At 36.2% G+C, this 131,011-nt stretch overlaps 12 protein-coding genes and 1 pseudogene across 18 annotated transcripts; 2 read left to right on the top strand and 11 right to left on the bottom strand.

Moving 5' to 3' along the window:
• Nucleotides 1–21,336: 21,336 nt before the first annotated feature.
• Nucleotides 21,337–25,107, bottom strand: LOC128015205 (ubiquitin-like modifier-activating enzyme 1; annotated as a pseudogene).
• A 1,237-nt stretch (nt 25,108–26,344) lies between these two features.
• Nucleotides 26,345–27,262, bottom strand: LOC128015174 (odorant receptor 131-2-like). Its single transcript, XM_052598850.1, has one exon. The coding sequence runs from the start codon at nt 27,260–27,262 to the stop codon at nt 26,345–26,347; it is 918 nt and encodes a 305-aa protein (XP_052454810.1).
• Nucleotides 27,263–32,063: 4,801 nt separating this feature from the next.
• On the bottom strand, nt 32,064–32,981 carry LOC128015175 (odorant receptor 131-2-like). The gene has a single exon (XM_052598851.1). It carries the CDS (start codon nt 32,979–32,981, stop codon nt 32,064–32,066), a length of 918 nt encoding a protein of 305 aa, XP_052454811.1.
• Nucleotides 32,982–36,088: 3,107 nt separating this feature from the next.
• Nucleotides 36,089–37,030, bottom strand: LOC128015173 (odorant receptor 131-2-like). The gene has a single exon (XM_052598849.1). It carries the CDS (start codon nt 37,022–37,024, stop codon nt 36,089–36,091), a length of 936 nt encoding a protein of 311 aa, XP_052454809.1. The 5' UTR covers nt 37,025–37,030.
• A 6,707-nt stretch (nt 37,031–43,737) lies between these two features.
• LOC128015172 (odorant receptor 131-2-like) lies at nt 43,738–44,769 on the bottom strand. Its single transcript, XM_052598847.1, has one exon. The coding sequence runs from the start codon at nt 44,767–44,769 to the stop codon at nt 43,738–43,740; it is 1,032 nt and encodes a 343-aa protein (XP_052454807.1).
• Nucleotides 44,770–46,857: 2,088 nt separating this feature from the next.
• LOC128015204 (odorant receptor 131-2-like) lies at nt 46,858–47,772 on the bottom strand. Its single transcript, XM_052598869.1, has one exon. The coding sequence runs from the start codon at nt 47,770–47,772 to the stop codon at nt 46,858–46,860; it is 915 nt and encodes a 304-aa protein (XP_052454829.1).
• Nucleotides 47,773–56,205: 8,433 nt separating this feature from the next.
• On the bottom strand, nt 56,206–57,120 carry LOC128015203 (odorant receptor 131-2-like). Its single transcript, XM_052598868.1, has one exon. The coding sequence runs from the start codon at nt 57,118–57,120 to the stop codon at nt 56,206–56,208; it is 915 nt and encodes a 304-aa protein (XP_052454828.1).
• Nucleotides 57,121–58,128: 1,008 nt separating this feature from the next.
• Nucleotides 58,129–59,906, bottom strand: LOC128015202 (odorant receptor 131-2-like). Its single transcript, XM_052598867.1, has 2 exons — nt 59,643–59,906; nt 58,129–58,848 (listed from the first exon to the last, which is right to left on the bottom strand). The coding sequence occupies exons 1-2, from the start codon at nt 59,877–59,879 to the stop codon at nt 58,129–58,131; spliced, it is 957 nt and encodes a 318-aa protein (XP_052454827.1). The 5' UTR covers nt 59,880–59,906.
• A 3,462-nt stretch (nt 59,907–63,368) lies between these two features.
• LOC128015201 (odorant receptor 131-2-like) lies at nt 63,369–76,781 on the bottom strand. Its single transcript, XM_052598866.1, has 2 exons — nt 76,482–76,781; nt 63,369–64,052 (listed from the first exon to the last, which is right to left on the bottom strand). The coding sequence occupies exons 1-2, from the start codon at nt 76,779–76,781 to the stop codon at nt 63,369–63,371; spliced, it is 984 nt and encodes a 327-aa protein (XP_052454826.1).
• On the bottom strand, nt 64,404–75,980 carry LOC128015984 (uncharacterized). 2 transcript variants are annotated; one of them, XM_052600265.1, is made up of 6 exons: nt 75,284–75,980; nt 69,955–74,912; nt 68,771–69,843; nt 68,510–68,665; nt 67,170–67,262; nt 64,404–65,219 (listed from the first exon to the last, which is right to left on the bottom strand). In XM_052600265.1, exons 3-6 carry the CDS (start codon nt 69,827–69,829, stop codon nt 64,902–64,904), a joined length of 1,626 nt encoding a protein of 541 aa, XP_052456225.1. In that variant the 5' UTR covers nt 69,830–69,843; nt 69,955–74,912; nt 75,284–75,980; the 3' UTR covers nt 64,404–64,901. The 2 variants fall into 2 exon arrangements, with proteins under 2 accessions (XP_052456225.1, XP_052456224.1); XM_052600264.1 differs by lacking the exons at nt 64,404–65,219; nt 67,170–67,262; nt 68,510–68,665; nt 68,771–69,843 and having other exon boundaries at nt 69,963–74,912.
• A 4,433-nt stretch (nt 76,782–81,214) lies between the features above and the next one.
• Nucleotides 81,215–100,210, bottom strand: LOC128015982 (matrilin-4). 5 transcript variants are annotated; one of them, XM_052600256.1, is made up of 19 exons: nt 99,773–100,207; nt 95,861–95,977; nt 93,844–94,407; nt 92,761–92,883; nt 92,551–92,673; nt 91,403–91,525; nt 91,034–91,156; nt 90,273–90,395; nt 89,674–89,796; nt 88,753–88,875; nt 88,472–88,594; nt 88,078–88,200; nt 87,672–87,794; nt 87,236–87,358; nt 86,019–86,141; nt 85,420–85,833; nt 84,373–84,525; nt 83,986–84,088; nt 81,215–82,068 (listed from the first exon to the last, which is right to left on the bottom strand). In XM_052600256.1, the coding sequence occupies exons 2-19, from the start codon at nt 95,931–95,933 to the stop codon at nt 82,008–82,010; spliced, it is 2,844 nt and encodes a 947-aa protein (XP_052456216.1). In that variant the 5' UTR covers nt 95,934–95,977; nt 99,773–100,207; the 3' UTR covers nt 81,215–82,007. The 5 variants fall into 5 exon arrangements, with proteins under 5 accessions (XP_052456216.1, XP_052456217.1, XP_052456219.1 ...); XM_052600257.1 differs by lacking the exon at nt 88,753–88,875 and having other exon boundaries at nt 99,773–100,209; XM_052600259.1 differs by lacking the exons at nt 87,672–87,794; nt 88,078–88,200; nt 88,472–88,594 and having other exon boundaries at nt 99,773–100,210.
• Nucleotides 96,782–111,362, top strand: rbpjl (recombination signal binding protein for immunoglobulin kappa J region-like). 2 transcript variants are annotated; one of them, XM_052600263.1, is made up of 13 exons: nt 96,782–97,000; nt 99,708–99,777; nt 101,566–101,700; nt 102,404–102,474; nt 102,551–102,666; nt 103,315–103,489; nt 104,134–104,271; nt 105,351–105,463; nt 106,599–106,739; nt 106,824–106,979; nt 107,118–107,221; nt 108,316–108,494; nt 111,217–111,362. In XM_052600263.1, the coding sequence occupies exons 1-13, from the start codon at nt 96,967–96,969 to the stop codon at nt 111,225–111,227; spliced, it is 1,443 nt and encodes a 480-aa protein (XP_052456223.1). In that variant the 5' UTR covers nt 96,782–96,966; the 3' UTR covers nt 111,228–111,362. The 2 variants fall into 2 exon arrangements, with proteins under 2 accessions (XP_052456223.1, XP_052456222.1); XM_052600262.1 differs by lacking the exon at nt 111,217–111,362 and having other exon boundaries at nt 96,784–97,000; nt 108,316–109,344.
• Nucleotides 111,363–119,985: 8,623 nt separating this feature from the next.
• Nucleotides 119,986–122,554, top strand: LOC128015981 (oxidative stress-responsive serine-rich protein 1). Its single transcript, XM_052600255.1, has 4 exons — nt 119,986–120,322; nt 120,777–120,882; nt 121,019–121,129; nt 121,435–122,554. The coding sequence occupies exons 2-4, from the start codon at nt 120,797–120,799 to the stop codon at nt 122,135–122,137; spliced, it is 900 nt and encodes a 299-aa protein (XP_052456215.1). The 5' UTR covers nt 119,986–120,322; nt 120,777–120,796; the 3' UTR covers nt 122,138–122,554.
• Nucleotides 122,555–131,011: the final 8,457 nt, after the last annotated feature.

The following is a 131,011-nucleotide window of genomic DNA, read 5'->3' as shown; positions in this document are numbered from 1 at the left end:
CTGCTTATAGAGACATCAGCCTTAAACTTTGTTTTTGTCCTTTACATCAGTTATATTTGTATGAAATACACTGTATATGATGTCAGTACATTAATAGCACATTTGAGCAGCATTGGTAAACTAGGTAAATATAAAAAAAATGCCAAGTCTCATGCAGGTTTTTTTCAGACCGCAGACCATAATCATGTAAAAATGTATTTTATTGTGATATATGAAATTTCCAAGTTTTGCAAGAATTTCGTGATACTAAACTTTAAGATGACTGAAAATTTTACTTGAATTCATAGTTTATTCTTACTTTTGGAAACGTAATTTTTTTATCAATTAATTATTATCAATTATATTATTATTATTATTATTATTTCAGTTGTTTCTAGTAATTTTAAGCCCGTGTTTTTGTGCTCACGTGCGTTTTCTCTGAATCACACTTTTGAGAAAAGATCTTAGAACAAATTTGGGATGGTTTACACATAACATTTTCTAAATGAGGCCCCTGGTTTCCAGCATCACCTGAGCAGGTCTCTGATGGCCGGGACATCATCCTCTTCAAATGAGGGAATGATCTCCAACATCTGCGGCTGATCTGGAATCTCCAAATCAGTTATGCTGCACAAACAATAATTTTAGCAATGAATAAAAATACCTCTTCTCTTTTTAGACTAAATCATAACCAGCATTATCTTTAGTTTGCACATCTTTATATAAGATACGATAAGAAGACTTGCTGTGAACTAATGAAGAGAGAGTTTATTTATGTAAGGGTGTGGTATGGACTCGCTCATAATTATAGAGGGACAGGAGGGTAACTGTTATGCCCAAGTAACATCAGCTATGTTGAGAATGAAGTGCTAGTTTACTGTACAGTAACTATAGTTGAAGAACAATGTAGAATACAAAAAAACTATATAAAACGTAAAAAAAAAAATGCGTTTGAAATACAAATGCACCTTTACCTAAAATGTTTAATTTAGACAGTTATGTGCAATTTTTGAGGGAATAAGTTAGTTATTCTGCATTTTATTTCATTTTGTGTGTGAAAATGTCTTTCTGCAGTCTATTCAAATAATGAGATAAAAAAGGAGGTGTTAAATATTAGATTATATTCTGCTCCATTCGCAGAGCTGGGTAGTAACTGATTACATGTAATCTGGATTATGTAATCATCAGATTAAAAAAAATTGGTTACACTTTATTTTAAGGTGTCCTTGTTACAGTGTAATTATACATTTAAGTACGGAGTAATATTAATTGACTACATGTACTTACTATATGATTAGGGTTTGGTTTAGGGTTACTTGCATGTAATAATGCATGATTAATTGTTATTATAATATTAAGTACATGTAACGTGCAACAAGGACACCTTAAAATAAAGTGTTACCAAAAATTAAGTTCTTGTAATTAGATTAAATTACATTTTCAAATATTCTGACTACGGTTACATGTTTATTTGTTACATTTTATTCACATATTAATTCATATTATATTACAGAATATTATCAGTTCCCTAATTATCCAATTTTTAAATATTTAACATTTTCCTTTCTAAAAAAGCCTTATTTATACATTCAGAGAGTCTTCCAGTTTTGTCTGGTCAGGTGGTGATTACACAGTAAATTCAGAGACTACACAGAATTTGACCACTGGATTTACAAAAATCGATTCAGTTTTAAGAAGTGTTTTCTCAGCAGTTCAACATTGCCTGAACTGATGAACAAACTCATTTTTATTTGAATTATCGCTCAGTGGGTTATTTTTGTCTTTTATAAGGCTTTTGTCTTTCAAACACATTAAAATGCACACAAAAAAACACATTAAAAACTCATATGTATAAGTATGAATTTGATTAATTAATTCAACATATGTTGTGCCCGCAAACATCAGTGTGTGTTTTCATCTAGAGTGCATGAATAGTTACTAGTTACATGCACTACTGTTCGTTATCAGCGATTTTTTTTTTTCTAAGAACTTAATACTTTTATTCAGCAAGGATGCATTAAAATTATCAAGAAAATAATCTTAAAAAGAATGTATCATTGTTTCCACAAAAGTACTACAAATGTTAAATGAATAAATGTTTCACAGCATATTAGGCTGATTTCTGAAGGAGCATGTGACACTAAAGACCGGAGAAATGATGCAGAAATTTCAGCTTTGCATCACATGAATAAATTACATTTTAATATATATTGGAATAGAAAAAAAGCAATTTTAAACTGTAATAATGTTTCACAATATTACTGCATTTTTAATCAAATTAATGCAGCCTTATTGAGCACGCTTCTTTCAGCAACTTTTTAAAATCTTATTGACCCCAAACTTTTGATTTATATGGCACAGTAAAATCAAAAATCAGTTTTGGTTCCAAAGTCAGGACAGAGAGATGTAGAAAAAACTGGCGTGTGACTGAGTGTGAATGCTATCTGATGACTTTTAAGTGTATGATGTTGACAGCGTGTGTGCTTAACCTGTTTCGGCAGTTCCTCCAAGGTCATTTCCTTTCGATCCTCACGCCGGCCCTGCTCCAGGAAGTCGTCCCAGAGAGAGTACACCACCAGACACGACACACTGGATCTAAAACACATGCTTAACACACATTAACACTTTCAGTTGAGGGTATACTAGTTATCCTGTGCATGAACCTCCAGTTCACTAATTTTAAGTCTGCATGAATTACATGGATGTGGCATTAACAGCTGACACAGATCTTGTCTTAGACCTCAAACACAGTCCATGTCACACGTTTTGTAGGACATGCGCCGAGACAAGATAAACAGAGAACAACAAATGGGAAAGAAACACATTTATTATAATATTTTTTTCTGATTTCCTTGTAAATGTGACATTAAAATGTAAGGTTTGCAAGCAGTTTTGTTCTTTCCTCACTGAAGCTTGATAAAAAAATTGCTGCATCTCACATGAACAGACTTGCTTAAAAATACTAAATACTAAATCCTGAGGCAGAGTTCATACATTACAGTACATTTTATGTCCATTTGCACAAGTTTGAATTATTCTGAGTACCACAAAACTGGTGTAGAAAAATTTAATTTCAAAATTGGTAATATATATATATATATATATATATATATATATATATATATATATATATATATATATATATATATATATATATATATATATATATTCAGTTCAGTCTTGCTGAATAAAACCGATCCATGTCTTGACTTGATCTTGCTGACAAAATTTCAAACATACTGCATGTCAACCTTCACCTAAAAACACACTGCTTTCATGTAATCAAGCATGGCACTAAATACTGATCTCAAAACCAGGCCTCAAATTCCTCCAGGAGCAAATGTTTTTTTATAACTTTATAGCTCTGCATGAAGCTATATGAAAAACTACCCCATAATTGAGAACTGATAAAATCTCAAGAGATATGAAAGAGCTACCAATAAGCAATACGATTGTCCTCTGGGTTTGTTCATTTTAATATAGACCTGAGACACATGACCTCACGTCTGCTGTAGACATACTTCACCTCTGCTGGACTTTGTACCTGTGTAGAATTACTTGGACTTCATTTGTTTAGGGAAGCTGTTCTTCCTTGGTTCATAACGGAATGCATATGATAAACTAAAAGAAGTATTTTAAACTCACCAAGGCTGGATTTCTTTGATCAAAAATACAGTAATATTGTAAAATATGTTTACTATCTAAAATAACCACTTTCTATTTGAATATATTTTAAAATGTAATTTATTCCTGTGATCAAAGTTGAATTTTCAGCATCATTTCTCCAGTCTTCAATGTCACATGATCCTTCAGAAATCATTCTAATATACTGATTTGCTGCTCAATAAACATTTCTGATTAATATCAATGTTGAAAACAGTTGTGTTACTTCATATCTTTGTATCAGGAGTCTTTTAAAGTTATAGAAATAGTAAGTAGAAGAACAACATTTATTTCATTTAAGTCTTTCTATTAATGGTTTATCTTTAAGGTTATGTTTTATTAATTTAATAAGTCCTTGAAGAATAAAAGTTTTTTTAATTTCATTATATATATTCACACACATACAGTAACCTCAAAGTTTTGTAGGTAGTCCAGATCAAAGTCATCTAACCCAGTATTAGCATAAATGTTGGTAGCAGTGGATATAATGGAAAAATTTAAGTCTTCAGACATGTTGCCAGGAAGGATATCACTGTCCAAAAGTGATAGGGGTCGAGTTCTCTACTCAGTCCTGTAAATAGCAAGACTAGCAAATGTTTTCAACCACAGTCATTTGAAAAGCAATCAATTTGTCATGCTGTGCCGCCACCAACCACATTGCAGTGCATACACTGGATATATCTACTCCACCCAATCTGTGACCAGATCTTCACTTTTAGAAGTTAGACTTTCCCTTATGCTGTATGTGTGCCAATTTTGCAGGGTAACTATCATTTTTGACTGGGCTAATATCAAGGTCGAAACAAATAAAGACACCATAATCAAAACATAATATAAAAGTTAAGCAGCCATTTCAGGAACGGATGAAACCTCATTCCATGCTAGAAAGTAGGGGTCAATCTAACCACGAATGAAAGGGTATAATGACAGTGTTAACCTCTCCATGGGAGGGCTACAAATTAGCTTAGTAATGTGGAGACCCGTTAGTCTTCGGAAAAGATACAAATCCTATCTGAAAACGTCTTAAGCCTGTAGAAAGCATCCTCAGATCCAGGTGTTGTCCTGCCATAAACCTTCATAATCCCATCACTTGATTGTGTCTGTGTTGTGGTGCCACACGTCTTAATGCTTTGACTTATCTACACTCCCATTCCAAAACACCACTGATAAACACATTATGGGCACCAGAGATTGGGACTTGGCTGAGATCTTTTCATTGTTTTGTTTTTTTATGTTAAATAGTTAATGTTGAATTTTTTTATTTTGCATGTTCATGTGTGCACAATGCTCTATCGATTGGCATTAACAATCAGAGAAAAAAAATGTGTTTGGGGTCACTAAGATTTAAAAAAAAAAAAAAAATTATTACTTTTATTCAACGGATGTAATAAATTGATAAAAAGTGACAGTAAAGACATTAATAAAGTTAAAAAAGACTTCAATAAATGCTGGGTTTTTTTTTTTTTAGCTTTCTGTTTGTCAGAGTATCCTGAACAAATGTCATGGTTTATGATGGTCTCCACAAAAATATGAAGCAGTACAACTATTTTCAATATTGATAATGTGAAATGTTTTTTGAGCATCAAATCAACATATTAGAAAGATTTCTGAAGGATCATGTGACACTGAATACTGGAGTAATGATGCTTTGCATCACAAAAATAAATCAAATTTTAACATTCATATAAGAAACAGATACATTAAACTGTAAAAATATTTCACAATATTACTGTTTGTACCGTGTTTTTTGTTCAAATAAATGCAGCCTTGGTGAGCAGAAGAGACTTATTTCAAAAATATAATATTTTTTACTGACTTCAAACTATTGATCAGTATGTGATCTTAATAGATGTAAATTTTTACACTATTAGTCAAACAAACTCCAAATCTTCACAAATTAGTCATTCAGCACATGCTTTTAACATACACAAAAGTTTCTTTCTCTGCAACTCGTTTTAAATACAACAATGAAAAAGAATGAAGTCTCCAAAATATCAAGTTCTAAAATCACAGTTTTAAATGAAGAGACAAACAAAATATAAATCCAGAAGAGAATGGACCATGATTTTTCATACCATCACCATGCTTGCTCACTGGGGGTTTTAAGGCATTGCTCTATGTACAATGGTTTAAAACAATATGATTTATAAATTCCAATGGTTCTTATGAGTTTTTATTGTTGAAATGCAGTATATATTTCTCAGAGCACTGTTCTGTTGCTATAGTCCATGGAGGATGAATCTATAAAATTCTGAGCCAAACATGTGAGGTAATCACTTTCAGAATAAAGCTCTGCCAACATTCTCATCTGTTCTTCATAAACTCTATCACAGGCTGCATTGTAAACCAGGCTTTTTTTAACATCTCAGCATGTGTCTCTGCAGTGCCCATGCTAGAGAGAAGAATTTGAGGGAGCACACAACTGTTCAACAACATGTCTTGACGATTGCATTATGAATGCATTTACCAACTAGAAAATATGAGTGACTCCTGCACATGTGAAATGTTAAAGGGAGTACATACAAAAGATCTTGTATGGTGGACAAATGACCAATGAGTCAAGTCTTTACACAGCAAATGAGTTGAGTAGAGGCTTGAAAGCACTTGTTGAGTGACTGCTTGGTGTGGCCTGCAACACAATGGTTGATTCTCAGAGACAGGAAACCTGACGCAAAGGGTGCAGCATCATAAGTCACCCCTTCCTGTGGAATAAAAATTGAATGGTTCACGAACTCTAAGGTTCGGGGTAGAAAGAATCATCGCCAAAACTATAACAATCAACTCATTTTCATAACCTATAAAGCTGAAACTGTTTCTAGAGTTTGTTTTAATCCCTAGACACTCGTGAGGTTTTCATTTCCATAAATGTATAGAATAGGGTCTTGTTGTTAGAGGACCTACTTAATCGCAGTTATTATTGTGGTATCAAATACTTTAGATAATACTTCAGCTGTAAAAATGAACTGACTGGCCAGATTTCAAGTCAATCAGACAGGGCCTTACTTAAGTGAACTGTTCTTGGCCAGAATAATAAATATAACTTAATCATGATGGTCTTGCTGTCCAAGTAGATAAGCATGCAATCATCTTTCCAAGTGTGCTAATGGCAATCTGTAAGATGTTTGGAAAAAATAATGTCATATAACAGACTTTGAAAGTCCCAACTTCAGCGTGTTGAATCACATGCAAAAGTCCAGTATGTATAAGCTGAAAGGCATAACTGAGGAAACACATGGCCTCGAACAAACAGATGAACATGAAAAATCCATTTCCCCTGGTGCTGTTTTACTCTGTTGCTACAAAAAACCATCAGCTGATTTGTCCATGCCACTTTTTTAACGTCATGCAAAGGTGATTCTAGCAATGAAATGAGACCTCTGACGCAACTGGGACCTCCAAAAGTCAATATGTGGCCTAAGGGGTAAAATATGGCAGCCATCTGATTCACAATGTTCAGCCAAAACACAGCTGATAAACACATTATGGGCACTAGAGACTGGAACCTGGCTGGGACCTTTTCTATTGTTGAATCTGAAAAATGTTATGCATGGTGGTGAGTGCTTTTGTCTGCAAAATACTATTGATTTGCCTTAACATGAAGTGGAAAAAATTACTGCATGCAAAATTGCAGGATCATCATAAACAAATACAGAATAATAAGATTGAAAATGGTTAGAAAGACTTTGGTCTATGAAAGAAATGACTTATTAAGCATGGATGCATGAAACTGATAGTTAAATAAACAGAAGCAACAGTAAAGACATACAAAAAGTTTCAAAAGATGTCTATTTCCTTTCTATTCTTTAAAGAATCCTGAAAATTGTATCACTGTTTCCTCAGAAATATTAAGCAGCACTATTTTCAAAATTGATAATAATAAATGTTTTAATGAATCAGCATATAACAAAGATTTCTGGAGGATCATGTGACACTGAAGGCTGGAGTAATGACGCTGAAAATTAAGCTGTACCATAAAATATATATATATATATATATATATATATATATATATATATATATATATATATATATATATATATATATATATATATATATATATATATATATATATATATTGTAAAAAATTCAGAAACTTTTATTTTAAATTGTATTATTTCACAATATAATGGTTTTAGTTCATTTTTAATCAAATAAATGAAGCCTTGATAAACATAAGAGGCCTCTTTCCGAAACAAAACTGTTGCTGCTGATGTTTTGTTTATGAAGAGACTCTGTTTAAAAGCATACACAGACAGTAAATAACACTTCCCATATTCTGAAATTAAAATGATGTAATCTTTCCAGCTGTATTCACGGGTAGAGAACTAGGACTAGGGCCATTAAAACACATGCTGCTCTCAACAACATGAAATATACTTTCTGGAAAGATGGTTTTCATAGGAAAAAGACTGATCAATTCAGTCAATCAATCAATCTGTAAATACATATAGCTAATATTCAGAGCATTTCAAAGAATTCCAATCTACTTTCCCCTAATAAGATACTACAACCACATTATACTAAAAACATCATTACTCTCAGCTCATGTAACACAAAAAGTATCTGTCTTTAAGTCAATAAAGTGTACCATATATTTCTTGGAATATAAGGCTCTGATGAGGTCAGATTTATCCTCTTTGTTTAGTTGTCTTTTTGCATGCTGTATGGCCTTGCTAACAGAGCACTCAGTAGCGTGAGATATTTGTCTTGTGGGAATGAAAGTAAAATACTAAATATTACAGAATCTGTCACTATGAATTATGCCAAGCCAATCAAACATGGTTTGTAATTTGCACAAAGTTTTCAAAGAAACGAAAAAAACCCAACAGCTTACATTATTCTTTTAAACATTACACAAGTTTTGCAGATTCACATTTCATGTAGCGAGCAGCACTTCTGAAATGCTATATATTTCATTGCAGTTGGAGCACATCACATCTCAAAGAGAGTTTTTTCTTGTGAAAAGTGTGATATTGACCTCATTTCTGGTGTTTTCACAGACCAGCCCTGCCAATTAAGCATGCTGTGGCTTTTACGCTCTATAGCTTGGGGGACATGTTTGCATGGAAACAAACTTAATTGAATAAGTGTTTTCATGTGTCTGTTTGTTTTATGGACAAATTCCTCTTTGTTCAGCAACGGCATTGCATTGCTGCATTGATGCATCATAATAGACACAAATGCCAGCAGACTAAATAGCTTGTTTATTTTCTTCTCATAAGGCATTATCACCAAATTCTTCTGATAACACTACAACCAATCCGTCCTGCAACAAAACAGTCTGGATTTTGAAACTCTAATTAAATCTGTTGATTTAACAGAAAAATAAACTTTAATTGAGAATGTTGTGTACACATCCCATATACATTTTCTTTATTACATATCCCTGGTCTTATTGTGCATATAGTCAATAAAGTATTTCATTTATTCCTTGGAATCTGTAAAACATGCAACTGGACAAGGATTATGCATCAATTTCATGATTAATTTATTGCTCTAGTATTCTCTCAGCATTTTCCATCAGGTACACACATGGTTTCTTAGTCTAAGACTAGCTAATCCAAACCAGAACTTTCCCATCGAATTTAAAGACTGATTCCAGAGCCACCGCTGCACATGGAGGGAAAATTATGGGAAAGCTCGTCTTTCCTGCACTCAACACTCTGGGTAAAGAAAATAACGAGGCCTGTGGTCTGATTGATCCCAACTACAAACTAAAAACTCACATTTCACTGCTGGTTATATATGCTCTATATAATTGTGTATGTGACAAATAAAAATCTTGAAATCTTGAAAATCACTACTGGGAGAAAAAGTTCAGAGTCAAGACTGGTATCACTATTGATGGGTGTACTTCGTTAAAGTCTTGTCCACTTTGCAGCTTATTCTGGTCAAGAACTTTTCACTTAAAGGAAAACGCCGCCACTATGTTCTTCCGTCAACTTAGACGAGTTGATACGTACCTCTCCGTCTCAGTGCATGCACTCAGTCGCTGTAGCACGTGGTGCCACTATGCTAGTGTTTAGCTTAGCACCATTCATTCCCAAGGATCCAAACAGGGATGAATTTAGAAGCTACCAAACACTTCCATGTTTTCCCTATTTAAAGATGGTTACATGAGTAGTTACACGAGTAAGTATGGTGACACAAAATAAACAGTGGCGATTTCCTATGCCTCATGGTGTGGTCTTGTGATGGCAAGCCAGGACACAATGCATGACTCTACTATATATGTGCTGTATGAAGTACGGCTCAATGATTTCACCATGCAGACTTATGGAAAGCATGCAGTATGTAGTTACCTCCAAAGCAATAACTTTAGACGGCCACACAAAACTTTTGGCAATCATTCTAGTGCACATCTATGAAAAATTACCATTTTATTTGAATGAAAACCAGAGGGATTTCTGTACTCACTCAGCTATACTAACGTAATGAAAAGAAAAGTTTTGAAGACCAGAGAAGTAGAAAGACTAAATGGATTAAAGCTCAAAAACTGATGCAGATACTCTTAACAACTTTAATTAAAAAGTTGGCAACAGATGAACAGTTGAACAACAATTTAATGTGTTTTCAGGCCTGATTAATCATTGTGCACAGAGTTACACTTCCAAAACGCAGATTTTCATAGTGTTACTGTAATCAGACAAAAAAAATGTCACTCATAACACAGTTACACACAATATAAAGTAAATATAGCTTCTGATATAAAATGTTCATAGAAATAGGCCTATCATTTAAGTTTATGTGTGTGTTTCTGGTTGCAGAATGTTTTTTTATATATACATATATACTGTATATTTTATAAATAATAATTTTGCTCACCAATGCTGCTTTGATTTGATCAAAAATACAATAAAAACTGTAAAAAATTTGAAATATTATTAAACGTTAAAATAACTGTTTTCGATTAGATTTTTTAAAAGTAATTTATTCCTGTGATGCAAGTTGAATTTTTAGCATCATTACTCCAGTCTGCAAGAAACATTTCCTATGCTTAAATATTATTTAATGCTAAAAACTGTTGTGCTGCTTTATATTTTTGTGGAAAATACTTTTTAAAGATTTTTTAATGAATAGAGAGAAGCATTTATTTAAAACAAACTAATAAAAAGTCTCAATTTTATTCAATATCACTCCAAAAGAACTGCAACACACTTTATGAAAAGCATTAATAAGTCTATATTTCATGCTCAGTTCCTATCTTTAAATTCTGCATGTCCTAAAATCTTGCACTACATTAAACATATGCATCATCCTCCTTAACACTTCATCAAGATGTCATCATGTAAAGTGTTTGTGCATCGTTAATAAAGCATGCAGTTTTAACTGAGACCAAATGCTCACTGATGAATGTACACATTGCTCAGCTCAATTATCAAGTGCTGATTATGCAAGTGAGTGCACTCTACAGTAAACACAAAAAAAGAGTGAAGGAATGAACAAGTAAAGATGTAATGTTTTGAAACTCATCATCATAAAAGGGAACGCTTGAGAACAAAGAAGTGAGAAGAAGCTTTGGGATTGAGCAGATGGGCTTTGAAACCTCCATTTCTCCCCCACAGCCTCCTTCTTTCTTACTTGGTCTCTCTAAAAAGCTGTGTGTGATTAAAGGAATAAAAAGGCAGCCACAATGGGGCTCAAGAAAATCTGGTTCTAATAGAGGAGTTTCCTGCGATGGCAGGAAATAGCTGTCATTTCTGCAGGGTTCACTTTCTTCCTACTCACTCTTCGTAATTCAGAAATGGTCAAATAAGCTGGCACGTGCCATATACAAATAAATGCTCTCACTTCATAGTTTATGGTATGCTCTCAACTCCAATTGGTCTTCAAGAGGAGCAACAACTAGTCCATTAAATGCAAGTAAAAAATTTGGGCTCTTTTTCAATTGTTAGTCTATATAGACATGCATTAGATGGACATATTTGATCTCATTTTTCTCTAGTTTTTAGCAACTCATTGGAACAATTGTTGTATTTAAAAGCACATCTCTGTTTCCTCTGCTCATACATGCACATATATTTACATCCAAAGTGCTTGTAGCAAAGATGGATAACAAACTAGACCAGTATGACAACAATCTGCCCAACAAGGATGCATTAAACTGATCAAAAGTGAAGTTAAAGACATTTAAAATGAAACAAAAGATCTTTATTTTAAATCATTGTTCTTTCTATTCATGAAGAAAAAAAGGTTTCTTGGTTTTCACAGAAATATTAAAGCAGGACAACTGTTTTCAGTGTTGGAATATATTCAGTAAAGTATATCATTTGGAATCCCTGTAAGTCATGAATGCGTACCTGCTGGTCTTTTCTGCAGGGTTACAACAGACAGAGTGCCATAAAATGCCTTGAGAGTCTGCTAATAAGGACCTGAAGCTGCCACAGCAATAACCCTGTCTCACTTCAGATGAAGGCACATTCTCTCAAGCACTTAGAGTCAAATTCTGCATGCTGGGAAACATTATAATACAGTTTAATACTGATGCATAGTCAGTAAAAGAGGGCTAAACTGACCATTATCAACAAATAAATATGGGCTTATTGATGCTATTATATAAAGCTCCCATTGTGAATTTCAGTTTATAAAATACATAATTGATAAAGTCCTTAAATAAGGTCTGCAACAGTAAACCAGGTCATTGTCATGACACAAGGGGTTCTTTAAAACTCATCTTGAGAGTGTAAAAATAGTGGAGGCTTTTAAAAAGGAAGTCCTTGGTAGAATACAGGAAGCTACAAGCATATCTGTCTTTTCTCAGACTAGATTTATTTTAATAGAATAACCTTCTTAGTCTGTGATCTGTCAAATTTCCATAATTCAGTTTTTCTGTGAATTTTGGAAAGCTACTGGCTGTTATGTATTCCCGATCAGTCAAATATTTCTCTCTTCTGTTTTCATTCCTCTAAATCCATGAAATGTTCCGATTGATGCCTTGTGGCTGGATAGAAGACTAACAGATTTTCCACAGCTCAATTTAATAGACTGACAGCTGATAAAGCCCCATATGGTGACTACAACTTCACCATCACAGTCTAAACAAAGGGTTTAAAAAAGGAAATGTTAACTAATCGACTCGATAATTTGTTTTCCATGTGACTGCATTCAAACAGTATCAGAATCACTAAATAAAGCTAAACCTCAACTAGTCCCATGTGTGGAAATGTTTCATGTACTTGGAAAAGAGCACTGAACACTGTTCCGTTGTATGAAAAAGGTATGCAAACAAAACAAAAGGAATGGAAAAAGTGAAAGGGGAGATGAAAAAAAGAAAGGCCAAAAAAAAAAAAACGTTCTACACAGTAATCCTGAAAAGTTTCTAAACACTTAAGCTTCACTTAAAAATGTAGAAATATATGAACACTATAAGCAAAATATTACTACCTTTCAAAAAATGATTAAAAAATGATCAAATGTGATAGGAAAGACATTCCTTTTCTGATTTGGATTTCAAATAATTGCCGTTCTTTTGAACTTTCTATTCATCAAAGAATCCTGAACAAAATGTATCATGGTGGATATTCTGAAGGATCATGTGACAATGAAGACTGGAGTAATGATGCTGAAAATTCAGCCTTGAAATCAGGAATAAATTACATTTAAAAAAAACATTAACATTGAAATTAGAGATTTAAATATGTAATAACTTTTTACAATATTACTGTCGTCACTGTATTTTTAATCAAATAATTGCACACTTGTTAAGCATAAGAGGCTTCTTTCAAAAACATAGAAAAATAGTTTGAACAGTGTATTACAAAAAGAAGCATGTTAAGGTTTACATGATACAAAATGGATATACTGTTCAAAATAAAAACAATAAAATATTGCATCACTTTGTTGAGTTAGTGGAACACATTGTTAGTTAATGTGATGAAAGACACCTATGGTTCCTCTGCTAGGACACTTGTGTAAACCTGAGAATTATTAAAAGACATTAAGCAGAAATGAATAAGGTAGAAAAAAAGTTATTTTTGTCAAGTTGGATTTGTGTGTCTTTGGTATCTACCAAAAATACCTCTCAGGGCCACTGCATGTTCTTGTAATCTAAGCAGTGCCTGTGTGTGTGTGTGTGTGTGTGGGTGTGTGTGTGTTGAGTGTTTTGAGAATGGAGCAGTCTGGACACTCAAGAAAATGGTCACATCGCACCAGCAACCTGAGCTTGTGTGTTACAAAGCCCAGCTCACCGTCTGTCCCCTTGGGTGAGAATTACCCTCAACTCTGACCCTGCACATGGTGTGTGTGGCTGTTTCTGGGGTTTGCATTATGTCATCTATGAAGTCTGTCTACACAAATCTTGTGCCACTCAGTTGTTTTTAGCCTCTAGTGGTCGTTATAAACCCATAAGCACACCAGCTCAAACTTAATCTCCAGATTTTGCATGCAATTATTTGAGGTTTGCTGCTTTATACATGCACGTGTTTGTCTGAATGATCAGTTGTTTCAATCTGAACACATTCCCTTTGAAAGTGGAAGTCCCCTAAACTGATCAAGCACACAAGTGAGGGTCTGTGGGGGTGAGTGTACAGTTACTATGTGGTTAAAGCCCCTGAGGAGGAAAATAAGTTCACTAAAGCCTGTAGTGATCCAGACGCAGTCAGAAGATGGATGCTGTAACCTTTCACCCCAGCCATCACTCCTTACCCATCACCCCCGGCCCTCATAACACAACTCAACCACAGTGAAAATAACCTTTATTCAATGCACAAGAGCGATTATAGGGAACAAAATCATTTGACTAATATGTTTACTCTAACTTACAACATATTAGTCTTCCACAAGTGCCTAAAATCAATTGTTTGAACAATAAAAGACCATAAGCACAGTGATACTGTAAAACAAAAACAAAACAAACATAAATATACACATATATACATACACATATATATACATACATATATATTTATATATATATATATATATATATATATATATATATATATATATATATATATATATATATATATATATATATATATATATATATATATATATATATATATATATATATATATATATACATATATACTGTATCTATCTATATATATCTATATATCTATCTATCTATCTATCTATATATATATATATATATATATATATTCTTCATGAGACTGTAAATAAGGCAAAGATTACTCTAGTGTGTTTTACAAAAATGTCTTTATTTAATTTTTCATCAATTTCTGAATACATTTTTTTACACCAATTTTTTTAACTATGTTTTCAATGTGCACATGAAAACAAATTGTTATAACTCTGTTGGTAATTAGACATTAAAGTTTTTTTATATATATATTTATATTATCATTAGACAAATAATATTAACACTGTATTTTAATATAATATTTTATTAGCTTTATAATTATACTACTACTACTACTACTACTAATAGTACTAATAATAAAAACATTTATTATTTTTACTAATACTAATACAGCTAATAAAATAATACAAATAATATAAATAAATTGAATATCGTTTTATAATTTTGCGACTTGATGCCATGCATCAATGATTTTACTAGAGTTAATAGGTTTTAGCCAATGTACTTTGCATTGTGACTAACAACCCTCTTAAACCATTGTGAAATTCCTGGATTGGAGTCACAGATTGCTATTTTAATAGATTTTGTTAGAAAAGAGCCAATAGAGACTTATAGTCAACATAAATACATTCAACTATTATGATATACTGTATTCAACAGTTAAGCATTCCTATAGAATTCAGAGCCATTCTGTTGTTCTATGTTTGTTATTTATTAATTAGAGAAATAAAGGCCTACACACTCATGTTAGATGGTGATAAGTGAATAGTTTTGTCACTTACTGTAAATGTCGGGGCCACACAAGTTCTGTGTTTATATATGCGTTGTGGTAGGATGTGATTTTCTGGTGACCCTGGACAAGCTCCAAACACATCTGTCCGGCGATCACAGCTGTTGTGGCGATTGCTGGAATGATGCGGCCAGCAATTAACTTGCTCTGCAGATGAAAATAAAGGATATTATCAACTTGAATATGCACTTATGTACACACTGTGCACAGTTTGTGAATTACAAATCCATGTTTACTGGTACAATCAAGTCATGCAAAATATTTATGGAAAATAGTACATGCACAAAATAGCATCTGAAATGGAACTTTATGGTCTATTACTGTATAATCAAAATGTCTTTCCCCAGGGTGTACTGTATATTTACAGGAACTGAAGACACAAACCCCCGGAGGGGAATGCTGATCACTTTAGATCTTGTCTCACAAACAAAAGCACAGCGGAGTTGCTTGACAAAGACAAAAGTCATTTACTTTGTGGTGGTGGGCTGTTGATATATCGTAGTTCACTGCCCTCAGGTTGGATGCTGCAACTATGACTAGTCCACGTGGAAACTACTGTCATCATCCTGGAACACAAGAATTAAAAAGAACATTTGGTAATGTACAAACAACTGCATTATTATAAGCACTGACACATAAGAGGGCTTCGCACAGAATGTTCTTCCATTCAGTCTCGGTTGTCTCTACATACAGTATGTATCAGACTCACATCATTGGCCAACGTGCCGCTTTTTATGCATTCGCTTTAAAATATACTTTTTTTTATTGGGGAAAATAAAAAAATAACTCTAAAGGATACTCGTCGATATATATTTTCTTAATATCATGCCATTTTTATTCATATTTTTAAAACATCTTTTGATTGTCTACCAGCAAATATTCCCCTACCGACCATCTGTTCATTCATTACCACAGGGCAAAAGCGATGGAAAAAAACATCACACTTTGTTGTGTTCAAAGTGTGATGCTGATTGCTATATTTAGAGATGTATAAAAAACCAGAAGAATTTAAAAACAGGAACAATGTAGCCACAGGTATGTTTCCACACTTTGGTACAACAGGGTCTAGACAAAGATGTCATACCGTGTCATATTTAAACATTGATAGCTTCTTATTTTATTCACATATAATGTTCCAGTAATACTGATCATGAGTCACATTAAACAGACTGCAACTGTTCCAGATTTAACTAGCAAATAGGGTTTGAGCGCAGTGTATAATAAGGCAACCTGATGCCACCAGAATCCCCCAAATGCACATTCCACAAAAAGAAAAAAAAAAACATCTGATCTGGCAAAGAATGCATCATCGCTTAAAGTGCACACACATACTTGCACATGCATATGGACATATAATACAACCTGTGGGGCCCAAAAGTCTGAGTCCACTAGCAAGGCAAGGCAAGGCAAGTTTATTTATACAGCACTAGAGATATGAATCATTTTTCTAATTTCATTTTTTTTTACATAGCCACATGATCAATGTCACTCATTTACTTACATCATCTGTGACCTAGATCCTGAAATCTGATTTCTTCTTTATTATAACTACACTTGGTTTTAAAACATTCAAAATCGTAAATCTTGCAAGACCATGCAAGACATTTATACACAGGAACCTTTGCCTTACCATTTCTATATGAACATTCCCAAAAAGATCCCAGAATGCTTTCATCTTCAGAGAAAAGACTAAAGACGGAAGCAACCAGAGAAAGAGAAATGAAGAAACGATTGTACAGGTCAGACTTAAAGACTGAAGAGACATGCAGAGAAACACACAGACTGAGACTAATCCTCTTCCTAACAGAAATGAGATGTTGTTCTGAGACTGCTGCTCATTCAGTCTCCATGCATGTGTGTGGAAGCCCATGTGTCATGCAGTCACGACAAACGACAAAGCGAACACTGACTAAACCAGTGTGCATCCAGAGTTTTTCATAAGACCCGTCTGTGCGATGGACGCTCTCTCTCTGAGAAGCATGTCACAGCAGTGAGGTTCTGTGAAGAAGATCTGTCTCAACAGAGAGGATGACTGTTTTCTCTGGTCTGTAATGGATGGAGCTGGTTAAGGGTCGATGAAAACTGCAGTCGGGGGTTGGATGCTTTAGGGCCAATTTTGTGGTTGAATGAGACCTCCTACCTGAGAGTGGACGCCAACATGTCTGACAGACTCATTGCACATACCAAATGTGTGCATTTACTGGGGATGCCAGTACATTTTCAGACACATTTTATGTTTAAAACTGCTAAAGGAATAATTCACACAAAAATTTTAATCATACTCATCTCATTCTCATGTCATTCCAAACACATTTAGTTTCCTTTAGTAAGCGTTAAGCCAAACAAGGATGTTTTGCAGAATATCTAAGCTGCATTTTGTTCTATACAATGAATTTTAATGGGTGTCGAAATTACAAAACCAACACATACTGTATGTTCCTCTGCAGTGAATGTGTGAGTTTGAACAGCTGATAAAAACGTCACACTTCAGTTCAATTAATTAACCAATTGTGAAGCCAAAATCTGCATGTACTGTATGTAAAAAAAAAAAAACTGCATACAAAATGAAGAAGTTTTCAACCTCTTTTGCTTTCTCTAGTGAAAAAGTAATCTCGTCTGAATCAGGAGAGAAACATGTACCGTTCTGAACAAGTCTGTTGGTGGATGTTGATGTGAGAGGACGAGGAGATGGACTTTCTCAATAGAGCGAGTGTTATTATGGATTATGGATAGATTTGTATGTCACAAGAAATGTTTTTATCAGCTGTTTGGACTCTCATTCTGACGGCACCCATTCACTGCAGAGCATCCATTGGTTAGCAAGTGATGTAATGTTATATTTCTCCAAATCTGTTACGACGAAGGAACATCTACATCTTGGATGGCCTGATTTTTGGGTAACAGTAATAATCGCAAATCAAAATAGTTTTATTGTAGCTGGTAGATCTAAGGCGAAACTGCGCGTTTGTGTTTGATTTTGAGCTGAAGGATGGAAAATCTTGCCATGGCTCACAGACACAGATGCAGGGGAAATGACAAGGGGAAAGTGTGTAGCGCATTCAAAAAACAACACTTCCCAAAAAGGGTTAACCCTTGAAACCATAGAATTCCAACAGACTTTTATGAGTTAAAAGGAATTCCTTTAAGAGAACACAAATAAAGGTTATAGAATTGAATCATTTACATAGAGATGTTTTTCTTGGTTTTTATTTCAGTTTATATATGCATCTGAAAGGGTTTCTGAGAAAAGCATGACTTGTTTGCTTATGTGGCTCTGTGTGAGTGTGTCTGTGTGAGAGAAGTCGGGGGTTTAACATGTTTTCACCTTGCTTTGTTAATCACAAGTGATCACTGATATCAGATACTATCTTACTCACAACAGGAGAGAAACTGTGAGTCATCTAAACTAAGACAATGCTGTCTGCAGGGGATGATGGGAGATCCCAAGGGCTGTGTGTGGGGATTTACTCAATAAAACTCACATAGTTGGTGCCAAAGGTCAAAGGATCTCTTTACGCCCATCCACAACGGAAGTCCAGAGCTTGTTAGAGAGGACCAAAGAGGAGGAAAAATAGTGTTTAAAAAAAAATATATATATTTTTTTTCATGTTTACACACACACACATACAATATATATATATATATATATATATATATATATATATATATACACACACACACATACTGTATATACATTTTTAGATAAATAATTCAGAATATATGCATATGTAGGATGAATAATCTTTTATATATATACACTTTTAATACTTTTTATAATTTTATTTATCTGATTTTATTTATTATTAGATGTTTGTCCTTTTTTATTTCAAATGTTTTAATAAACATTGCTTTAATATTCCTAAAGATGCTATGTAGTTATATTGTTATTTTATTTATTACATGTGTACGTAGGCTCGATAAATTACTTTTTAAATATCAATATAAATACTTTTTTTGAAAGATTATTATTTTATTTACTTTTTAAAATAATTATTAATATAATGTGTTTGTGTAGTCTATTATAATATACAAAAATACTGTTAAAGACGCTATATAGTCAGCTCCATTAAGCAAGAATGAAAGACGTCTACATGTGTTGTGGGCCAAATGGAAGCCCTGCACAAACTTGTCACATGCTGATGTGAAGTGGATGTGATTGGTCACCATAAAGCCATGTCTCCAAGCCTTTTGCTCAGACAGACAGAATAATGAGTTTATCATGTGTGTGTTCAATGCAATTGGTGTTTTAACAAAAAAACAGAAGATGCTGTTCAAAAGAGCGCAGACAGACCAAAAGAGCAATCACACAAAGCTTATTCCACTGGTTTCAAAGAAAGAGTTGTTTATGTCGATCTTTACAACTGTTTTCCTGCACTCCAGGAAAGACTCCAACGGATGATGAGAAAACAAACCTCAGTAGAACTTCAAGATTCAATCTTTTTTAGTATATTCATGCAAAATGGATCATGCACAAACCCTCAAACTGAACTGTGGTCTACATTCCCACTGAACATCTGCGACTTCTGGTTTTGCAACTGTTATATCTGGACATATGAGATGAAGGACATTTTAAAGTTTCAAAACTCTTCTTGTCCATATCACCCCTCCTCTGGACGCATGTTTATCTCAGTGTGAAGGAACTTATGCTATGGATTAGACCTCTCTCCACATCCATACTGTTACATAACCATAAACTACCAGTAAAAATGATCAATTGTACCTTTACCCGGTCAATAAGACTAAAATAAAATGTTGCAATTTCCTGCCATTCTCATGATGAAGAGTTTTGTTATTATAATTTATAAACCTCAGATAATTAATGACATGTTATTGAATGACAAGGTGCCTATTATTGTGACTTTATCATGCCATTTAAACCTTTAATGATCTCTCACCACACGTGGGTCAGGACCCTCCGTTGTTATAGACAACAGTGCCGCCTGCTGGTGCAAATTTAAACTGACTCAATCAACTAAAAAATAATGCAGTATTTGACAAATTATTAAAACCTACAAGTAATCATTTAGCCTATCCTATTTATTATGGGGCTAATTTCATCCCAAGATATAAATCAATAAAATAAGAATTTGCCTACAGACCATTAGGAATGACACTTTATAATATCTTTATTCACATTTCACCCCCTTATTGTCACAAAAATCTGTAATAAAAAAAATCTAATTATATATATATATATATATATATATATATATATATATATATATATATATATATATATATATATATATATATTTTTTTTTTTTTTTTTTTTTTTTTACTGTGCAATTAACAAATGTTGAGTCACTGCAGAAATAGAGAAAAGAGGTAGCATTATTAGTATGAGTAGTTTTTGTTTTTATTTATTTATTTTTTACATTGGTAGTTTAGGCTAAGCTTCTTATGGCATTAAAAACATGGCTATTATCATTAAACAAAACTAAAACGGTTAAAAACACTTCCAGTTTTTAACAAAAGAAAGCTGCTGAGTTGGGTGAGGTCCTTCCTTTATTTCACTCAAAGGCTGCAATTTGCCGACAGCCAAGAGGAAGTAGTTGAGACTGAGGCAGTTAAGCGGCTGCCTTCCCTTTGCGGTATCTGCCTACAACACACAGCACCTCGACTTCCTGCACACTCGCCTCTCTTTAAACATCCTTCACTTCATTTCAGATGGAAAAGAGATCTGACAACACTTGACCCTTGTGGCAGGAAGCCAGGGGGCAGCCTGGGGTTGCACTAATAATGAATAGCTGAGCCTGGACATGAGCATGTATACTATTTCATATTTAATGATCTCTGCATCTGCTGACAACTGTAGAGCCTCTTCCACACATTTTCTCTTCTATACTAACTAGTTAACCTGAATTCATCGATATCTGATGAAATTGTTCACATTCTCTGCTGTTTGTTTGAAAAGCCCTTCAAACTGGTCTCTGGCCCACTGAAAATGACAAATAATTTATTTGTGACTCACATACAATCATAGCTTCATGTATGGTAAAAATGCAACCACTGCATTAAAATGACCACTTTGTGTATTTGCAAATATTAAGTCGTAGATGACAAAAATGCAGAGCGTACTTACATGTGTTATAGTTAATAATGTTAGTAATTTTATAGTTAGTATAATGTTAGCAATGTTATAGTTCCTTGATGTGGATGCTATTAGCAGCTTCAGCCACAGCAGCTATCATTCTAGCTTCATAGTTATCATTCTTGGTTTGAATGAGCCTTTAATCGACATTTGGTGTAATACAGCACATTTTAACTCTTAAAAAGCTCACATCAACATGAAAGTGTTTGTGATCACACATGAGAGAAATGGTAATAGATGTTTGAGCCGCTACTGAATGCTGAACCTGTTAATCTCTCAAGCAGATAAAGGTTCAATAAAAAAAAACTTTTGATCAGTACAAGTGCCTTCTGACCTGTAACGTATGCTCCATATGGTGAGAGAAGTTGTTAAGTGAGCAGATAGGAATGGCTTTCTGCCCTCAGATGTGGAGGGTCCGTATGATTCAGTCAGATGTGGTACTACTACCAAAGTGTGGCTTTTATTACCCAGAGTTCCTCCCTCCAGCACAGGCTTTTTGTTTCGCACACAGAATTGGTTGAGATAGACTCCTCATGCATAAGGAAAATAAAATGTTAGACACATGTTTACAATGTTGGTAAACACTGTTGGTGAATCAGAAAACTGAGCACTCACGTGCATCCACATTATCCAGCGCGGCTGCCACACCATCAAGGTTACTGTAAGATGAATGTGTGTAAACCTCCTCCGTCTCTGCACACACACGGTTCTGGTGAGCGGTGATGTTCATGTAAAGAATCATCATCTCTTTAACCGACTCTGCCACCACCTCAGACGTCAGCCTCTGAGAAACACAGAAAGAATAAATATAAATGCATTACAGTAATTTTATCACAGTTAAGGGGTAAAATGTGATACAGATGTGGCTCATTCAATCAGATTTCAATTTCAACAGTCTTCGATCTTACTGAATCTGATGAAAGTGTAAATTAATTTTATAGGTGTTCTTTGCTGTTGTTTGGTGCAAACTCGTCTTATCTCAATGGCTTTAGAGTGGAAAAGAAGTTGTTGATTCAGATTAGATCACTCAGTAGAGTCCATGTCAGTCACTGTAATGTTCCCGCCCTCTCCCGCACCCAGACCAATCAGAGCAAAGTCCTCAGCAGCTTACAACCAATTGCTCAAGCTCTGACCTTATCATAGACAAAGACATTCTAATGAGAACTCACAAGAAATATGACATGAAAAATCTCTGACAGTAAGACTGAAAGTGAGACATGACTGAAGTAACATTTTGGTTATGTTATGTTATGTTATTCATAGCATATATACAGTATAATACTGTTAAAAGTTTGGAGTCTTTTATTCCAATATTAGTATAGTATTAGTATTAGTAATATTGTCAAAAAGTATTAAAATGTAGCTGTTTTCTTTTGAAAAACTGTACATTTGAAAATGTAATTTATTCTTGTGATCAAAGCTGTACTTTAATCATCATTACTCCAGTCTTCAGTGCCACATGATCTTCAGAAATCATTCTAATATGCTGAAAACTACTCTAGAAAAATTTCTTATAATTATCAATGTTGAAAACAGCTGTACTGCTTTGTATTTTTGTGGAAACTGTGACACATTTATTTCAGAATTCACATATAATATATATATATATATATATATATATATATATATATATATATATATATATATATATATATATACACACACAGTACAGACCGAAAGTTTGGAAACATTACTATTTTTTTATTTTTTTGAAAGAAGTTTCTTCTGCGCATCAAGCCTGCATTTATTTGATCAAAATTACAGAAAAAAAAAACAGTAATATTGTGGGAAAAAAATTATATATATATATATATATATATATATGGCAAAACATTGTCTTCACTGCTACTTTTGATCAATTCAATAGATCCTTGCTTAAACCTCATTAGCATAACACTTATATGAAAAAACATGTTTTAGCAACATTCAAATTGACCATAATATTCACCCCCCAAAAATCTGACTTATTCGGTTGATTCACATGGGAAACTCTGACTGGCATATCCTCAGTGCTCAACAGGAAATGTCACATGGCACATAAAATATTTCCTGTGCATTCGACACCGCTGACTCACTGAAGTGCTCACTGCTCACCATAACAGATCAACGATAAGTAGCTGGGAGTCATTTAACAGGGTTATGGAAACACAAATCAGGATAATGGCCTCCCCTGCTGGTGAAACACTCACAAGAAAATATTTCTGTTTCTTCAATTTGTCTTGAAAAGCAGATCCAAACACAGCAATCTGCCCATCATATCAGCTGTCTCTACAGCATAAAAGATAACGATCACTTTATAAGAAGCACATAAAGTGCTCAGTTGATAATGAATCCATCAGTAACAAGACTTTGTGTTTTCTAAATACTGAGAATGAGCTGCCTTGTAGCTTGTCTTCAGAAAGGACTCCAATGTCCTCCTGAGGTATGCATTCCAGGGCATTGAAGCACAGCCACTGTCTGAGAGGAGTCAATTTACCACTGCATGCCTGACAGATTTCATACACCATGGTCTCAAACTCAACTGGTGCTGTCAGCGTAAAATGTTAAATGATAAAGTTCACCTTCACCACCTCCTGAGCAGCATTGACAGGCGCCAGGTTACTGCTGGCAAACAGAAATAACTGCTTTACAGTGTCTTCATCAAGTTCATCAAACTCTGCATCCCTGCAAAGCTCTTTAGTAATAGTAACCAGCACTTCAGCATCAGCCTATAGGGCGGCAAAAACACAGAGATGAAATATTGGACTATTATAGGTGTGTAAAATGTGCTGAGGAATCTGACGATGAAATGCACCGATCAAGGATCCATAAAGTCTAATTCCACAATTATAACGGAGTATGAAGTGCTTCTTTCTCATTCTGAATATAATTCCTGTTATTAACTTAATGTAAATAAAGTAAAAATGATTACTAAAACATAAAATATGATCATTCAGGTACTTTACACTCGTGCACTAGGGACTGCTAGCAATGAAATATACAAATACATCAGAGATAGAATGAGCAAAAAAGGTAGAGGTTAACCAAGATGCAGATAGACTCAGGAAAGTTAATAGGAATATTTTACAGTAAACTTACAGATGTCGAGAATATAACCCCTCGTCAATATCAGCCATTTTTCTGTAAGAATGACAAATCATTAGCAGTGGTGTCCTTTACAAAGCATTACATCAGATTCTTAAATTCTACATTCTGAAAAAATACTTTACTATTACTATGTGCATGTCCTTCTTGTTAGCACCAGTGTCCTGTTTTGCAGTGGTAGGTCTTTTAAATACACCTGTTTGGATGTAAACAATACAGGAACTGAGAGGTTTCAAGGATAATGTACATTAGACAACAAGTGACCAATGACGAATTTATCAATATGACAACTTTATAATGATCTGTAATGAGCTATTATTGAGAAAAGAAAAAAAAAATCAGGGTAGGCAATTTTCAGTAGCATTTGCCTTTCAGCGGATTTAGCTTGCGTTTCCTCGGTCAGAACAGAAAGGTTTCTGTTATTGTGTAATCTTCGGCCTCTCGCACACATTCGGCCATGATACGTGATTAAAAAGCCAAATATGCATTTGTTGTTGTATCTTCGAAAGCTTCTGTCACCGGACGCTGAGATTCCTCAGGTGAGCTCAACACACTGTTGGTGTGCACGAGCTAAACTATACAGAAAAACCACAAGGTGGCGCTGCAAACACACGGAAATAACTGAATAAGTCAGCTTGGGGTAGAAACAAGCGGCTCTACATGTTTCTCAAATTGATCAGATGATTCTCAATAATTATTTTTCAACTGAAATGCCATTCACAATTATAGTAATATATGTTATTGTTTATGAATACATTTAAATAGGCCTAATAAGCTTGTTAACTGAAGAAGTCTCACTGGAGTCTTAGTGACTTGCTCAGCAAATAAGGTAAACAACAACAACAAAAAAAGTTACATATTTGTGCATATTTTACTGGTCTGATATCCATTTGATTCATGCATGCATGCATTGTGTAATTAATAATATTTCAAAACAGCACCTTCTTTCTTTATGCTTTAAATTAATTCATATTCTAATATGACAAAATAATAAAAAAACAAAAGAGTATGCATAACTTGTGGGCCTTATGGAGCAAGTTTATTTTTCTTTTCTCAAGTTAAGAAAAGAATAAACCTCAAACATAAATATATTAATGAACTGATTAAGTTACAAAATAATGCAAGTAATCTTTGGTTTTAAAAAGAACTTTAAACTAAACCACAAAGTATAAGCATGTACAGTGTGATTTATTTGATTAAAAAAATAATAATACAGTTCTATCATCAACATTATCATGCAGTTTTCCCAGACTGTTCGTTTGGCTATAATTTTAACAGATAAAGCAATAAAGACTGTTCCGAATATAGACTAAATGTGTGCTTTCTTCCCATAGTTCATGTGATTAACAACTCCTTTGTGAACTTGAGGTGAACAGATTTCACATATTAACTAAAAATTAATAAAACACCTGCTGAAAAAAAATGCTTATAAAAGTAAAGATAGTTCTGGTTATCCTTTGTTTTAGTTTTTTTTTTTTTTTTTTTTTACTGAATATGCCACATGGTTTGACATTTTGTAGAATATTGAATAGTTGAATAATTAGAATATTGATCTAATTCAGTGACATTCATACACAGGAGAGATTCTGCTCTCATTTATGTTCTCAAATCTCAAACAAGACAAATGCCATAATGAAACAAACTCAAATAAATCAAAATTATTTCTAAATAATTCTTAGTCAAATAAAATGCACAATTACGATGGCATTATCTTTACAATAACAAAGTTACAGGTAAAGTATTCCTTTAGTTGTTTCACAAACTTCTGGTCTCGGATCCCATATATCAAAGGACTTAGCAATCTTGGCAAAATATTAGTTAACAGATAAATACAGAAAGTGATCTTAGTTTGGTGAAGACGGAAAAAAGGAGTACTAATTATAAACATAAAAGGAGTGATATAGGAAAGCATACAAAGAAGTAACTGGACACCATGCAACAGTATCGTACTCCGAGCCTTATTTGCTGAACCCTTTGAAACAGCCTTTCTGGCAGTGAACAGGACTTTGCAATAAGTATAAATGAGAATTATCCACACAAATGACATACAGATGACTTGTGAAGCAGTGGTATTGTCCTGATTGCTCTTGGAAGGGAACAAATAATTTGGGTAGCAAGGTATAAATGATCTGAAGAAAGATACGGGTTGGGTTAAAAGTGAAATAATGACATCTGCTATAAAACGTACAGCCCCTATGACCCATAGCAAACATATAAAGATGTAGGTCCTTTGTGGTGTGCAAATCTGAGAGTGATGCAGTGGTTTACAGATAGCAATGAAACGCTCTATTGCCATACCAGCCAGATTCAATGGAGTGATCATAAAAGTGGTTGTACCCAGAAAAATAAATACACAGCACAATGATACATTCACAAGTGGTGAAGCATACGTCAACACATATAAAGTCACTGATATGAATATCATGAGCATGTCAGTGATTACCAGGTGAATGTATAAAATGTATCTGGAGTCTCTTGAAAACATTGGATTGGAGAAGAAAGTCACCACTAGCATTCCGTTAATGAAGTTAATGATAAGACCAAGAGAAACGATCACAATGTTTTTAGCAAGAGCTTCTTCATAACTATCCACAATCCAGGTCGTCGAGTTCATTTCCAATTCTTTACAAGCAAGGATCTGGAACAGAAAGAGAGAGAAAAAAATCACCTGCAATACTTGAAGTTTTAGCCTATTTCCTTTGAGATGTTGTATAGACAGACTTACCTTGGAGCAGAAGAACCATTTCTAAACTGTGGGCAGTCTGAAGTTCACATGAATTTTAATCAGTGCTACATTATGTGCTTGTGTGTCATTTATGGTTTGTGGAAAGGGCAGGGATCATGCATATTAAATGTGATGGTCAATACACTTGGGTCACATCACAGTGGAATAATTTAAATGAAATGTAAATATTGCAAATGCGATTATTGGTGAATGGTGTGGTAGCCTATGTTCTGTAGATGAGAGCACTGGAAAAATGTGGAATTAAACTCATTCATACACACAGTTACTAGAATTTAAATCTTTATGAATAAAGTTGAGTAAAGGTCGAATCAATGCAGTACACTAGGTGTTGTGCACAAACAATAGCTCTGTCCGAAAGCACAGGTAGCTGATTTGATGCCTCAATTTCTTCTCAGGCAATGTCTTTGCAGCCAGCATTTGCACATGAAGGTATCTTTTTTCAGACCGATTTCTGAAACTGCGTAGCAGTTTAATGCTCTATAACAAAATAGAGAAAGCACTTGAGCCACAGGCGAACATCGATCATCATTGTTTAAAGCACAAAGAGAAGTGATATTGGCTGTGTGTGTCCAAAAACTGAATAATGTTGTATAGGAAGGCACCAAGACGCATTCAAATCCAATGTTAGCTTCACTTCCTGGCTCCTGTGATGCCTTCATTTGATCAACAGTGGACAGAGGAAGTCATGGTCATCAGGGGTCATCATGGACACTGACCATTCTGCAACCATGCAGCCCCATACACAGCATTACATTTCCCTTTCAATGGAACTTTTGACTGCGTCCTCTAGGTGTCACTTTGGACAACGCTTCGACGTGACCCGTGTCTGAAGCATACATTTAAAAACACCAACAAGTTGGCCAGCGACAGCCCCTGACGTCACTAGCGGTGCGACTATAGATAAATTGGTGCCAGGAGAACATGTCATTCACTTCTTCGTCTTCACTGACTGTTCTGTTTGAAGCGTGCATCTGAACGCGGTAAGAGCGATCTTTCTCTGTCTGTCATGGTGACTATTAGCACTGTTTAGACAGTGTCTGTATCTGTGTCATCATTATTTGACACCCGATGACACACACAATCTTTGTGTTGTTTATTTGGGTGAAGAGCATGCATGCAATGTCCTTGAGGGGGCAATCTGCATGCATTGTAGGCGTTTGAAAAATGAAATGAAAAAGCTCCGCTCTTGTTTGTCTCTCTTTTCGCAGAAAGAGGGGAAGCAATCTGCTTCCCGTGGTTCAGGACCCACCGCTGCTGAGGCATGGTGGAAAATGAGCTCGTGGGGATCACAGGTGGTTCCTGCTGAGAAGTTTAGAGAGGGTCTTTCCCTTCCATGCTTGTCAGCGGTGGATGAGAGAGAGCGTTGGGAGGATGATGTTATATCTTTAACACTTTCTGATACAGAGGCTAGTGCTCTGCTGGGTTCGGCCCAGGAAGAGCAGGATATGTCAGAGGATGGCGAAGAAGCTGAGGCTGAGCCTTCTCAATCCTCCTGCCCTGCGTACTTTCCATGTCGAGTTCTAAAATGAATGGAAGAGGCTGGAATTTGGAATTCTTCTCACATCCATTGTTTTCAGCATACAAGTTATGCCAACATCGAGGCAATGTGCGAAAGCAGCGATGAGAGGATGCCCCCTGTAGAAGAGACGCTGGCTAGCTATCTCTGTGTGGGGCAGACGTCCTCTCTTAAATCTCCCTCCTTGCCATCTAAGCCCCTTCAGGATACATCTTGCTTAAATGGCAAGGCATACACACTGGCATACTCCGGTTTCGCCTTCCGAACTTTTCGGTACCTCCGTTGAGACGGTAGTCAAGAAGTTCATGGAGGCTATGGCGTGCTCAGCTGCCTTCAAATCCTTAATTCCACAAAGGTCCAGTTCTTAGTCTGAACAACATAGGAGTCCTGGTCCGTCTCGATCCGAGGATTAGAGACGGGCACAGAAGGCTATTGTCATGACTCGTGCTCCTCCCCCACCTGCGGGTAGCAGGAATCGTGGGTCAAAGTAAGGTAGGCAAGACCTAAGGGATGTGATCCACATGAGGCATCAGCGCTTTCGTCCGAATCAGAGCAATACTTGAGTATCTACTTGTTTCCTTTGTGGGTTTTTACATCTGCCCTTATTTCCTGGATGCCCGGCCGGGTCACCCTGAGGGGCTTCCTGTTGCTTGGATATCTCTTCTTGTATATGCTGTCTCAGGTAATGCTCCCTTCGCCAGAGGTTTGTAAATTTAACGTCCCATTGGCAATTCCCATGAAAATGGTAGAGTTGGTACCTAGTGCTTGCCATGATTCTGGCCTGCACTCCCCTCAACTGTTCCCCGTAGCGACCCCTAGAGAACACAGTTCGAAGTTCCCTTGAAATGGAACATTTCAGGTTATGAATGTAACCATGGTTCCCTGAGTAGGGAACAAGACACTGCATCCTCTAGCTTCCTGACATGCTTCGGACGCAACCTTAAGATGTAGAAGTGAATGACGTGTTCTGCTGACACCTATTTATCTATAGTTGCACTGGTAGTGATGTCAGGGGCTGTTGCCGGCCAACTTGTTGGTGTTTTTTTAATGTATGCTTCAAACCGGGGTCACGAGGAGGCATTCCTCATAGCGACCGCTAGAGGATGCAGTGTCTCCTTCCCAACTCAGGGAACCATGGTTACATTCGTAACCTGAGATGTTTTCTGCTATCTGAGCTACAGCAGCTCTTCTGTGTGATGCTACCAGATGGACAAGCCTTATAAAATTTCTCAAGAGCAATTTTTGAAGGGGACACAAAGAATCCAGCTAAAATTGTACTTGTAAGGATACGTATACACAGAGGAAATCCGTACTACTATTAGTGCAGCAGGAAGACTGTGCCAAATTAGACAATGTCAAGCTGTTGTGGTCGCGCCGTGACAGCGCTCGAGGCCGTTGTTAACATTACTGTCCGTCACTGTGTTGCCAACCCTCAGATGGAGGGGTGGGGTTGTCCTGTGGGTGCCTTCATATGATAACCATAGAATGTATGAAAAGATGATAACAAACAGTGAAAATGCCACTAGCGACAAGTGATCATGTGTAGGCACATAAAGGGTTAGTTCATCCAAAAATGAAAATTATGTCAATAATGACTCACCCTCATGTCATTCCAAACCCGTAACTGTGCGTTCACACCGCCAGCGTCGAGAGCGTCAAAGTGGCCGGAAGTCATTCATTTTCAATGTGAGCCGGCGTCGAGCAGCGGCGAGGAGCGGCGCGGCGCGACTTGGCCGTTGAGAGCGTCGAGGAGAGTTGAAATCAGGGCAACTTTATGGTAATGATCTATGACGCGGTTGGGCAGCAACCAATCGGAACGTAGAAGTCCACCGCTTGAGAGGATTCCAGAGAACGCACTCCGACCATTAGTTCCCAATCACAATGGAGGACAGGTTGATTATTGCTGTTTCGCGTTTGCAATAATCTATGATGTGTCCCTGTTTACGTACAGGGACATAAAAAATAGATTAAAAGTGATACGTGGACCAAGGTGTCTGAAATTGTTCATTTTAAGTAAAGGATCTTAATATTTAGTCCACAACAATATTTAATGAGGTTAACTTATAACTTTACCCTCCTTGTGGTTAGTCTGCACGAGATCAACAAGCTGTTTGCTTTGCGGCCGCTTTAAATTCAAAATAAGCATTCGATCTACGTCAGAGCGTCTGAGCGCTCACGAATCTTTCTGCAGCGTCGTGAGCAGAGCGACAAGAGCGATTTTTGACGCTCTAGACGCCGGCGGTGTGAACGCACAGTAAGAGCTCTGTTTATTTTCGGAATACAGTTTAAGATATTTTAGATTTAGTCCAAGAGCTTCCGAAGATGAACAGAGGTCTTACGGGTTCATTTTTGGATGAACTAACCCTTTAATTCATTGCTTCGGTCATGTGACAAATTAACAAAAGACTAGGGAGGTTAATTAGTATTTTACATTTATACTAATTTAGCTTTGGTTGTAATCAGAGAAAAAGATCAAATATTGCATGTGTGGAAGATTTGGCAGAAGTTGGCTATTTGGCAGATATGAGCTGTACAATATGGAAGACAGTTACATTTTGTACGCCTAAACATTAAATTATTCGAAACCTCATCGCAAAATGCACATTCTCTTTGATGAAAAAAAAAACAAGTACAATAAATCTAAACATTAAAACAATAAGAATACAGAGTAATTTATTTAATAAAAAATAATCATAACACAGTACTATTATCAATATTAATAGATAATTTTATCTAATCGTTCATGTTATAACTATAGTTTGGCTATAAAGATATTGTAATTGAAATAATTAATTGAAAAAATCCTACCATTCAAAATAAAGACACAAATACTTTTGTTGTCGTGAATCCATAATACATAATTACTAGAGATAATATAATTAACAACATCTGTGTGAACTAGAGGGTAAATGATTTCACAAAAAATCATCAAAACACCAGCTTATTAAATGCATTGCAAATTCATCAGTGAAGTTAGTTTTGAGTAAAGGTCATTCATCATTTGTTTGTACTCAAAATGCCTAAATTTTAAAGTATGAGTTGTTTTCAGCCACTATAGAGAATTTCTGTTCTCAGTAATGTTCTCAAATAAAACAAATATCACATAAATCATAAATAAATACAAATTTAAATAAATGTAGCAAAAACAAAAAATCATGATGGCATTATTTTTAAAATTATAACTTTACATGTAAAGTATTCGTTCATTTGTTTGAGAAACTTCTGGTCTCGGACCCCATATATCAAAGGACTCAATAATCTTGGCATGATATTCGTCATTAGATAATTAAAGAAAGTGATCTTTGTTCTGTGAGCAGGAAAAAAAGGAATGACAAATATATCCATAACAGGAGTGATATAGGAAAGCATACAAAGAAGTAACTGGACACCATGCAACAATATCGTACTCCGAGCCTTATTTGCTGAACCCTTTGAAACAGCCTTTCTGGCAGTGAACAGGACTCTGCAATAAGTATAAATGAGAATTATCCACACAAATGACATACAGATGACTTGTGAAGCAGTGATGCGATCCTTGTGGTGTTTTGACGGGAACAAAATATATGTGTAGCAAAGCACAGTAGACCTGAAGAGAGATATGGGCTCGACGAAGAGTAAAATAATGATATCTGCTAGAGAAGGTATAGCGCCTATAACCCAAATCAAACATATAAAGATATGGGTTCTTCGTGGTGTGCAAATCTGAGAGTGATGCAGTGGTTTACAAATAGCAATGAAACGCTCTATTGCCATACCAGCCAGATTCAATGGAGTGATCATAAAAGTGGCTGAACCAAGAAAAACCAATGTGTAACACAATGATGCATTTGCAACATGGGATGCATAGGTCAACACATATAAACTCATTGATATGAATATCATGAACATGTCATTGATTACCAGGTGAATGTATAAAATGTATCTGGAGTCTCTTGAAAACATTGGATTGGAGAAGAAAGTCACCACTAGCATTCCGTTAATGAAGTTAATGATAAGACCAAGAGAAACGATCACAATGTTTTTGACAAGAGCTTCTTCGTAACTATCCACAATCCAGGTCGTCGAGTTCATTTTCCGGTGCTTTATGACCAAGAGTCTGGAAGGGAATGAGGAGAGAGAGAATGCATGAGTAGTGACCTTGTCTAGACTAATCTAGCCTATTCCTTTTGAAAAGTCTTGTAGATAGACTTACCTCGAGCAGAACTGGTTCTGGACTGCATGTTTCAGTCTGAAGCTCACATGGGTTTTAATCAGTGGTTAATCATCTGTGTCATTTATAGTTTGTGGAAAGGGCAGGGATTATGAATATTAAATATGATGGTCATTGCCCTTGGGTCACTTAATTAGCCTATTCAAAAAGTTGCTGTTGACTTCAGGACAGCGCAGTATTTTTAATGCAAAAGAAACTATGGAAATTAATACAAATCTCCTGTGCAAATTTATTGAATAGCCAAAGTCAAGGTTTAAAAAACAAAAACAACAACAACATAAGACTAGACAATACTGATGAAAATGTGAGTGGTCCAGTGTCACGATAACCAACTGGAGTGCCCTTGAAAACTACAAGAGGGGTACACCACCCCATACCTCTGTCACTTTAATGGCACTTTTCCACTGCATGGTACCACATGCATGGTACGGTTCAATTTTGGGGGTGGGGGGAGGGTTCCAATGGGCACAGTGCCTGGTACCTGGTACTTTTTTTTTTTTTTGCTACCACCTTCATTGATTGATTGGTTCCAAGTGAACCATGCTATTACCAAAACGTGATGTGTAAACTGCTGATCACGGATTGGCTGGAGGGAATCGTCACTACCTGCATCACTGAACTTGCAACATAAACATAAAAGAACCACTGTATTACAAGGGTTCCTTTTACAATGTCTTGAAATTGTTTAGGGGGTGTACTAGAACATGCTCTTATGCTTGGTGTTTCGAAAAACTAATTCATTTTTTACATAATTTATATTATTGCAATAAGTTTCTCCCCAGTCTTGCACAAATGGCTCGATTAGTTCCGGGTTTGATGAAGGCCCACCTTCCGAAAAACTAAATGTGATGTGATAGGTTAGCCATCCCAGTGCATTGTGATTGGTGAGCAGTTTAGACCGTGTTTGAGTACTGCCCTCCCCCTTGCCAAAGCAGCAAGATCTGTCTGCTCTGGTATAGTTAAGGATGGAGTCAATATTGACATATCAATTTGAGCCGGATTCAGAGAATATTGAACAAGAAGATTGTGCAGAATCTTTGCAAGCACGGATATTGAAAAACATATAAGAATGGTAACGTTGTTGTTGTTGTTGCTGTTTTTTGAAAAAATCACCATTTAGATAAGATGTCAACATTGGCTTAAAAATAACTGCATTTATGCAGATGTTCTAGACTAAATGTGAATGTGCATTAATTCATCCCACCCAAAAAAAAAAAAAAAAAAAAAAAATTGATTTAGTATTCATCAAAATGAATTTGTGGATTTGTGATTCACGTGACCAAATGAGCCACTTAAAGCTGCGGTAGGTAACTTTTGACGCTCTAGCGGTTAATAAACAGAACTGCTTGCGTCTTGCGGAATAACATCGTAGCCGGAACTACTTCTCTCTGTTTATGTCTATGAAGAATCACAAAGGTACTGGGTAACTCCGCCGCGGTACCCCCGAAGCAATCTACAATAGTCCGAATATAAACACTTATTATAGATGTACCCTAGTGATTCAGGACAAGCCAAAAACACGGTTTGTAAAATGGATTCATGGTGTACTCGCTTATTATATACATGTTTCTACATTTTGAACACAAACAAAGTTACGGACCACAGCTCTGATTGGTTATTTTCTTACCGGGAGCGATGGAGTTTCTGCAAATGGCAGTAGGACACTGGGAGGAGCCAGAGGAGCTTGATTTTTTTCACAGATTATCTGTCTCATATTCTACTGTCAGGACATAATGACAGGTTTAACAAATATGTAAAAAATATATATTTACAAAAGTTACCTAATGCAGCTTTAACAAGTTTACTATGTCAGAAAAGCCATAAATATGAAGCTGTTCATGAGATGCAATTGTCAGTGTATTAGTTTAGAAATCTTAAAAGTATTTAATAATCAAATCTGCACCCTTATTCATCATTTGTGTACAAAAGATTAAATGTTATCTGTGTTTTAATGCCAGCAGAGGTCATTTCACAGCTGGAAACTGCAACAAATTGACAAATAGGCCCATTTTCCCAAGGTTGCATTTATTAGTATGTGTTCAAAAACAAGTAGTGAACTCATGGAAATGGCATTGTTGCACATTTACTTTATGAGTTCAGCTATAGGTTTTATGAAACAGGCTTCAATTCAATGTTTGCACCAAGTGTTGCAATTCATTAATATTAGTATAATACAAAGAAAATTAATACAAAAACTTTTTTGATGGAGTTAATTATGACTGCGAGAAAAAGCATCTGAATACCTTTAAGATTATAGAGTTGTAGAGTTTACTGTGACAGTTCAAAAGTGTAAAATTCAGTGTTATCATTTTCTTTGGAAGAAAGACTTTTGACTGTAGTTGTTGTCTACGTTTCCTTCTAAAGATTTTGATGGTTTGATCAGCTTGTCAAGCTAAAATACAAAACTTCTTTATTAAGATTTATCAATTTATTGAATCTGAAACGGAAATTAAAAGGAGAAAAATGTATCATGTTAACAAGCATATGGTATGAGGAATATAAAAACAAAATGTAAGACATTGTTTTTTATTTTTTTATTCATATAATTGTATTTGACATACAATTTTATGCAAAGGAAATTACAGTGCATTCAAGATTTACAATTATTATCATCTGCATTGGTATTTCTAGCACCACACTCTAGTCCAGCTTCAGGAATTATGCCATAGGCTCAAGCGTGACATTTGTGTCAAGTTTTGCGAATCATTCATCTAAGTGCAATCCACTTCCATTAAAAATGTGCAATTTAAAAAAAAAAAAAAAAAAAATGTAAATAATATAATTTTACTTATTTCGGTTATATATTCTATTATGATGACATCCATTTTTTATTTCATAATTTATGACTACAATATGTGAGCATTACCAAAGAAGTCTAATAATAAAGGACTCACTAAAAATAGCAGTTTTCAGAAGTGAGTAAATAAAGAAAACAATTATCACCATGAAAACAAAAAAAACCTTTTGCTCACTGTTTAGTTGATTCAACCTTTACAAGAAGTATTTTACATGCAAAAATCCTTTTCATGTGATTGCAAAAAAGTTTATCTCTAACACCGTAAATCAGGGGAGTAAGCAGTCGCGGCAATAAGTTTGTTACAAAATAATTAGGAATGGTCACTTTTTTCCGATCATCTATTGGAAGTTGAGCAGAAATCTTGTCTATGACAGCAGTAATGTAGGACAACATACAGAACAGAAGCTGAGCTCCATGTAACAGGATGGTGCTTTGGGCCTTTTTTGCAGAGGATTTATCAGCGGAGGCTCTTCTGGCCGCAATCAGCACTCGACAATATGTGAATACAATAATTACCCACACAACAGAGGAGTATATGCCATTTATAACTTTTCTCAGTTCTTCATGGTATGGTGTGTTATACACATTTGTTGAACTACAGAGAGTAGCAGTAGTAAAGACAGCTAAAGGACGAGCAACTACTATGACAATCAAGTCAGTCAGTCCAGGTAAAACGCTGACACCCCAAATCAGATAGATGAGGATATATGTCCTGCGAACTGTGCAGATCTGATGGTGATGCAGTGGTTTGCAGATGGCAATGTAACGCTCAACGGCCATACCGGCCAAAGTCAGAGGAGTGTTGTTATTAGTAGTAGCAGTTATTATTAGCAGAATGACACAGAACGAGAAAGGAACCTTCGGCCATGCATAAGCCATCACAGAAAGAGTGACACTGAAAAAAACCATAAGCATATCATTGATAACCAAGTGAATATATAATATATATCTTGGATCACTGTAGAAAATTGAACTCCTAAAAAATGTAAACACAAACACTCCATTGATGAAGTTAATTATGATCCCAAAGAGAACGAAGATGACATTTCTGACAAAAGCTTCCATAAATCTGTCTTGGGCGCTGTATTGAAGCATTGTAGAGTTCATCGTTCTTTTGCAATTGGTATAATGCAGTGACTCAAAATCATATCAGGATTTTTTTGTAGCTTGTTTTCTTTGTAAGATGTCAATGACAGTCCAAAGTCCATGAAACACGAAGTTTATATCCAAAAGATCTTGCGTTACCCTGATATAGAAATACAAAGGATATAATTTTTTAGAGTATGCAATACAGAGCAGGTATTGTACATTATACAATACAAATGGATCAAAATCACCTTAACAGTTCGCTTAGTCAATTTGGCTCCAGAAGTAAAGTGACAAGTTTATATAGAGAGTTGAACAGAGAAAGTGGGAGGGAGAGAGACGGCAAGATGGAGTGAGCAACAGATTTTGGTATACTCTGTTATTTTGCAAAAAAACACCGAACTATGACTACTTCCGTGATGAGAACCTGGAAATGTGAAAAAGAGCCATTTGTCAGAGACAATGCTTGTTCATTTGTGTTTTTAAGGCTAAAAAAAAACAATTGGTGCAATCACAGTAAAATAGTAATTTATGTCTAGTGCAAAATAATAAATCTGTACTCAATAGAAATTCATCATGCATTCATATTCAGTCAAATCAGCAGCGGTTTATCTGTGTTCACATAGATTCACCGAACAGCATCAATTGGGTAATATAGTCCAAAGATACATGTACAGTACATGGAAATATATAGATATATTTACTCTTGTTTACTTCATATTTCTTCCGACATAATAATCTTTTCTATTAATTTTCCTCTGATTTACACGATCTGATGAAGCTTAGCAGCTCCCTTAGTTCTCTGTGTGTTTACACTGTTCTGTGCTCGTGCTGTGACTCACAGTTTCCTGTTTACTCCTGCGTATGTTACATATGTGACCATAACAAAAGCACACAAAGACCAAAGATAATAAAAACACATGATTACAAAAGGATATGCTTTCTATGTGATTTGCTTGAGATTTGAGGTATTTTGAAAACCATGAAGAATATGTACATATGAAATGCTAATTTGTGCAGCAATATAAAATGCTGTAAATATCATATTTTAACAACAGTAAAAAATGTCTAAGGTTATGTATGTAACCCTGGTTCCTCGAAGGAACGAGACGCTGCGTCCAGAACGTTTGGGGAACGCGTCCAGCGTGACGTCTCTGAATAACATGTATAATCAGTCCAAAGGAATGGCGAGACGTCAGAGACCAGGAAGCATAAAAGCTTGAGCGGCGGTAATCAGCCTCAAAGGATGAAGCAAGCACCAGCCAGAGATGCCGGAGGTATGGCACTGCGATGCAGCGTCTTGTTCCTTCGAGGAACCAGGGTTACATACGTAACCTTAGACGTTACTCTTCAGGAACTCGAGCTGCATCAAGAACGTATGGGGAACGAGAATGCCCACGCCGCCAGACTTTCAAATCTCTGCCTAGTGTGGAAGAGCACAGCTGAAGCAAGAGAAGGAGAAGGAGCCTGACAGAAATCGGGGACAACCCGTCCAATGGCCAAACTTCAGAAGGAGTGAGTCTTGACCCCCAGGAGAGGGGAGATCAGAGGACTCGAGGCTTAGAATAGCATCCTGTTCACCACTTAGCATAAGCTTCTTCTGGCCGGAGGCCTCAGCCTCAGTGCACCATGGAGGAAACATGTAACCAGAGGGTTTCTGCTCACTGACTGGCCACCGAGAAGGGCGCGGTAGGCCACCATGGCTGCCACGTAGACCTTCAGGTTGGAGTGGGTCAACCCTGCGGAGAGCCTGCAGCTCTGGATTGGAGAACGGTCTTACAACCTCGGTTGAGAGACCGGAAGCTAAGAGTTGTGCCTCCTCAGAGACCACACCTACAGCCTCTAAGCTCCATGAGGGGGTGCACCCTCTGCCTGCGAGAGGAGATCTCTCCTGATGGGAACCTCCCATGGAGTGCCGTCAAAAAGAGAAATCAGGCCCAGGAACCATTCCCGGCCCGGCCAGAACGGGGCTACTAACAGCAGCTGGACTCCATCCCGGCGCACCCTATCCAGAACTCCAGAGAGCAGAGCAATCAGGGGAAAAAAGTACAGATGTAGCCTCGATATCTCTTGAGATGCAAACAGATCCACCCGAGTCTGGCCAATCTCTCTAACTCTGCTTCATCACCTCGGTGTGAAGCCGCCATTCCCCGGGCCTCGGCCCCTGCCTCAACAGGATGTCTGCTCCCATATTAAGATGCCCAGGAATGTGAACTGCTCTGAATGAGAGGAATTCTTCCTGGGCCCACACAATGATCTGGTACGCTGGTTGTATAAAGGCGTGAGTACAGACCTCCTTGGTGATTGATGTAAGAGACCACCGCTGTGTTGTCGGTGCGCACCAACACATGGTGACCTCTTTGGTCTGGGAGAAAATAACAAAGTGCACGAAGCATGGCCAGCATCTCCATGCAATTGATGTGCCATGTCAGATGGCGACCACTCCACAGACCGTGGGCAGGGTGGCCAAACATGACCACACCCCAGCCGGTGAGGGACGCGTCCGTCGCTAGCATCCCGCGGCGACAAGGAGCTCCCAGCACCGGGTCCTGAGACAAGAACCAAGGCTTCCTCCACATATCCAAGGCACGTAGGCAGCGCCGCGTGACCTTTAGCATGCAAAGTGGGTTTCCCCTTAGGGAGAACCCCTTGGTCTTGAGCCACCACTGTAGGGGTCTCATGTACAGCAGGCTAATAGTATTCACATTGGACGCAGCTGCCATCAGACCCAGCAATATCTGTGACTGCTTGACAGTGAGTGACCGGCCTTCTCTCACTCTCGCGACTGCAGTGAGAATCGACTTGATCCGAGCAGGTGACATACGTGCCTGCATCGTGGTCGAATCCCACACCATGCCCAGATAAGTAGTTCTCTGAACTGGAGAAAGCCCACTTTCCTTGGCGTTGAGTCTTAACCCCAGCTCTTTCATGTGAGTGAGAATGACACCTCGGTGCCGAACCGTCATCTGCTCAGATTGAGCTGATATCAACCAATCGTCAATGTAGTTGCATCGTGAAAGTGTGGGGTGAGAGTGCAAGGCCAGTGGAAGATCCGTATTGGTAGGCTTTTGCCCCCAAAAGCAAACCTCAGGAACTTCCAGTGAAGAAGGATGGAGATAATTGCATCTTTTGATAGATCGTGACACACCAGTTCGCAGACTTGGCCTATGCAGGCATGTTAAACTTCAGTCCCCTGACTGAGAGGTTCAAAAGGCACGGATCTTGAAAAGGACACAACACCTCATCCTTCCTCTGAACAGTGAAGTACCGGCTGTAGGACCCGGACTCTGCAACCCAAGGAGGGACCACATCGATGGTCTCCGTCCTCAGAGAGAGTTTACTTCTGTTCCATTACCAGAAACTGCTTGGGGCCCACCAGAACTGGATTCTGTGGCCTTTCACTACAGTGTGCAGGACCCACTGAGACACATTTGGCAGTAGTTTCACGCTGCAAAATAGTCTACTAAGGGAATCAGCCTGTCAAGACTGATCTCTGGTGGCATCAGAGCAATTAGCTCAGTGCCCTGAAGCAGCGCACTGGCAGGAGACGGCCGAACTAGCTGCTCTGGAAACCTCCCAGGAGGTCGCGAGCCTCTTAGCACCGCTACGTTTCCGGGCGGTAACTGAGAGAAGCGCTCGCTGGAGACCGCTGCGCCCTGGAACACCGGCAGGGTTGGCAGATCGATCTCCTGAGGGCACTGAGGAGAGACGGGCACCATGTAATGAGGTGTACACCGCTCTTCCCCAACCCTCCGAGGTCTTGAGCCACAGCATCAGGACTCTCGTAGCTGAAGTCTCCTAAAAACGACGGTCCTCAGACCCACATCGTCTGCTAGGAAGACTAGACCAGAGCCTGCTTGGGGCAGGACCACATGAAATACACTTGGCAGGGGCTCCCAGACCGCCATGTGACCTCCTAAGGGAACCAGTCTCACGAGACTGGCTTCTGGTGCGCCTAGAGCCACTAGCTCGGTGCCCTGAAGCGGTGGATCGGCAGGGGACGACCGTACTAGCTGCTCTAGAGACCTCCGTAGAGGTAGCGAGCCTCTCAGCACCGCTACGTTTCCGGGTGGTAACTGAGAGAAGAGCTCGCTTGAGATCACTGCACCCTGGAACACCGGCAGGGTTGGCAGAACGATCACCTGAGGGCACTGAGGAGAGACGGGCACCGTGTAATGCAGTGTACACCACTCTTCCCCAGAGGGAGCTGGCCCTCAAAACGTCCTAGGCCTAGGCATCAGGACGTTATGATGAAGTCTATCCAGCGAAAACTTTTGTACATCTGCGGAGTACAAAAGTGACACCACCGGCACGAGGAGCTGGAACATGGTTGGGACTGCTCCGCCCGGCAGCCCCTAACCGCCTCAACCTCCTCAGAGGAAGAGCCGTACACACGTGTTCTCACACAAGAAATTACATCCCTAGAGCCCCTGTACATCTAACTTCACATAGTCAGATAAATGTCATTTTATTCCTTAGAATTAAATGTACTCAGCAACCAGACTAGTCAACACGGTCTGGTGTAGAAAAAAACATAAAAATGAAACAATTTAATACATGCATTGCCTCGGCAGTGCATGTAGTATATATATATATATATATATATATATATATATATATATATATATTATTATTTATTTTATGCTACTCAGTCACACAAACAACATCATCTCCAACCCGTTCGCCAGATCATGTGCGATTCCCGCTATCGCGGTCTCCGCCGTGCCTCAGCACCAGCGAGACCTTGACCACAAGATCGCAAGCGCAGACACACTCCTCGGAGCGTGCCCAGCAAGAGCGGAGCGCTTAACAGCGAGAAAAGAATAATCAGCCTCTCAAGAGCTTACTGTGTGAGCTCAGCTCTTAATTAATGCTGCTTATATTAATATTGGGTCATAATATGCTTGTGTGACTGGTGCTTGTGCAACTGGCGAGCTCATCGACACCTTTCCACATTAATCTCCTCAGAGAAAGACAGGCAGCGCATTGTGCCCTCTCATCGGGGAGAAAGTACCGCAAACGCGTGCTTCCGACCCCCGAGAGCGGGCGCCGGATCTGGTGGCTAAGAAAGAAGATAGGGACTTGCCCGTCTTACATTCCTCCCAGCAGATCCGAAAGCGAATCCCGCGAGCACAACCACCGCTTCGCCTCGGCAAAAGCGGGGCTGGTACTGCAAGAAACACCAGTGAAAGCTCTCTCCTCAAAGAGAGCCTTCTGAGAGTGAAGCAAAGGCTCGCATTTCAGCTGTTAACTCCCTCGAGAGCTGACACTGCGAGCTTCACTCTAAAGCAGACAACACACAAGCTGCGTGTGTCCCTACCCTTTTCTTTTTTTTTTTGGCAGGGAAAACACACAGCCTGAACGCTGCCTGCTCTCGCCCAAAACTTCACTTGATTGAATCTTTGACAATGGAGTTTATCAGTGGACAAACGACACTAAATAAGACTCACAAACAGATAGCGACTGACACACACACAGAGCGCTTGCTGAAGACACAAGGCTGATTACCGGCTTCGCCGCTCAAGCTTTTATGCTTCCTGGTCTCTGACGTCACCCGCCTATGACGTCTCACCCCTTCCTTTGGACTGATTATACATGTTATTCAGAGACGTCACGCTGGACGCATTCCCCAAACGTTCTCGACGCAGCTCGAGTTACTGAAGAGGAACCAAATTCCACATGAGATCGCAAAATGAAGTTATAACAAACACTCACTCAGGGTTAAAAGTGAGTTTTGAGTCAAAGTGTACTAATAATTTCACAAATTGTCTTATGTAGCTTGATGCTAACGTTAGCTCTAATGCAGCTACATAGCAGGTGTGGTTCTTCTTCATAATGCATTTTGTCATAGTCACGTAAGGTCGTAAGAAAATGTTTTGTAGTATTTTTATAGTAAGACTTTTGATAATAGTGGGGTAAATGTATACTGGGATTGAAGCAATGTGGTTTGGTAAACCATGAAATACCAGAACAAAGGCTAATAATGGCGGAATAAAAACAAAAGAATAATAATAAAAGAATAATGAGGATTTTGTGTCATACCTGGCCGATGTGAAGGGCTCGTTTCGTAAGAACAATAGAATAATGAATGGGGCAGTGCTTAACCAAAAATTTGATAATAGTCACCAGGAGTGCTTACAGGGGTCATAAATCTATTTTATTACCCTTTTAATAAACAAATAAATTTATGCATTTAGCAGACGCTTTTATCCATTTCGAATTACAATGCATTCAGGCTAATATTTTTACTTAGCATGTGTTCCCTGGGAATCAAATCAACAACCTTGCACTGCTAACACAATGCTCTACCACTTGAGCAACAGGAACACTACAAAAAAACACTTACACAACACAGCCTTTTATTAGCCTTCTATAAAAACACACAAAATTTACAGTTTGTGAGATTAGCTTCATTGTGTTTCTAAAATCATATCCTACTACAATTTTTTTTATACATTTAAAAATGTTTTTAATATTTTTATTTTTGTTTTCATGTTTGAGCTTATATATATTTATTATCATGACAGTCTGAGTAATTCTGGTTCTTGAACAGTAAACTTTGAAGTGTCAGCTTTGTGAACATATGTTGTTTATGTATCTAGTAAGAAAAACTGATGAGCAACAACCTTTTTATTTTGGGTATTTCATTTGTGTGTCCATACCGAAATTGGGGAGTGACAGGTAAGGGCTGACAGTAATTACTAATAATGCTTGTCTGATGATGCATTTTTAGCTCACTGCTTGATTGATTCAACTTTCATATTTAATAATCTACATGAAAGAAGTCCTTTTATGTATTTGAAAAATGTTTTATCTCGAACACCGTAAATAAGGGGGCTAAGCAGTCGCGGTAATAAGTTTGTAAGAAGATAATTGAAAAAGCTGATATTTGACCGTAGTGTAGGAACAACATTGGCATAAATCTTGTCTATTACAGGAGTAATATTGGACATCATAGACAGCAGAAGCTGTATTCCATGTAACAGGATGGTGCTTTGGGCCTTATTTGCAGAAGATTTCTCAGTGGAGGCCCTTCTGGCCACAATCAGCACTCGACAATATGTGAATACAAGAATTACCCACACAACAGATGTATAAATCCCATGTGTAATTTTGCTCTGTTCTACATGGTACGGCGTGTTATAAACATTAGTTGAACTACAGAGACCACTTGTTGTAAAAACAGATAAAGGGCGAACAACTAAAAGGAGAATCAAGTCAGCCAGTACAGGTAAAACTCCAACACCCCAAATCAGAGAGATGAGGATGTATGTCCTGCGCACTGTGCAGATCTGATGGTGATGCAGTGGTTTGCAGATGGCAATGGAACGCTCAACAGCCATACCGGCCAAAGTCAGAGGAGTGTTCTTATGAGTAGTTGAGGATATTATTAGAAGTGATACACAGAACGGGAGAGGAACCTTTGGCCATGCATAAGTCATCACAATAAGGCTTACACTGAAAAAAACCAAGAGCATATCATTGAGAACCATGTGAACATACAATATATATCTTGGATCATTGTAGAAAACTGAACTCTTGAAGAATGTGAAAACAAAAATTCCATTGACGCAGTTTACTATGATACCAAGAAGAACAGTTGTGAAAATTTTTGCAAAAGCTTCTGCATTTCTGTCTGCTGTGGTGTACTGAAACATTGTAGAATTCATTGCCCTTTTGCACCGGTATCTGTGACTCCTTTTTCTTAGCTTTTTTGTTGTTTTTGTTTTTCCTCCAAATAATGTCCACAACTTTGTGAAGTCCATCAAGCAGAAGGATGAATATTTTCCATCTGTGTCATCTGATCTGAAGATAAAATAGATACACAGAGTATGTAAGAGTGAGAAGTTATTAGCAACACATGAATTCCAAAATACAGCATTGCAAAAACCTTTTGTAGTGCTTACCTTCTCAAATTGTGTAGTCGATTGATTTGCCTCCAGATTTAAAAATGAACAGGTTTAAATACTTCAGATGAGGAAGAGGAGACAGCACGTGGGGAGGGAGAAAGAGAGGCAGGACGCCCCAAGTATGATCACAGGCTGGTAATATCGAGATGGGCATAAAATTATTAAATAACAATTTATTTAAAATATGCAAAAGCTCATGAATGATACTTAAAATGCGCCTTTGTTTTGCAGTGGTGCTAACAAACCTCAGTGCTCAAGGGGGCGATAGAGTCACCTTTAATTGTCTGTGCCATTAAACCAGGGGCCTCTTTGATGAAATGTTGCATAGAAACTGTCCAACAATTAATCCATGATCTTTTGTCAGATGTGCATATGTGTGGTTCAATTGTGCATGCATCTCTCTCTTATGTGAAATCTATAAATAATTAGTGGGACTATTGATGCGAGGCTCGATGCTCTGACGAATTTTTCAAAGCACTATTGTATGACACACTGTGCCAATGCTTGAAATGACAATAGCATGTGATTGATGATGTTTGAAGCTTCGAATGTCATGCAGGATCGTGACAGCTGGTTTGAAAAACACTTGTGTTTGACTTTACATTGACTTGGTTGTGTGTGTGTGTGTGTGTGTGGTGCACTTATTTGGGATTCAGTAGAATAGATTAGAATAACCTCAACACCAGACAGAAACTGAATGCACATCACATGCACCTCATTTTATCATGTGCTATAGCTGGGGTCAACAGCTCAACTAAAATATTTTTGCTACTACTCACATCACTTATTAATTATAATCACACACTTGTATATTTTATATTATTGATCAATATGTGAGTCCGTTGACTGGACTACGCATGACAAGAGTTTGCACAGATTGAAAACTTTTCAAACCATCCTCTGGGTTAATGCTAGATGGCATACAGCAAAATCTACTAGGTTATTGTTGTACAACACACTGTGCAACAATAATTACTATTTTTTCATTATTGTAAAGGTTAGGTTTAGGGTTGGGGTAGGTGTAGATTAAAATAATAATAATAATTATATAAATATATATTACATACAAGAACAGGTTGACTTTCGATTTTGCGATCACTCTGTGTACATTCTTACGAGATCAGATATTTGTCTTTATTTATGACCTGAGATCAGTCAAACTGTTGCCATGGTTTGATTTCCCCAAGTGGGTTAAAGGTTTGAAATATTGCATAAAAATTTTATTTGACTGAAATGCGTGCGTTGAAACATTTTGCATTCTACCTATGAAAAACTTTCATTGGCTTTTACATTAACTCTCCCCTCCTGGTGGAATGCAACAAACAAATGATTACAAATAATTTTAAACTGTTAAAAATTATTTTTGTAATGATGATTTAAAAAACAATTAAATAAATAATAAGGGTTGTATAGTTAAAACTGCAACCACGGTCATATATTTATGTATTAATGTTACAACTTTAGTTAAATAAACAAGTAATATAACTGACTTACATTTTAGACACATTATGAATTAAGCAAAGCCACAGCAGAGCAATCGCGCATCTCTGAGCAGCACACAACAGTCTTTCGTTCCTAAATGATTCATCATTTTTGAACAAGTCAATGATTCAGTGAGCCATTTATAAAAATGGTTACTTGCTTCATTTATTGAATGAATCAGCCATTTATATGAATTGGTTGAATCAATGATTCACTCATTAAGACGGTGACTTGTCAACACCTACTAGTGGTTTAATTTCATAAAAGTATCATGCTTTGAATTTTATATTTTATACCCAACCTGCAAAACATAAAGGTTATCTAGACTAAACAACTTCAAACCACACATCAGGAGTTAAAGAAGCCATTTAACAAATATCACATATATACATTCACACCGAATCAAATCCCGATCAATTCAAGTAAGCTTAATGTGAATATTAAACATATTGTGTTCATAGATTAGGTTACTCGTATTATCTGTGTCTTTTTGCAACAAAAATACACTTTCACACGCTCAGCAAATTGTTTATCTCTTAACCCGTAGATCAGTGGGCTTAGTAACCTTGGTAGAATATTTGACAACAAAAACAGAATAAACAGAATGGTTGATCGACTCTGAGGAAAAAGATCTACAAGCACTGTACTGAGGAGTGGGGTGATGTAGGACATCATACACAGTAAAAGCTGACCTCCGTGCAGCAGTATCGTGTTCCGGCCCTTTCTAGCAGACACTCGATCTGCACTCGCAGCGTTTGCTGCAGAAAGAACCTTAAAGTAGGTGACAATCAGTGTAATCCACACAAATAACAAATACACAACATTTGACACAGTATCATTGACTACGTGTTGCCAGGTGTTGCGAATGATCACCATGTGACATAAAACGGCAGTAGAGAAAAAGCTTTCTGTACGAGTTGATAATGTAATGAATATATCACTGAAAGCCGGCACCGCTGACAGAGTCCATATGAACCAGATGAGCATGTATGTCCTGCGAACTGTACATATTTGTGGGTGATGTAGTGGCTTGCAAATGGCGATGTAACGCTCTATTGCCATGCAGGCCAGATTCAGTGGAGAGTTCTTGGTGACTATAACGGAAACAAATAAAACAACACAACAAACTGAGAGACTGAAGGGACCCACAGCATATATCGTGACTTGTAAGCCCACAGAAATGGACAGCATTATCATGTCATTGATTACCAAATGGGTGTATAAAATGTATCTTGGGTCACTATAGAAAACAGAACTTTTGCAGAAGACAAGCACAAATATCCCATTGATATAGTTGATGATTAGGCCGAAGACTACACTAATAAAGTTCTTGATGAAGGAGTCATAAAACTGATCTTTCTGAATGGTGCTGTTCATTATGATCCAGTGACCTGCAACAGCTGAGGAATTCCAGTGGAAAAATCACATACAGATATAAATAAGTACACTATCATTGGAATAATATGTTGTAGTGTCGCAGCACTCAATGTCAGTATTTCAGTTATCAGTATAAAGTTATACAAGCTCACTTAAGTACTGTATAGTACTGTACTGTATACAATGCATGAGCATTATAAAAACAACATCAATATTAATTAGATAATGCTGAAGCGAAAAGACATTCACATGTTACACAAATTTCATGACTCTGAATTCATAAACTGACCTGCCTTATTCCTATGGCCTCTGACCTCAGAGAAATGCATTATAGCCTCTACTGTATTTATCCTTATGATTATGCAATGGTTGTGCTCTCTGAAGGGCAAACTGAACAACTGAGGATTTGTGCTGAATTAATGAGCTCCTTTAAAATGACGCAAGCTTGATCAAGGTTTACATGACCTAGATGCTTTTTTTTGATTATTTGGGCAGTTTAAATTACAAAGTCCTGCAAAGTGGCCTGATAGACTGCATCTAAAACGATTCCAAACGGTAATTTTTCGGGTTTTAATAGTCTATATAGTATATGCAGTTAGCTTTTGGGGAACGCCTTTGGCAAGAACAATTCTGAATATCGTGTGCAATCAGTTCAATGGAAGAGCATGATGTCACGGACGGGGTGACGTAGCGACCAGGAAGCTAAAGCCACGTGCCACGCAGCTGGCTTCAGCTTCGCGTCTTTCAGCAAGCGCTCTGTGTGTGCATGTTCATAAGTCTGTCTTGTAAGTCTTATTTACTGTTGTCTGTTCAGTACCAGTAGACTAAAATGCCAAAGTCTAAAGCAAAGACCAGACACGTGAAGGGCGAATCCAAATCGTGCTATAAACTGTGTGTTCCTCCATGCCAGCGCTACATCACGGCTGGAGACACACATGATTTATGCGTGGTTTGCCTGGGGTCGAAGCATGCTGAGTCGGCTCTCGAGGGAGGAGGCACGCAAGCAGAGCGTTCCAGAGTTTCCTCCCTCGTCGCTCTTGTGGGTTATCTGGACGGGAGATACTCACACCACTAGCTAGCTCCTCATACCGCGAGGCTCAAAAGCAGAGCGTCACCACTCGTGCTCCCCCACGTCGGGACCGAGGGTCTAAATGCTCTGAGTCAGGGGCTCATAGATTAAAATCTGATCTTCGTACTGTAATCGAAGCTAGGAAGTCCTCGATGAAGAGGTCCTGACGCCAGAATTCCAGTGACCTCGAGGGTAGCCCCTACTGGGGTAGAGCGGTGTCCACCTCATTATACGGTGCCCGTCTCTCCCCGGTGCCCTCTGGAGGCCGGTCAGCCAACCCTGCCAGTGTTTCAGGGCGCATCGGTCTTCCGCGAGCGTTTCTCCCAGTTATTTCCGCACGTGAGCGTAGCGGAGCTGGGAAGCTTGCCTCCCCTTCGGGGGTCTCTTACACCAGAGATCAGTCTCGAGAGACTGATTCCCTTAGTACATTATCGAGCAGCGTGGAAACTACTGCCAAATGTATCTCAATGGGTCCTACACACAGCAGAAAGAGGCTATTCTATTCAGTTCGGCCATCCACCGCCGAGATTCAATGGGGTTACACCAACAGTCGTCAGCCCCCAGCAGGCTCTGGTTATGGAACAAGAAGTGAATACCCTATTAAGGAAGGAGGCCATCGAGGTGGTCCCTCCTCTAGACAGGGAATCCGGATTTTACAGCCGGTATTTCATAGTTCCAAAGAAGGATGGTGGGTTGCGTCCGATCTTAGACTTACGTCAATTAAACCTCTCAGTAATGTCACTGAAGTTCAAAATGCTCACTGTCAAACAGGTTGTAGCCCAAATCAGATCCGAGGACTGGTTTGTCACAATAGATCTCAAAGACGCATACTTCCACATATCCATCCTTCCACAACACAGGAAGTTTCTGAGGTTCGCTTTCGGGGGCAAAGCTTATCAATGTCAAGTACTTCCCTTTGGCCTTGCACTCTCACTGTCATGAGTCCGGACCCGGTGTTCCTCCCTCTCACCACCAGAGGGCGACACTTCCCCATCTCCCGGACTCATTCATCATTCACAATACACCTGGTTCACTCGGTACACCTGTTTTGCATCCACTCACTCACTTAGACACACACAGCTGATTCCCATTTGTTCACCTACATATATTCTCCTCTCTCCCACCACTCGTCCTGCCTGGATTAATTGTACTTGTAAATGTTATTCTGTGTTTCTATAGTGTTCCTCGAGTTGTGTGTGGTTTCCCAGTGTTTGTGTTTATGCCAGTTTTGTTTTGCCTTGTTGGCCTTTTTGTTCTTTTTATAATAAAGTGTCTCTTCCCTGCATTTGGACCCAGACCTTGCTCTTTCCACGGCGCCGTCTCTACCGCGCCGTGACACTCACCCCGCACGTTCACAAAATGTGTAGTTGCGGCTCGTGTACCCCTCCGTATGCAGGGCATCCGCATTCTAAATTATATCTAGCTCAATCAGAGCAGATGGCTGTTCGACATCGAGGTGTCGTTCTCGCCCATATGGGGGAGCTGGGTTTGAGACTGAAGGCCAAGAAGAGTGTACTTTCTCCAGTTCAGAGAACCACCTATCTAGGCGTAGTATGGGATTCGACCACGATGCAGGCACGTATGTCTCCTGCTCGGATCGAGTCGATCCTCACATCAGTCAAGAGAGTCAGAGAAGGCCAGTCACTCACTGTCAAGCAGTTTCAGAGACTGTTAGGGCTCATGGCAGCTGCGTCCAACGTGATACCTTTTGGCCTCCTGCACATGAGGCCCCTACAGTGGTGGCTCAAGACCAAGGGGTTTTCCCCGAGGGGAAATCCTTTCCGAACTATTCAGGTCACGCGGCGATGCCTTCGTGCCTTAGACATATGGAAGAAACCTTGGTTCTTGAATCAGGGCTCGGTGTTGGGAGCTCTTGGTCGCCGTGTAATGCTAGCGACAGATGCGTCCCTCACCGGTTGGGGTGCGGTCATTAGTAGCCACCCTGCCCGCGGTCTGTGGAGCGGTCGCCATCTGACATGGCACATCAATTGTATAGAAATGCTAGCAGTATATCGAGCATTGAAATATTTCCTCCCAGACCTGAGAGGCTGTCCTGTGTCAGTGTGCACCGACAACACAGCGGTAGTCTCTTATATCAATCACCAGGGGGGTCTGCATTCACGCATCTTGTACAAGCTGGTATACCAGATCCTCCTGTGGTCTCAGGGCAAACTCCTCTCGTTAAGAGCAGTATATATTCCTGGGAGATTGAATGTGGGAGCAGACATGCTGTCGAGACAGGGGCCGAGCCCCGGGGACTGGATGCTTCACCCCAAGGTGGTGAAGCAGATATGGCAAATATTTGGCAAAGCTCAGGTGGACCTCTTCATGACTCGAGAGACATCGCAATGTCCCCTCTGGTTCTCTCTAGTTCACCCAGCTCCACTGGGACTAGATGCCATGGCACAGACTTGGCGGAGGCTTCATCTGTACGCCTTTCCCCCCATCGCTCTGCTCCCGGAAGTTCTGGCGAGAGTACGCCGGGACGGGGTCCGTCTGTTGTTAGTAGCCCCATTCTGGCCGGGCCGAGTATGGTTCGCAGATCTGTAGCCCCATTCTGGCCGGGCCGAGTATGGTTCGCAGATCTGATTTCTGTTAGCAGCTGGTCTCTCAACCGAGGTTGTTGAGACCCTACTCTAATCCAGAGCTCCCTCTACGAGGAAACTGTACACCCTGAAGTGGAAACTCTTCACTTCATGGTGCAGAGATCGCCCCCTTGACCCTGTTAACTACCCAGTTGGTACAGTTCTGGAGCTAGGCTCTCTGCGGGGTTAACCCACTCCACCTTAAAGGTGTACGTGGCGGCCATAGCTGCTTACCACGTCCCTTTCAATGATCAGTCACTGGGTAGACACCCCCTAGTTACAAGTTTCCTCCAAGGTGCACTGAGGCTGAGACCTCCGGTACGGTCCCGTATTCCCCCATGGGACTTAGTTGTGGTGTTAGAGGCTCTCTGCAAAGCTCCATTCGAGCCAATTCAAGACATTTCAGACAGACATCTGACACTTAAGACTGCCCTATTACTGGCTATTACTTCTCTAGAAGTTGGAGTTGGAGATCTCCAGGCCCTCTCGGTGGCCCCTAACTATCTAGACTTTGCCCCTGGTATGGCCAAAGCATTCTTATACCCTCGAGCGGGTTATGTTCCTAAAGTTCCCTCTGTCACACCACAACCTGTCGTACTGCAGGCCTTCTGTCCTCCTCCCTTTCGGGAGCCAGACCAGGAAAAGCTAAACTGTATGTGTCCAGTGCGAGCATTGGACGCATACATCCACAGAGCTGCCCTGTGGAGAAAGTCTGACCAATTGCTTGTTTGCTACGGTCCTCCTAAAAAGGGTTCTCCTGCCTCTAAGCAGACCCTTAGTCGTTGGATAGTCGAGGCTATCAACGTCTCCTATGAGTCCTCTGGTCTTCCCCTTCCTTTGGGAGCCAAGGCTCACTCTACGCGGAGTATGGCTGCCTCTAAGGCCTTTCTAGCAGGTGTGTCCCTCTTGGACATCTGCAACGCTGCGGGGTGGTCCACGCCCTCTACATTCGCCAGATTTTACAATCTCGATATGCGAGCCGCTCCTGGCTCTTCTGTCCTCTCGCCTTAGCTCTGCTCTCCGGATACACACTAAGCAGGGGTTTGGTAGTCTGGCAGCGTTGGCACATTATTCCCCAAAAGCGCTTGACGCAGCTCAAGTTCACGTCGAGGGAACGAGATGCTGCGTCGCAGAGCCTTACTCCCGGCACCACTGCCGGCGCTTGCTTCCCTACTCGAAGCTGTAGCCAGCTGCGTGGCACGCGCAGGGCTTTTTTATTTCCAGTTACAGCAACTATAAAATTTGCTCACACACATACATTTTAAATTAAATTTTTTACTTTTTTAAAACAAATTTAACTACCCTATCTTATATATTATTATAAAATCTTTATATATAGTTTTGATAGTGTTTATTAATTTAGCAGCGTGAAGGGCTTCTTTTAACACAGGTCTTTCATTTTTAAATGCACAATTATATTTCGTTCTTGTGAATCATATTCAAACAATTTCTTCAAATGTCATGTTGCCTGTTAAAATGAAATTTTTTGAAAATTACATTTGACTGAAATGCGTGTTGAAACATTTTGCATTCTACCTATGATAAAACTTTCATTGGCTTTTACATTAACTCTCCCCTCCTGGTGGAATGCAACAAACAAATAATTACAAATAATTTTAAACTGTTAAAAATTATTTTTGTAATGATGATTTAAAAAACAATGAAATAAATAATAAGGGTTGTATAGTTAAAACTGCAACCACGGTCATATATTTATGTATTAATGTTACAACTTTAGTTAAATAAACAAGTAATATAACTGACTTACATTTTAGACACATTATGAATTAAGCAAAGCCACAGCAGCGCAATCGCGCATCTCTGAGCAGCACACAACAGTCTTTCGTTCCTAAATGATTCATCATTTTTGAACAAGTCAATGATTCAGTGAGCCATTTATAAAAATGGTTACTTGCTTCATTTATTGAATGAATCAGCCATTTATATGAATTGGTTGAATCAATGATTCACTCATTAAGACGGTGACTTGTCAACACCTACTAGTGGTTTAATTTCATAAAAGTATCATTACATTTTTCCAACATTTCCTATTTGTATGTCAAAAAAGTAAAACATTAATCTAATAACATTATTTATGCATTTTCAATTTTGAATAAATTAATTTATGGAACCTATCTTCATTAAACAGTCTGAGTAAATACATCTAAATGGCACAGTTTCTGTGTTTCCTCTGCAGTGGACAGATGGAGTTTGTTGATACTGATTTCATTCGAATAGTAAAAACCATATAGTGTCTTATTATTCTAACTTAAATGTATTGATCAAATGTAATAATTCAGTGTAAATGGAGACGTACATTTAATCAGTTTAGGAAAATATTGTAGTTCATAAAGTTAAAATGTGTGACAGCAATAAATTTAAAATATAAAATATATAAATTCAAATATAAAAAAAGAACAAAAATGAAAATTATGTCATTAATAACTCACCCTTATGCTGTTCCAAACATGTAAGGCTCCTTTTATCTTCGGAACACAGTTTAAGATATTTTAGATTTAGTCAGAGAGCTCTCAGTCCCTCCATTGAAGCTGTGTGTACGGTATACTGTCCATGTCCAGAAAGGTAAGAAAAACATCATCAAAGTAGTCCATGTGACATCAGAGGGTCCGTTGGAATTTTTTGGAGCATCGAAAATACATTTTGGTCCAAAAATAGCAAAAACTACGACTTTATTCAGCATTGTCTTCTCTTCCGTGTCTGTGTGAGAGAGAGTTCAAATCAAAGCAGCTGGATTTCCGGTTCGCGAACGAATCATTCAGTTCACCAAATCAAACTGAATCGTTTTAAACGATTCGCATCTCTAATACGCATTAATCCACAAAAGACTTAAGCTGTTAACTTTTTTAATGTGGCTGACACTCCCTCTGAGTTCAAACAAACCAATATCCCGGAGTAATTCATGTACTCAAACAGTACATTGATTGTACTGCTGTGATGAACACCGAGCCGAGCCAGATAACGAACAATAGACTGACTCGTTCACGAGTGAAGAACCGTTTCTGTCAGACGTGTCCGATTCGTGAACCGAGGAGCTGATGATACTGCGCATGTGTGATTCAGCGTGAAGCAGACCGACACACAGAGCGTCTGAACTGAACTGATTCTTTTGGTGATTGATTCTGAACTGATTCTGTGCTAGTGTTATGGTGCAGGTAAGCCGAAGGCTTGAATCAAGGGCAATCATCGCCAATGACGCCATTATGTCGAGCGAAAAAGAACTGGTGAACCGTTTTCTTCAACTGGTTTATTGAATCGAACTGTCCGAAAGAACTACTGGTGATCCGAACACCGATGCAACCTGTTCTTCACTCGTGAACAAGTCAGTTTATTGTTCGTTATCTGGCTCGGCTCGGTGTCCATCACAGCAGTTCAGTCAATGTACTGTTTGAGTACATGAATTACTCCGGGATATTGGTTTGTTTGAACTCAGAGGGAGTGTCAGCCACATTAAAAAAGTTAACAGCTTAAGTCATTTGTGGATTAATGCGTATTAGAGATGCAAACCGTTTAAAACGATTCAGTTTGATTTGGTGAACTGAATGATTCGTTCGCGAATCGGAAATCCAGCTGCTTTGATTTGAACTCTCTCTCACACAGACACGGAAGAGAAGACAATGCTGAATAAAGTCGTCGTTTTTGCTATTTTTGGACCAAAATGTATTTTCGATGCTTCAAAAAATTCCACCGGACCCTCTGATGTCACATGGACTACTTTGATGATGTTTTTCTTACCTTTCAGGACATGGACAGTATACCGTACACAGCTTCAATGGAGGGACTGAGAGCTCTCGGACTAAATCTAAAATATCTTAAACTGTGTTCCAAAGATAAAAGGAGGCCTTACATGTTTGGAACAGGATAAGGGTGAGTTATTAATGACATAATTTTCATTCTTGGGTGAACTAACCCTTTAAAAAATGAGTCTGCTTTCTCCTTAAATGACAATTTAATTTTAAATTAAGTCATTTCTAGGTAAACTATCTCTTTAAACGAAACATAGCTGGGAAGTCTCAGTTATGAGCTATAAAAGAGCAACCATTGAGCAATAAAAAAATATTTGCAGTAATATTATAACATTAATCTAAATAAGTTCATCTAATAGTCCATATGACACTATGGGAAATGTACCCTGTGAATTTGTGGTGGACAATGACATCAGCCAGAGTCATTTAAAGCACAAAACAATCTAATCTGCTCTTCACTGCCCTTTCTTTGTCCTTGTCTCTAGGTACAAGAAAGTACAGCTTGATGAACTAAAATTAAAACCTTAAAAACATTTTTATTACTTTGAGTTATACATTATTTAATTTTCTCATTCGGTGTCTTTCAGTTTCTTTTATATACATCAAACACATACACTCAAACCACACACACATTCATCAGAAAGAAGGAGGCCCAAATTTCTGTCTTGCATACCCCCCTTAAAACTGTTCATGGCTTCCCTGGGTTAGAGTTAAACTCCTCAGGACAGTAGCCCACCAGGACCATAGTTGCCTATCCCTGCTATAGGTAGACCAAGTACTTAAAAATATGACTTTAACTACAACAGACACTTATGCTTTGAATTTTATATTTTATACCCAACCTGCAAAACATAAAGGTTATCTAGACTAAACAAAATATTTCAGATCTTCATACCACACATCAGGAGTTAAAGAAGCCATTTAACAAATATCACATATATACATTCACACCGAATCAAATCCCGATCAATTCAAGTAAGCTTAATGTGAATATTAAACATATTGTGTTCATAGATTAGGTCACTCGTATTATCTGTGTCTTTTTGCAACAAAAATACACTTTCACACGCTCAGCAAATTGTTTATCTCTTAACCCGTAGATCAGTGGGCTTAGTAACCTTGGTAGAACATTTGAAAACAAAAACAGAATAAACAGAATGGTTGTTCGACTCTGGGGAAAAAGATCTACAAGCACTGTACTGAGGAGTGGGGTGATGTAGGACATCATACACAGTAAAAGCTGACCTCCGTGCAGCAGTATCGTGTTCCGGCCCTTTCTAGCAGACACTCGATCTGCACTCGCAGCGTTTGCTGCAGAAAGAACCTTAAAGTAGGTGACAATCAGTGTAATCCACACAAATAACAAATACACAACATTTGACACAGTATCATTGACTACGTGTTGCCAGGTGTTGCGAATGATCACCATGTGACATAAAACGGCAGTAGAGAAAAAGCTTTCTGTACGAGTTGATAATGTAATGAATATATCACTGAAAGCCGGCACTGCTGACAGAATCCATATGAACCAGATGAGCATGTATGTCCTGCGAACTGTACATATTTGTGGGTGATGTAGTGGCTTGCAAATGGCGATGTAACGCTCTATTGCCATGCAGGCCAGATTCAGTGGAGAGTTCTTGGTGACTATAACGGTAACAAATAAAACAACACAACAAACTGAGAGACTGAAGGGACCCACAGCATATGTTGTGACTTGTAAGCCCACAGAAATGGACAGCATTATCATGTCATTGATTACCAAATGGGTGTATAAAATGTATCTTGGGTCACTATAGAAAATAGAACTTTTGAAGAAGACAAGCACAAATGTCCCATTGATATAGTTGATGATTAGGCTGAAGACTACACTAATAAAGTTCTTGATGAAGGAGTCATAAAACTGATCTTTCTGAATGGTGCTGTTCATTATGATCCAGTGACCTGCAACAGCTGTGGAATTCCAGTGGAAAAATCACTTACAGATTTAGATAAGTACACTATCATTGGAATAATATGTTGTAGTGTCGCAGCACTCAATGTCAGTATTTCAGTTATCAGTATAAAGTTATACAAGCTCACTTAAAGTACTGTATACAATACATGAGCATTATAAAAACAACATCAATATTCATTAGATAATGCTGAAGCGAAAAGACATTCACATGTTCCACAAATTTGATGACTCTGAAATTCATAAACTGACCTGCCTTATTCCTATGGACTCTGACCTCGGAGAATTGCATTATAGCCTCTACTGTATTTATCCCTATGATTGTGCAATGGTTGTGCTCTCTGAAGGGCAAACTGAACAACTGAGGATTTGTGCTGAATTAATGAGCTCCTTTAAAATGACGCAAGCTTGATCAAGGTTTACATGACCTCGATGCTTTTTTTTGGGAAGTTTAAATTACAATGTCCTGCAAAGTGGCCTGATAGACTGCATCTAAAACTATTCCAAACGGTAATTCGGGTTTTAATAGGCTGTATAGTATATGCAGTTTCTAATGAGTAACCTCATACTGCTTCAGAAACTACAAGGAATATCTGTACTTTTAAAATCCATGTAAAACCGCAGGGCTTTTTTATTTCCAGTTATAGCAACTATAAAATGTGCTCATACACATACATTTTAAATAATTTTTTTTACTATTTTAAACAAATTTAACTACCCACTCTTATATATTATTATAAAATCTTTATAAACTGTATAGTTTCGATAGTGTTTATTAATTTAGCAATATGAAGGACTTTTCAAACAGGTCTTTCATTTTTAAATACACAAATTATATTTTGTTCTTCTGAATCATATTCAAACAATTTCTTCAAATGTCATGTTGCCTGTTAAAATGAAATTTTAGATTTTTGAAACATTTCTCTACTCCAGAAATCAGCGTCACCTACAAATCATACATGTGGAATCGATATGAACAAAACATCATCCAGGCTTATGAGAGAACTGGCTGGCTGGCTTTAGTTTGTGTGCTTTAGAGACAAAGCACCTGAGCCAATACTTGCGAAACTTCTCATCCCTGAATCCATAAATCATAGGACTGAGAAATCGTGGGATTATGTAGACCAGAAGAAAATTAACATAACGGATCTCTAGGCCGTACATTGGAAACAGTTGTATGAGCGGAGCCTGCATGGACGGCACGACAAACGCCAGCATGCACAGCAGCAGCTGAACCCCGTGGAGTAACACTGTGTTACGGGCCTTCTTGGCTGACACCAGGTCAGTGGAGGCCGCACGGGCTGTCAGCATGATCTTACAGTACGTATAAAGCAAAGTCAAGAAAACAAACGAGAAATACACACTATCAAACACGCAGTTCTTGTAATAAATCGAACGGTCTTGGAATAGGAGTGAGTGATCGCAGAAAATGGATGAGTGGAAGAACATTGGTGGTTCTTTGGCCACGGTGATGAAAAGATCAGTAATGGGAGGGGTGAGACTCAGGAGGAATATGACTCCGATCATCCACATGGTCCGTGTGACAGTGCAGATGTGGCTGTAATGGAGGGGGAAGCAAATGGAGATGTAGCACTCCAGGGCCATGCCGGCCAGGATGAGCGGGGTGGAGCGTGTGGTCGTCACAGCGGTCATGATCAATGGACAGCAGGCGGATGCCAAAATCTTTGAGAAGGCATAACTCACCTAGAGCAGGAAGAAAAGAACACAAATGACATGTACAATGGAAATGACATGGTTTCATTCTACAATCATTGTGCTTAAACATAATAAAGTCAAGTTTAGCATTTTTGTGGTATGAATACTAAATACTAAAATACTAAAAACTAAATATAATAGTAAAAAAATCGATTAGATATTCATTAACAAGGTTTTTTTTACGCTTTTTTTTTTTTTAATTGGGGAGTGACAGTAATGAAATTTACCACAAGAGATTTCTATTTCAGATAATGCTGATTCTTTGAACTTTCTACTCATAAACGATGTATAACAAAAATATAAAGCAGCATAACTGATTTTTAACAAGATGGAAACAGTTTTACTAAACACTAATCTAAAAATAAAAAAGTAAAAATGTTTTTTTTTTTAAGTTAAATTTTCCATTTTAGTGGTATGAAAATTGTTGCAACAAATGATTAAACTTTCTACTTTTTTCTGGGGGGTGGGTAATAATAAGATAATAATTAGAAAAGAGCAGCAGATCAGCATATTAGAAAGAGGTCTGAAGGAAACTGAAGACTGGATTAATGATGCTGAAAATTCAACTTTGCATCACAGTAATAAATGTATTTTAAGATATAATCAAACGGAAAACTATTATTTTATATAGCACTTCACTATATACAATATTATCTAGTTTTACTTGAATATTTAAAATAAATGCCACGTGCTTGATATTTTGTATCCAATGCAATTGTGTTCAGGCATTTCTAGGTGTCCTTTAAATCATTTTTGACCCTGTATTTCATCTCAATACTAACCACATACAGGGCGGTGACCAGTGTCAGTTGTACGCCATCATTAATGACCATGCAGATAAACATGATGTAACGTGGATCTTCATAGAAGAAACTGTGCTTGCGGAAAGTGGACACCATACTGCAGTTAAGGATACTGAGTGCCAGCCACACAAGCATGGCCACAATGTTTTTAGTGAGAGCAGCACTGAAGCTGTCCCGTGGTATGGCATTCAGAAGGATCAAAGTGCTGGAGTTCATGTTCTCAACCTGAGATGATAAAGCACACATTATAGACACTGTGTACAAAACTACACACAATACAGTAAAAGCTACACATTCTTGCATTGTACCATTCATCTTTTACTCAGTAAAGCTTACTACAGTCAAAGGCACGTAATAATGCATGATAATGATTTGTTATAGAGCAGTATGGTTCTAAAAGCAAGTAATACCTAAATGCATATGCGTATGCAAAGAGACACTTTTTCTATTGCTAGAGCAACTGCTGCACAATTACATAAACATGAACACTCAAACAGATGAAAGATCCTGAAAAGATTTTTCCTGAAAGAAATAAAACAAGCATGACTTGTAAGGCACAGTATGTCTCGGTGTAATGTTATTTTCCAATTTGCTTTTTAGATATCTTTGCATTTAAGATATCTTGCCTAAGATATCCAATCTTACCTAAAATGCCTCCCGCCCTGTCAGAAAGTCCAGGCCTGTAGTAAATCTCATAGCGTATGGGTGTGATATAGCTATAGGTCAGGGCAGCTGATTGGAGGATGCACAGAAAACTCTTCAGGGGTTTGGCATTAGCACAGTTTTGATTTTGATGAGGAGCAAACTAACACCAACACGTTTTCACTCACTCCCAACTCATCACATACAGTCTTGACGATTGGTCAGGACCCCTTTAATGTTACTTTTCGACATGCAGGGTATTCCATTGCTTTCAGTTGTTTGCCTTATGCGTCAGATCAAGACACATTTAATGGTTTGCATGCCTTTGTAAAAATAGAAATAATTTTACATTAATACATTGCTAGACATTTTGGAGAACCTAAACACACACCTACCCTAAACCTATGACCTCTGAAAAATATAAAACAAGTAGGCCAACTTAACAATTAACAGTACTGTCACAGGTATTTATTGCAAATCTGACCATTAAAAAGTAGATTTGGAATGTTTTTTTTTTTATATATAATATATATATATATATATATATATATATATATATATATATATATATATATATATATATATATATATATATATATTTGTTACTGTTGTTAAAGCCTTTTAAATCCTGTGTTTTATATTGATAGATGGTTAGATAAAGGGGTAGGGGTTGGTTTACATGCTCATAAATGTGTAAACAGCGTAAGGTATATAAAATTTTACGTTGAAAAATCACTCCCCAACATACAGTATATGCAATAATGGCAAAATGAATATTACCCAATATATAATTTAATCAAGACGATACAATTCTTAATATGCCTTTCACGTCTGCATATTGACACCAAAGAGTTTTTATTTCAAGCAATGATGGACACTGCACATCAAAATATTATGCTAAAGGGGCACCCTGTACATTAAAAAGTGATACCAAAGGGTCCTGAACAAGCTTCAGTATGTGACAGGTTGGGAGTGAGAATGTGTAGCTAACTCATGTGAATTTGGCTGTTAAATATGCTTGAATATATGTTTTTGGCTGTGACTTAAATGTTTTGGACTTTACTATATAAATCATGTATTTTCTTTCAAAATTGTCTATATACGGTTTCAAACAAAGTCATACTATAATTACTTATTTATCTATTACTTATTAAATTCTCATGAGATCAGGCTGCTGTTAGCAAAGGCCTTCAACGTTTCATATTAGGCCATATATAAATGTGACATACAGGAAATTTTTTATTTTTATTCTTTTATTTATGAACTGTTAATGACTTGCTACTAAATGCTGGATTGTTTTTAAAATGTAGTAAAAAATGTTATCCCAACAGCTGGGTTAGTCCATATTTCACCCATCATTAGAGTGTATTGAGTTTTATTATATATATATATATATATATATATATAAATATATATATATATATATATATATATATATATATATATATATATATAATATGTTTATTGTTTACAATTCTGTTCCCTAAGGGCAAGATTAAAAAAAGCTATACAATTTAAGAAACAATTGCTAACATAATGCTTCCATGTGCTGTAAACAAAATCAAATGTATTATTTTCTGGTTTGGGGTTATGATGTAGATACATACCCATCGATATACTTTTTATCACAATGCTTTTGATTGTAAAACAACTATCCAGAAAAGAATACGTGGAGCAGAAATCACTTTCAAAACAATTCCAGTCAAGCTGTCAGCACTACAAAACAAACATTCATAGTTAGCACAGAATGAATGATTAGAAATAGAACAAGTGTACGGAAAAATGGCTTCTTTATTAAAAAAAATTTGACCGCAAAACTCACTCACTGTCTGATAGGCATCAGTGAAGACAACAAAGCTTTTTAAATGCACGCACACTCTGATTGTAGATTATGATGTATGTTACGTCATTAGGGAAAATATAGAGATAAAAAAAAAGTAAAAAAAAAAAATGCTTAGAAAAGTATATATGGGCAAAGTACAAATTTAAAATAGGATATAATATATCAGAAAAGGCCTAATTTTAGGGGGCATTTTTCTAAGGACTTCATAATTCTTATTTTTCCGATATACATTTAAATAAGCTTGTGTTGTTTGTTTTTTATTTGCCCCAGTAACACAAATAATGATATTTCCATAATATTAATTTATTGATAGTGCCGGGGCATTAGAAATGTTCCTGTTGTGATCTGGCTCAGGGGCATCGGACTGGGGGTAAAATCAGTACTGATTACCAGGGCCCCAAAGGAAGAGAGGGCCCTTGAAAAGTCTGGAATATATTTTATTTTTTATTTGGGGGCCCGTCAGGACTGGGCCCGGTATCTTGTTCAACACCCCTGATCTGGCTCATCATGCATCTCATCTCTCAGGTGCGTTGCACAAGATCCCGGGCCCCCATGGCCCCCCTGAAAATATCCAGGTAAAATAAAATATATTCCAGACTTTTCAAGGGCCCTTTCTTCCTTTGGGCCCCTGGTAATCAGTACTGGTTTTACCCCCAGTCCAACGCTCCTGGTTTCTCTTAGTGTAACCAACATTACAGATCATATTGATGAGAAAACACAGTTATTAGATATCACATGGTATGTGATCCGATATGTGATGAGAGATTTACAACTTATCATTTATAGTATTTACACATCCACAGAAAATGTGTTAGATTTACTATGTCAAAGCTGAGAAAAAAAGGGTAAATTGAAACTACTGATTTAATAATGTTTCCACTGACATTTTTTATGCTGGTATATGTCTGAGAAGTTCATGTTCAGCTGCCATACACTCTGAATAAGCATTTGTTTTTGTTTTTTACCTGTTTATGCAAAAAAGTAAACACTTCCTGCAAAATATCTTATTATCTTCTGCAATTTCCCACTTTAAAAAGTGAGCAAAAAAGATCAAATCTGAATGATAACTAATTAGATAACTAATCATTAGATTTCAGTGTATTAATTGTGCATGTAGTTCAGTATATATTTATTATCTAATTTTTCAAACGAATCATATTCATCCTCAGATGTTGCTTTAAAAGTCAACATTGCCATCACATCATTTTAATAGTGAACTTTCACATGGATTTATTAGAAACTTTTGGCAAATTCCCACTGGGTTGGATGTTTTGGAGTTTTCTCCTCATCTTGAACATTGTGCACAGTAAGTATCTTTTCAAGTATTTGCAAAACATTTGATCTCTCAAGCCGTACACAACTGGACTGATAAACCTGGGCATTATCTGGATGACTAAATAGCTTGAGAATCTCATATCTACAATAAATTGTGGAAACATTTCTGCCAGCAGCCTGTCCAGGAAGGGCCCGATAAACGTTAGCATGCACATCAGAAGCTGGATCCCATGTAGGATGATGGTACTCCGAGCTTTATGAGCATCTGAGTTCGTGGCCTTTGCAACAAACATGATCTTCAAGTAAGTATACACTATAGTGAGCCACACAAAGGTCAGGTAAATGATGTACACAACATTTCTCTTATCTACTATATATGGGTTATCAAACACATAATCTCTGATGCAGGGGATGCTGCTGTAGAAGAAGATTAGAGGTTTTGTAGCCAACAGGATGAACAAGTCTGGTAAAACCTGAATGGCACTCAGGACCCAGATCAGACCGATAAGGGTGTACGTTTTACGTATGGTACAGATCTGAGCATGACGTAAAGGGTTGCATATGGCTATATAGCGCTCTATAGCCATAGAAGCAAGATTCAGTGGTGTGTTGAGAGTTGTGAATATACACTCAAAAAAATATTTAGGCCTTATAAATAAGATTTATGTAATTTGATTGCATATAAATTTTCCATCCATTTGGATTACGTATTTTTAATTTAAACGTATTAATAAACTTAATGTGATAAATATATGTAAGTCCTATTTAAATAAAACAAGTAACAATTAGATTTATGTAATATTTTCAATTAATCCAATTTATTTTAAATTAATAAGAAATGGGTTTATGTGTTTTTATGTAATAAACCTATTTTACTTAATATGCATCACATTTAAGTAATTTGTATTAATAAACCCAATGTATTTTAAAATCATATTTATAAATTTGTATTTACTTATTCATCACTATTTCCCCTCCCAATTACAATATACAACACAAAAAAGAACGTCCACAGGGTCACTTCATTTCACATTTTTATTTTAGAAATAACAAGCACAAAAGGCAGCAAAAAGAGGAGCTAGCAAGACAGTATGTGCTCACTTATACTGTGTTGTGTGCAACCTCAAAAAAAAAAAAAAAAAAAGTACTTTCATTCTTTACCTAACAAACCAAGGTTAATTGCACTACTTATTATTATTGCCACAATCATCCTATAACAAATAAATGCAAAGGATTTTAACAGACTGCAGGCATAGTACTTTTTCCTCAAGAACTGTGCTTAAAAAAACTGCAAAACTTGAGGTAGACATAACAATCAGATCAAATCTGATTCAATGACAACACTTGTTAACATTAAACAAACATTTTCACAAATCTGTGACATGCAATAATTTGGAAAAATAGGGTGGTGGTTCTAACGAGTAGAAAAAGTGCAAGTCAAGGGGAAAAATGTAAATATCAGCATATCTCTCAATGATTCACTGAAGCATCTTAATTTTCAGTCCCTGAACTTTTGGCGACAGCTTGGTTGTATCCAGTTCCATCAGGATTTTCTGAAATGCTTCAAATGTGCACTTGAGGTCCTTTGGATAGTTTAAGTTAAGGGCATAAATTAGTCCAAAAAGCATTACACATCCAAGTGTGACACTTGGCAGATTTTGCAGAACTTCAACTCCTTCAAGAACAACACCAACATCTGAAGGTTGTTCTTCAGGACCAGTGCCCTCCGCTCGAATGACATAGATGCCCATTGTTGTCTGTGCAATGAGAGACTCAGCCTCCACACTTTCAGTGTCCTGGAAGATAAACAAAGAAAATAAGTTCCCAATGTGTTCCAAGTTTTCCTATTGATTAAGTAATGTAATTGAAATGATAATTGTACTGTGTTCCTGTTTTGCCATGAATAATTTATTTAAGGGTTAGTTCACCCAGATAGCAAATTTATGTAATTAATAACTTACCCTGATGTTGTTTCAAACTTGTAAGACCTCCTTTTATCTTCAGAACACAGTTTAAGTTATTTTAGATTTAGTCCGAGAGCTCTCAGTCCCTCATTGAAGCTGTGTGTACGGTCTACTGTCCATGTCCAGAAAGGTAAGAAAAATATCATCAAAGTAGTCCATGTGACATCAGAGGGTCAGTTAGAATATTTTGAAGCATCGAAAATACATATTGGTCCAAAAATAGCAAAAACGACGACTTTATTCAGCATTGTCTTCTCTTCCCCTCTGTTGTGAGAAAGAGTTCAAAACAAAGCAGTCTAGATATCCGGTTCGCGAACAAATCATTCAGTTCACCAAATTGAACTGAATCGTTTTAAATGGTTCGCATCTCTAATACACATTAATCCAAAAATGACTTAAGCTGTTCACTTTTTTAATGTGGCTGACCCTCCCTCTGAGTTCAAACAAACCAATATCCCGGAGTAATTAATTTACTCAAACAGTAGACTGACTGAACTGCTGTGAAGAGAGAACTGAAGATGAAAACCGAGCCGAGCCAGATAATGATTCGTTCACGAGTCAAGAACCGTTTCTGTCAGACACGTCCGATTCGTGAACCGAGGAGCTGATGATACTGCGCATGTGTGATTCAGCGTGAAGCAGACCGACACAGATCGTCTGAACTGAACGGATTCTTTTGGTGATTGATTCTGAACTGATTCTGTGCTAGTGTTATCAGCGCAGGTAAACCGAAGGCTTGAATCAAGGGCAATCATCGCCAATGACGCCATTACGTCAAGCGCAAAAGAACCGGTGAACCGTTTTCTTCAACTGGTTTATTGAATCGAACTGTCCGAAAGAACTACTGGTGATCCGAAAACCGATGCAAACGGTTCTTCACTCATGAAAGAGTCGGTCTATTGTTCGTTATCTGGCTCGGCTCGGTGTTCATCTTCAGTTCTCTCTTCACAGCAGTTCAGTCATTCTACTGTTTGAGTAAATTAATTACTCCGGGATATTGGTTTGTTTGAATTCAGAGGGAGTGTCAGCCACATTAAAAAAGTGAACAGCTTAAGTCATTTGTGGATTAATGCGTATTAGAGATGCGAACCGTTTAAAACGATTCAGTTTGATTTGGTGAACTGAATGATTCGTTCGCGAACCGGATATCCAGACTGCTTTGATTTGACTCTCTCTCACAACAGACACGGAAGAGAAGACAATGCTGAATAAAGTCGTCGTTTTTGCTATTTTTGGACCAAAATGTATTTTCGATGCTTCAAAATATTCTAACTGACCCTCTGATGTCACATGGACTACTTTGATGATATTTTTCTTACCTTTCTGGACATGGACAGTAGACCGTTCACACAGCTTCAATGAGGGACTGAGAGCTCTTGGACTAAATCTAAAATATCTTAAACTGTGTTCTGAAGATAAACAGAGGTTTTACGGGTTTGAAACAACATCAGGGTAAGTTATTAATTACATAAATTTGCTATCTGGGTGAACTAACCCTTTAATTTTCCTATCTACACCAAATCTGAGATCAGCATAATGATGTGAGTGTTTCACGATTCTGATTTCATATGTTCCTTACTTTGTAATACCATCTGGATCATTTTATCCAGGTCATTTTTAGTTTGATCAATCATGCTCTGTACTGATTGCTGCATAGTTTAATCTTTCGCTGCACACTACACACAAGGGCATAAGCTAGACTGTGATACCAATGAGAAAATTAACATAATCAATGAAAATTGAAATTTGTAACATGAAGAGAATAGCTTGACACACACTTACCACATATTCTTTGACAAGTGTCTCGATGTCTTCGTTGAGGTAGACACTTAGGCACCTCAGGATACAATCACGCCTGGTGTTTATGTCTTCATTCTCAAACAAGCATAAGAAGACCCCAAAAAAACGTCATTAATTATTAACTAATAGTTCAAGGAAGGCTACATTTTAAAGAGGTAGTTCACCCAAAATGTACAATTATGTCATAAATTTTGTCATAACTTTTGTTCATCTTCAGAACACAAATGAAGATCTCTTTTTAAGAAATCTTAAAACTTTGTTTCTTCATTGACAGCTACACAATCACCACTTTGACGCTTCAAATAATTCATAAAGAGATCATAAAACTATTCCATATGAATTGAGCAGTTTAGTCCAAATTTTCTAAAGAGAAGCATAAGAAGATGATCGCATTATTTAATGAACAGACTAAATTTAGGCTTTTATTTGTATAAACATTGATCAGCAAACATAAACAGAAGATCAACCGAACCTGCTTAACACACTAGAACAAACCTCACTGGTTCTCGCACATCAACGCAAAAATTCCTGAGCTTCCGTTTACTCTAACTGATGTGAGTTAATGAATGTTTGTTTGTGAAAAAAAAGCCTAAATTCTATCTGTTAATTCCTTCAGAAATTTTGGACTAAACTGCTCAATTCATATGGAATAGTTTTATGATCTCTTGATAACATTTTTGAAATGTCAAAGTGTTGGTTGCGTAGCTGTCAATGGAGGAACAGAAACCTCTCAGATTTCATAAAAAATATATTTATTTGTGTTGTACAGAGCCCTGCACATGACATGCAGGAAAAAAAAATGTAATTGTGCACACGATTTAGCAAATCGAGGGAATTAATTATTAAATTGTGCTTTTTTTCTTGCATTTCATGTGCGGGGCTCCGTAGTGTTTCGATGATAAGTTATGGGTTTGGAACGTCATGAGGTTCAGTTAATAACACTTTTTTATTTTTGGGTAAACTAATACACTATTATAAAACACCATACACAGACAACAATCTTAATTATTTAGCAACTTATTTATATGAATAATGCTTTAAAAATATTGTGCATAAACAATAATGCCAATAAATTTCTGTAATTAGAATAGAGAGAAACAGAAAGACTGTGTGCATGTGTGTGAGAGAGATTGAGATGTCCTCACTAATAAATCAAATAAATGTGTATTTAATGTGTAAGAAAGATTGTGTTCTTGGTATCTCAGAGGGATAGAGAAAGTGTGTGTGTGTGTGCGCATGTGTGAGAGAGAGTTTTCTGAATTCCTGTCAAGTCAAATGAGTAACCAGTTGAAAACAAATGCAAAAAATAAAAACACACTTACTTTAGTTGTCAATGCCATTATGGTGCGGATTTTCTGTCCTGCACATCCTCCTTTGTGACGGAACACCTTCATCAGGCCATCAGTGTATTTGTCCAGTTGACCAATGAATTTTGATATCAGCGGAACAGTTGTTATACGCATGAACTCCATGTTGACCTGAAAAAAGATGAAAAAGGACACAAAAGAATATATTTCACCTTAAACAAGATGTGTTAGTGTATAAATCTGCACTTCCGTTTCAAACAACACTTAACTACTTACTTCTTCAACTTCAAACAATGCTGGCCATCTGTTTCGGACCTCTGTAATCATTGGCTCCTGAAGAATTTCTTGTCGTCGGTATGAGAAGGTACGCTGCATCTTTTCCTTGATAATGGTCTCGTTATTCTTTTTTTTAACCTCGGTCAATAGAGCAACCCTTTCCACCTCCAGGCTGTCATTGGTTTCACCTCTCGGATGGTTTGGACAGAAATTAACCTCTGCCCTCCGTGGCTTTTTTATGTTTGCAGCTGGTTTTCCCTGGCCTTTCTGTTTGTTTTTAAGTGAGTTGACTGTGACTTCTGGGTGTCCAGCTCGGCCAAGCTTGGTTCGGAAGTTCATCATCTTTATCTTAATATAGTGCTTCCATCCACAACACCCAGTCCGAGTTCCTTTCTCACGCAAACATGGATGGGTTTGTATCAAGGCCTCAGCAACTTTTTCAAACTGATTGTCCTTTGGATATGCTGTATACTTGATTATTTCTTCTGCAATGCCTTCAAGAATATCAGATCTGAGTTTGGGCGTAAGAGATAGGAGAGTTCCACTTGCATTGAATTCATCATTTCCCTTCTGGAGCTGCATCTCGGCACAATATGAAAATCGTGGCACTACAAAATCTTTAGGCCAAGTGCAAGACCGGGAGTCAGGAGATGACAATATGACAGTATCGTTGCTGCTACAGGAGTCAGCAGATGCTGAATCACTTGGTTCTTGTGATGAGGAGCTGCAAGATATATTGGAAGGAGTAACTGGGATTGTGGAGCAGTTATCTTTAGTGGATGGAGCTGAGGATATTGTGGAGGTGGTAGCCTCACAAGGTAAGTACACCACTTTCAAAGTACTGCGATCTTGAATATCAGAAATTGATAAGAGGTTCATGAATTCGTTTCCAAAGTCTACGTCTTTGTATTGAAGCCTAAACTGCTCTGTTACTCCAAAGAAGGTCTTAATTTCAAAAGACAATTCATCCACAGAAGACGGTATTCCGGATTTAATGGTTAGTTTTCTTGCATCATCTTCACTTCCAAACAGGACTCTGAAGCTAACTGGTCCTGCCATCCTGATTTTTTAATCTAGAATGCAGACCCAAAAAACATAGGAATTGTCTTATTAACAAATAAAACATTGATGTTAAAGTTACTACATTCTTTTAAAAAAGGTACTGAAAGTCTTATAAATAACACCTTTGATGACGATGTGTCTCTTCAGGGTTACCATACGTTTGGAACAAACTGTATAGGCCACAAGTGGATAGCAGTCTGTCAGTTCTTCAAGCTGAACCAGGGCAACCTCTTTACCTGGTGAAGAAGTCAACTCAAAAGATCTGAAGTGGTCTCTATACCATGCACACAATAAACGCACAATGAAACTCAGCTCATCTCCCCTTATGCACATTTGCAGAATTTCTGCAAATTCTGGCATTCCAGCAGTTGAACCACATGCAACTAACATTCCATTTTTGTAGTTAATTCCTCTAGTGGTGACACTTTTTGCAAGGTGAACTTGACTGATATTTGGATACTTCTGCCTGAGAGCCAACACAACTTCCTTATTCAGAACATCAACCTGGACTGTAGAGACATTTGAAACTTCCAAATTTGATGTATTGAGTGTGGATGAATATATGTGGTAACTGATGAATTGCTGGTGTTTGGATGCCAATGTGAGTGCAATGTTCCTGAAATTATTTGCGTGTCGAGCTACTTGTTTAAAAAAGCTATGTTTAGCTTCAAATCGCATCGTCCATAAACCTAGAAGAGGCCCAAAACACTTAATCAGGTGCGGGTAATGCTCAAGATAGTGGTGTTTAGGTAAAAGCTTTACGTCCGGGTTAAGCTCGAGTAGTCTCTGTCTGTGTTCAGACTAGGGATGTCAACGATTAATCGATGATCGATTAATTGTCGATAAGAGATGCAATCGATTAAGGCTGTCGATGGTCGGTTAACCGATTCAATGTTGGGCTGCGTGCGGCTCATGCGCACTCAACACGTGCGAGCGGCTGTGAGTGACGGTGACGATATATAAAAGCATCATCATTCATTCACAATGTACAAATTAAGCTTTTAATGTGATTTAAACTTTAAAGTATATTAAAATAGAAACAACATAAAAGTTCTTCAACATTAAATGCAATAGAAATGAAGTTACTAATCATTTCACCAGATAACTGTTTTATATCGTGCGCTTTGCAGGGCTGCGGGACACAGTGACAGGACAGGTAGTCTATTCATTCCTACAACTTGTTAATTCATTCCTACGAATTATTAATGTGGCAATTGTCCATGTTTCATTAATTTTGTTCCCTAAATAACCCATGATTTAAGTGAAATAAGGGAACAAATTAATAAATCGAACGAATTCTTAATTCATGAAATCTTTAATTTCCCTTCCCATGTTTACCACAGTAAGAGATGCGAAAACAGTTATTAAAAGCGAAAGATAATAAAATAAACCTGGGAAATTAGAGGGTTAGACTATGAAGATTTAGGAAAAGAAACGATGCCTAAATATACTGAATTTTTGGAAATTCGTGACCAACCGGCAAACCAGAACAAAGCCGCCTAAATGAAGACTATGGGGTCCAAAAGCATGGTCACGATCTAACATTTTCCAGTTAACCTATTATTCCTCTAATAAACAAAGCTTTTATACCACACTTGTCATAATCAGATCTTATCATTTCTAAATAAATAATTGCTGGATTCAAAACAGCGTTTAATAGGCGCGGTGACCGACACATTCCCGGAGCATTCACTGCTGTCACTAAACGGTGACGCCGAGCATCGTTCACAAGTTTCTGCATGGACCTGACTAGGGCACAGGTTCTAAGCCCTGGGACAAAATGGGATGCTTTAAGGAAAATTTATAGCCTACTAAGTAATAGGCCCAACATAAAAATAACAATTTCTTTTTTTTTTTTTTAAATAGGCTATGCGAAATATATCCGACTTAAATAGGCTAATTAAGATTAACGGATTTAAAACAGAAGTGTGGGCGCTCCATAAGTTCACAAAAAAAAAAAAAAAGGATGACAACGCATTCTGTTTGTTTGCTTTATTTTACAAGAGCATAAATCTTCTGTTTTTATTGTGAGTGTGCACAAATGAAAGTAAACACTTTTGCGGAAAATATATATTTTTTTTTTTATGTCTCAGCTGTTTCGATCGCACCGGAGCCTGCTGCACACGTATATTCTAGCGATTCAAACTTACATCGCAGTCTGTTCATTATCAAAATAAAATGTCAACTAAACATTAAAAGGTTACACTGGTCAGTTTAAATAGACCGTAGTATACCGGTCCACTCTGCTGTTATGCCAAGGACGTTTTTGCTCATATGAAGAGGATCATCTTTTCCGTCTATATGCGAATGCGTGTTAAGTACAAGCCTAGTTTACATTATAAATAATAGTTTAACATTCAAATACATTGCGAATATGGAAACATTTCGATTTGTGCCGAATGAGACATGAGCAATAACCTCCAAATAAATCAAAGCCGTGCTCGCTCATCCTCGTGTGCACGCATGCACTGTCACGATCTAATGCGCTGTATGCCGGATTTTTAAAAATCTGACATTTTCTAGGACAGAATCCAGCAGGATCAAATTAATGTGAGCAACTGTGTTTTGGTGCAGCAGCGCCGATGTAGTTCACGTAATGTGCAGCGCAGTCACACGCGCTCCACATTTCGGATAATTTTATACAATAATGTCAGTTGAAAACATTGCAATTGTGCTTTAAAATACAACAACGAGCACCACAAAACCATTTAAAGATGCGTGTTCAGCGTTCTCCGTGCGGGATTGGAAACTGTCAACAAAGTAAAATGACCTCAAAAGTATGGCGCGCTCTCTTCATTTTATCAAATGATCATAATCGCATCTATTCATTTTATAATCCTGCTACTAGCATTTTATTCAGACTAAAACCTCTTTAATTCAAGTGAGAAAGCGTTTTGTGTGTGTGTGTGGCTTTTGCACATCCTGTCATACAGCTGACTGCGTGCCTGCAATAGACGCATTTTGCAGTATTATGGTTAACGATTAATCGATTAATTGATCGTTAATTTAAACGACGATCGATCATGGAAATAATCGAAATTTGACATCCCTAGTTCAGACACTTTGACATCAAGATAAGCAATTGTCTCATCAGTGTGAACTGGTGCCACAGCTAATTCTACAATTTCCTTCAGGTCTAATATCACTTGCCAAGCAAGCTCATCCTCTGGAATCAAGTCTCCTACTAGAAATGGAAGCAATCGAATTAGATTCCAATTCTCATGGGCGTTGCCACCTATTGTCTTCTTACATGAATAGCTGTTTGGTATAACTTGAGATCTATTTTTTTTGTCACTCCACTTATAGGGAAATTTGACGATTCGTGTGTTAAGACATTCAAGACTGAAATACTTCTTAGAGATGAGAACACTGAAACATAGTGCCAGTTCAGAAGGGACAATACCCTCAAATAAGTCATGCACTATATCTGGGGGATAGCCTGTGTTAACATGAAAATGTTGAAGTTTTTCTGTTAAAACACACGCTCTCTTCACACCAAAGCAATTTGTGTCAGTTTCCTGTGCAGACTTTACATGTGCTTCGTGTATTTCTTTTGTTCGAAGCAAAAAAGCACCTGAATGAACATCCCTTGTTTGAATATCTACTTTCTGAGCAGTACAAAATCGACAAATATACTGGCCAGAGAAGCTCTCTACAAAACCAGCCAATCCGTGGGCTCCCAAATTGTCCGCTACAACACTATGGACTGTTCCTTTGACAAACTTCCCAAGTTTTGAGCTGAAAACACCATGCTCTTCTAAAGTACAAAGGTCTTGTAAAAGTGGCTCTAGAATTTTTCCATAGCCATATACCTTTACATCGTCACTTTTGCACAAAACCGTTAAATAAATGGAAGACAGTGCTGAATGAGAGCCTGGTGGCAAGTTATTCAGAATCCAGTACACACTACACAATTTGTGTTTTTTTCGCGATGTACCCAGGGGATTACATAACTCAAAATCATCGATGTACAAAGTTAAACAAATTCGCAACTCATCACCTGACAGGAAAGTGTTGTCCTTAAAATACAAACCGTCTCTTATAGAGCGATACTGCTGATTATCTAACTTGTCTGTAGTTTCCTGTGTTCTGTGGCTACTGATAATACTGTTTAACACTGCAGTACAATCAAGTAGCTGCTGTAAAGACTGCAGTAATGGGATATACTGAAATGTCCTGCTCTTTTTTTGGTCCAGAATAAACTCCACTGGCTCAACAATATTTAACAAATCCTTAAAGTACTCTTTTCTCTTATAAGTTGTAGAAAGGGGACCATCTTTCCCTATTGATTTTACTAAAGGGTTAGATTTACACAGTACATCAGCTAGTTCCTTAATAATTAAGCTATCAACTTCAAGGTTTTTGTTTTTTAAAAAATCTGAAAGACTGCTACAAGTTACAGGCACAGACACAGTACTTAAGAGGAAGTGTAGTTCATCTAGTAGTTCATCAATAGCTGTAGATGGCACATGAAAAATGTTTTCCAACTTCAGCAAAACTGCAGCTATTTTTTGTTCTAATAATTTCGGCAGGTCATCTGAAGTATCTATTTCACTATCTGCATCTAACGGAGGTACAAAATCTATGTCCGCAGAAGATGAGGGGCTTTCATCTACAGTACTACCAGATTCGTCTGACTGAGCAGCGAGTTTAACAATACCTGCCTTAAAATCGTTTAGAGTGTAGGGATTATGTTTACGATTTTTATGCGAGTGAAATGTTCCATATATGTTTGTCTCAAACTTACATCCTTCAAACATACAAGTTACGGTTTCATACTGCCTAAGATGTTGATTTACATGAGCAAAGTATTCCTTTTCAGTTAAAATTTCCTTACATGCACACGTCTGACAAAAGAATGTAGTTAACTGAACATTTGCTGCTGTTAACTTCCTGTGTGTTTGATATGTGTGACTCAAAAGATTCTTCCAACTTGTGAATGTACATGGGCAATCTGCATATAGACAGGGATACCGGCAATTGCGACCATAGTGGAAATGTTTCAGCCTAAAATGTTTTAACAATTCATACCGGCTAGATAATGAAATATCACACACTTTGCATGGCCACATTCACATATCTGTGAACAAAGACAAAAGAAAAAAAAAATCAGTTACATCCAAATATTAAAGAATCAACATAAATAACTTAATTTATACTTGATTTTACAATAATTCAAAATACAGCTACTACTACTAATAATAATTTATTAATAACTTTTTTATAACAATGAAATAACTACATAGGTCCAATTTATAAGAAACTTTGGTTGATTGCAGGATGATATTAGGCTGTTCATGTCTGTAAAATATGTTTTTAATTATGTTTTTAACTATGTATGTTATGTTTTTTTATGTTGAATCATTTAACATTCAAACTGAGATTAATTGTTCATAATCAGATGTATTGATTCTTCTATGTATTAAAAAACCATCTTTGTAGCATACATACAAGGTCTAGGAGGTTGTCCCACCATTTAGATGTAAGAAAAGATGCTTGATGTATCTGTAAAGGGAAAAAAATGGTTTTGGTTAGAAACAAAAGCATACTTTTGATTATGAAATTACAAAGCCAGCATTATATTTTTAGAGATTTATTAGAATAGTACTCTCATTTACTAATTGCAGTAGTTTATAACTGTCTTTATTTGCCGTCAAAGGTTAAACCACAGAACAAGAGCAGAACAACAGCAAAAGACACAGACGGGGTAAAACCATGGCTCACATAGAACACACGACCAACTGTTGGAAGTTATCCATGTACGATATAAATACATTTAAAATTGCAGTTGGTTTAGTAATCGTTTAACGACACATCGCTATTTTAATATTTAAACAGTAAACACCATTTTTCCTCTCGGATTTAACTTAAGCTATGCACGTGGCCAAAGGTCTAGTTATGTTACTCAGGTCAGAAAATACGGAAATTAATATAACGTTAAACTAAAAATAAATATGCATCCCAGTTACTTTTAATTATACTGTCTAACTGAAAAAAGTAGCTTAAGGGGAAAGTAGATAAAGTTAGCTTTTATAAGAACCATGTGCAAGTTAGTTAGCTAACATAAGTGGAATAAATGCAGATTGATAGTCAGTGCATTGATACAGTTTAATACGATATCAACAGCAGTAATAACACACATATATATTGAAAGCAGTCAACTTTATATGAGTACAAATGTAACTTGCCTTGCAATCAGCTTGATCCAAGAAGATGATCCGATGTAAGATGGCGAGGAGAACGGTGGTTTTTCAACTGCCTCTCTGCCGCGCGCGCGCTGGTTGCTGCTTTTTTTTTTTTTTTTTTTATGTGCATTGCCATAGACACGTGTATGTGCCGTACCGCTCCCTACCGACTGGAGTATGGATCATTTCCGCCTCTAAACAATTCCATTGCCCATAAATTATATGCAAACCAATCTCATAAAATATAACTGATATGATCTGGCTCGTTCCACAGCTAGATATATTTAAACCATATTCATAATTGTTAACTGATTAAATCAAATAGTTTTCACAATGGGCAAATTTACATGGATTCTAAGCAATTTGCCTACATATATTTTGAAAATATTATTATTTAAATAAAATCAAAAGGATACAAATACATAATTATAAACTATGCCATGATTCATTTTTTTGAGTGTAGCACTCATCAATAAAACACAGCAGAAAGAGACATTGAGAGTAAACACAGTGTAGCTTAAAATGTGAAGGATGACTGCAATCATCAGCTGAATCATGTCATTGAACACCATGTGAATGAAGAGAATGTAGCGAGGGTTTCCTTTGAAGATCTCATGCTTGATGAAGGTGTGGACGAGCGTGCCATTGATATAGTTGATGGAGATGCACAAACCGACCACGATCACATTCCTAGTCACCGCTGAGCTAAAGCTGTCCCTCTGATACTTGGGTTGTGTGATGTTACTCCCTAGTGAAATGTTCATTTTTTTGATAGCACAGCTTTCAAAAAAAAAAGAGAGCAATGAATATAGGAGGTTTAACGATGTGCTTTAAGATAACTAAGCTAGAAAAATGTTATTCTTAATGTAATATTCAGTTGCATCAACAAATTCACATCTAAGTGAGTCACATAAAGATCAGTTGTCTTTGCAATCATACCTCGGCAGCTGCTCCAGTCTGGTGTGAAAGGAAGCTGATGAGTACTTCATTTTATACCATGTGATTTGCCTCTTTGGAACTGAGGTCGGTCTCATCTTTGCGATCCTAAAGAACTGCGCATGACGACCTTGTGAGATGGCAGAAGAATTCAAACCATGTATTTGTGCAATCGTTTAACTATAAAGGGCCAAATATCAAACTTGATTGAGGGCTGTAGGTTGCAAGAAAATGCTGCTTTGTATCCAACTGTATGATAAAATGTCAGATAAAAAAAAAAAAAAATTAATCAAATTCCTTTACATTCTCAACATTTTAATGCAAACAAAACAAAACAAACTAAATTAAAAAAAAGTTTAAATACAAAGTGATATATTAGAAATGAAGATATGCTTAAAAAAAGTAAACACTTCCTGCAAAAGATCTTATTATCTTCTGCAATTTCCCACTTTAAAAAGTGAGCAAAAAAGATCAAATCTGAATGATAACTAATTAGATAACTAATCATTATATTTCAGTGTATTAATTGTGCATGTAGTTCAGTATATATATATTTATTTGATTGAGGGCTGTAGGTTGCAAGAAAATGCTGCTTTGTATCCAACTGTATGATAAAATGTCAGATAAAAAAAAAAAAAAATTAATCAAATTCCTTTACATTCTCAACATTTTAATGCAAACAAAACAAAACAAACTAAATTAAAAAAAAGTTTAAATACAAAGTGATATATTAGAAATGAAGATATGCTTCAATGGCATTTTTATTCCTGTCAAGGGTCAACCCTTGTTTGGGCATCTCTGCTTTAGAGAAATATACTTTGCAATTGGCATGACCTGGCCAGGGCAAACTTTTAACCTGGAAATATGGTTATAGCGTGTTCAGTGCTGACAGATGCTGCAGTTGCTTTCTCTCCACTGAAAGGCATTCACAAGTGGCTATATATTCAGCTAAAAGACAAGCAACATACAGTAAAAAAAAAAAAAAAAAAAAAAAAAAAACTTCAGATCTTATAGGACATGTTTTACTGAAAATTTTTCTCATTATCCAAATTTCAAAGGTCTAAAAACAAGTAAACATTATATATCCACAACCATTCAAGTTGTGATATTAACATCCAGACCACTATGACTTTTGAACCATTTTCTTATTTTAGTGTTTACTGATAAAAAAAAACTAAAACAACTAACAAAAAAAGAGAGAAAAAACTATGCACAATTAATGCAAAATTACTGTAATCCCTGGATTATCTCTATAAAATCATTTAAATTAATAATTAAAATTAATAAGGACATTTCATTACTCCAGTTGCTCACTGTCTAATTTGTCCTCGTTAAATTAAATACATTTAACATCATCTAAATATATATATATATATATATATATATATATATATATATATATATATATATATATATATATATATATGTATATGTATATATATATATATGTATATATGTATATATATATATATGTATATGTATGTATATATATATATATGTATACATGTATATATATATATATGTATACATGTATATATATATATATGTATATGTATATGTATATATATATATATATATATATATATATATATATATATATATATATCTATATCTATATATATATATATATATATATATATAGATATAGATATAGATATAGATATATATATATATATATATATATATATATATATATATATATATATATATAGTTTGGGGTGACACTTAAAGGGTTAGTTCACCGAAAAATGAAAATTATTTCATTAATAACTTACCCTCATGTTGTTCCGAACCAGTAAGACCTCCGTTTATCTTTGGAACACAGTTTAAGATATTTTATATTTAGTCCGAGAGCTCTCTGTCCCTCCATTGAAGCTGTGTACGGTATACTGTCCATGTCCAGAAAGGTAAGAAAAAAATCTTCAAAGTAGTCCATGTGACATCAAAGGGTCAGTTAGAATTTTTTGAAGCATCGAAAATAAATTACATATAGCAAAAACTACGACTTTATTCATCATTGTCTTCTCTTCCGTGTCTGTTGTGAGAGAGTTCAAAACACAACAGTATAGTGATATCTGGTATCCGTTTTCTTCAACCGGTTCATTGAATCGAACTGTCCGAAAGAACTACTGGTGATCCGAAAACTGATGCAACCGGTTCATTATCTGGCTCGGCTCGGTGTTCATCTTCAGTTCTGTTTTCACAGCAGTTCAGTCAGTCTACTGTTTGAGTAAATTAATTACTCCAGGATATTGGTTTGTTTTAACTCAGAGGGAGTGTCAGCCACATTAAAAAAGTTGTCAGTTTAAGTCATTTGTGGATTAATGCGTATTGGAGACGTGAACCGTTTAAAACAATTCAGTTTGATTTGGTGAACTGGTTCAAGAAGATCCAGTTACATCGAATGATTAGTTCACGAACCGGATATCACAAACTGCTTTGTTTTGAACTCTCTCTCACAACAGACACAGAAGAGAAGACAATGCTGAATAAAGTCGTAGTTTTTGCTATTTTTGGACCAAAATGTATTTGCGATGTTTCAACAAATTCTAACTGACCCTCTGATGTCACATGGACTACTTTGATGATGTTTTTCTTACCTTTCTGGACATGGACAGTATACCGTACACACAGCTTCAATGGAGGGACTGACAGCTCTCGGACTAAATCTAAAATATCTTAAACTGTGTTCTGAAGATGAACGAAGGTCTCACTGGTTTGGAACGACATAAGGGTGAGTCATTAATGACATAATTTTCATTTTTCTGTGAACTAACCCTTTAAGACTGGAGTAGTGATATTCCTGCTGAAATTCAGCATTTCATCGCAGGAATAAATAACATTTTAAAATATATTAAATTATACAGCTGCTATTTAAAATCGTAATAAAATTTCACAATATTGCTGTTTTTATTACATAGTAATAGTAGTTCTTGTGTTTCTCTTTCCTTCAGTGATTCTGCTTGTTAACAGCAGCTGTTTATCATTAATGGTCAATCATCATATAATTATTTTAACTCTAGCCCTGCTTCAATGCTTCTTTAACACTCTGTAGTGTGGAAACACATGAACAGTGTGGGACTGTGAACCGTTACATAAATCTTACCTGTTTCATTCACGTATGCCTGACGCATATAAGTTTATTGATTTATTTTATGTTAAAACAGTGTAAAACATCTAAATGGATGGAAAATTGTTATGTAATTGAATTACAATTGAATTTTTTTTTGAACCCTGAATGCAGCCATTCTAAAAATCATTAGAATGGTAACATTGACTTTTAATGTATTTTATTTTGGTTTGACCAAATCCACGATTATGATTCAAATTGTCTGTTAAATAAAGTTAACCTCCTAATATGGCTCTAAACTTACATCGCTTCATCTTCACTTCATCTTCATATCACACATCTGTCAAAAACCAAACAAACAATTAACTCCAGCCTGAAAAACCATGCCCTTTTCCTCAACACGTGTTTGTGTTCCTAAAAAGACAATAATTCACATTAGGGAGCTTTGTCCTTTCGACATCTGAGTATTGGAGTCTGAGCTGCAGTATGTTTGTGGTAATTAACACGCGTTCACTGAGGCTAGCGGGAATCTCTGACATTTCACAACCTCCAATGAGCCTAGATTGAGCAAGAGCGATGGCAAGAGAGACTCGAGCATCTCGGGCCCCAGAGATCTGCAGGCAAAAGGGCAAAGCGACCAGGAACCCTTGTTATTCTGAAGCTTGCATCCCTGGGAGTGATTAGCACGTCTGTGGAGAGATGCACAAAAGATCAAGGAACATAATAAGCGAGATTACTTTAGCTGTTCAAAGGTCTGCTGGCATCAAGAGAGATTTTGTTTTGAAATGTTAACACTAATGGTCTCTTGCGCTTGGATCACATGGTGGCTGATGTAAACGCTGATCAATCACTAAATCTGAAGAAAGTTTGTGATGTATGCCATATTTAAGTACACTGTAAAAATGACTTTTCAAAGTTTCAATAACAACTAATATTTTTGCAGTAGTTACAAGAACTCCCTCCCTCCAAATTTTACAACATTTTATCTCAATGTTTTACTTGCCATTTCTTTGTAATTATTTCTGAAATGTACTAAACTTCTGAGTGAAAAGTAAATCTAAAATAAATAAATAATAATAAATAATACACATCGTGTATGATTTTCATTGGTCCCATGTATATATTTCTACAGATAAATAGTAGATTTATTTTATATTATGGTAGAACATTTTTAAAGCATCGTATTCAGAATGACAGCAGTCTGAAAACATCTTTATTTAACACTGTGAAAGAATACAGACACACTTTGAATGTTTTAAAAAGGAGTGTTATTAGGAAATAATTCACATATAACAGCCTTATAATGGGGCCTTTTTTTTGCAAATATCAAGAAAACGTAAAAACCTGAGGCCAGAGTACACTGAGGTATCATAACTTGATTCTGTATTCAATAACAACAATTAAAAAAACTACAATCTTAAGGGGCACTTGTACACAATAACCCTGTTAACATAATTTCTAAAATCATATCTTTGTGTTAACAAACCATTCAGGCCACACTGCAGTCCAGTTAAACAGTTTACAATGATCAAACATGTTCCTCTGACTATTTAAATATTCATGCACAACAGGCAACAGCTTTGGTCATAAGTAAGTGGATGTGTGCTTTTACGGAATTAGTACTATTTTTTTTTTTCTGTTCATATATTTGTGAATAAAGGTTTTACAGATCCACGTTCATATATTGTGCATAAATTTGGAGCCAGAAATGTTGCAAACAGGATAAAGATGACAATATTTCAGAGTGGTATAAAACACTTAATTTCCCTTTTTAGTGTATAAATGCTAATATCAAATTTGCCATAAATACATATCTCTCTATAAATCATTCAATACAGAGCATGTATAAATAGGGAACAATATTAGCCATGTCCAAAAATGTCATAAGGAAATAGTGGGCCTCATGCATCAGGCGTCAACACCTGTAGATCTTGTGACTGTGGGACCCTTCACACCCAGCGGGCCCCGTCCTCAAAGTGCTTTCTCATTTTCTAGTGAGCAACTGGCTCTCCAGAACTTCCAGTCGCTTGGTCATAGCTGACAGTGAAACACAGTTAAGGAAATATACTATAAAAAGTGATCAATCATCCACACTACTTTTCTGCTGTTTTAGGCATTACATATTTCAAACTAGATTTATCTCTCTCTCTCTCTCTCTCTCTCTCTCTCTCTCTCTCTCTCTCTCTCTATATATATATATAGACATACAAAACTGCTACAAATCTAGTGTGTACTGGGTGGTTTTCAGTTGCTTGTTTGCTTGTCCTGGGTGATTTTTTCTTTACGTCCCAGGTCAAAACAGCAAATTGAGTCTCTATGCATGCGTTTACTGTTATTACAATGATCACAAGTTACATATTAAAGTCAAATCATTAACAGTGACATGTGTTTGTAGGCCAAAACTGGGAAATGATTTTGCATTTTAGCATTTCCATTTCCATTGTCCTGGGGTCAGTGGGTGTTTTGAATGGGTTTTATTCTATGACATAAAATACATCAGAAATACCCCCTCTGTGATTTTTTTTTTAACTTATCTTTAAAGAATATCTAATATATCTTAATATATCTATCTCGATGTAGGGCAATAATATGTTACATATATAAGGCACACACACACATTCTCTGATGGGTAGATAAAGATATACGTTTAAAACATATAAAAGTAGAGTAAAATGTGTATATGTATGTTAACAATACCTATATATGAGTTTTTATGTTATTATGTAGCAACCATATCAACAAAATATATTTATTCATGAAACTTTAATAAAACAAAACATATACAAAATATCATGGTTTATATATGTTTTTGCAATCGTTTTTTTAAATGCATCTTTGTCTTTGATATTTACTGATATATTGATTTTTATATTTACTCTGACATTTATATGAAAATGTTTTGATGTTTTTTTTCATGTGCATGACATATATGTCCAAAAATTTATTTCATACACATAAACATAAATGTTTGTATGGGCTAGATATATATGTTAATATATTAAATTGTTACTTATTTTTACTACATATGACAATATAATTACACTCTTGCAAACTATTGTAAAAATGACTTATTCGTTTATAGCTTACATTTAGTTTTGCACTTCTGCCAATTACTTTTAGGCTCCCAAATTCATAAAAGTTGTGTTCATTTGTAGATATTATCATGATGAACAAAACAAGAACAAAACGTTTGTTAGTCATAGAGCTTACTTTCTGCAATAATCTGAAAGCCAATGGAAAAATCCTTTTGGGGTTTTATCGAAGGAACCAGAGTAATGCTAATTTTCAGGGTGGCCTACAAAAATACATCACAACTGCAGCACTGATTTACATAATTACATGCAAAAGGTAAATGACAGTGGCCTTCTGCCTCTCTGATGAGAAAACAATGAGAGGATGATGTGGGAATTTAACTTAAGAATTGCATCGCTTGAGCAAAATAATACAAAGTATCTGAGCAATGCACTCTAACCACCAGATCCAACTGTAAATGAATCCTATCAGCAAGATCTGTACTAAAAGCAACAGCCTTCCTTTGTAATCTCATCAAATTCTAGTTAAATGGATCCAGTGGAGACGTGCATCTACATTTATTAGTTCAGAAACATCTGTTTCTGGCCTCAGACGTGGGACAAGGCTCTTTTGAGCTTTGATGAATGATGCTGAGTGAGAGATCTGAAACAAAGAGCCATTGAAGCGTGTGGTCACAGAGGTTTATGTGAGGAGCCAAACCAGAGGGGCCAGTCTGGAACAGATCAGACCAACGGACACAATGTGGGCTCTTTCTGTACAGAGGGGCTTCTGTTAAACCCCTTAGCTTGTTGTAATAATGTGTTAATCTTCAGGTTATACTGTAGAAAGTTTGGAGTTGGATGAGTAACACTATTGCATTGTGTAATTGCACATGCTGAAAAGAAAGCATAATGTTTAAAGACTCTGTACTGAATATATAAAGGATATGTTTCTGGTTGAGCTGGTCTAGGGTGGACATCGTAACCTGCTGGAACTCCACAAGACTTTCACAAGCACAGGGGTCCTTCACCTCGATCTCACCTTGACTCTCAGCTGAAAAATGTGCATTTAATGAGTGCAAATGAAAGAAATAATGAATATTCATTAAAAATCATTTCCCAAAATTTGCATTTATGTATTTGGCAGAAATGCTAATTTGCAGGTAATGATTTTTAACAAGGAACATATAGGCTTATAAGCACCTCCTTAGGTAAAGTTTGCATGTGTGTGTTTACCTCAGGCTCTAGATGGCGATATTGAACAAAATACTGTGCAATTTGTTTTCTGGCATCCAATTCAAGTACTGTATGTAAGTGTTCACAGTCTTTCAAACACACCTGGACAGACATTGAGTTTGAGGTTCTCAGCGATCTGGCTGATGGCAGTGAAGTCGGCGCTGTAGAAGAAGTGTTTTTCCACAGGCTCAGAGGCAATCTCTCTCAGCTCATCCTCCACGGCTTTACCCACACCAACAGCGTACATGGTGATACCTGGAACAAAAGTTGCACTTTTCAAGAAATTAGTAGAATTTTTTTTTTTTTCAGTAAATAGCGAGTGAGAAGATGCTTAATTATATTCATTTTAAATGAGGTTTGCAATTTAGGATATCGTATTCCATTAAAAAAAATGATAATAATCTTTAATCTTTTTATTAATATTTATTCTTTTGTAAATGTAATTAATGCTAATATTTCTATTAAAAAAAAAAAAAAAAAAAAAAAAATATATATATATATATATATATATATACATACATACATACATACATACATACATACATACACACACACACACACACACACACACACACACACACACACACACACACACACACACACACACACATATATATATATATATACAACAAAAACTAAATCTTAGAAATATTTTAAAAACGATTATTTTTATTACAGTTATTTTCTTTTACTAGTTTGAGTACAAATGTAGATTTTAATCTACTATGAATCCAATATGATTACATTAAAAACTAATTTCTTTCAAACTTTTCTAGCAATAATGTTATATTTAAAAATAAAAATATTTACAATCAAGCTGAAAGCTGCAAAGCTAAATTGCAGAAGTCAACATTTGAAGTGGATCAAAAAAGTTCATCAAAGTTGTCCTAAGAAAAGAACGGCTATTGTGTTGTTTTTAGGACAACTTTGATGAAAGGTTTTGATCCACTTCAAATGTTGACTAGTAGTCTAAATTTAGATTTGTTTTAAATGATGATAAATCGAGGAAAAATAATATTTTCTAAAATTATAATGTTTTATTACAAAGCTATTTTCTTACACCACATTCTATGTATTTATTACTAAAGCTTAAAGTGTATGGTATCTACGACTGTAACACTTTTATTTTTGGCCCCTTAATAACAATACCTGCTTCCTTGGCCTTCTTAGCCCAGTCTTGAATATCATCCTGTGATCGTCCGTCAGTAAAGACCAGGCCGACCCGTGGGATGTTCTTCTCAGCAGGACGGGCTCCATCAGCCTCGGAGAAGCTGTTCTCCACCATGTGTTTGAGAGCCAAACCCGTCATGGTCCCCTTCTCCATGTACTCCACATTCATCACAGCCTTTTTGATCTCTTCTTTTGTCTGAAACATGCTAAGCGGAAACTCTGTACGCACTCTGCTTGAGTACTGGACGAGACCCACGCGTGTTCCTTTAGGGGAGACGTCCAGCTGATCCACCACCTGGTTAACAAACTGCTTGACAAGCTCGAAATTCTGCGGCCGCACGCTCTTGGAACCGTCGATGAGGAGAACCAGGTCGATGTTGGAAGATCGACAGGCTTGAAAAGGAAATGAACAAACATGCATTTCAAAACATGTTTTCCATTAGCAGAGAAGATGGGGAATTTTTGTCTTTTCAAAGGTGTATAATATTGTGCGAATCTATAATTTGTAGCATTAGGAATTCAGCTTTAGGAATTTCCCCTTTTAAAACAAGGGTGATCAGAATGAAAGCGTGCATTACTTCCGCAGGTCTTGCCGTCGTCCTGTAGCACATGGCCCTCGAGACATATGCAGTGGTAAGATCCTGGAGTGCTCACACACTGGTATTCACAACCATGTTCCACTGTGTTACACAAGTTATCCGCTGCAGAACACATAAACATGAAGAGCATGTCATTAACCAGACTGAAAATAAACATGAAACGGATTCATGAGGTGAGCCAGAAAAGGAACAGAATTTACGATTGATTCTTCAACAAGGATGTATTAAAATGATCAACTGTGATGAAGAAATTTCTATTTTCACAAATAATATTAAGCAGTTTTCAACTTATAATAATAATAATATTATGCACAAAATCAGCATATTAGAATGATTTCTGAAAGATCACGTGACACTGAAGGCTGGAGTAATGATGCTGGAAATTCAGCTTTGATCACAGGAATACATTTTATTTAAAAATATATTCACATAGAAAATTGCAATAATATTTTAATATTTTTTAATTGTAATAATATTATTAAATTAATTCAGCCTTGTTTGCGAGCTTTTCTTTGATCAGACAAAAAAACTAAACAATCAAATTAAATTTTCTGAGCACTGTAACAGTGTTTATCAGATTTTTGCATAATTTCAATCTGCTGTAAATACTTGCAAGAGAAACAGAATAAATGTGAATGAAACTGAATTTCTGCTATGCATTTTATTGGTAGCAGAAAGCGGAAATCTGGTGAAGGAATGCTCTTCAAAGCAAATGTCCAGAGCCTTTAGGTAAACTTAACAAAAGATAAACGACACACTTGATATTTTTGGTCTTTCCAGCTGTTCGAGGCCAAGGTCTGGGAAGGCCATCAGGCTTAAAGAGGGGGTGCTCACTTCCGAGCCAGCTGATTTTGAACAGTTTTAAAGAGTTTAGGCGACAGTAACCATACAGTGTTATGCAATTTGAGCACAGTTTGAGAGTAGAATATCTTTTTGGTGTGAATTAATCAGATATTCAACTTGGAATATCAATAAATCATACTGTATCTTATCACAGCACATAATAAAATATAGACGTCAATATGCACTAAACAAATCCTACCACTGCTTTTAAAAGCTATTATTTTTAGCAATTATTTGTGAAAACATACTAAGTGTTATATTTGCAAAAAGAGGCAGTATTTTAATATAGAAAACACTACAAACCGCTCTACTTATTATAACAGACATTTAGCATCCGTCCGGATCATACATACACTGGCAGGTCTTTCTATCCTCCTGAAGAGTGTATCCCTCATCGCAGCGACAGTAGAAGCCATTGAGCACACTAACACAGTGATGATCACAGCTGTGATTCCCAAATGAACAGTAATCAATCACTAAGAGACAAAAACAAAGCCAATAATGTTTTAGTAAGCCAACAGAGTAACCCATCCTATAGACTGAAGATGACACATTAATTGTGACCCGAACACACAAGCAAGAACAACCAACAAAATGTACTGTAGATTCTCATAAAACTCAGGTTATAAAACAGCATAAGGTAACTGTACATTTTAAGATAATTACAATAACAAAAAACAACTTCAGGAGAGCTGAACAATTTAAAGAGCTCAATCAAACAGAGTAAGCATGGATGATTGGAGGAATGATCTGGAACAGTATGTGTGTCGATCAGTTTCTCTCACTAACTTGTGCAGGTCTTCTTGTCGTCATTAAGAGTGTATCCATCCTTACAACGGCAGTAAAAGCCTTTCAGGACACTCACACACTCATGCTCACAGCTATCATTCCCAAATGAGCAGTAATCAATCACTGGAACAAGAAGAGAATAGCAGGAAATAGACTTTAGAAAACAGTGTAAGCAATTCACAAGTTGCAACTCAAAAGTTTCCATATGTGTTTGTTGTACGCTTAGGAAGCAGAATGTTAACGGTTAAACCAGCTGGACATAAAAGGCATAGACAGCAGAGTTCATAATAAAACAGACATATTTATTTTGTGTTTTTTAATGCCCTTGTGGATGTTAATCCTCGTTTAAATAAGGGTGTGCGCAACAGTATGTGTGTGTAGAGTTTGATATGTCGCCCTCACTTACTTGTGCAGGTCTTCAGGTCATCATTTAGTGAGTATCCTTCATTACACTGGCAGTTAAAGCCTTTGAGCACACTCACACACTCGTGCTCGCAGCTATCATTCCCAAATGAACAGTAGTCGATCACTGGAACAGGCAGAAAGAAGCAAAGAAGCTCAAAATCTGGAGTAAGACCAGTAGCCAAAGTAGTTGGCAAAGAGCAAAATGTTTTGTACGAGGAAGAAACATAGAAAGGAAACTCGTAAAAATGCTTTTATATAGATGTGGTCGTTTCATGGATTCATAAAGGCTATTAAATATTTTGGTTTGGGGAATGGGAAAAATGGGGAATGTATACTCTGTGTGCATGCGTGTGTACTGTATGTGTGTAGAGTTTAAACATGTGGCTTTCACTAACTTGTGCAGGTCTTCATGTCATCGTTGAGTGTGTATCCATCATCACAAACGCAGTGAAAGCCTTTCAGGACACTCACACACTGGTGCTCGCAGCTATCGTTCCCAAAAGAGCAGTAATCGATCACTAAAAATGGATTTAAAGAACATAACCAAACAGGATAAACATTTATCTTTTATATTAATGTTATAATTCCCAAATATTGATGCTTAACAACTGAGAGAAAAAAAGTAAGGAAATGGCATATAAGTGAAAGCATAAATTGATTGTGAGCCTTTACTAACTTGTGCAGGTCTTCTTGTCATCGTTGAGTGTGTATCCATCATTACAGCGGCAGTGAAAGCCTTTCAGGACACTCACACATTCATGCTCGCAGCTATCGTTCCCAAATAAGCAGTAGTCGATCACTAAATATGGATTAAATGTATTAGAATTCAAGGACATGCAAGCCATACAGAATAAATATTTAATTAATCCCTAATTAATCACTTTCGTTTTTTGCATCTGAAAGTTTTAAAGAAAAGTTTCTTTGCTTCTTCCAAATTCTTCCCAATTTTTCTCAATATTACAGTAAGAGCTTGTTGTGGACCATCATATGCTCCCACTGGGGCCTTTATTTTTTGGGGAATCTTATTAGAAACCGCAAACGTGTCTATAAATGGTGCATTCAACAAGAATTTATGGTCTCAAATAACACAGAAAAAGTAATTGAATGTTAAAATATTTAACTTTTTACTAACAAGCAAACAACTCTGTTTGAACAGTTTGTGCATTTCTAATTGGGAAGTTAATTTTTACGAGTTGAGAAGTCTAATCATTATATACTGTGCAATAATTGTACAATACTGTGGTATTTTGTACATGCAACTTCTTAATTGTATAGTTCTATTGTAGTTTTGAAAAATGTAACATTGATACAGATGCTAGATCTATTGCTTCTGATATGTTTTCTCACTAAAGCGAAAATAGACACACAAGAAAATTTCCCACTCTAAATTACAATTACATTTGCATTCATCTTGTAAATACAACCTTCCCAAATTGTTTTGAATGCACAGTTTTCAAAGTGGAAACACTCCATCTGTCCAAAAAGCTCTTTTGTTTTGCAATTGATGCCTCAGATATTGATGGTATACAATTGAGAAAACTGCAGTGAAATTCTTTTAAAAGGAAAGTATAAATGGATCGTAAGCGACTTCACTAACTTGTGCAGGTCTTCTTGTCATCGTTGAGTGTGTATCCATCATTGCACTGGCAGTGAAAGCCTTTCAGGACACTCACACACTCGTGCTCGCAGCTATCATTCCCAAATGAGCAATAATCGATCACTAAATATGGATTAGATGGATCATAATTCAAATATGACAAACATTTCAATACATTTTTATATATAAATTTTGCACTACACCGTTTAGATACTTTAAGTCAAGTTTACTTTCAATTGTTTGCCAAATGTTCTCCATGCTTGTTTTGGCCATCACATGCTCTTATTGAGACATTTATTTGAGTCCATTTTGGAGGGAAAACATGAAGATTCAGTTTTCTAGAACAGGCTATACTGTATGTGGCCTAATTCACAATCCCAATTCCCAAATGTGGACAAACATCTGAAAGCTTTCAGTGCTTTGAGAAAGAACATAAGATTATTAGACCAAATGGGATCCACATCTTTTTGATGTTCAAACTAGCATGGTTGGACCCAATACCGATGGTAAACAATTAAGAAAAATGTTAAGTAAACTTGATTTTAAGGGAATTCCTTTTGAATTTGTGTATGTACAAACTGATGATGGCCTTGACTTACTTGTACAGGTCTTCAGGTCATCGTTGAGTGAGTATCCTTCATTACAGCGGCAGTTAAAGCCATTGAGCACACTCACACACTCGTGCTCACAGCTGTCATTCCCAAATGAACAGTAATCGATCACTGGAAAAGGCAAAGAAAAGTGAGAAAATCTTTGGCAAAGCAGGAGGAGCAAAACCACATCAAACTAAATTATAAGCTGTTGATCTTGTATCAAAACAGTTAAGCTGCTAAAAGTATATTCATGTATCTAGCAGTGCTTGGCAGTAACTAAATCAGCAATGCTAACTTAAATACACTTAGCATTATGACAGTGGCTATAACTATCTTCAAAACCGTGTATTTTTCCAGTAACAAGCTAGTTGCGCTAACAAATAGCAGTTTTCCCTATACTGCTTATAAACCAAAAACGCTAAACTTGGCTATGTTTTTACTATTTACTATAAAAACTGTACAGAACTAGAAGCTCATACACTAAAACACCCAGTTTTGTTTAGTGGCTTGATAGATGAAGCAGATGGTCCCAGGAGGAAACGGATAGATAGCGCTGGTGTGTTTTATAGCAGCATATGTGGCCAATCGGATGCTGTAATGACACTGCAAACTTTTTCTTTGTATTAGAAACTGTTCCATGTGTTTGAAAAATGTTAGTTAGGAGAATGTCTGAGTGAGTCTGGCATTTAATTACAGGCTTGTAGTGTTTTGGGTATTTGTGAGTCCTCCATATGTGAATTATGTGTGTATTTGTGGCCCTCACTAACTTGTGCACGTTGTTTCATCCTCATTGAGTGTGTATCCTTCACGGCACTGGCAATAAAAGCTCTGAAGCACACTCACACATTCGTGCTCACAGCTATCATTCCCAAAAGAACAGTAGTCGATCACTGGAACAGGCAGACAGAAGCATGAGACGTTGGTGATGGTAAAACACAAGAACAATAATCACTGCCTATTTTAGTTCACATTTGCCGATACTAGCATACAGCTACTATTTTGGTTTATCATTTTCTGCTCATTTTACATCAGTTACATGTTAGAAACTGAATGGAATTCTATTGCAATACTACAAAGCATCTACTTTTTTATAGTTTAAAAAGCATTGTAAGTTGCAGGAAATTGCTCTCACTTACTTGTGCAGGTTTTCAGGTCATTGTTGAGTGAGTATCCTTCGTCACAGCGACAGTTAAAGCCGTTGAGCACACTTACACACTCGTGCTCGCAGCTATCATTCCCAAATGAGCAGTAGTCGATCACTGGAACAGGAAGAGAACGGTGAGAGAAGCTTCTTGGGTGAGTTATCAGGTGCTAAAGACCCCATGAAATCTGGACTGGATTTTCTGGATTTTAGTCCACGTCTAATCATTTTGAAGCCATATATAGGCTAGCGTACTTCCATCTTCAGTCAGTGTTTTATCTAAAACTAAAACTATTGTTTGTTTGCTATTTTGTTTTTATTAATTGAAATAAAGCAATAAAATAAAATATAATATTAAATAAAATACTTAGACTTAGAATAAACGAAAAAAAAAACACTTGATGCAACTAACTCGTTTGGTAGCTAAGTGTATTAAAAAAAATTTAAGCTAAATCTAAATATTAATAAATACTGTAATAGTATTTAAATAAAAATTGATTTCACTGGATCTTTAAGTTTGCATTACACAAATAAGCATACTATGTGCTGAGGCTATATTGTGCTGTACAATAAAGAGCAGGGCCCGTATTCATAAAGGATCTTAATGCAAAAAGTAGCTCTTAGTGACAAAATTCTATGAAAATTCTTAGAAATGTGGGCGTTTACTCTTAAAATTTAAGAAAAAATCCTAGTAAAGAAAAAAGTAATTCAGAAAGCATCTTAACCCTTAAAAGAGGTCTTAAGGTCAAACTTGTTATACACAAACTTGTGTATATTTAGTACACAGTATGTTCCTTTGGCTATGTTCGGAATGGAATACTAGTGTATACACTGCTGCAGAATATTTGCATATGGTGTTGAGTTATTGTGGCTAAGTGGTAGAGCATAGAGCGTTAGTAGTGCAAAAGGTTGTGGGTTTGATCCCCAGGGAACACGTACAGCTAAATATAGCCTGAATGCACTGTATTTTGCTTTGCTTAAAAGCGTCTGCTAAATATGTAAATGTACTGCTAAAATAGTATGGTATAGTATACTATTCCGAACATAACCTTTGTCTATATACTCTATAAAAACATATAAGTTCATGTCAATTTTATAATTTACAGTTCACTCAAATTGTTATGTAGATATCATGTCACTAACTTTTGCAGGTTCTCTTGTCATCGTTGAGTGTGTATCCTGTGTTACAGTCGCATGTGAATGACCCGGGTGAAGCGATACAGATCTGCTCACAATCATGCTTCCCTTCAGCACAAAGATCAATGGCTGCAAAGCAAACACACACCTGTTGAGCACCACTGGAATGATAATTGTGTCATACTTCTTTGATGTGTCATTTGTAAGGCTACACACGTGTGCAGGTCTTGCCATCCTCGTGGAGTGTGTATCCAGGCAGACAGAGACAGTGGTAGGAGCCAGGCGAGCTCTCACAGATGTGTTCACAACCGTGATCTGATTCTAGACATAAGTCCATCCCTGCAAATCCAATGCATATATGAATATTGAGAAAGCAAGACAGGTTAAACCATAGTGTCCACTGGATGTCAAAGAAAGAGTATTCATGTGCTTACAGTCAATATAAGATTTATGTATTGCACATAAGATTTTCCACTTTCAAATCCTCAATGAAATAGGATATTCAGCAAGAAAAAAGTAACAAAAGGTGGGACTGATTTAAAGCTCAAAGGACAATGTGAACCAATGAGAGCATCTCAAACAGTGTTTACAGTTTTAATTTTGTTTTGACTTTTAAAAATTATATTTTAAATTATTCCATTTAAACTCACAAGAAGCATATTTTTGACAAAATAATAAAGAACAAAAATTAATACTATGATCCAATTAGCTAGATTTAAGTAAATTAAATAATTGTACACTACTTTAGAAAGAATGGAATGTTTTATTATTATTATTTATGATTATTTAATATATTTTTTTACATTAAAAATGTATACAAGATTGTTCAAAAGTTATTTTTAAGAACTTAATGCTTTTATTTAGCTAGAATGCATTAAATCATTAAATTAATCAAAAGTGATGGTAAAGACATTTATAAAGACACAAATGATTTCTGTTTCAAATAAATGCTGTTCTTTTGAACTTTTCCTTCATCATAGATTATTGGCAAAAAAATGTATCATGATTTCAGAAAAATTATATTAAGCAAAACAACTGTTTGAAAATAAACAGATGCAGTGCAGCTTGTTTATAAGCAGAGGAATACACACCCATGAGGGTGTAATTAATGACAAACTTTGTGAATGGTAGTTTACATCCTTTGTTATTTCTAAGAAGAAATTGCATCTTTGAGTTGAGGTTTGAGGTTAAACCCTTTCAGAACAGAGTCCAAAAAAAGTTATGAAATGTTAAACTTTTATGTCTAGATCCTTTCACTATTGTGGAGCATACAGTATATCAAATGGAGAAACACTTTACCACAAAGCTTGTCTTGAAATTGAAGCCCAAACTGGTGAATGAGGTCAAAACTTTCCACCAGGAAGACGTGATCCTCAAATGGTGGAGAAGCCATAGCTCGCAGTGAGGTCATATCAGCCCTGGCGACACCAATGGCATAGATCTCAATCCCAGACTCCCTTGCAGCTGCCGCCACTTCAGCCACACGGTCCTGAGGGCGACCGTCTGTCACGATAACGGCTACATGGGGAACGTTGGGACGGGCGCCTTGTTCGGCAGAGAAGGCTACATTCATAGCATAGCGGATGGCCAGGCCGGTCATAGTGCCCTGTGCCAATGGAATGATCTCGTTGATGGCTTTGACCATCTCCGCAGTCTTGCTGAAGGCTTTGAGGGAGAACACATTCTGGACTTGACTGGAGTATTGGACCACACCAACTCTTGTAGCTTCCAGGCCAATGTCCATCTCATGGATGATGTCTATCATGAACTTGCGCATTGTCTCAAACTCATGGGGACGAACGCTGCGGGAGCCATCAATGATAAACACAAGGTCGACCGGGCCTGATTTACACTTTGGTTCAGCTGTAAAAAATGGGATTCGGATTGAAAAACACAATGACAGTACTTATTCAGTCTAAAGCTACAAGAAAACAAGTACACTAGGTTCTTTTATGGCATTCATGGATCCATGAAGAACTTTTAACATCCATGGGAGCTTTCCATTGCACAAAAGTTTCTTTATAGTGGAAAAGGTTTCTGCAGATTATTTAAAATGTTCTTCAAACCTAAATTCTTTTAAGAACTGTTTAATGAAAATCCTTTAAGAAACAAATAACGGTTCTTACGCTATCATACATAAAGGTTCTTTACTTGCATTGATGGTTCTTTGAAGAACTGTTAACATCCATGAAACCTTCATCGTGCAAGAGGTTCTTTACATTATTAAAAATGGTCTTCACACTAAGAAAAAAAATTGTTCTTTTAAGAACTGTTCACTGAAAGGTTTTTTTGGAAACCAAAAATGGTTCTTCTATGCCATTTCTGCGAAAACAACTCATGGAACCTTTATTTTTATGCATGTACAATGTTTACCAAAATCAGTGCCATGTTTCACTGAAATTTGAAAGTGCTGAAAACGTCACAACAGACAATCTTAATTAAGGGGAACCATTGGTATTACCAAACCAAAAATGGGTTGCAGATCTGTTCTAACAGTGTCTAACAGATGCAAATAAAATGCATCTGAAACAGATTTGTGGTCTTGAAGATAAAAATCAAACATTTGAAATGCAATGTGTAAAGAATGAAAAATGCTTATTTCAGGGATAATTAACGCATTTCAAATGTAAAAGAGAAGAGAAGAGAATTTTCACATGCATCCCTTACAGATGCAAATAAAATGCAACTATATAATCATGCATAATTTGGATAGTAAAGCCAATATGTTTAGAATTTGTTTAAGATGGAGGATGTTTCTATTATCCTTTGTTGTTGAGATTAATTCTAATCAAATTAATCTATCAATTGATTGTAAAACTTAAATAACCTGAATTTGGGAACCATAAACAAAATTATCCAAAGTAAAAGAAATAGTATTATCATACTCAGAATACATTAAAATATAGGTTCACCAACCCAGTAAGGACAGACATCATTTGTGCTGATTACTATGAGCTTTTAATGTGGTTAATCAGTGGCTGCCAAAAACACGAAACCACTGAAACTCAAAATGTGAAGTCAATTTTCTTTTTCAGACCCATCTTATAATTCTGTATATCAGGTCTACATAGTTCATGCTTAAATAACATTTTGGTTTAGTTTTGCATGTAAAATCTAAATCCTGAAGCAGTTAAGAAGCACAGATCTAGTTGATAAAAAAACAAACCAATCCATACAATGGTTGTCTGGTTTGCCAATAACAACTCAATTGTGCCACCACAAAATGCTTAGTGTAATCGACAGACTCTGAGGTAGAGTCTACATTGCCTTACTGACAAGATTGATTTATTAGTGTTATGACGGCGGTTTAACCAACCTGATTTAGGCCTTGCTTCTGTCACAGCCATTATGGCTATCAGCACACCAATGTACACCAACGCACGTATCATGTTTCGTCGACAAAGGCCCAATCTTGCCACAAAAATTCCAATGGCTGTAGATGGAGAAGAGAAAGAAAGAGAAAAATTGCAGGTCAAGGGAAATCTGCGATTTAAAAGCAGCCATACATTCCAGTCTGAGCTTGCAATAAAATGGCGACACAAAACAGATGGTCCACAGCAGCAGCTCTAAACAGGCCATTAACATGGAAGAGTTAATAGGCTTTTGGGCCGATCACATCACCAGAGGCACTGAGTTCAAATGCCGTGTGAAGTAATTGCTGCAAAATAACAGCGTCTGGGACGTTGGTGTTGTAAATGGCGTGCTGTCAGTCACTTTGACTTTCAGAAAAAGGATTTGCTTCTCCAAAGGCCTGAGAAGGGTTATCACTATCACAGGGCCGAAGAATGGAGGAGTTTGTCGTGGTTAGGCATGAATTTTTACTCAGCAGATAAACAGCCAGCCAGATTAGTGCTGTGCTGATTTTCTATCTGCTATTCGTATACATGTTGCAGTTGAAGCTGATATGTTTACAGGCATAATTAATTCAAAATTCTGTCATCAATTATCTATGCTCATGTCATTTCACACCACAAAAGGTACTATAAAAGTTGTCTGTTTGCTTGTTATTCATGGTCGTAACTTAAATGCCAGATAGGTTTGGTGCATGTTTTACCCACAAAATAAGCAAAATTTGTGCTAAATGTCACTCGCATTCACTTCTGTTTGGAGCTTCATTCTGTGTTCACTTGTATCAGTAACTGCTTGCCACGTGGAGGGAGGCGTGAGAATTCAGCACCTGAGTACAGATGACTATCTCTGAAAACAAACACACATATAGATTTACAAATCCTCCTATGAGGCTGATAACACAGTTACTGGAAATGGAGATGGAGATGTCTTCTGAAAACAGAGCTCTGACAGTTACACTACTGCAAAAGGACAGAATAATGTAAAACCAGTTGGCATGAACAACAGCGGAGTGTCTGGCACTATAGAAGAGTTTATGAAGTTTGCAAAGTGGCAGATGTACATCTGAGTGCCATGCAGGACCAAAGGCAAGGAGACAGAGAAACAGGTCAGTACGAGAAATATGGTAACAATGGTGGCCATAGTTTTAAGCAAATTAAATTCGATTTTTTATTTATATTATATAATATTTATAATAAAAAAAGTTTTGTATTTATTGAAAATTAATAAAACTAATAAAAGATAGCGATGCTAAAAGTGTTTTTTTAATTAAATGTATTTTTATTTGATATAATATGAATTAATATTTATTTTAAAAAATGTATGCGTTAATTAGAAATAAATAAAAAATAATAAAAGGTAACCATGTTGACAATGGCGAGCATTATTTAAAAAAACCATAACTTCTTATTTATATTATATAATATTTATTATATATTTATTTAGATTGAGTGAAAAAATAAATTAAATAGAACCATGTCAGGAATTAGTAATATATATATATATATATATATATATATATATATATATATATATATATATATATATATATATATATATATATATATATATATATATATATATATTATATATATATAATATATATAATATATATATTTAGTTAATCATTAAAATGAATAAAATAAAAAAATTACACAATGTAATATTTATTATTTATTAGTATTTCATTTATTGAAAAAATACTATTAATAAAAGAGAACCATGTCACATATATATATATATATATATATATATATATATATATATATATATATATATATATATATATATATATATATATGTGACATGGTTCTCTTTTATTAATAGTAATATATATATAATATTTTTTATAAAAAGTCTGTTTTAGGATCTTTAAAATGTGCAATATTCCGACAATTAGATCAGTTAAAAAATAAAATAAGTCAAATAAAAAAATATGTACATGTCATTTATATTATATAATATTTGTTATAATATTTGTAGATATTTACTTAAAATAAATAATAAAAATCCCATACTATCGTTAGTGTAAAGCAAAGCAGATTTTTTTATTTTCGGCTTTGTGGTAAAATATGTTCTTGTTCATCACAGGTTTTATAAATCTCTGAGCATTAAAAATTAGGTGAAAAAATGGATGGGAAAATGTAAAATTAGACACAGTGAAGTACTATCATTATGAATAGTATGGATGAATAAAAATGATAGCTCCTCTGAGGAACCTAAACCAAGAGAAATCATATCCTTCCAGAGTAAAGTAGAGGAGTGAGAAAAGGTGACAGTAAAAAAGAAGAGCATCAGCACATTTCTTCCAGCATGCTGTATATATATATCTTTAGAAAACTGTTTAAGCTTCCCGGATCCCAGCTCTAGCCCAAAGGGATCTCCATGGGGTAAAGCCCGCAGTGTAAACATTTCTCTCAGCTTGACATGGGGCACAGACAGACCAAAGAAAACCCCAGTGTGAGGGAGTGAGAGAGAAGACAGGAGCATTAGAGGAGGGAAATGGAGGAAAATGAGAAGCGTTATTTCTTTGGCAGCTGACTGACTGACAGCTTCGGAGCACAGTTAAGATTAACTAATAGCAGCTTCTTGTTAAAGTGGGATTGAAAGCAGATGTGACCCTTTGCTACTAATAGTTTTGCCTCCAGCTAACCATGTGCACCTATAAAGCATGTGTCGCAAAACCTATCTAGGCAACACTGTTGAAAGCATGGTGCTCAAAAATTATATTTAGGTTGGAAGCTCACTTGGTTTTGAGACACAGCCAATCTGCTACATACTAATCTATATTTAGTTTAGTTAGTTTGGAATGGAATAATAAGTAGTGTACTCTTTACTGCACAGTAGTATACGGTGTACCGTCAGATATATGCTTTCATAGAATGCTAAAAAGAAAAAAGCCTATATATTGTTTTTATACAAGAATTGCTTTTATAGCAAGAATAATCTTCAAACATTAGTATTAGTGTCTGCTGCATGTTTTGCTTTCTGTTCAGAAATAAATAAACTAAAAAATAATCAATTAAACATTGCAACTGAATTTTTTTTTTTTTTTTTTTGGAGCACTGCATTATGGGTGACAGTTTTACACAGTGTGCTTTTGTTGTATGCATAAGGATAAATAATTACATACTGTGCACATAGCTACACAGCTTAGAAATAGTATGTCAACATTCAATTTTAAACAAACGCACTTTTCGCGGGTATAAAAAGACCACGTGATGTGCTCACAATATTAATTTGAAAGTCACAATGGCTAACATTGAAAAAATATCATGCATATAGGCCTACATATTAAATATTGCTAATAAAAAAGTATTTTAATTAAATATCGTAACAGACATTTATATCCAAATTTATGTCATCATATTCATAATTGGCCTAGGGGCTATATAAAAACAACTGATTATTTGAGAGACCATGCATTTTACAACGCAAAAAAAATGTATTATAAATAATTTTTATATATAGCTATATAACTTGGCCTTTATTGTTAAATATATTTTTCGTATATTATTTAATGTGCAGTAGCCTATTTCTTTTCTTTTTTTAATGAAAATAACGTTTTTTATTATTGAGGGAGCCTGAAAACATTGTTTAAAAAATAGCACGAAAATGCTCAACTAAGCACATTTACCATGTTTCTCACATTCATTAGCCTACGTTTAACCATCTCACATTAGCTGCCATTTCAAACATTTTATATTTTAAGAAAGTCACTGCCCAGGTCGTGCCATTTTTGTTCCATTTCCAACTCGATAAAACAATTAAATCGCAAGCAACGATGTATTTTTTTTTTCCTCTTAATTCTCCAGGCGTGGACATTGTGGACTCGACAGAAGTGTCTAACCTGTTCACATCAGACGCGTGCTTCACTCACCTCAGGTAATGACACAGGTAGAATCTCTCCAGTAAGAGTGGGCAACAGTATCCAAAAATACGACAAACGACGCGGTAGTGGTTAAGAAAACCCTAATAGATTCAAACAGTTCATTAAGGTGAGTAGTTACCTCTCCAGGCGATTATTCAAGTATAGAGTGAACAGTCAAAGACATTGGCCAGGTATTAATTCTACAGAGCACGTTTAAAATGTAGATCCCACCCCCGTCCGAAATGGGAAGAGCAGGAGGGTTTTCACTGGGGGGTTGCAGCAGGAGAGAGAACATTAACGCTTTCTTTCAGTGAGCCTACAGAAATTCCTTGCGGTTTTGTTTTAGTCCACGACTGATGCACGAGCTCTTGAAGTGCCAGTGAACACAGAACTGACTTCAGTCTGAAACCTGAATTTTATTTACAGTGATGCTAGTTTCTTTATAGGCTTTCTATGAAATATTAATACGGCTATAATAAAGATAGTAGGCATACAACTGATAAAGATCTTGCTGTAGTGCAGTTTATATGAAGGGAAAGTGAATTTTAGGTCGTCTTTTAAGTATGATAATGGAACTAGTTAAAATAGTTTTAAAGTACTGCATGATTCTTCATGTCAACGAGCCATACAATGAATTAAAAGTATTGTGTGCAGTAATTTTAAAAAGCCAAACACTTGGATATAATTTGACCTTCATCCTAATGTGCTCAAAGTGGGAAATAACATCAGTGCCCCTTTGACCCTGTATCCTCTTGGGAAGGCCAGGCAGACTGACTCAAACATCCTAAGCCTGGGGAATGACGCGAGTTTCAATTAAAGCAATTCACTCTGCTGGGAAATATCATATTTATATCCTTGGGGTCTTAATAAGAGGAATTATAACTCCCAAGCTGTTTCGAATTGAGTAAGTAATAAAATTAGCCATTTATAAATGAAACATTAAAAAAGAGAAACTGCAAACGGATCATATTAAGTTCAAAGTATTGAGTTGTGTTGATAAGTTTTTGATGCTTTTGAAAGAAGTGTTTCATGTTTATCAAGGCTTCTATTACTTGATCAAAAATACAGTAATGTAATTTATTCCTGTGATGTCAACACTATTTTTAGCATCATTACTCCAGTCTTCAGTATCACACGATCCTTCAGAAATCATTCTTATATGGTTTTCTGTTCAAAAAACATTTATTCTTGTCATCAGTGTTTGAAACAATTGTGCTGCTTACTAAACTGCGATACTTTTTTGTTTTTAGGATTCTTTGATGAATAGAGAGTTGTGCTTGAGCCAAAAAGTTAAAACCGTCATTATTTACTCACTAGTATGTCATTTACTCACTAGTATGTCATTCCAAACCTGAGATCTAAGTTCTTTTGAGGAACACAAAGCGATATGTTTTCTTATATTTACACAGACTGTTCCCCTTCTGTGAAATTTAAAAAAGGAAATTGGGATAAAAAGGATTTATTTTGAAATATATTGCCCTAAATGCATCACACTTTCTAGCTCTATACAAATATATATATATATATATATATATATATATATATATATATATATATATATATATATATATATATATATATATATATATATATATATATATATATTCCCCACTTTATGAAATAATACCAATATTTACTTTGAAACTGGAAAGGAGTTAATCCATGATTGGATCTTTGAGAAATGCAGATAGTTTACTTGAAAGGGTAAACTGCATGAGTTTGGAGAGGATGCATATTGATTCACCACCCTTTTACCATTTTGTAACATCAAGTTTAAAATAAATATTTTTGTGCATCACTAGGGAGGATCAGAATTTCTCCCCATTGCCAAAAGTAACCAGAGATTCAGTGAGGCAATACCTTCAATTCAGTCCTGACCAATCAGTGATCATCTTACATGCCAAAGTTGCTCAGAAGTCTTATGGCAATGAGAAGAGGTAAAAATGATTTTCATCTATGCATTTACATTTCTAACCGTGAAAAATACAAGCATGTTCACATATACATACAGAATTTGCTGATAAATGTAAACTGAAAAGAATATGGTTGGTTGAGTCTTGCTGGAAAAAACGCATCGTATCAGCTTGGTTTGAAGCTGGTTTGTTACCAAATGGTTTGATACCAGGTCTAAAGATGGACAGATGTAAATATGGTCTACCCATTCAATGAGGTCTCCCCCAACTGGTCAATGAATAGCTAGGAAACCAGCTACCATGTTCCAAAACCTTTATGATTTTTAAAAACCGAATTCAACTGGATTATAACATTAAATTTGCAACACTGAAATAAATAATCTCTGAACTGACTAACTAACTTTTCTTCTGTACAGCTTTGTGTTGCTCAATTAAACAATAAAATGAACAGTTATTGAACTAAACATTGAAATAAACACTGCTGAATGATATACTCGTCTTCATTAGAGCTGCTTTACAGTTGAATTTGTGTTATAATTGATTAATTTTACAACAGCGTCAACGTTATTTTCCTGTTTATTCATCCAAAGCATGTAAATGTATTTTCCTCAGTGTTTTTAGTTATTTTATCTCTTACTGGATGATTTACAAGAATATTGCAAACTATTGCACACCCTCTTTCTTCATATCTTTTATCCAAAAATAACAGTTTTGTGCATTTTCGTAGGTTTTTCTGTCCGCCTCCTTGCGTGTATCTCAGTGGACATGGATGGAAACTCAGACAGGAGCAACTTAAAGGTTAATGAGCCGTGAGAGAACATCTTGATTCTTACCCTTGTAATTCTCTGTAATTTTTCCATTTGTATTCACACAGCATTAGGTCTAGGAGAGTCCAGTTGTCGGCTTTTCGGTTACATGGGTCTGGACAGCTCCACTGATCCACGGACAGACAGTTTCAAGCTGAGCTTTGAGGAGCAGACAGACAGGAGGGTGAGACATTGCCAAAGCCCAGCCATCAAAGAGGAAAGAGTCTGTAGGGTTTATGAGAGGACATGACCCCTGTGTGTACAGATAGATTTAGAGATGGGATCATATGTTTATTCTATTAGTGTTACAACCAGGTTTAAAAAAATACACCTGTTTTCATCTTCAGATGAGATCTCGAAAATGTCTCAAAGTGTGCTCAGATTTACCAAGATGTGATCAAAATATCTCAAAATAAACTCACATGTATAACAATATTTCTTCCAAGACCAAATTATCTGAGCTGTGTTGATGTTAATTTTATTGCTTTATATACAATTGACAATTACACTGCCATTCAGAAGTTTGGGGTCAGTAAGAAATTAATCAGCATGGATGATTACTGAAGTTTACTTTAGTTTTATTTTTTTATCAAAGAATGTAAAAAATTTTTTAGCATAATAAATACAAAGCAGCTGTCTTCAGCATTGATAATAATAAGACATTTTTCTTGAGCAGCAAATCAGCATATTACAATTATTTCTAAAGGATCATGTGACACTGAAGACTGGAGTAAATTCAGCATTGAAACACAAAAAAAATTGTACCAACCACAACCTTGTGTACTTTTGTACTCATTCAAGTCTATTTAATTATTATTATTATTTTTTTCAGATGTTTGCTTGTGCTAAAACCTTGTATATCTCAGATACGGACAAACGAAAGCACTTTCGCCTGCTGCTTCACCTGTTTCACAGCGGAGGGCAAGAAATTGGCACATTCAACAGCAGACTCATTAAAGTCATCTCCAAACCATCACAGAAGAGGCAGTCCATGAAAAATGCTGACCGTGAGTCCGTGCATGTGTCCATATTAAAATTTTTCTGCAATTTAGTACTTTAAAAGTTTTTAAAATTTTAAGTCATGCAAAAGCCAACAGTGATTTGTCATCCTTCATTTTCAACAAATGAAATATGAAGTCTACTCTGACTATGTGCCGTTACGTGAAAGGGTTAACCGGTGTAGAAACCAAACTCCTGTAAGTTTGGGTTAGCATGTTGGTGTGTCTTTGTGTATGAGAAGCAGGGTCAAGCCACTAACTGGTGTCACCCGGCAGCCATTGCCATATGAGTCAGACATTTGACCTCTAACCTTTTGATCCTAAGCACACACTAAGAGGGCATCTTCTGTTGACATTGACTGTGGGACCCACAGAGAGCTTCTTTGGGGAAGAAAGAAGCGCTTGACATCTGAGAGCAGCTGTCAAGTGACGTTGAATTCCTCACCGTTCTGTGGGAGAGAGACGGACAATGAGACAAAGATTAAGTAAAACAACAGACTGACATTAGTCACAGTATATGTCTGCTTGTCGGTCTGAATGCGCATGTTTTAGGTGTCATTGAGGGTTTACATTTTTATGTTGTTTCTTTTGTTTGCCTGTTGGGTTAAAAGATCTGTTGCTACTTTCTGAAATGTTTGTGTTTTTTCCTGCAGTGTGCATTTCTTCAGGCTCGAAAGTATCGTTGTTTAACCGCTTGCGGTCACAGACGGTCAGTACACGTTACCTGTCGGTGGAAGACGGGGCTTTTGTTGCCAGCGCAAGACAATGGACGGCCTTTACTGTTACTTTAGGTTTGAGATCCAGTGCTCTTTCTCTGCCATTCTGCCTTTATTCATTTTTATCTTAATCATGATACAATTAACTGAAAAAAAAAAACTAACTTTGTTTAAACATGACATGTGCTCTTTTAAGTGACTAAAACTATAAACTATGAGCTTTCCAAACTGATATTTAACTCTGGTTAGTAATGAATCCAGGGTAGTCAGATTTCAAGATTTCACACTATAAAATCCTGGGTCACTGTTTTAGGTGACATTTGGTAACAATTTGGTTTTACAAAATTGTTTCAGTAGTTATTTTAGTCCAATACTTCAGTTTCAGTCCATTAGTTAACTACATTAGTTAATTTAAACTATCAATGAACAAAGCTTCAACAGCATTTATTCATCTTAATTTATTCTAATTTCAGCATGTATAAATATTTTAAGTTCACATGTTGTATTTGTTAACATTAGTTAATGCTCTGTCAACTAGCATGAACATTTTTTATCAACTAATATTAACAAAGATTAATAAATGCTGTCAAATTAAATTGATCGTTAGTTTATGCATTAACACTAATTAAAAAATGAGACCTTATTGTAAAGTGTTACCTAACATTCATACAAGGTTAACATTGGGGCTCATTTAGTAATAACTGCATGCAAATGATGCATTTATGTGCAGAGAAAAAAAAACTATTTTTCACTAAGTGCAAAACTGTGGAAGTTTTTCCAATTAACCCGGGTTCACAAAAGCATATGCTGTTGGCCCATCACTCTAGTGACTAATTCACCATTCACAGTAGATAAATAACACAAGAAACCCAGACAAGTCTAGAAACAACTGGAAACAAAGTGGTTCACAAACACCTTTAGCACCTCACTGCAATATGAGAGTAAAATCAGAGAATGAAATTCTACCAAAAAACAAAACCTGAGGAATTTCTAAAAAGTCCCATTGTAAATGTCAGCAACATGTGCTAAACAGCTGGAATAAACACAGCATAAATGGGTTTAACCTTTATACGGTGCTCAAAGCCTCATCTGAGTGAAGTCTATTTATCTTTCTCATTCCCTAACAGTGCAATACTTACTCTGTTTCTTCATAGTGGAGGAGATGCAAGCCGCTCATAGTGAATACACTGTGTGTGACAGCTACATCTGTTACGGCTGTGTGGTTCAGCTGGTATGCACTGACTCAGGAGTGGCACTGCCTCCAATGGTACAGTCTGGAAATATAAAACTGACTTTGTTTCTATTACATGATTCTCAATCTGCCACATCATTTTTTGAAAAATATATCAAAGCTGAAATTAAGTTAAAATGTGTAATTTCTGTTTGACTAGCAATGCCAAACCGGACTGCATGCATTTATATATATATATATATATATATATATATATATATAACTTTCTGAATTGAATCTGCAAGTTGATCTATATTTGCACACCCATGTCTCTGAAGTTTATTTTGTAAAGTAAAAATTTCCATCCCTGTGGTGTTTTTTGGAAAGCGCCCTGCTACCAACCTGCGTCACGATTTGCTGATAAAGCGCTTAATCAGAATGTCAAGGATGATGTTTAAAACCCATTTTTAGCAGACTAGCAAACAGAATAGACCTTCACAATGTTTTTTTAGTTTGAATTTGCTGACTGGTTTGTTTTGGTTTGCAAGCGTGTATTTGAAGCCCTCATGCAGCAGGATTTCTGATCGCCGTGCAGCAGTGTCAGAGGAGCGTGAAGAGTCAGGCATATTGTGCAGCACACAGGTGCTGCCGGGGACCAGGTGTAGTGGTGCATGATAGAAGGGTGATGAATCTTTTTTTCATTTCTTTTTTAATGGCTATTTTAAGTTCGCTCATATCAGATTTCAGAAGTCTTGGAAACGAAAATGGAAAGCATTTTCCACAATTAAAAATAAACGTTTTTCTTTGCGAACAGAGCTATAGGAGATGCTCACTGATGCTCTTTATTAAAGGAATATTTCACTCAAAAATGCTAATTAGCTAAATGTTTACTCACTCTCAGGCCATCCAAAATGAGTTTGTTTCTTCATCATCACTTGCTCACCACTGGATCCTCTGCAGTGAATGGGTGCCGTCAGAATGAGAGTCCAAACAGCTGATAAATACATTACGATAATCCACACCACTCCAGTATCAATTAATGTCTCATGAAGCCAAAAGCTGCATGTTTGAGGGGAAATTTAATAATTAAGAATATGAATCCATAATCTACAATAATGCTTCCACCACTGAAAAAGGGTGAACTGTTCCTTTAAGGGGATGTAAAATGTAAAAATGGACAAAACGGTCAGCTGTGTAAATAGTTACCTGATTCTGTTTTCTTTCCTTGCAGGTAATACGTAAAGTGAACAAGCAGCATGCGTGTCTAGACGTGGATGAGCCTGTGTCTCAGCTTCATAAATGTGCTTTCCAGTTCAGAGACAGTAATCATATGTACCTGTGCCTGTCTAATGAAAAAATCATACAGTTCCAGGTGAACACAGGCAGTGACAGTTAAACATGAACAATAGTTCGATCCGAAATGAAAACTCACCCCCATGTCATTCCAAACTTATAGGCCTCTCCGTGTCCAAAAGAAAGTAATAAGGTGTTACTAAATGATGGCTCCTGCTGGACCATCATTGGAACGGAGGTGGTTGAATACACCTTCAGTGAGAATCTCACCAGTCACCCGACCACCATCAGCCCTGTACCTGTCATCAATGGACTAGAGGTCAGAAATCAAGCCAGCAGCTATGTTTCTTCATTACATCTCTCCAATAGTAACTGTATTTAAGATGGATTTAAGATATAAGTTAAATAATAGGGTTACTTACCAAAACAACACTAACATGTGTCCATGGTGATTTAGTTGAATGGAGGAGGACATGTGGCCATGTTGGAGCTTCACGGAGAAAACTTCAGTCCACACTTAAAAGTCTGGTTTGGTAACATGCAGGCGGAGACAATGTTCAGGTTGGCATTTATCATATTTTGTTGCAGTGCTAAAGCAGATACTTTAAAACACGAGAAGCTTATAGTTTGTCAGGCTTAAATTAAATGGCAATCAAGCCACACTACCAAGTAGATAATTATAGCTTTAATACATACAAACAAAGCCTGTTGCGAAGAACAACAACATTGATCTCAAAAGAAGAACTAATAATTAAACACCTTAATATGTAATTCAATTGAAAATATAGTTGCATTATGTAACCAATCATATGGAGAGCCCAAATATTTTTTTCAGTTCATAGACATGATATTTTGTTTTGTTAATTGTTGAAAAAAATCCTTGTTTATAAAACAGCACATTAATAAAACTACTAATAAAAGCTACTGTCAAGTCACCTTTATTTATAATCATATTTATAGTCATTCGTACAAATACATACAAAATGTGCAATTCGTAAAATACGTAGGATTTAGCACAAATCGTATGATGTGAGGTTCAACGAGTGAGGTTGAACGAATTTGTACGAATTAATCACCTCATAAAATATGTTCGAATTGCCCTGAGATCGGGTTAGAAAATAACATGTCAATAATGTAGGACTATAGTAAACAGTCAATTTTTCATTTTAAGTCAGTTCATTGATGATTCAGTGATGTAATCATCCAGTTCCGTTCTCTTCAAATAATATCTTTGCAATCAAGCTGATAATATTGCCAGAAATTAAGTGTCTGAGCAAGCCAAAAGCGACAGTGGCAAAGGACCAAAACTCCATTGGTGACAAAAATGGAGAAAAAAACCTTGGGAGAAACCAGGCTCAGTCGGGAAGGCAGTTCTCCTCAAGCAAATGCATGCTAATTTAAAAATGTTAGATATTTGAACCAGAAAACAAAAATACAGTGGAAGATATTCATTTTTGCAGTGCATCCAACATTTAATTCCACGATTTTCTGAATTAAAGGCAAACAGGCAATTGCACTGAATTACAATAATATAACAGCCAATGCTACCTGCTAACAGGTTCTTTGCTAAAAAAAAAGAAGCTTGTTGTACACTAGAGAATAAGGCTAGTTGCTCAACATTTGATTGTTAATTTAATAATCTTCATTTATCTCAGGTCTTCCAGGTCTCTGATGTGTGTTGTTCCTGATGTATCCATAATGAGTGGCGAGTGGAGATGGATGAGACTACCAATCACGGTGCCTTTATGTCTGATCCGATTGGATGGGTTAATCTACAGGAGTTCATATTCATTTACTTACACCCCAGAGCAGGGCGCCCCCCCTCAAGGAAACGGTACAGCAGAGAGAACCGCAGACTCAGACTCACTCATAGACACCATTCACCAGGAGTTCACACGGACAAACTTTCACCTATTTATGCAGAGCTGAGATCACACAAACACACACACATACACACAAACATTCATGTCAGATTATGTCCAGTCCTGGCACACATTCTATCCTCTTGTTAACACTTACACTCATAAGAAAAACTCTCAAATAATGTAATCATATAGAGCTATAGGGAGCTTACGGACTAAAGACAGCTCTGTGGGGGCGTTTGACGTAGGAATGCACAAGATCTGTGTATCTGGGCTGTGGAAAGTACCGGGACAGTCTGAAATAAATACAGAATAGAGTTAATTGGATTGAAACTGGACCTGCCTCTGTGAAGTTCTCATTGGTCACTGGATGCTTATGTCAGAGTTTGCTGCAGCAAACGTTTCAATTTTGACTGAGCATTACTTTCATAAACACCTTTGTTTTTAATGTGCAACTTCCACATTAATATCAATGGATTCACAGCATAAAATAATATTTCATAACAACTGTTTTACTGTATTTTTGATCATATAAATGCAACCTTGGTGAGCAATGTAAGACTTCAAAACATGATTATTCTTTTTTTATGAATTCAAAGCAACAGCATTTAATCATGATATAAATTATAAATGTATTTTAAAAGCATTAATAAAAATACAAAAAGACTGACCCCCCAAAATTGACTGTCCAATTCATCAAATATAAGATCTATAGCAGAATATATCTTTTTTTTTTCTTTCTTTTATTTAGAATAATTAGATTATGAGTATGGGTTGTATCTAATTATCATTAATGCAGATATGTTATAGATATTATTATGTCCTCTACCTCTACTTACTTTGCTTTACTGCTTCTGGTATCTTTTACATCATGCTGCACATAACTTTACACAAAGCAGCTATTATACAGCACCACTTCCACATCCAAGATCATCTTCAGAGGATGAAAGCTTAGAACATACCCCATAAATTGTGTTGAAAAGTGTGAAACAGTGTGTGTGCAGATTTTTGAAGGGTCTTCGAGGTCTTTGGCTCATTTCCTCCTCCTAATTACTAAAGCAAATATGCGTGAGAGGGCCTGGCACATCGGCATATCAACTAATCTTTATCATGTGTCCACCATTGCCAAAAGGCACCTGGAATATATTTTCAAATCGCTCGGAGACGAGAGATTTGAAGGGACCTATTCTTCTATCTATATCCGTTCTTCACACCTCTTATGGAACTCGAGGGATTGTATTCAATACCATAAAAAGGACATTTCTTTCAGCTTCATCTTCCTGCTTCAAATGAATCTCTCAAAGCAGCTTAAACGTAAACTTTGGGTATGTGTATGTAACGCATCAACAGTCTCCGTATGCTGCTCCATCTGAGCATAAAGAAACCTCTGTCCCTTTATTTTGGCCGAGCATTTTTCTAATATATCACCACTCTCCCATCATCCCCCCCCGATCTGCCTTCTGCTCCAGTCAAGGATCTGTCCTGTGACTGACAGCTCATTTACAGCTCTGAGAAGGGCCCTTTAAGGTCCGAGAGAGATGATAAAAGTATGAAAAATATTTCTGTACCTTGTTCCCAGGTACTTGTGTGTTCAGGGGCCAAATGTGAGCCAATTAGTGTGTCAAGGTAAATCACGGCAGTAGACAGACTTCGCATAGAGTTTAAGAAATTGATTATTATAAATGCTTTGAAGGACTTCCAGAACTTTCTTCCACATTTCATCCACATCACACAAGAACAAAACATGCAGGCTTATTATAAAATGGATAGTTCACTCCAAAGCCACAATTCAATCTGTTATCAAAAGATTTTTAAAGTGGGGGACTACTTTTAATACTTACAAAATTACATATATATATAAAAAGGTATTACTGTTTCTTTTTGGAAACAAAATAATCATTTATTCAGCAAGAATTCATTACATTAATAAATTAAAAATTACATATTCAACTAGAAGACAGTTCTTTTAAATTGTAACAATATTCAACAATATTACCGTTTTTACTGTATGTTTAAGCATATACAGCCTTGGTAATCATAAGAGGCTTTTAAAATAAAATAAAAAACATTTAAAAAATCTTACAGATCCCAAACTTTTAAATGTAAGTGTCTAAAGTGTGTAAGTTATGGTTTATTCTTTTTAAAATCAACTTTCCTCAGCAGGTAACTGAGCAATGTGAAAAAGATGCCTTTAAAAATTATTGTATGCCTTCTGTGGCACACTGAAAGTTAATAACTACTTTATGAGCAGAAATTGTGAATAACTGACCTAATATGATACAATTAGGTCTTTTTATTTTCTTTTATCAGCTGTGATGTCTGAAAAGCACTTAGATGACCACGATCAAGACTGACATGTAGAGGGATCGATTCCAGATGTTTGGCAGACTTTTCAAACAGGCTAGATGACTAGACAGTGAAGGATGAGGCTTATTATCCAAACCAACAAGATAGAAGCATTAACCAAGACGTAGAAAGCCTTAAACGGGCATTTCTCATCTGATGGCATTTCAATGTTTATAGCATTTTAGACTTTGGGAAAGATTCAAAGTGAACATTTGTTAAATCCAGTGCATTTATTTGACATCACATGGTTCGCTAAGTGTGATGGAGTTTGTGAGCTCTTTGTTCTCTGTTGTAACTGCATGAGAACCTGAAAATGGTCCATTCCAGAAAGCCCTTCTGCCTCCACAGGACGTCTGTAAGGATGCCTGACTTGAAGGGGAACCAGCTGACCGTGCATCCTTCCGCCAGCCGGAACAGAATCACTCCCTACAGCAATCTCACAAATGTTCCATGTTGTCAGAATGTCTTAAATGCAAGTGGATCAGAAACATGGGCGGAAAGCCCAGAACTTTGCAGAGAACGTCTTTTGTTCATGCAGAATGAGAATATTTCCCAGCATCCTTAGCATTAGGGCTTGTTAAAGAGCATACCTGGTGTAAATGTCAGCGTTCCCATACAATTATGACCAGGACTTTCAGTTTTGTAGCTCAGGTGAGGAAGACATATCAATGTCACAGATCTTTCTTCTAGATGTCTCAGATGTTAATTCCTGTGGAGAAATAAAGGAATTAGACAGTTGTTAAAGCTATAGTTTGTAACTTTTGGGGATGAAATTTACAACACACACACACACACACACAGTATATGTAGTTGTCAAGACAAATTTTCCGACAAACTGCATAATGTTATTTTATTTAGTGTGTGTTTACATCATATCCGTGAATAAAGAATAGATGGGTCAGGTTACTATTTTATGCAGTGGAATTAATTTGAAGCCATAACTAAGGAACCTCAAAACCGTGAAGTGTTTAAAAAAAAAAATAAAAAAAAAATTAAGCGACAGTACCCAAAATAAAACATTAATCAAAATAGTTTGCATAGCTTCACATTTGCTGTGCATTGACTATATTTACAAAACAATGTTTATGTTGGTAACAATGTCATTCTCTAAACCAGTTACTCTATGTTGGTCTCTATGCTTATAAATAGCCTTGAAATCTTATAGTTTGCACTGTTATCTGATGTGAATAGCAATCTTTATGTTTAATGTTAGGGTTGACAAACTTTTGTAATGAACTGGATTTCAATAAGCCAAAACAACAACCGAATATAACCTACTTAACTGCTCATATAGCATAATTGTCAGATTCTTTCACTTTCTTCCTTCTTTTGTTATTGGGAGAGTTATGTCTTCATTATCTGGAAAGGTGAGAACAGTGGTGCGACTCAAGCCATCAGTTTCATCCACACAGAACAACTTAAAAAATTACTCAAATAATGTTCCTCCACGAGGAACAATTTGTAATTTAATGCTTTATCCGCTAGAGGGACAAAAGTTACATTAATGAGGCTTAAATGTGAAGACTCTATAGATGTGCATATCAGTGAAGGTTAAATAGACATAAAAGAATCTGATGAGAAATGTTCTTATTGAGATTTCTGACTTTTGATTGCAAACTTGGTCTGATATTTTCTGGTAAGTGTTTAAACACGTTTTGGGGCCACTCTATCTAGGAGAAACAAGATATTAGATATCAATTTGTGATTTTCCTTTCCTGTGGGCCAAAATGAGATTTCAAGGGAGAAACATCTAAGTGAGCAGAACCTCATCTCTCTGGCTCTTGTTTCCCTGTACCTCCTCTTTGCGGCAGTATGCTGGTATTCCTGTGGGAATCTCTTTCCTCTCAGGAAGCAGGTCCCCTTTCAGAGTCAATAAGCCTTTCTGCTTCACCCCAGCCCAGTGTGCGCACTCACATGTACAGAAGCGTGTTCACGTAGGTCTGACCAGTAGCTGTGGGTGTGTGGGCTCTTAGGAGCCACTTGTTTGAGGGGTTGGAGAACATTCCAACATCAGCTTCTTTGTTCCTTGCACAGAATAGTGAAAATACTCCACTATTCAATATACATGTTAATGTGACCAAAGCAACATAAACAAAACAAGGCAACAAAAATTTGGCTTTGTTTATTTATTATGTTTATGGAGTTTTTTTTTCTTATATATATTTTTTGTAATGTTAATGGAAAGTGTGGATTAAGTATATTTCTTGAGGTATAACCTTGATTTTGTTATTAAAGCAAGACAAATAATACTCAATTTGATCTGCATTATAATTTGGTTTTAAGATTTATATTGCATAGGGAAAGATCAGTTAATCATGATTTGTGGCTTTTTTTATAGCAATTATGATTTGTCAAGAACACAGACACAACATTACAACTTCAAGAAAATGGAAATGGCAAATCTATAAATAAAATTTAATATAACAAAATCTGGTTAGGTAAAAATAGAAAAAAATAAATTCACAGAGATTACAGTAAAAATACCCTGCTTTCGACAGAAAATGAGAAATAGATTAATTTAAAGGCCTGCGAGTAGAAAAACAACCCTGGTAATATTTTTCAGGGAGGTTAATTACAATAATTACATTATTTTTTATTTATACATTATTATTATTATCTTGGAGTGTTTGTTAAAAGCATGAAATGGAATGGAAATTCAGTTTTGTTCAAATCAGATAATAGTTTGACAGCACTGAGGTATTATATGGTTAATATTTCAAAGAGGTCTGTCAAAAAGCATACAGTAAATTTTCCCACTTCAAAAACAACTGGAAGGCCATAATACAGACATCAAGCTATAGCAGACAGATCAAGAGTGAATTACCTTCCCATAACTGTTGTCTGCAAAGCATGACCGTCAATATTTTTCACTCTGGAACCAAACACAAAGAGACACAAGAGAGTTATGTGCCCAGAGCATGCTTGTAACATGCAATCTTCCATTTAATGTTCATTTCTCATAACCCCGTCAGTAGCCAAAAATAATATAACTGAATATTCTTCCAGCTAGGGCAGAATGTTTGGAATTGCTCTTGTAAGGCAATTGAGTTACTTGCTAACACTCTGGTATTACACTCTGAAGTTATTGAATAAATCATATTTATTTAGGTATGCAGAAACTGAATCAACAGATGTACACATAAAAGATGGGGGCCTTAAACTAACCCAACTAAATACACTGCCTGGGGGTTCAGTTTTGTTTCATTAGTGTTGCCTGCTGGACTGAACACTACACTCAACTCAAACTGTGCAAGGAGAGTTTTACTTTTACGATTGAAATAAAAAATACATTAAAAAAGAAAAGAAAAAAAAGAAAAATTCTACTGACTTAAAATGAAGGAGTGATGTAAACCTAGAATATCTAAAGATAAGAGAATAGACTTAAGGTAAGGCTCTTTTCACTTTTGTCAATAGCAACACCCAAGTATAAGGTGATCACATTTCTGAAATGAAAACCAGGGACATTTCCTAGTTCAGTGGCCAAAATATCATTGAAATCTCTCTTGCAATTGTCTAAAAAAAAGGAGGGGGGTATATTTGTGTATGTTTGTTTTTTTTAATTGTTGTGGTTTCCATATATCAATACGCTATCATAATAAATAATTACAATGATGTTTGAGGATCAAACTTACCCTAGTTCATTAATAGAACTACAAATCAAAAAATTAAAAATCATCAATTTTGAAAATTTGAAAAGTAAATAGTAACTACTGCAAATAGTAAACAGATCAAAATACAAAAGATACAAAAACATAAAAAATAAATCGAATATGAAAACATATGATAAAACAAAATCTGTATACAAATATTTAACATTTTCTGACTGCATTTAAAGTGCCCCATTATGCCATTTTGACGGTTACTAATATTGTTTTGAGAGTCTCCTACAATAGGTTTACATGCATTCAAGGTCAAAAAATGCTTTCATTTTCTAAAAAATATGCATTCAATATCACCTCATTTTCCAGCGATTCTCAAACAATTTGTTCGATGCAATTCATAGATTCAGTCTCTCTAAACCCCTCCTTTCCGTGAGCCTGCTGATGGCCTATGTTTTGATTGGTCTACTGCATACAGCGCATATCGGAAATGATATGCCTATTTCAATAGTTCTGTATTTTGAACGCTCTATAGAAAATATAAACATCTATTATTTATCATACTTACAGGTTGTGATTTAGTAGAGCAGCTGATCCAAATAAACATGATACTGATCCATCTTTCAACAGCAAGCATTTTGTGAATCCCATGTTGAACTCCCCGAGATTAGAGAAGCTGTCGTCAGTAGAATTATGTGTTTGTGGGCGGAGTCAAGTTGTTCACAGCGAGCCAACATAGAACATACATGAGCATTATGCAAATGTGTAACTGCGTGATGTGTAGCCATCATGGAAGTGGGATTCGTATTCGTATACTAATGACTCGTTTCAGATGTTCAGAGTCGATTCTTTATTTTGGGAGACAGTAACTTTATTTATTGTGCACTTTCAGCTTCACAACTTTGCAGATCGTTTACGTTCACATACAGCTACACAACACACGGCATGAAAGGCAATATTGGAAATGGCATAATGGGGTACTTTAACATTTTCACAAAATATGAGTATATAGTAGGCTAATTACAATTATTTTTTCAGGTTATTAAATGTTCATGCTTTTGTAAATTGATGTTTACTATCCCCAATCAAGCTTACTGTTTTGCATTTTAGGCTCACTCTGACCACAAATGTAGTGCAGTGCTTTCTGTAAGTGTAATTGTTTAATTTAGCTGATCATTTTTTTTTTATGTTATTGATATCGGATTTGTGACATTGTGTGCAAAACAATCCCGCAACCTCATCATGCTTTGTTAGAAAGTGCGCACGACGGCTATTACTTTGTTTTATTATTCATGTAACTACTATGAAACCAGTAATGGTGTCTCTTTTGATAACTGATGATAATAGCGCTTTGCTCCCATCCAGGTTTTCGTGGCTACAGTCGTTCGCAGCGCCCTCTGTAGGAGAAAGTAATCATTGTTTAGAACGTGCTGTAAAATGGGGACATTTCTGGGGGACAGCTCCAGTCCAGGACAGGACACCAAAAACCAGGATTGTCCTCGGAAAATGGGGATGTCTGGCAGGAAAGCTTTTACATTCAACACAGCCTTGACAACTATGAAAGCTTCATGAGAGAGAGCTGTAATATGCTGGTTTTAAAGAGTGCTAGTAAAATCCCTCCTCCAGATTCAAAGCGCTGGAAGAAAAGGCTGCAATTGTGTTCATGAATAGAGTGAATGTGTTCATGAATGTGCCATGCTTTGACATTTCTATAAATTAAGAAATGGTGGTTTATAAAGTTTACGTATGTTTACATAAGTGTTTCTATTAGAATGAAGGCTCCAAAGCTCAGAAGGACTACAAATTCACTCCCAAACTAAAAACATCCAGATAATTTACTCATCCCGTGTCATCCAGTTCATCTCTTTCTTTCTTCAGTGGCAAAGAAATTAATGTTTTTGAGGAAAACATTCCAGGATTTTTCTCCATATAATAGACTTCAATTGTGGCCAGGTTGAAGGTCCAAATTGCAGATTCAGTGCGGCTTCAAATGGCTCTATATGATCCTAGCCAAGGAATAAAGGTCTCATCTAAAGAAATAATCTGTCGTTTTCTAAAAAAAAAAAAAAAAAATGATATACCTTTTAACCAGAAATGCTCTTTTGCACTAGCTCCGCAAAAGAAACGTCCACGACTTCACACTTGATGTATTCATGATGGAAAGGTCATCTGTGGTCAGCTCTTAGTCTATGTACTCTGGTTTAAAAAGGTATTTTAGGGCGAAAAACACCATCGCATTTTCACCTTTTTTTTTTTTTTTTTTTTTTGTAAAGGACTTTCTTTACAGGGTCTTTTTGTAAACACTGGGTCTGTTGGAAAGGTCACTGCCTACGTGACCTTTTCATCGTGATTACAAAATGGCTGAAATCGAGACAAACATTTGTGGTAAAAAAGTACATACATTTTCCACATTTATTTTATTAAGATAACGACAGATTGTTTCACTAGATAAGACCCTTATTCCTCAGTTTGTATTGTGTAGAGCCCTTTGAAGCTGCACTGAATCTGCAATTTGGACCTTCAGCCCATTGGTTCACATTAAAGTCCATTATATGGAGAAAGATCCTGGAATGTTTTCCTCAAAACCCTCAATTTCTTTGCCACTGAATACAGAAAGAAATTAACATCTTGGATGACATGGGGGTGAGTAAATTATCAGGATTTTGTTTATTATTATTATTGAAGTGTACTACTCCTTTAAGAGCACTGCCTGTGTCCTATGGGATGAGTAGAAATGATACAACAGATAACCTCAACACACTTCATTACGAGCCATAATGATAATGATTGATACTGTTTGGGCTTTTGAAAATCAATCTTTCAAGCTATGCTAAACTGTCCCCCATCCGCTGTAATTGTGAAGCCCAGGATTCCAGATTATCTTTAACAATGTAATATGATATATGGGATGAAATTCAATAACATGAGGAATTTTCTGGAGCAGGAGGAACCGCGTTCCTGATTGCTGCAGAGAACAGACCATCTTGTTTTCAACACGACAGATAGCAAGCTACGACGACAAACATTCCTCCTCAAAAGAACATTTTAACCTACACTACAGCGCCATCTGCAGGCCACAGCTGCAAACTACAACAGACTGTCCTGAATCTAAATGTCTATAATATTGTACGTATAAATGTGAAACTAGGATGTGAAACTCATACTCAAATTACATCAGGTCTTGCAAAGTCTAAAACTAATATCAACCATAAAACACATATTAAAGATGCTTTGTTTGCGATTAAAAGCTCGACAAATAATAATATAAAAACTATAAAAAAGTTCACATAATAAAAAATAATTTCACAGTCTCAGACTGTTTAAAATAAATAAATACAAATTATGTCATTTTGATGCAAAGGCATTATACATAATATTACTTGCATAATAATATAAACCCTGTATATGTTTACATCATAAGAAATTATTTGAAAGTCTCAGACCGTTGTAAATAATTAAAACCATTTATAAATAAATAAATACATTTAATGGTTCAACTAAAAGGTTGAAAATGCCAAAGCATTATATTCCATTATTTAAATTAATATGAATTTAAACACAACATATAAGTTTTCGTAAGAAATGATTTAAAGTCTCAGACTTTTGTAAATAAATTCATAAATAAAAATAAAGGTGTAAACACAATGTTGACAATGCATAATAATTAGAGACAAATATAACATTATTTAACTAAATATTAGTTTATATTATAAATCATTTCAAAGTCTTAGACTTTCATAAATATTTAATAAAAAATACTGATAAATCTTTAATTTGTATTTAAATTTAATTTTAAAAAAACTTAAAGGTTTTAGCAATGACTTTACATTTCCTCCTCCTTCGTATTACTTAGCATGTAAAACTTTTTTTTTTTTTTGGTACATGGAAGGTCCCACTTTCTAACTTAAAAATATTTGCCTTAACAAATTATTCCCTTATCAAATTGAATAATATATATAGTCACGCATATGTTGTCCAGTAACTGTATGTGTGAGCATGCTTTTATTTATGAAGGAATAGTCTTGGCATTGCAATTTAAATGCTTAAACATGCAAGGGTAGGAATTGCATGGCCCATTTCCCTTCAGACATCATTAAGTTTCCTGCCAGATCAAACCCAAACATGGAGAGAAGGATGAGGAAAGTGGATGATAAAATGCATTGTTATGGTTTAAGTATCTGTGCTAAAACACTTCCTGCACACATCTGGCACATTTAACAGTCAGAACCAGACACTGGGGTTTATTTTAATGCTTCATGTGGCTTTCTTCAAACATAAACTCCTGCACATGTGGGGAAAAAGAGTAAACAAGAACTCACCAAACTTTTTCCTTTCTGGCTTTAATGAACTCTGCATCTGGTTGTTTTTATTATTATTATTATTTTTACAGTAATACAAGCAGTTCTTTCATGGTAGCCTTGCTATAAATTTAATCTTTATGATGCCCTTTGTGTCTGGCTTCTTTACAACTCAAAGCTTCGTGTTTTCGACTGCAAACAGGCTTTGCAAGGTGTATGGAGGCCTGAGACAGTTCACTTCATCACCACAAGAGGACGCCATTCAGCTGAGTGCAGTGTTTGTCGAATGATTTACTTTATAGAAAAACAGTGGCAGTTAGCAGAAAAAAAAAAAATTATACATTGGTAACAGTTTAATGAACAGGTAACTTTTTTACATAATAATAACAACAGAAAAAACAACTATATCAATTGCTAATACTCACTTTTTTCTTAATATGTATAAATATGTATATATGTACCGCTGACTGTATTTCTGAATGTTTAATGCCTATTTTTTAAAAATGGGAATATTTGGAATATTTTTTTATTTACAAGTTTTTTGCATGTTAGCACCTGCTCAAATAAAGTTGGGAAATTAAAAAAAAAAAAAAAAAAAAAAAAAAAAAAAAAAAATACACCCCATTTTAACTTAATTGTGATGTTAATATAACTTCCATCTTTAAATACTTTAAAGATTAATTTATTAGGTTTACATATGTTTTAGCCAATAGATTATAAAGACGTCTGTGATGTGGAAAACTTACTTTTTTCATCGACGGTCAGGAAAGACCACTCAAAGTCGTTTGCGATTACTAAATAATGCTTGTTATTTAATTAGGCCTACTTGTATTTGATTTGTAAAGCGGTTTTCTATTTTATTCTCAGATACCAATAAAATAGATTGATATGCTTTAAATGCTTATGGCGTCTACGAATTATGAATGTTCAGTGAGATAAAACGTGTGCAGATTTAGATGCGCCTCAAACATTATTTGTATATGAAATAATCATAGACTGTATAAAAACATGAAATAATAAACGCAAATGTACAGACTTAATACTGTAGCCATATTGCACATACAACTAGACATGAAAAGCTCAAATTATTAATATATAAATAAATAGAATACAATAAAATATATAATAAATCTCTACAAAATATATTGCATCCTTTAATAATAAAATATGGCACTACACGAGAAGCTTCTACAAGCGTCTACAATCTGCTGACGTTTTTGTGTACGTGCACTACGTCATCAGGATCTTGTTGCAGAGTCACTCTGGTGGTTGAGTGTAAACAAGACACTAGCGAGCGAAACATCTACAGTATTGTATATGATTTATTGATTTATTCTATCATTTGTGAGTATTGATCGAACAGTCGTGATCTCTAGATCGCGTTATGCTCATCGAAAGTCTGTCATCGGGTGATTTAAAGTGAGTTTTCTCACAGATATCGCCTCTACACGCTGGCTAGCTAACGTTAGCCTGTTAGCTTTGTGAACACAGATCCTCTATACAGGAGAAACAAACTCCTGTATGTCCGGGATTTTCACGGATTTGGGTCCTTTGGCCGTAAGTATATTGCTTTAAGGGCCCTTTTTGTGATATATTTTGGTAAGGCAAAGTAGACACTGATTGTAAACAGCGCCAACTTATCCTGACACAATGCTAAACTTCATTATACGAAGTGTTCATGTGATCAGCCTTTCACAACATGAATCATAACTTTTCAACTAGTCCAATATGAATGATAAAGGACATTACAATGTTGAAATATGCTTGTGAATAAGTCAATAATTTAGAACCTGATACTCACTTTACAACATTTGTGTAAAGGGTATTCTAAACGCTAGAATTACTATTCAGTCACTGCAGGTTTTCTTCATTTATTACATTCTTCTAATTGTTTGAAGCCTGTGTTGATGGTTGAAAGTACCTGAGTGGTTTAAGATAAAGTTGAATGTTTTAATGGCTTTAATTGGATTTGCTGTTAACTTGTATTCACTCTTTATGGTTTTGGTTTCAGTTTGAAGGCTGTCTAACATAATGGCTGCTGTGGAGAAAGTAGGCAAGGAGTGTGAGGAGGAGACACTACAGACCGCTTTTAAGAAACTTCGTGTGGATGCTGAAAGGTTTGCTGTCTCTTGAATTTTTGTTTTTGTTTTTTTTTTCAGCTAATTTGTCTCAAAAGTGAAACGGAGGCTAAATTTTTTGGCAGAGAAGCCATGTTTTTGTGCTGGCCGGTTAATTGTGTATATTCCTTTTCAGTTCCACAGCTACAGTCCGCGTCTCTGAGTCTTTGGCTTCCAGATTGGTTGCTCGAAGCAGCCCGGAAGGAGCCAAATCCAAGATGAGCTCCTCGAAAGATAACTGGCTTGGGTGAGGACTGCTTTAAGATTCTGACCTAGTTAACCCTTTAAAGCCTGAGTTTGGATGTAATAGAAAATCTTTATTTTTTTATGGAACAGTATGAGACAGTTTTACAATCACATTTAAAGGCCTTTTACTTGTTAAAAAGTATGAACTGTCAATCAGATAAAAGTAGTAGATTGTTTCTTAGGAAAGATTTGATCATGTTGATCATCTAGAGGCCTTAAAAGTTAACATATCAAATAGATAGGATTAAAACAACCACTCAAAGCTACACTTTATACTAACATGTTCACCTTTATTCTTTACTATAGATGCACAAGAAAGTCATCAAGAGGAGCAGTGAGAAGCCAGCGACGTCGAAGATCAAAATCTCCGATCCTTCATCCTCCAAAGTTTACTTACTGCAGCAAAATGTCTCCCCCTCCTGACCAGCTCAAACACAAGACCCCTCCAGAGCCCGACGACACCGGCGCCGTCAAGAACGAAGTAGCATTCTCAGCACCGTGCTCCACTGTATTCGGTGTCGTCGGCTATGAAACCCACCTCCCTTCTCCAAAGGGTCAGGAATCGCCCCGCAGTCCCAGAATGCCCTTGGATGAAGAGAGCGCTGCTGAAAACAGGCCCACTTTAGGATGTGGGCCGGGATCTCAGGAGGCGTGCGCAGGTAATGCTGCTCCGTCTGACTTTCAAACTCTGTCCAAGTTGCAGGAGGCCGGTCAGTGTCCGTGTGGGCAGCGGGAATGCCAGTGTCCCGGCTGGCAGGGGGTCGAGGTCTACTCATTCACCGGCCTTCGAGATGTGATCTCCGAATGCGAGCGGAAGCTTCCCAGCCTGCAGGACAGTTCATCCAACAGCCGAACTTCTGTTGGGTCGTCAAGCTCCCCTCGCTCTTGTTCCGAACAGGCCCGTGCCTTCGTGGATGACATCACCATAGAAGACCTTTCCGGATACATGGAATATTACCTTTACATCCCCAAGAAGATGTCGCACATGGCTGAGATGATGTACACCTGAACATTACATTTCATGAAGCAAATTAAAGCATTATAAAGATGGATATTGGGTACTATTAAAGAAAAACTAATATTTAAATAAATAAAAGGTATCAATGAAGATGTTATCTATAAGCAGTTCTACTTAATTGTTGTATTGAGGATTTATGATGTTTGTTCTTTCTCTAGAACATCCAGACAGCGTGTGCTGACTGAGAATCATGGGAGCATGGCTCATTCTGTGATTTACTACTCCGTTTCCTTTGTTTTTTTTTGATCTCGTGATAACTGTTTTGTTTGGTTAACATTTTAAAGTTGCCAAAGGTCTATCCCAGAGACTGCAGGTTTGATTTCACTGATATATGCAAACTTACACCATGCCAAGGATGTGATGTCATCTCATTTCTCAATAAAACAGCTTTTTGGGGATTGTTCATGACGTTTGTTGTCTTGGACGTCTTGCTTTGCATCTTGCTGCTGCTTTAGTGGACAAGGCACCAAGATATTTTATATCTACAGGAAATTAATAAGACGTTTTGTCTTCACCCATAAATGGCTTTAAATTTTCAAGAAATTAAACATAACTATAACATTATTATAACAATTGAAAGAAAATTTAAGAGTACTGTAGTTATGAAACGTGGATATATTCATCACATAACATTCATTTTTTTTTTTTTTTTTTACTTTTCTACATAAAGAAAGCCATGTTACGTAAGGAAGGAACTTCACATTTATAAGAATGCATTTTTCTGAATCCTCAATAAACTGGAGTGACATACCAATCCAGTGTGGTAACATCCTGTCGCTGTAACGGACACTAGAGGGAAGCACTGCTCCGTTTATTCACTTCACTTACTGAAGGCCTGATCAAGTCTGATGTCTGGAAGCTCGAGAGTTATTCTTAAGCTTGATTTCATTCTCTGCTAGTAAACAACTGTGGCACATCAATGTATAATATAAAATAGACAAAAGACATAAAAAGACAAATAGAGATCTAAAGAAATCTCTGTGTGAGCAACAAACGATACAAACCACAACATTTGCAGAATATCCCTGATACCATTTTTGTTTAAATTTTTTTGATTTTAGGTTTGAAATCTTAAATTTGTGGTCTGGTTCTCAAAAGAAAAAATCTTTTTCTCTATGTTTATTCTTAGTCAGTTTCAAATTAATTTAAAATTCTGCACTAAATGTAAGAATTGTCTTGCCTTTAGTACATTAAAATGGACATCTTCGTTTTCAAACTGACGAGTTTTGGCCTAGTTCAACTCCAAAAATTAAAATTTGCTGAAAATTTACATCGACATCTTGTTCGGCCTGAATACATTTTCAGCAAATTTTCATTTTTGGGTCAGCTATTCCTTTGGACGTAAGCATAAGAAGACTGGACCAAATGCCAATTACTAAATAAATTACTACCATCAGGGAAGCGTTATGAGTTCATGACCTTTTTCTATTAGGATTTTAAATAGTAGGTTTTTCTAACTGTGATGGAATTTTAGGTTTAAGGTTTTCTCTCTCTCTCTCAGTAATGTAATTGTGTGTGGTTGTTGTGTACTACTGCAGCTTTTGAGTCCGAGACAAATATCCTGTAAAGGCAAATAAAGACAATAAAGGATAACTTAAATGTAATAATTGAACTATTCAAACCTCCATTACGAACACAAGATCTTCTTCTCTCAGATGACACAAACATACAGGAAGCACAAGAGCAAAGGGAGAATATACATGTAAATACATGTTCACCTGATTTATACCAACAAAAAAATCCCATATTTATTTATTTATTTTTTTAGCTCGGTGTACATGGGCCAGCAAGATGACGTTGTTCCTGTCAGAGGACGAGAGTGACACCCTAAAGGGCATTCCAGTGAAGCATACCATGTGTTTCCAACCATGTCACAGAGACACAGAGATGTTATCCCTGTAAATAACCTGTGTGTTAAATGTCATGGCATAAGTCATCTCTCGCTGATCTGTAACATTTGCTTTGTATTTAAACAGAAGTCTAAATCTAATTCAGCTTTTTTCTGGTTTACTGATTTCAGTTCTGTCTCCGCTCCTCTGAGAATGACTTGTAAGGTTGTATGGATTTTACAAAAGGAGAACTGCATCAAAGCATACCAAGAAAAGCTATGGAAACACACAAAAGAGTCTCTTGGATGTTGCCAGTCAACAAAAGCTGCCCAGCTAACCAGTTTGCCTAATAATCAAGCCTTTTGTTAAGCAGATTGAAAAAAACACAGGGAATTCTGCTGGGGGAACATGAGCAGCTGCTGTTATTGTGCTGTCTGTTGTTTCGGTTGTCTGAAATTACTCAGAGGTTGATCATTCAGACCTCATCAACTTTTATGTTTCTCTTAAAATTCTTCATGAAACCCTTGTTATTTTGAGTATAGAGTTATAAATGAGTATGAATACAGCACTGATGATATTCGAGTATTCAGTAACAAGTTCATATTGTGACTTTTTATTGAAGATTTTTAAATCTTACATCAAATCACAGTTTGAGAATTTTAGGTTAGTGAAACTAATGGAGATAAGTTTATTTTCAATTTATTTATCAATTATTTTAAATTGTTACAAATTATCATTATTATGATTATTTTAGCAAGTTATTTTCATAGTAATTTTGGTAATTTTCTCCGGAAAAATTTCTGAAAATCACGTGACTTTGACAACAATCTCCATTCGTTTTCCATTTATTCTCATTATGATCTTGGAGAAACAACTGAGATATTAAAGAGAAATGTAATTCATTTACTGTTCCTCCTTTCCACATAATAACATTTTTGTGGTTTGTTGGTTGACAGTTCAAGTTCACACATACCAACAATCACGTATTTCAGATATGCGTGTTTTAACCCTATAAAGCCTGGCATATAAAATAATGGTCAAAATTGTTTTTTTATTAAAATGAAACAGTTTACTGAGACTTTATATGAAATATTTCCTTTAAAAAAAGTTTGTATATGTGCTTTAGGTTTTGTATCATATTTGATCAAGCTCCTAAGGATCATATATTATAATATAGTGAGAATAAGGAGCTCAAACTCAACCTCAATTACATAAATATCAGTTGTCACCTCCCAATTATATGTTTTAGTAAGATGATATTTAAATGATTTATTTTATGATCAAACTATAGTTTCAAAGCATTTAATACAATGCAATACATTGTTGATGAAAGATGAACAAATAAACATTCCTCAGAAACCTGATGATCAAACATCATTTAAAAAAAAAACTGATTTATGGATAATCAAGTAACCCTAAGTTGCTTCAGTCCAGTTCATCTTGAAATATTAGAAAGGTCACTGTTAAGTTATGAAATGTGCATCTGTCACTCACTGACTGGTTCCTGTAGTGCATCTGTGCTGGTTTTGTTCAGACTTGTCTCCTCACCTGTGGTTCCCGTTCCTCCTGGCTTTGCTCTCTTCGTACACTGGAATGTGTGTAGCCTACTTGAATCCTGGCTGCATTCAATCACGGACTCAGGAGAGGAACGCATTGTTCTGTCCTGGTGGGTAATTTTAATGAGGCATTAAATGATTGCACTTTCCTTTATGGCAGTAAAATGGAAATAAATTAAATACTTCGGAAAAAGGGTTTAAAAACATAAGCAGTAGTAACCATATCATGCTTTTCACAGCAAAATCGACTAATAATGAAAAGAGGCATTTTACAATGTTTAGATGGACTCTTTGACCCATGGTTTAGGATGGGTGCTCATATGGAAGTGTTTAGGTTGGCACAGCTTTAGCAGGATCCTGTCACCACTCAAACCACAGCCACCCTCATAGGGGCATGATCCAACTGGAGGTCAAAGGTCAGCAGATCTGAGTGAGACTGGAAAGATCCAGATCTCAACCATTATGAAATGGTCTGATCAGTCTGTGTGTGATTTTGAAAGGTTCAATCACTCAAACTACTCATTTTTACCCTGGCAACATTAAAATGTATTATAAATTAACCATGTATAAAATGTAAATAAATTAACCCCGCCCCCCAGCTTATCTATTTCCTAAAAGCAATATATATATATTTATTTATTTATTTATTTATTTATTTATTTTCACTAATCTGTTACATTAGGATGTACAATGTAATTTTTTTTTACAATTTGTAAAAAGGTTTTAAAAGAAAATACTGTTTCAGACTTTCGTCCTAAAAATGTCATGTTTAAGTCAGTATGTTAATTTTTGTAAATAATTGTAAAATTGACTAGTAATTTCTAAATGAAAATAGTTCCTACACCAATTATTTGTGTCACAATACTGAAGAAAAGATGTCACGACTTTTATATTTTACCTTCTGTTTTCTTTGACACAATATTTGCAGCAAGTGTCACAATATTTGAAGACTGCTAAATATATTCATTTAAAATATCAAATGTATTTATTTATTATAAACTATAATAAAATTGTAACTGTCCCAGTTATGAAATTGGTCTCATTTTAATTGAAACCTGATAAATTTACTGGAACACCCTAGCAACTGCTTAGCGATGCATTAAAAAACACTCAACACCTTAGCAACCACACCAACCTGGAAACCAACCTTATGTCTATTTTTAATAAACATGTAAACATAATGCCAACAGAACACTTGCTCATCTATTTTGCACTATTTAATCATATTTACATTTATGCATTTAGCAGAAACTTTTATCCAAATTGACTTAAAAATAAAAGAAGAACGGGTTAAAAGGGTAATTTTATGTAACTTCACGAGTCTCATAGTTACTGGTATACTCAAAAATAAATATTAAACCATTTTGAATTGCTGTCTATTGTCTTTTAGAGTGCTTTCCATTTGTGCATGTTGCATTTTTAATACCATTTTAAATAAATATGTAAATAAAACTGCTTTGTTTTCTATATTAATTAGATGCATAAGCATATAAAATACGGAAAGCACTAAAATATATAAATATAGAAAGCACTCATTGACTTTGATCTCCAATCTAATGCATATTCAAAAGGTGAATAAACATATTATGTTCTAATTAACATTAATTCAGCTGCAAATGAAAGTGGAGGCATTCATCTTGCTTGTATGATCAAAGTTAAAGTAGCTCTGATTATCTTCTAAACTAGCGTCTAACATGCTGTGTAATGTGAGAGGACTAGTGTGGATCAACACAGTCTTTCGGTTCACTGATGAGGTGAGATCTTCTATGCAGTGATGCTTAGCAGAACATTGATTGCGTCAAGCACTTAATCATGATCGTCTCATTCGTCTGGATGACTGTGAGCTCAGTGCTGGTAGATGGTGGCTCATTTTTAAGTGTCTCATTCCTTATCTATTCAAGTTCTTCCTGGTAGACTAAAAACATGAGTAAGTTAGGCTACATAACCTCAACTTATCAAGGTCAGAAATTTGCAAAGACACCAAGGTTTTTAATATCAGTTCAGCACATTTCTCATCAATATTTATATATATAGCGCTCTAAATGTAATGAGAGTTTCTCTCAATTGTTTCTGTTAACCTTTCAGCAATAATATCACATGTCTATATTATGTTTCCAGACATGCTCACTAATTAATGATTTCCCAATCAGAAATACAACTGAATGTGTTAATAGCTTATAAAGCATTATTTTTTGAATGCATTTTTGAACACAGTTTAAGATGAGACTAAAATAAACGTCCTCTATTACAGGCCACTTAGTCACATGCATTCAAAAACAGACTTAAAAAACAAAGAATGAAACTTCATTTGATATGGATAAAAAAAAAAAGAAAACCACAAAGCAGTGCTTTAGGTATAGTTTTTTTTTTTTTTTTTTTTTTTTTTTTTACAAAATACAATAAAAATAATAATATAAATATTTAGTGCATTTGATCTGTTTTTGCTTTAATTTCTTATTTTCATTTTAGTTCATGTCATTTTACTTACATTTATCATTTTATTTAAATTTGTTGCTAATGCCAAGTTTCGAAGTTCTTTTTTATAATATATGTTTATCATCATACACACACACACACATATATATACTTAATCAGACACCACTAATAAAGGCAACAAATCTGAAATGAAAAGCAGCTAACATTAGTGATAGAGTAATATTAATAGAGCACAAGAAATGTTTTTTCTTAGTAGAACCACAGAGTGCAGCTGCTGTCTGCTCACTAGCAAAAAGCAGAGTAGAAACTGACTCTATTAGTCAGATTCATTTAAGTTACAGTATTGGTGGGCACACAGATAGTGTCCTCATTCGAATCATGTGGCTTGTAAAAGAGAGACGCTCGTCAGTCGCTTGATTGTAGTGAAATGTCACACCTGGCCAAGAGCAAAAAGACAGTGGGCAGGTGAAACAGCAGAGAGATGTGTTAAGTGTCTATATTGTCTCCTGGGCATAAAAAACACTGTGAAATGGTAAAATGATCCATGTCAGAGCTTTTTGTCTAACAAAAGCATACCAGATCATTCTCCAGTGAATTGTGGAGTAGTATGACAAAAACCTCTATTCATCCAAACTCCACACCCTGAAACACATTCATGCACACGTACACTTCAGATAGCAAGTTTCACAACTCATTTATTGTTTGTGATGCTTTAGAGCATGGCAGAACTATACATATTCTAAATAAATAGTGTGTGGCATTTACAGGTGTTGTGTGCGGTTGCCAGGGCGGTCATTAAGGCATTCTGGGTTGTTGCTAGGTGATTGTTTTCTTACCCATGCAAATTTTATGATATTTAGTTCTCAATGACTTTGGTTCCTTCCTCCTTCAATGTAAATCTAAAGGTATTTGCATCCTATTTAAGTAACTGTCACAATTGCACAAATTGATCTATAATTAAAATACATACCACAAACGAAAAAGTCCTAGTTACACTTTCTGTAAAAAAATAAAGAAATAAAGAATATATATATATATATTATAATATAACATTATAATATATGTTCTTGAAATACTTATCTGCTCATGAAGGCTGCATTTAATTGATCAAAAATACAGGAAAATTAGAAATATTCTGAAATATTATTACAATTTAAATGAACTGTTTTGTATTCAAATATATTTAAAAAACATTCCTGTGATTTAAAACTGAATTTTCAGCATCATTACTCCAGTGTCTTCAGTGTCACATGATCCTTCAAATCATTCTAATATGCTGATTTGCTGCTTATTAAATATAACTTCTTCTTATTCCTCCTCTTATAATTATTATCAGTGTAGAAAAAAGTTGTGCTGCTAAATATTTTTGCAGACACAGTGATACATTTTATTTTCAGATTCAAAAGAACAGCAGTCATTTGAAATAGAAATCTTTTGTAACATTATAAATGGCTTCATAAGTATCTTCTTTGTATAAATGTTATTATAAGTGTCTTTACATTTGTTACATTTGATCAATTTGATGCAACCTGCTGAATAAAAGTAATTTATTTCGAAATAATGTTACTTTCTGACCCACAACGTTTGAACAGTATTGTACAAGTTTAATCATTCTTAGTGGTTTTGAAAAGTTCTTTCATTTATTTATCTAATATTAATGATAATCAATAGCAATATTTTATCTATTATTAATATATAAAATATTCCTTATTAATATATTATATATATATTAATAATGTCTTATTATTTGTTCATCTTGTCTTACCATTTTATGTATTTTGATTCCTTTTAAACTATATTGTTCAGCACAATGGTCAACCATTGTTGTTTAATTGTGCTTTATAAATAAAAATAATTTACATTAAATTACATTTTCATAAAATAAAGGTTATTTTAGAAGACACAATGATATAACCAGCTTAGCTCAAGACCATCAATTGGGTAATAATAAACTCCTAAAGGAGTTACACCAATGCTATGGTCAAATATCATTCCAGTGAAATTTTGTGACTCATCATTTTTGTTTAAATATTGTCTGATCATGCAGTTCTCTGGCTGTGCACGTAAACTGTTGCTGAACATTGCAGCACATGTGACGCTTGTAGCAGGAAATACCAGTCATTCCACACAATTCCCCTATCACAGCTTTTCTCGGTTACCACATCTCACACTGTTTAACCCTCTATGGGCTTCCTCTTAAATTCCACTTTGCATATGCACAGGAAATGGTGACGTCTTGGCATGTGCTGGGAAGGTGGACTAGTGTGTAGTCTTCTATATATGGTTTGGCAGTGTTGTAGGCGGTTGTGGGTGGAGCGGGTGAAGGGTAGCTGTTGTGTGCCCTGTTTTTATGGCTCCAAGTCAACAGTGACCCTCTACAGCCTTTATCTGTGCGTCCGTAATGTGAAAGTATGAGATATGAAAAGGGAAAGTGTACAAAAAGAAAAAAACATCAACACGAACATGAAAATGAATTTGAGAGAGAGAAAATACACATGGAGTGAGAGAGCTGGTAAGATTAGAAAAAGCAAGAGGATCTAGTCCAAAGTTCAAATGGAAAATGGGTGTGGCTTCAGTGATATACCGTAGTGCAAGAAGTGGGCGTGTCTCTTGTGTGAGTTTCCAAAGAAGAGAAATTCACTGAAAAGGGAAGCAAAGCAAAATGCTTTGTCATATTCATGTTTAAACAACGAATATGATATGTGTGTGTGTGTGTGTGTGTGTGTGTGTGTGTGTGTGTGTGTGTGTGTATTTCCAAAAAAATGAAAACGAGTAAAAAATGAAAACGATACAACATATAATGATGTAAAAAAAAATTGACAATATTGTATTCAAATAAAATAGACAATATGACATGATTTTGGCCAAAAATAACAATAAGATATATAATTTATAATATTGTCTTATTAGGTTATTAAAATATTTTTATAATATTAAATTAAAAATTGTAATATCAAATTAGCATATTAGAATGATTTGAAGGATCATGTGACACAGAAGACTGGAGTAATGATGCTGAAAATACAGCTTTGAATTTATTATTA

Source organism: Carassius gibelio, chromosome A6 (assembly GCF_023724105.1).
Source record: "Carassius gibelio isolate Cgi1373 ecotype wild population from Czech Republic chromosome A6, carGib1.2-hapl.c, whole genome shotgun sequence".
NCBI classification, from domain to species: Eukaryota; Metazoa; Chordata; class Actinopteri; order Cypriniformes; family Cyprinidae; genus Carassius; species Carassius gibelio.
This window is presented reverse-complemented; position numbering and strand designations above follow the sequence as displayed.

Coding starts and splice junctions, on each gene's coding strand:
- LOC128015202 (XM_052598867.1), bottom strand. CDS start 59,879: ATGAACTCCAGCACTTTGATCCTTCTGAATGCCATACCACGGGACAGC. Junction 58,849..59,642: donor TGGTCACCGCCCTGTATGTG/GTTAGTATTGAG, acceptor TTCCTGCTCTAG/GTGAGTTATGCCTTCTCAAA.
- LOC128015201 (XM_052598866.1), bottom strand. CDS start 76,781: ATGAACATTTCACTAGGGAGTAACATCACACAACCCAAGTATCAGAGG. Junction 64,053..76,481: donor GCTGTGTTTTATTGATGAGT/GCTACACTCAAA, acceptor TATTTTTTTGAG/TGTATATTCACAACTCTCAA.
- LOC128015175 (XM_052598851.1), bottom strand. CDS start 32,981: ATGAACTCGACGACCTGGATTGTGGATAGTTACGAAGAAGCTCTTGTC.
- LOC128015982 (XM_052600256.1), bottom strand. CDS start 95,933: ATGATACGTGCGTTGGTGTACATTGGTGTGCTGATAGCCATAATGGCT. Junction 89,797..90,272: donor TGACCTGAAGACCTGTACAA/GTAAGTCAAGGC, acceptor ATCCATATTTAG/TGATCGATTATTGCTCATTT. Junction 87,795..88,077: donor TGACCTGAAGACCTGCACAA/GTAAGTGAGGGC, acceptor TTCTTGTTCCAG/TGATTGATTACTGCTCATTT.
- LOC128015203 (XM_052598868.1), bottom strand. CDS start 57,120: ATGAACAGCACCATTCAGAAAGATCAGTTTTATGACTCCTTCATCAAG.
- LOC128015204 (XM_052598869.1), bottom strand. CDS start 47,772: ATGAACAGCACCATTCAGAAAGATCAGTTTTATGACTCCTTCATCAAG.
- rbpjl (XM_052600262.1), top strand. CDS start 96,967: ATGCAGGACCAAAGGCAAGGAGACAGAGAAACAG. Junction 102,667..103,314: donor AGGAGCAGACAGACAGGAGG/GTGAGACATTGC, acceptor TATTTTTTTCAG/ATGTTTGCTTGTGCTAAAAC. Junction 106,980..107,117: donor CTGTCATCAATGGACTAGAG/GTCAGAAATCAA, acceptor ATGGTGATTTAG/TTGAATGGAGGAGGACATGT.
- LOC128015173 (XM_052598849.1), bottom strand. CDS start 37,024: ATGAACTCTACAATGCTTCAATACAGCGCCCAAGACAGATTTATGGAA.
- LOC128015172 (XM_052598847.1), bottom strand. CDS start 44,769: ATGGACTTCACAAAGTTGTGGACATTATTTGGAGGAAAAACAAAAACA.
- LOC128015981 (XM_052600255.1), top strand. CDS start 120,797: ATGGCTGCTGTGGAGAAAGTAGGCAAGGAGTGTGAGGAGGAGACACTA. Junction 120,883..121,018: donor CTTCGTGTGGATGCTGAAAG/GTTTGCTGTCTC, acceptor ATTCCTTTTCAG/TTCCACAGCTACAGTCCGCG. Junction 121,130..121,434: donor TCGAAAGATAACTGGCTTGG/GTGAGGACTGCT, acceptor TCTTTACTATAG/ATGCACAAGAAAGTCATCAA.
- LOC128015174 (XM_052598850.1), bottom strand. CDS start 27,262: ATGAACTCGACGACCTGGATTGTGGATAGTTATGAAGAAGCTCTTGCT.
- LOC128015984 (XM_052600264.1), bottom strand. CDS start 74,904: ATGTGGCCATGCAAAGTGTGTGATATTTCATTATCTAGCCGGTATGAA.